This window comes from Oncorhynchus clarkii, chromosome 17 (genome assembly GCF_045791955.1).
Source record: "Oncorhynchus clarkii lewisi isolate Uvic-CL-2024 chromosome 17, UVic_Ocla_1.0, whole genome shotgun sequence".
NCBI lineage: Eukaryota > Metazoa > Chordata > Actinopteri > Salmoniformes > Salmonidae > Oncorhynchus > Oncorhynchus clarkii.
In genome coordinates, this window is record NC_092163.1 from 47,955,320 (window position 1) to 48,087,687 (window position 132,368).

At 42.9% G+C, this 132,368-nt stretch overlaps 4 protein-coding genes across 9 annotated transcripts in view; 1 reads left to right on the forward strand and 3 right to left on the reverse strand.

Annotated features, from left to right (window-relative positions):
• Positions 1-1,888, reverse strand: part of LOC139371004 (phosphatidylinositol 5-phosphate 4-kinase type-2 gamma-like) — a 16,696-nt gene extending 14,808 nt beyond the window's left edge. The window contains exons 1-3 of one of the 2 annotated variants that reach the window (XM_071110966.1): positions 1,669-1,854; positions 1,422-1,577; positions 1,233-1,330 (exon numbers count right to left, since the gene is read on the reverse strand). In XM_071110966.1, the coding sequence (XP_070967067.1) occupies positions 1,233-1,330; positions 1,422-1,571 (248 nt within the window). In that variant the 5' untranslated portion in view covers positions 1,572-1,577; positions 1,669-1,854. Of the gene's footprint in view, positions 1-1,232; positions 1,331-1,421 lie in introns of both variants that reach the window. The other variant, XM_071110965.1, reaches the window with a different exon arrangement.
• A 4,200-nt stretch (positions 1,889-6,088) lies between these two features.
• Positions 6,089-9,189, reverse strand: LOC139369784 (insulin-like growth factor-binding protein 6). The gene is made up of 4 exons (XM_071109052.1): positions 8,645-9,189; positions 7,897-7,931; positions 7,594-7,716; positions 6,089-7,354 (listed from the first exon to the last, which is right to left on the reverse strand). Exons 1-4 carry the CDS (start codon positions 8,985-8,987, stop codon positions 7,241-7,243), a joined length of 615 nt encoding a protein of 204 aa, XP_070965153.1. The 5' UTR covers positions 8,988-9,189; the 3' UTR covers positions 6,089-7,240.
• A 1,426-nt stretch (positions 9,190-10,615) lies between these two features.
• On the forward strand, positions 10,616-66,958 carry LOC139371005 (SPRY domain-containing protein 3-like). Its single transcript, XM_071110967.1, has 11 exons — positions 10,616-10,736; positions 11,256-11,390; positions 14,658-14,733; positions 16,386-16,510; positions 19,907-20,042; positions 20,370-20,555; positions 43,430-43,579; positions 62,954-63,011; positions 65,239-65,358; positions 65,548-65,669; positions 65,928-66,958. Exons 2-11 carry the CDS (start codon positions 11,263-11,265, stop codon positions 66,060-66,062), a joined length of 1,236 nt encoding a protein of 411 aa, XP_070967068.1. The 5' UTR covers positions 10,616-10,736; positions 11,256-11,262; the 3' UTR covers positions 66,063-66,958.
• Positions 66,959-68,836: 1,878 nt separating this feature from the next.
• On the reverse strand, positions 68,837-99,255 carry LOC139371006 (LIM domain and actin-binding protein 1-like). Of its 5 annotated transcripts, none has more exons than XM_071110970.1 (11): positions 99,014-99,247; positions 89,073-89,206; positions 87,975-88,020; positions 79,727-80,170; positions 74,177-74,231; positions 73,561-73,658; positions 72,292-72,357; positions 71,872-71,923; positions 71,465-71,547; positions 71,196-71,329; positions 68,837-70,878 (listed from the first exon to the last, which is right to left on the reverse strand). In XM_071110970.1, exons 2-11 carry the CDS (start codon positions 89,195-89,197, stop codon positions 69,801-69,803), a joined length of 2,181 nt encoding a protein of 726 aa, XP_070967071.1. In that variant the 5' UTR covers positions 89,198-89,206; positions 99,014-99,247; the 3' UTR covers positions 68,837-69,800. The 5 variants fall into 5 exon arrangements, with proteins under 5 accessions (XP_070967071.1, XP_070967070.1, XP_070967074.1 ...); XM_071110969.1 differs by having other exon boundaries at positions 68,843-70,878; positions 99,000-99,255; XM_071110973.1 differs by having other exon boundaries at positions 68,843-70,878; positions 99,018-99,041.
• Between the last annotated feature and the right edge of the window lie 33,113 nt (positions 99,256-132,368).

A 132,368-nucleotide genomic window follows, 5' to 3' on the forward strand; every position in this document is an offset into this window, starting at 1 on the left:
TTATCATATATGCATAGTCACTTTAACTATACATTCATGTATATACTACCTCAATTGGGCCTACCAACCAGTGCTCCCGCACATTGGCTAACCGGGCTATCTGCATTGTGTCCCACCACCGTCAACCCCTCTTTTACGCTACTGCTACTCTCTGTTCATCATATATGCATAGTCACTTTAACCCAATCTACATGTACATACTACCTCAATCAGCCTGACTAACCGGTGTCTGTATGTAGCCTCACTACTTTTATAGCTTCGCTACTGTATATAGTCTGTCTTTTTACTGTTATTTTATTTCTTTACTTACCTATTGTTCACCTAACACCTTTTTTGCACTATTGTTTAGAGCCTGTAAGTAAGCATTTCACTGTAAGGTCTCCTCCACCTGTTGTATTTGGCGCATGTGACAAATACAATTTGATTCTACCTACATGTTCATATTACCTCGACCCCGGTGCCCCTTCATATTGACACTGTACCGGTCGGTACCCCCTGTATATAGCCCCACTATTGTTATTTACTGCTGCTCTTTATTTGTTATTCTCATCTCTTGCTTTTGGGGGGTATTTTCTTAAAACTGCATTGTTGGTTTAGGGCTTGTAAGTAAGCATTTCACTGTAAGGTCTACCTACACCTGTTGTATTTGGCGCATGTCACAAATACAATTTGATTTGATTTGAATTTCTTAAGCAATAATTTTGCTAGGACTGTCTGGGAGTGGTCTGTATGGGGAGGGGAAAACTGAAAATTAGCTATTGTTGTCAGAGAGGTTTGGAACTCTTATTGGTCTATTAACTAATTTACCGCATGGTGCTGTCATAATGGAAGGCCAATAATCCATCCCACCAAAACAGGCTGAAATTTCAGCTGGTCTTTTCAAACAGCTGTTACACTAATAGGCCATTATCATCATGTTCTCAGTTACACAGTGTTATTCCAACCTCAGTGTGTAAAATAACGTTTTTGATTGAGGTAGGCCTTTAAAACAACACCATTCACTCTACGCCCCATGGAAAAATGTGTACAATTCAAGGAAATTAACTTTAAAACTAAAAGGGCCACCAAATCTTGCTTAGGGCCTGCCCTGGCAGAGATTGTGTGACAAATTTGGAACAATTGAGTCAAAAAGGGGATTTATAAATCAGATGACATGATTAACTCTCCACTTGAGCAAGGATCAATATATCTATTTTTTACGAAGTTGTATGGAGTCTAGTAAAGTAGCCTACTTGTTGAAGAGATGGTTGTTGACTTTGATCTTGGTATTGGCTTTGAAGTCATCAGGAAGCAGCATGACGGGGACAGGCACCTGGACCAGGTCATTAATCTGCAGATAGTGGATACCTTACACTGTTAGAACACACACAATAATAATAATAATAATAACATCAACAAAAACATTGATTTAATCGACGTACCGAGTGATTGACTCCCCACATAAGGACGCTTAGAACAGGGTCACTGGCTCGGAACACCTCCACTTTCTGCTGTACAAAATGTTTCTTCTTTGTCTTCGTTTTGGGAGCCAGGATACTCAAAGGGCTCGAACTGGCACCCGGAGAAGCCATTGCGCGCTTAAAGTACAATAAACAATAGTCTGAGTTGGCTGCAATGAAGAGCAGCGGACAAAAAAAAAAGTTGTTGATTTTGTTTACATGAATTCACCTTTGGTTTGGTGTTGTTATTCGGTCCCAAGTTTGTGACGCTGCCACGATAAACTCCTTCAATGACTCCCTGGTTTTATTATTTCCTTTTGCCTTCTTAAGTGACTCTGTTGCCCCAATAGTCGCCGAAAAACAAACTCAGATCACATTAAAGACACTCGCCATCATCTGGCATCACCTACTCAGTGCCCAGTTGACAGGTGCGCAACGATTTCAGCGCTCGCGCACTCCGCCCACAAATGCAGCAACATCAAATCTAATTTTATTATTCGTCACATGCCTCGTAAACAACAGGTGTGGGTGGACTAACAGTGAAAAGTTTGTTTTACGGGAACTTCCCAACCATGCAGAGAGAAGGAAACTAGAGAAAGTAAAACAAGCAATAATACATGTAATAATAGATACACCATGAGTAACAATAACTTGGATACAAGGGGTAGCTGTACCGAGTTGATGTGTCAAAACAAGTTATTGCAAAAAGGTTCACTACAGATAGTCCGAGTAGCTATTTGGCTAACTATTTAGCAGTCTTATTGCTTGGGGGTTGAAGCTGTTCAGGGTCCTGTTGGTTCCATACTTGGTGCAGTCTATGACTTGGGCGCTGGAGTTTTTATTTTATTTTTAATTTAGGGCCTTCCTCTGACACCGCCTGGCAGGGAGCTCCTTCCCAGTGATGCCAAGTAGTTGCCATACCAAGCGGTGATGCAGCCAGTCATGGTACAGCTGTATAACTTTTATTTTGATTTTTTTATCCATTATTTAATTGTTTGACTTTCTTTTTTGAGGATCTGATGGCACATGCCAAATCTTTTGAGCCTCCTGAGGAGGATGAGGAGTTGTTGTGCCCTCTTCGCGACTGTGTTGGTGTGTTTGGACCATTATAGATCCTTAGTGATGTGGACACCGAGGAACTTGAAGCTCTCAACCCGCTCCACTGCAGTGATGTGAATTGGGGCGTGCTCGGCCCTCCATTTCCTGTAGTCCACAATCAGCTCCTTTGTCTTGCTGACGTTGAGGGAGAGGTTGTTGAACATCTTGGCCATGTTCTGTTATAATCTCCACCCGGCACAGCCAGAAGAGGACTGGCCACCCCACATAGCCTGGTTCCTCTCTAGGTTTCTTCCTAGGTTTTGGCCTTTCTAGGGAGTTTTTCCTAGCCACCGTGCTTCTCACCTGCATTGCTTGCTGTTTGGGGTTTTAGGCTGGGTTTCTGTACAGCACTTTGAGATATCAGATGATGTACAAAGGGCTATATAAATACATTTGATTTGAATTGATTTGTCCTGGCACCACACTGCCCTCCTCCCTATATGCTTTCTCATCATCAACTGTGAACAGGGAATACAGGATGAGACCAAGCAGGCACCCCTGAGGGGCCCCCTTGTTGAAGGTCAGTGTGGCAGATGTGTTGTTGGCTACCCTCACCACCTGGTGGCTTCCTGTCCAGGATCCAGTTGTAGAGGGAGGTGTTCAGTCCCAAGTTCCTTAGCTTAGTGATGAGCTTGGAGGGCACCATTGTTGTTTAACGCTGAGCTGTAGCCATTGAACAGCATTCTCACATAGGTGTTCCTTTTGTCCAAGTGGGAAAGGGCCGTGTGGAGTGCAATAGAGATTGCGCCATCTGTGGATCTGTTGGTGCTCTATGCAAATTGAAGTGGCTCCAGGGTGTCTGGGATGATGGTGTTGATGTGAGCCATGACCAGAATTTGAAAGCATTTCAGGGCTACAGATGTGGGTGCTACAGGGCGATAGTCATTCCGACAGGTTACCTTTGCGTTCTTGGGCACAGCGACTGGTGGTCTGCTTGAAACAGACTGGGTAAGGGAGAGGAGGAACATGTCAGTAAAGGCACTTGCCACCTGGTCAGCACGTGCTCTGAGTACGCGCCCTGGTAATCCGTATGGCCCTGTGGCTTTGTGAATGAGCCGGTGTAGTAGGATTCGATCTCAGTCCTCTATTGAAGCTTTTCCTGTTTGAACGTTCGACAGAGGGTGTCCCGCACAGGAGGTTGGTGGCACCTTAATTGGGTAGGATAAGCTCGTGGTAATAGCTGGAGTGGCATTGTACCAAATACAGCAAAAACATGGTTTACGTGTGTTACATGCCATTCCATACACTCCATCCCAGCCATTATTATGAGCCGCCCTCCCCTCAGCAGCCTCCACTGGTGTCCCGCTCAGTGTGGATGTTGGCTGTAATCCATGACTTCTGGTTGGGGTATATACAGTGGGGAGAACATGTATTTGATACACTGCCGATTTTGCAGGTTTTCCTACTTACAAAGCATGTAGAGGTCTGTAATTTGTATCATAGGTACACTTAAACTGTGAGAGACAGAATCTAAAACAAAAATCCAGAAAATCACATTGTATTCCGTCTCTCACAGTTGATGTGTACCTATGATAAAAATTACAGACCTCTACATGCTTTGTAAGTAGGAAAACCTGCAGAATCGGCAGTGTATCAAATACTTGTTCTCCCCACTGTACGTACGATCACTGTGGGGACGTCGTCAACGATGCACTTATTAATGAAGCCGTTGACTGATGTGGTAAATTCCTCGATGCGTCCAAGAATATATTAGTCTGTGCTAGCGAAACAGTCCTGCAGCTTAGCATCTGCTTCATCGGACCACTTCCGTATTGAGCGTGCCGTGCCACTGGTACTTCCTGTTTGAGTTTTTGCTTGTAAGGTGGAATCAGGAGGATAGAGTATGGTCAGATTTGCCAAAAGGATGGCGAGGGAGAGCTTTGTATGCAACTCTGTGTGTGGAGTAATGGTGATCTCGCTTTTTCGCCTCTAGTTGCACAGGTGACATGCTGGTAGAAATCAGTTAAAACGGATTTTAGTTCTCCTGCATTAAAATCCCTGGCCACCAGGAGTGCCGCCTCTGGGTGAGCTATTTCTTATTTAGTTATGGCCCTATACAGCTCGTTGAGTGTGGTCTTAGTGCCAGCATCGGTTTGTGGCAGTAAATAGACAGCTACGAAAATTATAGATATATTATAGATACTCTCTTGATAAATAGTATGGTCTACAGATTATCATGAGGTATTCTAACGCAGGCGGGCAATTAGAGATTGCGAACCAGCTGTTGTTAACAAAAGAGACACACACCTCCCCCCTTGAGCTTACCCGACGCTGCAGTTCTGTCCTGCCGATGTATAGAAAAACCAGCTAGAATATGACCAAGTTTCCGAGAAGCATAGGATATTACAGTTCTTTAGGTCCCATCTTCAGGTCTCCAGTGATTTGTATATTTGCCAATAGAACAGATGGTTGTGGCTGTTTATTTTCTCCTCTGCGTAGTTTCATCAGGGTACCCGCACGTTGGCCTCTATTTCTCTTCCACCTGTCGGGGATTAGGGCCTGGTCTGGCGTGAGCAGTATGTCCTGTGCCGCCGACTTGTTGAAATATAAATCTTCATACAAATTGAGGTTAGTGATCGCTGTTCTGATGTCCAGAAGCTTTTTAAGGTTATAGGAAACAATGGGCAGAAACATTATGTACAAGAAGTGTTAAGATCAGCGCAAACAAAACACACAAAACCACAGAATTGGTCAGGATCCCGAAAAACGGCCTCTATACATTCCAGCGCCATTGAATATCAAAACAATCAACTTCTCATTCAACTACCTTAGATTTGTACATAATGAGTCCGTAACAATTGTTTGATATTGTTGACCTATTTTTAGATTATCATAAAATACTAGAATATGGTTCAAATGTAATTACTCCAATGAGACTTATATACAGTAGATTCCCAAAAATATAAACATTTGTTTTGTGACATTTAATTCTAATTTCCCCTTTATTCCGGAATGGAGTAGAGTTACATGCGTTCAGGTCGTCCTTTTTCAATCTCCTAATAACGTTTAAATGACTAAAACAAAGCAGTCTTTGTGTGTGTGTGTTTGTGTGTGTGTGTTTGCATGTGTGTGTGTGTGTGTTCCATTTGTATGTAAAGTCACAAATGCCAACTAATTCACTTAACATTCTTGTCTCCTGCTGTTTGAAAAATGTGTATTGTGTATCTTTTTATAAGACTCAGATTGTGCTTTTGGAAGGTGAAGAACATAAAAAATAAAAAAACACACTTTAAACTTTTAAGAGCAAACTAACTCCAAAGCTCCTTGGCTTTAGATATTGTCATGGTAACTGAGAGCCAGTCCTGTTCTAAATCTTCCTGGTCATATGAGAACGATTTCTGGATTAAGGGCACACTGGCCAGCCATTACAGCCATAGCAAGGTTATTTTCAATCACAAACAGGTTTTTGTTAAACCGTAGACCACATGCTGTTATTCCAGGCTGTTATGAGGCTCACATGAAACCTGTAAAACATATATTATACAGCAGGTAAGTATCTTCACCAGACATCTGGGAAAGATACCCATCAACATAAATTTGCTTCCAGTGTGTTTCCACTCAGAGGCTTTTATTGATAAAATGTCACATTTACTTAAGTATAAAAGATTGTCAACATAAATAATTACATCAATAAAATAGGTTCAGCAGGTACAGTACAAAATACAATGTTTTGTCATGCCCAATAGAAGACAAAAAAGCACTTAAATAAAATGTACAATTTGTTATAAAAAATACATACTGAGAATTAAATAATACATCAGGTTTTAATTTATATATGTATATAAAAAGACTATATCTTATACTCTAAAAACATGTCTGCTCAGCTATAATATCAGTAAAAAGATTGGAGGTGCTCCAGTGGTTCTTGGTCCTGGAGTTTGAACATCAGAATGTCAGATTTAAGTGCATAGTTTCAGAACTATAAGAGCGACAGTGGTAACATCATCAGAGACAATCGTCATCACTAGGCCTAGACCCCTCAAACTCAACTCTGGACTTCGAAGCAAGTTCCACTGCATTTTTTAATTGTTCCCCTATAATCAAGGATTGATTTAGACCTGGGACACCAGGTGTGTGCAATTAATTATCAGGTAGAACAGAAAACCAGCAGGCTGTCGACCTCGTAGGGTAAGAGTTGAGTACCCTGGCCTAGACTGTCATGGGACGCAGCGGGTAAATAGGATTGGGGGTGTAGTCTACTACAGGTCTACCCACTTTGAGTTAGGTTATACAATTAACTCACAACTCTGCATATTTATAACACAGAGTACAGATATTGAAACTAAAAAGTGCAATAATTCCATACCCATCCAGTCTAAACTCAGGTGAAGCCTACTTAGTAAAAATCTCTCTGGTTTGAACTGTATCACAACTCATCACTAGAGGGCGCTGTGAGACCAAACTAACAGGGATGGATAAAGCGAATGACCTGCCCGAGAAATACAATTGGAAAAATGTGCTTGTAGGTAGTAGTGTAGTAGGGAATGCATCTGAAATGGCACCCTATTCCCTACAAAGGGTGCCATTTGGGATGCAGTTGGGTGAATTTTGCATGTATTGGCCATTTAGTGTCCAGCACTTTGGGCAGCTCTTCTGTTCTTCTTCTATCCCCCTCTTTTCTCCTCATCTTGCTTTTCCTCTCGATCCTCACCCATTGGTCAATATTCCAGACTTCAGGGTGTGTTGGACTGGGCAGTGCCCTCTCATACATTGTCACAGATCAGGGTGCCCTCTGGACTTGTGTGTGATGATGTTGACATGCCACTCTCATTCACACACCAGCAGTGACCGCGGTGCATGCCCCGAGACGACCGACACTGCCACACAGAGATAAAGCCTATTAGAGATGTGCAGTTTTGTATAGGACACAACAACGACACTCAAACACATACACACAAACATTTCTGACCAGGCATTGACTATCGAGTCCAGCCTGCAACTCAAGATTGAGTTGGTCCACTGAACTCCTACTTAGGCAAGGTTACTCATCATGCAAGCATAGTTTGGCGAACCACCTCTGCTATACATGCATAAACCAGTCTGCTTCTAAACATACCTGTTTCTTTCTGAAGAAACCACGCTTGTCACAGTTGGGCATATAGATATCGCCACGGTCTGACTGGAAGACCACAGGCTCAAGACCTTTAAGTACAGTGTTCAACAGCCTACGACACGGAGTCTAGAGAGAGAAGGAGAGAGAAAGACGGAGAGAGAGAGCGGGTTTTCATTATTAAAACCCCCGCCACTATTTCAGGTGCATGTTTTATTGTCTTTCAATTCTATCGCTCAACACAGTCCTCCACACATTTGGAAGTACAACATGTCCTCATTATGAAATGTCTTAAGTAAAGGATTTTACCTTCTCCAGGTCTTCAGTCAGTGTCGGGTGTGTGGCTGGAAAAAATACATGACAACAGCTTTAGCATAGTAATGGATTACATTACCACAGTAACTGATTACTGAAATATCTGATGAATGCAGTGGCAGAGACAAACCAGTAGGTAGAGTCACATATCATGTTCACAGATTGGCATTAACAGGTTGTTGAGTAAAATTTCCAGCTGCTGGTGATTTGAGGTCAACATGACATAATTGGGATTATTTAAGAGAAGAACATTTCCCACACACAAAACAATTTAATTCCTGGTGGAGTCTGAGCATAGATTTATTTGAAAGAAATCCTAAGTCTTGTGGCTGAGTTTGGAGCACTGCATACTGATCTTGGCTCTGTCTCCAATGTAAACTACTGTCAGTGCCAATTGTGTGCTCCATTACGACCTAGCTGTATTTCTTACTTCTGATGAAGCTACACATTTTCCACTTCCACAGGCCAATACAATCTCACAATCGGGACCTTTCTTATCACAACAAAGTCATCAGAGCAACGTTTATTTATTTATCTAAGATATACAGCGCTGGCGTCATATCCATATCCTGACAAGGATCAACTCTGGGCCCTTGTTATACAGCCCATAACTAGGTCAAGTGAGCTATCTGCAAAAGCTCAATTTAGCATTGATTTTAGTTATAGTTTACAGTACCTCCTCCTCCACCCCACCAGATGTAACTGAGTGGCTTCTCCCTCTGTGCTGTAGTAGGTGTCTTACCTTTTGGCTGGGGACTCTCAGAAGGGCTGGGTTCACTGGCGTTGCCGCAGACTCCCCTGCCCTGCAGAAGGGCCTGGAGGGGGCTGGGGTCTCCCAGTGGTGGGGCGCAGCGGAGTCCTCGAGCACAGCTCAGGGTGTAGACCCCACAGGGCTCCCCCAGGAACAGGACAGTGGTGCTGAGCTCCCCAGACTGTTGCCTCTGGTTGGGGGCCCTAGCCCCCTGTAAGCCCTTACTGGAGGGACTCCTTCCTCTGAGAGGGGGCAGCCGGGAGGCTAGCGTCCACGGGCTGGAGAGGGCAAGCTGGAGGAAGAGCAGGGCCAGAAGGTCAGGGTACAGAAGCATGTTTCCCTTAAAATACACGTGGTCCACCAACAAAAGTTAAGTAATAGTCCAGGAGGTTCCTATTTGTTTCAATGCCAGATATTCAATGTCAGGGTAGGCTGTTCTCTGAGGTTTGTTCTTATTCAGCTCAGTTCCAGTTGTTGGTTGGGAGAAGCGAGGCAGAGTGGATAGGAATCCCCTCCAGCTACAACAGAGCGATAATGAAGCAGACAGACACCACGGACAGCGGCTTTTAAAGAGCCAAAAGGTGGAGGGAGAGGGAGGGGGAAGGAAAGAGGGAGAGAGGAATATTAGTCTCCCCTCTCATTTCCAGATTGCTGAGCACACCCCCACTTCCCCTTGTCTCTGACACACACACCTTTCCTTTACCAGTGCCTGCTGGTGAAATAGGGATAGCCGTAACCCCATCATGAATGTGTCATTATTGCTGTTTCAAATTCGGCATTATTGTTTTTCCACCGGGAATATATTTGATTTATGTGTTTTACAAGTAAGCATTACTGACACATTTAAAATGACAGGCTGGTGATGAGAACATTTGTTTATAGAAAACATTTATGTTTGATTAAGTGTCCTCTTCTGTGTATACAAACTGAGAATAACCCTTGTACATACTTCACCTGTGCTTTGATGGTTATTGATGAAGAAGCCTGATAATGAATTTGGACAGGTTCCAACAGCAATCTTGTTAAACCGTTGCATCAGGCACTGGTCTAAATCCTATTCCTTTACGACTGAACACCTGAGCTGTTTAAAACGTGGGCTAACGTCTTTGGAACTTTGGAATGTACAGTCAAACACCAAAGGAATTCTAATCAAGGCATTAGTCACTCACATCCAAAGTTTAATGACCCCATTAAATGGAATGTTTGCATTTGCAGTTGCCATGGCTTAGCTTAAAATAACAAATAATGAACACAAAAGAGTAGCTTGATGACGTAAAAGTGCACGTTCAGACTTTGATCAGACAGACATTGACGGAGAGGGTGCCGGAGTGCCACTTAACATAGGGGACTTTGGCTGACTAAGCCAAACATGATTAATTATTCCATGACAGGAAATGCATTCCTCTGTGTGTGTGTGTGTGTGTGTGTGTCATGATAATGGACTAGTGAAGAATTTTGTAGGAGGACCACCTCTTTAAAAATGACTTATTTTAGAAAAATTAAGGGGAAAAACACTGCTGTTTAATGCTGAAGCCAATCTGGCAACGAATATGTAAAAGCAAGAAACATTTGCTGTCAGTCCTGTATTCCCAGTTCACGATCCGAACGCTGTTCGGTTCAAATGTTTCACAATCGAGATGTATTTTTATGTATTTTTTTTAGCTATGGAAGCCCTCCCTTTCCACACCTAACAATTAGTAACCCACCCCAAAACTCAGGATTCATCCTTCTAAAAAAAAAGACACGGCTCCGCCCCATAATTAGGCTCCTTTATTATTTTACTGTCATCTCAAATTCTATCTTGCTCACTCACACACAAGTTTAATTTATATCCTGTCAAGTGTAGCCAACTCAATTTAGATAATAATGCTCTTTGGAAAATAGCCTATAGCCTAAAATAAACAGCTACAGTAGAGTACTTTATAGATTGCCGGAAACAAATGTTATTTGTATCATGATGTCATTAGAACGCGCCATTTGCACTCAGTGGAATTTGTTTTGATGGAGCTGGAGAGCACGTACGGGAAATTTGTAAACAACAAGGAATTTGGCCACAGATGAAAGACAGTAGCTTAACAATAAGGTGTGCAACTTTTAGTCGGTGTGTGTTTTATAAATAAACAAAAAGTTACCGGACGTGTGAGAGGATGTCCTGCGTACGGACAGAACTCTTCCTCACTGTATGTGTGGTTGAGAAGTGCTTGATGTGGATAGCTAACTAACGTTAACCTACAGCTACAGTAGCTAACAGTTTTTATTTCCCTACAGGTGTTGGCAGCTGGAGCTAGATAGCTGGCTAGTTCGCTCTAGACTATTAACATTTGATATGTTCTTAAATTGCTAACTAACTAGGTATATTGTGTATTAATTAGGTAATACGCCGTACATTACATGCTATTATTTGACACCCTCGTACAAGCTACTTTGGGCATTTTAAATCTTTTTTAGTTTGATTTCGACCCAACTGAACCAAACAAATGCAAAACCGACATCCTAGTCCATACTTATTCAGCCTGCTATTCATATGCAGCTGCCATTTCAAAAACGTATATGAGAGTAGGGTAGAGGATCAACACCTCAAGGTTCCTGTTTCTGTCCTCAGGTAAGCGATGGACGACATCAACCTCCATTACCGTTTTCTGAACTGGAGACGGAGGATCCGGGAGATTCGCGAGGTAGGGGCTGTGCGGTACCGTGAGCGGTTCAAGAGGATGCTGAGAGACGGAGACGTGCTAAGGTGGGGATGAAAACTGTCAAATGCAGGATGATGAATGAGGGATTGAATTTTATTTATTTTCCAGAAGAAATATCAGTTGTGGTAAGTCAGATAAGATCAATATACCTAGTGTATAAACATATAAACAGCAACATTCATACATAATAATATATAATGACACTAGCCAAAACAGTGTTCCTCTATCCTGGTTCTGGGCAGGGGATGTAAAGAGACGGAACAGTCAAAGCCTGGCTTCCCAACAATGGCAGAAGATGTAAAATGCATTTCCAAAAACACCACGCAGAGAGAACGGTCGCTAAGTGCGTTTTTGGAGCATGTGTTGATACTGATAGAATCGAAAGAAAGGGAGCGCTGCTCTCGGATCAGCTTTATCCATTAAAATCTTACCTTAACATTCACAATACTGAAAACGGATCAGCTCCTATTACAAACTTACAGCTGCAAATATTGAGGCAGTTTATTCTAATGCTTAACCAATGCAAATTCACTAAATCACCGATTTGGCACATCATTGCACACATGTTAGGCCAGTGATTCCCAACCAGAGGTACTAGGACCCCTGGGGGTACATGAGAAGACTCATGTGACTATAGGCTTACTGGTAAAATGCACATGAGAGGCTACTTTTACCAGAGCGAAATTCAGTTGGTATTACAGCATATATATTGAGACAAATATATATTGAGACAAATATATATTGAGACAAATATATATATATATATATATATATATATATATATATATATAGAGAGAGAGAGAGAGAGAGAGAGAGAGAGAGAGAGAGAGAGAGAGAGAGAGAGAGAGAGAGAGAGAGAGAGAGAGAGAGAGAGAGAGAGAGAGAGAGAGAGAGAGAGAGAGAGAGAGAGAGAGAGAGGAATTACAGACTGTATCCTACAAGTAGTAAATATAATTCGATTGAACATGAAACGTATTTCAATATGATTGAAATAGGCCTATAGCCTACTGTTTAAATGCAGTCATCTTGGTTTTCATTTGAAGCATCTTTTTATACGTCCCTTGTTTGTATCATTTGCAAAGACATTGGCAGCTGTTTATTTATTGTCAACTTTGTTCTGACGTTAGCAGCGGTCAAAGAGAGATAGAATCACATGGTGTATCTATGTTTAGCGGAGATCGTCTGTGTATAAAGGCAAAAAAGCATGTAACGACGCACTTAGCTGTTCTACGAGGGGCCTGAGGCAGGCTTTAGATTAAGAGTTATTTCAAGTGCAACGTTAATAACGATGTTTTTGGGAATAAGCTCAGAGATTTAACAATGCTCCTACGAAGGTTCTAACGATTAACTTATCCTGAAGATACTTTTTGGAAACCGGGCCCAGATCAGTCAGTCAGACACAATTTACCCACAATGAATCACGGCCCTAATATTCTCAAACACAGCCACCCTGTGGCCCTGTCCACAGAACCAAGGAATCTAAAGAGAAAGAACAGTCAGAGGCGTCATAATATCTCTATCCTTGGTTCTGGGGACCCACAGGCATGGTGGCCTTCTTCGAGAACATCAAATCTTTGATGCAATGTGGGTAAATTGTGACTGACTGATCTGCAAATAATAATAGGTAGTTATTATTCAAGGTGAATTGTAGACCAGGCAGTCGATGACTGCAAGGCAGTCGAAGCCAAACAAGCCCACTGTGAGTGAAGTCTTTTGTTGCAGCCAAGTAGTAACACCGGATTCAAGTCCTTGATGAGCTGACTCAGGTGTGTTCGTTTGTCCTGGGTTCTAGGCTGTATCCTCAAAGCATCTCATAAAATGTCCTAGGAATCCTGTTAAAACCTATTTTAAGACTTAAAAAGCTCCCAGCTTAGGTTGATGTTAAGACACTGCTCAGACATACTCTTAACCAGGAGTAAAATCCACTCATAAAAGTTTATCTCAGCTGGTAATCACAATCACGGCAGTTTGAGGTACCGCAAAGGAAAGATAGTGATGACACTTATTGACATTGTTGCAAATGATGGGGAATAACCATCATAACCATGAGGCATCGCCAGCTGTGAATGGGACTGTACATCAAATGTTGAAATGGTAAAACGTTTGATATCATTTTCCCCTGACACGATCACTTTGCCTAGGCCTACTATTAATTATTGCTTAATATATATATATATATGGCATATATTTTAACAAATTCTGATGGTTGTTAAAAGCAGAATTTTAACAATATTATCGTTATATCAACACACTCGCAATCCCGTTTAACATCTCTAAATAGCTTTTGCAAAGTAGGTATCAAGTCACTCGACGATAATGTTGCATACAACATTGTATACTTTTGAAAAGTCTATCATTTTCATTGAAAACAATCAAAGTTAACATAAGCCAGCTCTTCCAACACCTTACACTTGCTTACAGCTGCACTACACATTTCTCATCCCTACACATTTCTCATCCCTGGATTGAGGTACGTTTTCCAAGCCATATCTTGCGCCGTCCCCGCAGTTTCTTAATACATTTTTTGGGTTAACTGTAGCCAAGCATAAGGTGTCGGATCAGCTGGCTAAAACCCTAGATGCTTTCAATTGCCAAATTTATATGCGTGCAGAATAGATCTGTTCTATGCGAGCTATTTCTATGCTTCCCATTTAAGTTTTGTTTTTGAGTCTTTTACTTTCGGTTTTGTACACCAGCTTCAAACAGCTGAAACAACAATATGTTTGGTTATGGAAAATATATTTCAGAGCTGTTTAGATGGTATAATGGAATACTAGCTTCTTTTGTCACATAAACTGAAATTAGGCGAACTATTAGAGTATTAGCAAACAGGAAATGGCAGAGCGATTTTTGCATAGTGCAACTTTAACAACTGCAATTTCATGTGGTGCAGGAACCACTGACTCACTGCATTTTTCTATTATCAAGACACCTGCTGGTAATTCTTAACTGGTTAGGACAGCTCATGAGGTCTCCTAAATATATGTTGACTAGGAGGGACTAAAGAGGCTTCATGCATAGTTTTCCATTTTTACCCATAAGAGTAAGAGTAAAATGTATATTCTCAGCACTTATGACTCATTTTCTACTTGCTTTGTGGATACGACCCCTAGATTGTTTACTTTTAGACTCATACTGTCTTTCACACTGTCCTCCTAGCCTCTCACTGTCTTGGATGACCAGTACCATCCACAAGTTAAAGAACTACTTTATGCTGTGTAGCATACGCTTGTATGTTCGTTGCATACTTTCAAATACTTTTGCAAATACGATACGATTAATATAAAGTAATTTCTGAAATTCTTTTACAGTTACCAAGGGAACTCGGATGAGGTTGGCTGCTACGTGGCTCCAAGGCCGTTATCCAAAGGAAACTGCTACTTTGAGGTAAGCTCCAATACAGATTTAGTTAGGTATCCCTGACTCAGGCACTGGTGGTCTTGTAGTTAATTTTTGTCCATTTATTTAACATTACCAAGCTATTAATCAAATTTGACAGACATATCACACAAGTTGTCAAGTCAAGATGTCTCTTGCCTCTATTGTGTTCCCACACTGTTGTACCCTGTTGTTCCCACACTGTTGCATACTGTCGTATAGGCGAGTCTTTTGACAGTTCAAGTCAAGAGCATCGTAATTCTGAGCCCATCGCCAGTCACACCCTGTAGATTAACTGCTGTCTGCCCTCAGAGAACTGCACAGCTGCTAAATTTAGCTGACACATTTAAGTAAAAATAGTTTTCAGACCAACCCAAACTGTTATTTTTGGACCCTTCTTTTTTTTTTAAACAAATGATCTGACAAATGGATCAAACATGGTCGTTTTTCCAGTGTAAAAGTATGCAGTGTGTAACATAACTCCCCAGTTATTCACCAGTACCTTTTTTTAATAGGAGTCCCTCCAGACTAAATCATAAAGACAGCAGACTCGTAAAAAAGCATCCTGGGTTTTGGTAAAGCTCAGGAAAGGAGGACTTGGCTGTACATTCTGGGATAGGGAGAGGTCTGGTTCTGGTGTTTAGTGTTGGCTTCCTGAGCCTACTGTATGCTATGCCAGGACAGTGAGTGGGTAAGTAGAGTGATTCCTGAAGGAGTCCTGCTGGTGTCCATATGTGAGTCCCAAATGGCACACTATTCCCTTTATAATGCACTACTTTTGACTAGTGCCCATAGTAGTCCACTATATAGGGGAATAGCGTGCCATTTGGGATGCACACTATGGAGTTGGAGGATTGACTGGGCAGACATAATGAGTGTCTGACTGAACGCCCGCGCCTGCTTTAACTTTCATGGAAGGGAAATCATATCCCGCTTTTCATTAACGGACACACCTTAGAGTGAATTAAACACAACCTTGTTTATGGAAACAGAAGACTGAAGCCATGTAATTATTTTTCTTATTGTCTTATCTACTTTTTGACACATGCACTGAAATATTCCCGTTTTCAGGATGATCATTGCCAAAACACAGATTTTATTAATCAATCATGTAACTGCAAGACCATTTAGCAGTGGGCAGGGGGTGCTTTCCCAACCACCTATCAGTCAGTTGTCACCTCAGTCGATCATCAGCAGACCTGTGTCCATCTCAGTTCAAGTGTCTTTATGTCCCAAATGGCACCCTATTCCTTTTAGAGTGCACTACTTTTGACTAGGGCCCATAGGTGCCATTTGTGATGCAGCCCATACCAGTCTGATTGAGGATTAAGGAGCTCTGAAAGGGATTAAGAATGTGATACAGAGAAACAGACTGCTGCGTATTCCAGGGGCCGTGCTAGTGAGGTCATGGGGAAGGACTTAATGGTTTCCCCTTTTCAGCGCTCTCGATCTTTCAGTGTTCTGATTGCACTCCTTCTACTTAAGCGGCCCTCAGGTATGATGTCATAATTAATTGCTGTCGGTAGGAAGGTGTGTAGTTGCAGGTGCTCGTGAACAGCTGTCTGACTGCCACCCCCACAGGGAAATATGAACTTTTGAGCATGTTAGGACCTCATGCTCATGCTATGGTTTTTAAGTGAAGTGGTCTGTGATGTTTTCAGGTGACCATCGTTGACACAGGGGTGAGGGGGATGATTGCTGTTGGCCTGGTGCCTCAATACTACAAGCTGGACCATCAGCCTGGCTGGCTCCCGCACTCAGTGGCCTACCACGCTGATGATGGCAAGTAAGTTAATTGAATTTAACTTTAATTGATGTTCGACAAATCAGACTCGCGATGCATGTGGCACGAACAAGAGACTATCACAGACTACAAAGGCAAATCCAGCTGTGTGGTGCCCATCGAAGCCTCCCTACCAGACGAGCTTAACATATTCTACCCTCGATACCACCTCCTCCACACTGACTCTTAACAGAGGGGCCCCCCAGGGGTGTGTCCTCAGGCCTCTTCTATTATTATTATTATTATTATTATTATTATTATACCTTTATTTCAACAAGAAACACAGACTGAGACCAATGTCTCTTTTACAGCTGGGCCCTGCGTATACATGTTTACACATACAGTTTAGGTACAATGATTTAAAAAACTAAAACAAGACAAACAAAACGATCACAGATAATAAAAAATACAGCAACAGTTTTCATTTACACACAGGTTATTCTACTAACAGCACAAGAACTTGCATTACCCGAAACAGTTACAAGCAATACAAAAATAAATGCTCCAATAAATATTTAAAATGAGCAAGGGGGACAAGAGTCTCAAGTTTAAGTTTAGTCTGCAGGCTATTCCATAGGCAAGGAGCGTAACAGGAAAAGGCAGCCATACCCAACTCTGTGGAAATCACATGGGCCTCAAATGTAATCCATGCTTGAGACCTGGTTTTAGGAATTCTAATTCTAATATATCTGTTCACCCACGACTGCGTGGCTTTGCACGACACCAACTCCATCATCAAGTTTGCTGACAACACAACTGTTGTAGGCCTGATAACCAACAATGACGAGTCAGCTATAGGGAGGAGGTAAGTGAACTGGCATTGTGGTACCTCTCCCCCAATGGCATCAAAACAAAAGGAGCTGATTGTTGACTTCAGGAAGCAGAGGAGGGAACATGCTCCAATCCACATCAACGGGACTGCAGTAGAGAGAGTTAACAGTTAAGTTCCTCGGCGTCCACATCACCGAGGACTTGTCATGGACCAACAACACCACCAGTCTTGTCAAGAGGGTACAACAGCGTCTCTACTTCCTACAGCGGCTGAAGAAATTTGGAATGTCACCCTGGGTCCTCTCCAAATACTAACTCTGCAGCATCGAGAGCGTCCTGACTGGTTGCATCACGGCCTGATATGGGAATTGCATTGTCCACGACTGCAAGACCCTCTTGCGGGTGGTGAAGACGGCACAGTACATCACTGGGGCCCTGTTCCCACCCACTGTGCTTCCGGGCTCCCAAGTTGCACAGTGGTCTAAGACACTGCATCTCAGTGCAAGAGGCGTCACTGCAGTACCTGGTTCGAATCCAGGCTGCATCACATCCGACCGTGATTGGGAGTCCCATAGGGCTGCGTACAATTGGCCCTGTGTCGTCCGGGTTAGGTCGTCATTCTAAATAAGAATTTGTTCTTAACTGACTTGCCTAGTTAAATAAATAAATAATCCAGGACATCTACCCGAAACGGTGCCTGAGGAAGGCCCGCAGCATCATCAAGGACCCCACACACCTGTTTTCTCCCTTACCGTTGGGCAGATGGTATCAGAGCATGAGGTCTGATCAACAGGCTCAGAGACAGTTTTTATCTACAAGCCATCAGACTGCTGAACACTTGAACTGGACTGACCACCTGCTCTGCTTCTCCGCACCTTAGCAAACATGCACTCACTCACGTACCCCCGCCCCCCCCCACACACACACACACATTCAAGCTACACACGCATCACTACTGCAGCTACCAGACTCTTATTATGATTGGTAAATACTGCACAATTTCAACACCTTTCCCCAAACCCCCTTCCCCAAAACACGTGTAAATATTGGGTTATAAATTGTACCTTCCTGTATTATACTAACATGTTTATTCTATTCTACTGAGCCATTTACTTTGTTTGTATTCCTATCTTGTATTATTGTCCCCCATTATGAAACATGGGAAGGGACTGTGGATCTGTCTTCGTCTGTCTGTTCATTTGTCCGTTAGTCACACTCAATATTTCAGACAGCACTGGGTCGAGTTTGAAGGTCCGAGTTAGATGAAACCTTGGGGGAATGATGCGTCTTGCAAGTTTTTACTGATTGGTCCAAGCCGGGAGCTATAGTAATTAACTGAAATGTGTTAGTTACACACAATATTTCAATTGGTCCAAGTGGGGGTTCTGCATAACTAATTGGGGACAAAATGTTTACTTTTGCCTTGTTTCTTATTGTTATTGCATTGTCGAGAAGGAACCTACAAGTAAGGAATTCATTGGACGGTGTATACCATGTGTATCCCGTACATACTCTAAAATCTCTTATTTGTAAAGTTTTGAATGAAGGCCTACCTTAACATTCTAGCATCAGTTTGCTTTAGAATGCATAGAGATAATTTCAATGGTATGTTCTAGAAGGGAATAGAGAAATAGGCCTAATGTTCCTCAACAGATTTATTTTGAACGGTCCACAGCACCACTTTACAAACATTCAACCTAAGTTGAGAAACACTGCTTGGTAGAGCTGGGCGGCAATACAGACAAAAATCCAAATCGCGATAAATTGCTTGAATTGATGCGATAACGATAAATAGAACAATACGCTTGTAACATTAATGTGCACCACTTTTTATCCTTTAAACTACTAATACTATTAATTATGGTTATAACTATCAATTGTCCCATTAACAATCACACATTTAGCTAACTTATTAATTTCAAACTTCACATTTCTCTAGTGTAGGCTACTTATGGTGATGACAATGCCTGTGATAAGTGATTGGTATGGTCGGTGTCGATCATTTTTGGTTTATCGTCTCAGTTCTACTACTTTGTCTACTGTTGTGAAGGTTGAAGTATGTGAGACCTACAGGTAACTGCCAAAATAAAGGAAGGAAACAAATCATGGATACAAAGTATATTGAAAGCAGGTGCATCCACACAGGTATGGTTCCTGAGTTAATTAAGCAATAAAACATCCCATCGTGCTTAGGGTCATGTATAAAATGCCAGTTGCCAATTATTTTGGCTACCATGGCTAGAAGAAGAGATTTCAGTGACATTGAAAGATGGGTTCAAAGGAGCATAGGTTTAAAGTGTGTGTGTGTGTGTGTGTGTTTCTGTCTCAGTCACCAGATCTCAACCCAATTGAACACTTATGGGAGATTCTGGAATGGCGCCTGAGACAGCATTTTCCACTGCCATCAACAAAACACAAAATTATGGAATTTCTTGTGGAAGAATGGTGTCAAGTCCCTCCAGTAGAGCATCAGATACTTGTAGAATTCATGCCAAGGCACATTGAAGCTGTTCTGGCGGCCCGTGGTGGGCCAACCCCCTAGACACTTTATGTTGGTGTTTCCTTTAGTAGTCTGCCAGCTGTTGCTCAGCCAGCACGCTCACATCTCACCTCTCTGCCATTCAACAGGCTGTACAATGGGAACACTGTTGGACAGCAATTTGGGCCCAAATGTAACCGTGGCGATCGTATCGGCTGTGGGATCTACCTAGAGTCGTTGGAGGATGGACGAACAACAGTCCTCTTCACCAAGAACGGAAAAGAAGTAAGCTAAGCTCTTAGTCTTATTCTCTTCCACACACCTGTAGGCCTACAACATACAATCAAGATATTGCTGTAATTGGAGAAATATTACCCTACTTTCGTCTGGTATTTATATTTTCTATGATATGTAACGCCTCCATATGCCATGAATGCAGATTGGGCCACAGAGATTGAGTCTTAATTTCGTAGTCTTACTCGTGAGACCTCGTGTGCAGTCAGGATCAAGGCTTTGGTCTTAGACTGGGTCTAGTACTCAATGGTCCTGGGCTGGTCCAGACTCCATCTATCTGTCACCCATCGGACATAGTAACATTGTATTTGCGTCCAGGTGGGCACGGTCGTGGTCCCAGGGTCTCCAGAGGCACTCTACCCGGCCGTGGGGATGCACTCCTTGGGGGAGGAGGTGCAGCTGGATCTGCAGGCTGAGTGGGGGATGGAGGAGGACGGACTAATGATGGTTGACAGCCACGAGGACGAGTGGGGGCGTCTCCATGACGTCAGGGTCACCGGGACGGTAAGGACCTGGTCTTGCCTGTTGTCTTCTAGGCTACATACTGAATTAATGTTATTCACATGATCTTCTTGTAGTGATTATGTTACACCTCATCTTCTCAACATACATATTATTTAAATTGTGTATGACTATGAATAAACAACCTTTGTATGAAGAAAGAGAGGGTATGATTACGTTCCAATGTCCATACTAGCATACCACTTAGAATTAGTGTTGTCACGGTACCAGAATATTTACTGGTAACAAGGTTTAGTATCATGATACTCGCTACCATCACGGTACCCGATATCATAACGATATCACTTCAAAATGGCACTTGATCCAGACGGATCTTTTGAGTTCAATATCATGACATTTTAAATGTTTGAAGTCCATTTTTCAGAGACAGCCATGTATGCATTAATGATTAAATTATACAATCATGCAATCAATTTGACTTTGCTTTTAGCAATCTAACTACAGTGCCTTCAGAAAGTATTCACACCTCTTTTTCCACATCTGTGAACGACCATCTCGATTCGGTCCTATGTAGCAACGTTTTCAATGGTGTTTTTGACATTGGATAAAAGTAGAGACACCGAGCTAGAAAATGGTATATCATACACTGCAGTTGAGGAACAACGGGAAAGTAATTCTGCTTTGAAAGTTGCTAAACTTGTAACCCCACTTTTGAGAAAATTGAATTTGCCCTTGAATGTTTTGGTACACCTACTGGAGAGCTCTTCTACACCCATTCAGCATCGTTCACACCCTCTTAAGCCCCACCCATCTTTTTAACGATTCACATGTGAGGCCATGCGCTAAACGGAGTAAGGTAGTGTAGTAAACAACCAAAGATGTCAAGACTAAAAGTGGTGAAAGTAGAAGCAAAAACACACGTTATCTAGTCTTTGGCCTATATCCTAATCTGACTTTGGTGCAGGTCATGTTGTTCATCACATTACCGTCTCTGGTAAACACACACTATATGAAATAAAATCAAAGTTTATTTGTCAGATGCAGGATACAGAAGATGTAAATGGTACAGTGAAATGGTTACTTGCATAGTAGCACTATCACAAATAGAAAGTGTCCAGATAAATATTTTATAAATATTTTATAAATATTAGTTGTCTAAATTGATGGGTCATGTGAAAGAAATGCTATAACCACCTCCCAGCCACATCTAACTAAGTGGGTGGGTCATTATTGTGGATGGGTCACCATGTACACATGTTCATGAAATACAATTGATGACTGTAATCACACCCGGCTAACTTGGTGGGTTTTGTAATCATCTGTCAAATAGTATTTTGTTTAGACCTGTAGCTAGCTAGCTAGCTAGCTAGCTAGCTAAACAATGAACCTAATGGTGCTTTCAAGACAACTGGGAACTTGGAAAAATACAAGGTCAAATCGGGAAATCAGTGGTCTTCGGGTCAGAAAGTCGGGGCTCCCAAATTGGAATTCTGAGTTGTTTGACTGTTCAAAACGATTTTTCAGTTGGAGATAGTTTTTTTTCTCGAGTTTCCAGTTGTCTTAAAAGCACTGGAGTTGGAAGTCAGTTCCCAGTTGTTTTGAATGTGGCAATAATCCCAACCCATACTACTAGCAATACAAACTGACTGTCATAGCTGGCCATCATGCATTAATCTGTAGGTAGCTAAAGCTAACCAACTAGGTTCAATGTTAGCTAGCTAACATTAGGCAATAATTAGCAATGATTTCTGAGATACAAATAATATTACTACACATTTCATACACAGAAATTTAACTAGCGAGCCAGCCAGCGAACGTTAGCTAGCTAGCTAACAGTACGCTTTAACTTACAATGAAAACAACATTCTGACAGAATTCAAAATGTTTAATATCTGAAAATGTAGCTAGCTAGACTCTCTTACCTGTATACATGGATGGACGCTTCTCCCTCTCTTTCACAGATGCCAAGGTTGCCCTTAGTTTGAAGATGTAATCCGTAGATACGTGTTTTATACAACAGCCTTCTATGTGTTCTCTTTGACTCCCTATGCGTATTTGCCATCAAATGCCAGAATTGTATCCCTCCTTCACTTTCATACTCTGCTTTCATCGGGCATTCCACTGATTTCAAAGCATGGTCAACTTCTTCCGTGACAACAACACTGCTGATCGCTATTTCTGAAGACTCTACAATGTCTGGTTCAATTAAGATGTTTTGACCTAAATCAGGAATTTCCCCATTGTCTGATTCATTTTTGGAGTCGGAGAGAGTCAGCATGGCACGTCCTCCAGAAAGTGGAGAGCATTAGCAACACTTTTGGAGTTCTTCATGATATCTTTCAAAAAAGATGCGGTAGAAATTATTACCTACACATACTGAGCAGCTCATGTTGTATACAGAAACATACTGCATGGCAGACCAATCCGAACTCATCTTTCAGCATGTCCAGCCCATCCATTATCTCAGCCAATCACGGCTAGCGGGAAGTCCGTCTTTTTCCATGCCTAACCAAATAATTTAACAATTTTTGTCATATTTACAGATGGCATACAAGTGTGTCATTAAGGTACATGAAAGTTCACATGTTCCAGAAGGCATTTGTGTTTACGTTCAAATGCCTCTCCTGTGAAGTAGTGACGTGCAACATACGCCTTGTCCTGAAACGAGTCACATTTTGGTATGTTACAGCCTGAATTTAAAATGGATTAAGTTTGTTGTATCACTGGCCTATACACAATACCCCATAATGTCAAAGTGGAAATATGTTTTTCAACATATTTGCAAATTGATAAAAGCTGAAAAGTCTTGGGTCAATAAGTATTTAAGCCCTTTGTTATGGCAAGCCTAATAAATTCAGGAGTAAAAATGTGTTTAACAAGTCACATAAGTTATGTGCAATTATAGTGTTTAACATGATTTTTGAATAACTACCTCATCTCTGTACGCCACACAATTATTTGTAAGGTCCCTTAGTCAAGCAGTGAATTTCAAACACATATTCAACCACAAAGACCAGGGATGTTTTCCAATGCCTCGCAAAGAAGGGCACCTAATGGTAAATGGATAAAAAAAAGCAGACATTGAATACCCCTTTGAGCATGGTAAAGTTATTAATTAAGCCTTGGGTGTATAAATACACCCAGTTACAACAAAGATACAGGCGTCCTTCCTAACTTAGTTGCAGAGAGGAAGGAAACCGCTCAGGGATTTCACCATGACGGCCAATGGTGACTTTAAAACAGAGTTTAATGGCTGTGATAGGAGAAAACTGAGGATGGATCAACAACATTGTAGTTACTCCCCAATACTAACTTAATTGACAGAGTGAAAATAAGTAAGCCTCTACAGAATATAAATATTCCAAAACATGCAACCTGTTTGCAAAAAGGCATTAAAGTAATATTGCAAAAAAAATGTGTCAAAGCAGTTAACTTGATGTCCTGAATACAAAGTGTTATGTTTGGGGCAAATCCAATACAACATATTGCTGAGTACCACTCTCCATATTTTCAAGCATAGTGGTGGCTGCATCATGTTATGGGTATTAGGCTTGGGCGGTATCCAGATTTTCATATTGCCATATAGGATTTACAGTTTTACCGACATTATAGAATTTGCACAAACTAATAGTGAATCACATAGACGCTTTTAGCTAAATGCTAATGAGCAAAAATTAACATAAATGAATTGCAAAAACAGGAAAATCCAGCTCATAAAGTTTTAGAAGCATAGCTAGTAGCTACCGAATGTAATTTTCTGTGAGTGTGGATATTTATAAGTGAAAGTGAATGAGAGAAATTGTGCAAATGAACAAAGTTGTCATGCATGCTTTTCTGAAGGAAGAGCATCATGTGTACATGGGAAACGAACAGAGAAAAAAAACGTTAGTAGAAAGCGCAGGGGGAAAATAACTCATCCAGAGCTTTGACTTCTGGCGGAAAGCCATTATAAGATAACTGATGGCAAACATTTAGTAGTGAATTGTATATAAGTGTAACTTCATCGCCTCATGTGCGCTACACAACAGAGACTCACCGATAGATAATAGAACGCCATGGACTCACCAGCTCCGGTTGTGCTATTTACGAACAAACACGTGACTGGCGTAAATGATGTGACAGGTGAAATGAAAAACACAATCTGCTAAGGTATTACACAAGTTGACTGCAGGGAATAACTAAAACATTTGCAATCAATATTCAAATGTATTGGAAAAACTCGGGGGGGAAAAAAATAGTTTTGATGACATTGAAAAAACATTTTGTGGCTGTTTTCAAATACCTCGGTATATGATATATATGTTAATGGAAAGGAAAACGACCAAAAAATCAATCAAACAACTTTTCTGTTAAAAAAATAAAAACTAACAATACAACATCTGATCCCTACACAGGCTCAAGAGGAACCTTGGAGTGTGGGTCTTCCTTTTCGACTTCTTTGAGACTTGTGCCGTACAGTTTATAACTGTGACAATGAACGCAACAAAATCCATATTTTTAACACACAGGGTATCTTTTGTCTGGCAGCAAACATTTACTACAGGCTGTGGCGTATCCACTACCATATTTTCACTAGCATCACTTATTTTCTCAATTATTTTAATCGCCTCCACATTGGAGATTAGATTTTAAAATAGTATTTATGCGTATTGGGTCCGGGTGGGAAAGACCCAGGTCCATTTCGGAACGGGTCCAACTTTTTGAACCTGTGAAGACCTCTAGGCTAGAGCTAGCAATGAGTAAGTGGAACATGCTCAGTGCTCTCATGCTATAAGGGGACATCAGCTGCTCTGGCAGACAGACTCGATCCGCTCAATCAGTAAAGATCTGAGACACATACTGTATGAAAGAAGTACCAAAAGTTTAAAAAAATTATAGCACTGAACCGTTTTTTTCAGTATCTAAAAAGTACAGAAGTTTCGGTTTAACTTACAACACTACTTAGAAAGCATGCCTAGTTCATTGCTTTATTCAAGTAGTATGCCATTGTTGATATCGGAAGATTTTCCTTATGTGTTTGTATCTGTCTCTGTTTCAGTCTGTGTGTCTCTGTGTGTTTGAGTGTTTATGTGTGTGTTGGTAACTGCTGAGTGGAGACCTGCCTGGTGGTGTTGGCAATGGCATGCTTGCTGGAGGCTGCAGCGTCTCATCTGTCTGGCCCCTCTGGTTCTGTGAAAGTAGCCTTCATACTGTAGCTACACCTGGGATTATGTTAACACACCTGTAGATTACCACAGTCTGTTTAAATAGGAAAACTGATGTGGGAGGCCTGGAATGCTTGCTGCTTCAGAAGGAACTTTGACATGAGAGCAAGGAGTTTTCCTCTGTTGACTGAACCCTTTACCATGTCCTTCAGAACCAAGAGAAACGTCATGGGTTGTCAAGGTGTCACCTAATTGTTCACATTGTTTCATCATTGTTTTCTTATCGTTGACACTAATAAGTGATTAATGGTGTTTAGTGTGGTTGTTTAGTGTTCACTTTGGTTGCCTGGTAACAGCAGGGCTGGAAGTTTTGTGGTTAGGTTGACAGACTGTTAAAGATTTCCCTGGAAAACCACAACATTTTCTCATATCATTAGGATGTCTTCCTCATATCATTGGGATGGTTACTTTGCTTTTTGAGAAGAAGTGGAGTGGCTGGTATTTTCCCTTAACTCACGTAAAGGGATAGTTCACTCCAAAATCAGCGTGGACTCCACATTTTGAGGTTTGAAAATGTCAGAAAATGAACTTGAAGCTCTATGACCAGAATATGAATGTAAAACAAGTCAGTGGAAATCTAATTAGCATAATAACAAAATAAATGCGTCACAATCCTCTGTATCTGCCGATGTCACACTTCCGCATTTGCGGTGAAATGCGACAGAGCGGTGTCAAACTATGAGACATGCCAAAAATCGAGATTCTCACGAACACATACATGTCAGTTGTTTTGCTCTAGTGCGCCCACAGGTCTCACAAGACTCGTCTGAAGGTCCCCGGTATCAGTTGAAAGAATGAATGGAAGTACAGTTGAAGTCGGAAGTTTACATACACTTGGGAGTCCTTAAAACTCGTTTTTCAACCGCTCCACAAATTTCTTGTAAACAACTATAGTTTTGGCCAGTCGGTTAGGACATCTACTTTGTGTATGACACAAGGATTTTTTTCAACAATTGTTTCCAGACAGATTATTTCACTTATAATTCACTCTTATCACAATACCAGTTAGTCAGAAGTTTATATACACTAAGTTGATGGGGCCTTTAAACAGTTTGGAAAATTCCACAAAATGATGTCATGGCTTTAGAAGCTTCTGATAGGTTGAATTACATAATTTGAGTCAATTGGAGGTCTACCTGTGGATGTATTTCAAGGCCTACTTTCAAACTCAGTGCCTCGTTGCTTGACATCATGGAAAACCAAAAGAAATCAGCCAAGACCTCATGTGGATATATTGAAGCAACATTTCAAGACATCTGTCAGGAAGTTAAAGCATGGTCACAAATGGGTCTTCCAAATGGACAATGACCCCAAGCATACTTCCAAAGTTGTGGCAAAATGGCTTAAGGATAACAAAGTCAAGGTATTGGAGTGTCCATCACACAGCCCTGACCTCAATTCTATAGAAAATTAGTGGGCAGGAGGAATTGGCCAAAATTCACCCAACGTATTGTGGGAAGGTTGTGGAAGGCTACCCAAAACGTTTGACCCAAGTTAAACAATTTAAAGGCAATGCTACCAAATACTAATTGAGTGTATGTAAACTGAAATAAATCATTCTCGCTACTATTATTTTGACATTTCACATTCTTAAAATAAAGTGGTGATCCTAACTGACCTAAGAAAGGACATTTTTACTAAGATTAAATGTCAGGAATCGTGAAAAGCTGAGATGTATGTAAACTTCCAACTTCAACTGTATATAAGGAGAAAGTCCCCCCCCAAAAAATCTAAAGGAAGTGTCTAAACTATCTGTTGTTCCATGTAGTGAATATGTTATTCAATGCATTTGTATGAGCTAATAGCAGTAAGGCCAAATACACATTTTCATCAAATAATACATTTCAAAAAAGTTGTTTGATACTTCAAGGAGTCTTAAAATTCCAAATTAAATAGCAGTTATCCTTGGTATGACCTTCTTAAAACAATTCCATATAGTTTAGTGGAACCACCACCCCTGGCTTAGCCAGGGCTTAGATTGTAATGGGTTAAACAAGACTGATTTCTTTAGCACACTAGTTCAAGGGGAGTCATTCTAATTTGGTGAAACGTATATCAGTTCTCTGAATTGGCCTTCCCTATCCTTTCCCCTCTCATTCTCTCTCTACCTTACTCTTTTCCTGCCATGTCGGACGGGGTTCCAGGAATCAGTAAATCTGACACCAATGCAACAGAGCATGCAGGGATACAGTAACAGTACAGGGGGGGCATTCACTGCAGATTCAGTGTGTTGGTAGAACGCAGGGCTGGAAAAGATGCCCTCATTCAACACAGTCTATAAATAGACAAACTACTCAGAAAAAAGATCTGAGGATTACCTGTTGACGAACAATAGGGGTTTGCTGTTGTTTTTTTCGCCAAGTTTTACTACAGAGTGAGGAAAATAATGAGGCGGGAAATGCAGGCTATGAGTAAGGCTGTGACGGTCATGTAATTTTGGATGACGGTAATTGGCCAGCCAAATGACCTCGGTCATCGTAATAACCGTTTGAATAGCAAAAATACTGCCTGTTCACCATCCAGAAGGCGAGGTCAGTACAGGTGCATCAAAGCAGGGACCGAGATACTAAAAAACATCTTCTATCTCAAGGCCATCAGACTGTTAAACAGCCACCACTAACATTGAGTGGTTGCTGCCAACATACTGACTCAACTCCAGCCACTTTAATAATGTAAAAATTGATGTAAAAATGTATCACTAGCCACTTTAAACAATGCCACTTAATATAATGTTTACATACCCTACATTACTCATCTCATATGTACAGTGGGGCAAAAAAGTATTTAGTCAGTCACCAATTGTGCAAGTTCTCCCACTTAAAAAGATGAGAGGCCTGTAATTTTCATCATAGGTACACTTCAACTATGACAGACAAAATTAGAAAAAAAATCCAGAAAATCACATTGTAGGATTTTTTATGAATTTATTTGCAAATTATGGTGGAAAATAAATATTTGGTCACCTACAAACGAGCAAGATTTCTGGCTCTCACAGACCTGTAACTTCTTCTTTAAGAGGCTCCTCTGTCCTCCACTCGTTACCTGTATTAATGGCACCTGTTTGAACTTGTTATCAGTATAAAAGACACTTGTCCACAACCTCAAACAGTCACACTCCAAACTCCACTATGGCCAAGACCAAAGAGCTGTCAAAGGACACCAGAAACAAAATTGTAGACCTGCACTAGGCTGGGAAGACTGAATCTGCAATAGGTAAGCAGCTTGGTTTGAAGAAATCAACTGTGGGAGCAATTATTAGGAAATGAAAGACATACAAGACCACTGATAATCTCCCTCGATCTGGGGCTCCACTCAAGATCTCACCCCGTGGGGTCAAAATGATCACAAGAACGGTGAGCAAAAATCCCAGAACCACACGGGGGGACCTAGTGAATGACCTGCAGAGAGCTGGGACCAAAGTAACAAAGCCTACCATCAGTAACACACTACGCCGCCAGGGACTAAAATCCTGCAGTGCCAGACGTGTCCCCCTGTTTAAGCCAGTACATGTCCAGGCCCGTCTGAAGTTTGCTAGAGAGCATTTGGATGATCCAGAAGAAGATTGGGAGAATGTCATATGGTCAGATAAAACCAAAATATAACTTTTTCGTAAAAACTCAACTCGTCGTGTTTGGAGGACAAAGAATGCTGAGTTGCATCCAAAGAACACCATGCCTACTGTGAAGCATGGGGGTGGAAACATCACGACTGATCCGTGTAAAGGAAAGAATGAATGGGGCCATGTATCGTGAGATTTTGAGTGAAAACCTCCTTCCATCAGCAAGGGCATTGAAGATGAAACGTGGCTGGGTCTTTCAGCATGACAATGATCCCAAACACACCGCCTGGGCAACGAAGGAGTGGCTTCGTAAGAAGCATTTCAAGGTCCTGGGGTGGCCTAGCCAGTCTCCAGATCTCAACCCCATAGAACATCTTTGGAGGGAGTTGAAAGTCCGTGTTGCCCAGCAACAGCCCCAAAACATCACTGCTCTAGAGGAGATCTGCATGGAGGAATGGGCCAAAATACCAGCAACAGTGTGTGAAAACCTTGTGAAGACTTACAGAAAACGTTTGACCTCTGTCATTGCCAACAAAGGGTATATAAAAAAGTATTGAGATAAACTTTTGTTATTGACCAAATACTTATTTTCCACCATGTCCACTCCTCGGAACAATTGATGTTGAAATGTGTCTATTACGTTAACTCTGTGAAACATTACTTTGGGCTGTGATTTCTGAGGCTGGTAACTCTATTGAACTTATCCTCAGTAGCAGAGGTAACTCTGGGTCTTCCTTTCCTGTGGCGGTGCTCATGAGAGCCAGTTTCATCATAGCGCTTGAAGAAACGTTTAAAGTTCTTGACATTTTCCAGATTGACTAACCTTAATGTCTTAAAGTAATGATGGACTGTCGCTTCTTTTTGCTTATTTGAACTTTTCTTACCATAATATGGACTTGATCTTTTACCAAATAGGACCATCTTCTGTATACCACCCCTACCTTGTCACAACACTGATTGGCTCAAACGCATTAAGAAGGAAATAAATTCCACAAATTAACATTTTACAGGGCACATGCGTTAATTGAAATGCATTCCAGGTGCATACCTCATGAAGCTGGTTGAGAGAATGCCAAGAGTGTGCAAAGCTGTCATCAAGGCAAAGGGTGGCTACATTGAATGATCTCAAATTTTAAATATATTTTGATTTAACACTTTTTTTGTTACTACATGAAAAACCCTTGAATAAGTAAGTGCGTCCAAACTTTTGACTGGTACTGTATATATACAGTGCATTCAGAAAGTATTCAGACCCCTTGACATCTTCCAAATTTTTGTTACGCCACAGCCTTATTCTAAAATTGATTAAATCGTTTTTTGTGTGAAATTCTGCATATTTACTCAGTACTTTGTTGAAGCACCTTCTGCAGCGATTACAGCCTAGGGTATTCTTGGGTATGACGCTACAAGCTTGGCACACCTGTATTTTGGGAGTTTTTCCCCTTCATCTCTACCTCGGCTAACATTTAACCCCGCACATTGACTCGGTACCGCTACCCCCTGTATATAGCCTCATTATTGTAATTTTATTGTGTTACAATTTTTATTTTATTTTTTTAACTTCATTTAGTAAATATTTTCATAACTCTATTTTCTTAAAACTGCATTGTTGATTAAGGGCTTGTAAGTAAGCATTTCATGGTCAGGTCTACACCGGTTGTATTTCACGCATGTGACAAATACAATTTGATTTGATCCTCTCAAGCTCTGTCAAGTTGGATGGGGAGCGTCGCTGCCCAGCTATTTCAGGTCTCTCCAGAGATGTTCGATCGGGTTCAAGTCCGGGCTATGTCTGAGCCACTCAAGGACATTCCGAGACTTGTCCCGAAGCCACTTCTGCGTTGTCTTGGCTGTGTGCTTAGGGTCATTGTCCTGTTGGAAGGTGAACTTTGCCCAAGTCTGAGGACCTGAGCGCTCTGGAGTAGGTTTTCATCAAGGATCTCTCAGTACTTTGCTCCATTCAACTTTGCCTCAAAGTTGAATGGGACTAGTCTCCCAGTCCCTGCTGCTAAAAAATACCCTCACAGCATGATGATACCACGACCAGGCTTCACCGTTGGGATGGTGCCAGGGTTCCTCTATACGTGAGGCTTGGCATTCAGGCCAAAGTGCTCAATCTTGGTTTCATCGTGGTCTGAGTCCTTTAGGTGCCTTTTGACAAACTCCAAGTGGGCTGTCACATGCTTTTTACTTAGGAGTGGCTTCCGTCTGGCTACTCTACCATAAAGGCCTGATTGGTGGAGTGCTGCAGAGATGGTTGTCCTTCTGGAAGGTTCTCCCATCTCCACAGAGGATCTCTGGAGCTCTGTCAGAGTGACCTTCGGATTCTTGGTCACCTCCCTGACCAAGGCCCTTCTCCCACGATTCTTCAGTTTGCCCGGGCGGCCAGCTCTAGGAAGAATCTTGGTGGTTCCAAACTTCTTCCATTTAAGAATGATGGAAGCCACTGTAATGCTGTAGTAATGTTTTGGTTACCCTTCCCCAGATCTGTGCCTAGACACAATCCTGTGTCAGAGCTCTATGGACAATTCCTTCGACAACCCATGGCTTGGTTTTTGCTCTGACGTGCACTGTCAACTGTGGGATCTTATATAGACAGGTGTGTGCCTTTCCAAATCATGTCCAATCAATTGAATTTACCACATGTGGACTCCAATGAAGTTGTAGAAACATATCAAGGATGATCAATAGAAACAGGATGCATCTGAGCTCAATTTCGAGTCTCATGGCAAAGGGTCTGAATACTTTTGTAAACATTTCTAAAAACCTGTTTTCGCTTTGTCATTATGGGGTATTGTGTGCAGATTGATGAGGATGTTTTATTTGATTTTATCCATTTTAGAATAAGGCTGTAACGTAACTAAAAGTCAAGAGGTCTGAATACTTTCCGAATGCACTATATATGTATATATGGTTATTTTAATTTTTTAATGGTTATTTCATTTTCATGGCTGGCTTCATCCATAACCTTAGGTAACATGGTAATACGTAATTGTGCCAGTCCTAGCTAAGAGACGGACATGGCAGGAGTCACGTAGTAGGGACAGACACCTGTATAAGTTGGAGCATGTAGCCAGCCTTCTGTATATTAACTGTACAGTACTTGAGTGAGTAAGACTGTGTCAGAAATACTGTAATGTTTAATGGTGTGAATTTCTGTTGTTTTTGGATACTGTTGGTATAAGAAAGAAGGGATGCCATGGGGGTGTGATTTTCGCTTCGTGGTAATTTTTCATGTCTCATACACACTCAACAAGCTACTTCTCTCGGCAGCCCTGTTTTCCCCTTTTTCTGTCTGTCTGTCTGTCTGTCTGTCTGTCTGTCTGTCTCTCTCCCGCTCTCCCTTTCCTGTCTTGATCTCTCACCCTCTTTAGGTCTCTGTCTTTTGTTCTGATGGAGATTTATGTTGGGGGTTGTCTGTCTGGCAGTATCCGTTGTGAGGCAGGCTGTAGGGTTGGTGTCTGACTCAGTAGGGAGACACACCATACCTGCTTTAGCATGGGTAGGGGTGGTTGTGCAGGGTTAGGGCGTGCAGCTGAAAGGCCCTGGGACAGGCAAGGCAAACCTACATACCTCTTTCACTTTTAATTATAACCCACATCCCCAAATACGCCCCAATACTGCATCACTCGGGCTGTGACAATACCAGTATTGCAATATTTTTTTCCATGGCAAAAATGAAAACACGAAGCAGATCAAACTCTTTGGTCTTTTAAAATCCTGCTGTTAAATATTGTGTGCTATAGCTTGGAAAGTAAATAAATGTGACTCTGGATGACATGACATCATAATGATGTTTGTTTCCAACATTAGGGCCGTTTTCCTAAAGAATCCGCTTTGTGTTTTGTTTCCTTGCCACAATACTAACGCATATCGCAATACAGGTATTAACCCAACACTACGTGTCACAGCAACACCCCAAAAACCATCCGTGCATCCAGTCGCTGTCCCAAACCCCTTATCCACTCCACATTGACCCTGGCAAGGGGCAATCCCAGCCACACCACTCACACACTTCCAAAATGTGGAGACAGCAGCCAGGGCCTTTTTTGGCAGGCTAAATCCAAAGCCAGGACAGGAAAAGGGTGATTCCATGCCAGTATAGCCCAAAACATTTTGGGTAACTCAGATTGTTCTGGCAATTCTCACATAGAAAATGAATTGGGAGGAAGGAGGTTTTACATACTTTTTACATTTGGATCACAAACAATTTGTGAGATAATCATTATGAAAGTGGCCATTTTAGGCCCTTTTTTAATACAGGCCCTTTGATCCATGAACAGTACATGATACAGACAACATATTATCATTATACCATTATATCATTATATAATTATACTCCTTATTGTGTGCTCAAACATATGAAGTATATCTAGATTCTGAAATAAAAAATTTCACATACATAAAAAATATGAATATCTCAGAAGTACCCTTTTTGATTTGGCCTGTTTTCAGACATATTTCTTGGAACAATATACTCTTTAAACATGTTTTTTAAAAGCCTCTAAACCTTGCATGTGCCAGATTTCCCACAACGGTTGGTATTTAACAAATTTGAAAGTGTGAGTATCTCCACAGTGGTTGTGGAATGGTTGAAGAATGGTATTGCAAGCAAATATGGTTATTTTGTGGAAATGGAGGTGTTTGTTGACGGGATTGATTCATAACAATGGTAATGAAAACTATGCGTTTGCAGTTGTTGAGGAGATCGCATAACTGGGCATGCAGGCCTAATATGTTTTTCATACGTTTCCTGTAGTTCTTGACCAGGTTTGCACACACTGCAGGGATTTTGGCCCACTCCTCCATACAGACCTTCTCCAGATTCTTCAGGTTTCGGGGCTGTCGCTGGGCAATACGGACTTTCAGCTCCCTCCAAAGATGTTCTATTTGGTTCGGGTCTGGAGACTGGCTAGGCCAATCCAGGACCTTGAGATGCATCTTACGGAGCCACTCCTTAGTTGCCTTGGCTGTGTGTTTTGGGTCATTGTCATGCTGGAAGACCCAGCCACGACCCATCTTCAATGCTCTTACTGAGAGAAGAAGGTTGTTGGCCAAGAGCTCGCGATACATTGCCCCATCCATCCTCCCCTCAATACGGTGCAGTCAACCTGTCCCCTTTGCAGAAAAGCATCCCCAAATAATGATGTTTCCACCTCCATGCTTCACGGTTGGGATGGTGTTCTTCGGGTTGTACTCATCCTTCTTCTTCCTCCAAACACGGCGAGTAGAGTTTAGACCAAAAAGCTCTATTTTTGTCTCATCAGACCACATGATCTTCTCCCATTCCTCCTCTGGATCATCCAAATGGTCATTGGCAAACTTCAGACGGGCCTGGACATGCGCTGGCTTGAGCAGGGGGACCTTGCGTGCGCTGCAGGATTTTAATCCATGGTGGCGTAGTGTGTTACTAATGGTTTTCTTTGAAACTGTGGTCCCAGCTTTCTTCAGGTCATTGACCAGGTCCTGCCGTGTAGTTCTGGGCTGATCCCTCACATTCCTCATGATCATTGATGCCCCACGAGGTGAGATCTTGCATGGAGCCCCAGACCGAGGGTGATTGACCGTCATCTTGAACTTCTTCCATTTTCTAATAATTGCGCCAACAGTTGCCTTCTCACCAAGCTGCTTGCCTATTGTCCTGTAGCCCATCCCAGCCTTGTGCAGGTCTACAATTTTATGCCTGATGTCTTTACACAGCTCTCTGGTCTTGGCCATTGTGGAGAGGTTGGAGTCTGTTTTATTGAGTGTGTGGACAGGTGTCTTTTATACAGGTAACAAGTTCAAACAGGTGCAGTTAATACAGGTAATGAGTGGAGAACAGGAGGGATTCTTAAAGAAAAACTAACAGGTCTGTGAGAGCCGGAATTCTTACTGGTTGGTAGGTGATCAAATACTTATGTCATGCAATAAAATGCAAATGAATTACTTAAAAATCATACAATGTGATTTTCTGGATTTGTGTTTTAGATTTTGTCTCTCACAGATGACAGATGAAGTGTACCTATGATAAAAATTACAGACCTCTACATGCTTTGTAAGTAGGAAAACCTGCAAAATCGGCAGTTCTCCCCACTCTATTTGGACGGCACTGTAACTTCAAAATTGTCAGAGAGCCCACTCTGGTAATGTTACGTACAGTCAGGTACAAATTTTGAGCAAAAAAAAGATGAGCAAAAAATACTGTATAAAATAAATAATACAAATACTGAGCAATTAAAGTGCCTTCAGAAAGTATTCACACCCCTTGACTTTTTCCACTTTTAGTTGTGTTATAGCCTGAATTTAAAATGGATTAAATTGAGATGTATTTGTCACTGGCCTACACACAATACTCCATAATGTCAACATTTCAATTACAAATTGAAATGTCTTGAGTCAATAAGTATTCAACCCCTTTCTTATGGCAAACCTAAATAAGTTCAGGAGTAAAAATGGGCGTAACAAGTCACAAAATAAGTTGCATGGACCCAATGTGTGCAATAATAGTGTTAAACATTATTTTTGAAGGACTACCTCATCTCTGTACCCCACACATACAATTATCTGTAAGGTCCTTTAGTCAAGCAATACATTTAAAACAGATTCAACCACAAAGACCAGGGAGGTTTTCACCTATTGGTAGATGGGTAAAAAATTAAAAGTAGTCAATACATTTTTTGTCCTGAATACAAAGTGTTAGGTTATGACAAATCCAATACAACACATTACTCAGTACCATGCTCCATATTTTCAAGCATAGTGGAGGCTGCATCATGTTATGGATATGCTTGTAATCGTTTTGTAAACAGAACTTCCAGGAGGCAGTCAGATGTTGCGTACTTTAGTAGCTCAAGTAGCTATCTTGCTTGCTCATTTGCAAAGCATCATCATAACACTTGCGAATTCAATGTTTTCGGGTGGCAACAATATTTTTGGGGAAGCCTGGCTTCCCTTGGCATTCATAAGTACACGGCACTGTTCGGCATGCAACATTAGATCAATGACTGTCAACACAATTACATGCTTAGTTTGACATTGAAGGAGAGGACGTAGTTGTCACAAAATATGAGGTATTTTCGTAAGGTAGAAAGAAATTTGAGCAACAACAAAACTATTTTTGGCAAGACTTTTTGGCTATTGAATTCAATGCTTCGGGTGGCAACAATGTCATACTCTTTTTGTCCAGACAGCATCAGATAGATGGGCTACACATACTGAGACAGGGGGTTCTGTTGCGCTCACTCGGATGCTTTCTCCGGTGAGATACATTCAGCCACTTGCGAATTGAAGGATAATTATGAAACAGAGAGACGAAAGATACATTATTTTATGCGTTGTTTTATTTACAGTGCCTTGCGAAAGTATTCGGCCCCCTTGAACTTTGCAACCTTTTGCCACATTTCAGGCTTCAAACATAAAGATATAAAACTGTATTTTTTTGTGAAGAATCAACAACAAGTGGGACACAATCATGAAGTGGAACGACATTTATTGGATATTTCAAACTTTTTTAACAAATCAAAAACTGAAAAATTGGGCGTGCAAAATTATTCAGCCCCCTTAAGTTAATACTTTGTAGCGCCACCTTTTGCTGCGATTACAGCTGTAAGTCGCTTGGGGTATGTCTCTATCAGTTTTGCACATCGAGAGACTGAAATTTTTTCCCATTCCTCCTTGCAAAACAGCTCGAGCTCAGTGAGGTTGGATGGAGAGCATTTGTGAACAGCAGTTTTCAGTTCTTTCCACAGATTCTCGATTGGATTCAGGTCTGGACTTTGACTTGGCCATTCTAACACCTGGATATGTTTATTTTTGAACCATTCCATTGTAGATTTTGCTTTATGTTTTGGATCATTGTCTTGTTGGAAGACAAATCTCCATCCCAGTCTCAGGTCTTTTGCAGACTCCATCAGGTTTTCTTCCAGAATGGTCCTGTATTTGGCTCCATCCATCTTCCCATCAATTTTAACCATCTTCCCTGTCCCTGCTGAAGAAAAGCAGGCCCAAACCATGATGCTGCCACCACCATGTTTGACAGTGGTGATGGTGTGTTCAGGGTGATGAGCTGTGTTGCTTTTACGCCAAACATAACGTTTTGCATTGTTGCCAAAAAGTTCAATTTTGGTTTCATCTGACCAGAGCACCTTCTTCCACATGTTTGGTGTGTCTCTCAGGTGACTTGTGGCAAACTTTAAACAACACTTTTTATGGATATCTTTAAGAAATGGCTTTCTTCTTGCCACTCTTCCATAAAGAAATGGCTTTCTTCTTGCCACTCTTCCATAAAGGCCAGATTTGTGCAATATACGACTGATTGTTGTCCTATGGACAGAGTCTCCCACCTCAGCTGTAGATCTCGCAGTTCATCCAGACTGATCATGGGCCTCTTGGCTGCATCTCTGATCAGTCTTCTCCTTGTATGAGCTGAAAGTTTAGAGGGACGGCCAGGTCTTGGTAGATTTGCAGTGGTCTGATACTCCTTCCATTTCAATATTATCGCTTGAACAGTGCTCCTTGGGATGTTTAAAGCTTGGGAAATCTTTTCGTATCCAAACTTCTTCACAACAGTATCTCGGACCTGCCTGGTGTGTTCCTTGTTCTTTATGATGCTCTCTGCGCTTTTAACGGACCTCTGAGACTATCACAGTGCAGGTGCATTTATACGGAGACTTGATTACACACAGGTGGATTGTATTTATCATCATTAGTCATTTAGGTCAACATTGGATCATTCAGAGATCCTCACTGAACTTCTGGAGAGAGTTTGCTGCACTGAAAGTAAAGGGGCTGAATAATTTTGCACGCCGAATTTTTCAGTTTTTGATTTGTTAAAAAAATTTGAAATATCCAATAAATGTCGTTCCACTTCATGATTGTGTCCCACTTGTTGTTGATTCTTCACAAAAAAATACAGTTTTACATCTTTATGTTTGAAGCCTGAAATGTGGCAAAAGGTCGCAAAGTTCAAGGGGGCCGAATACTTTCGCAAGGCACTGTATATGTATTTTGGGGGGGGGGGGGGGGGGGGGGGGGGGGGGGGCTGGCTTCCCTTGGCATCCATAAATACACGCCACTGTTCGGCATTCAAAATTAGATCAATGACTGTCAACACAATTACATGCTTAGTTTGACACTGAAGGTGAGTTGTCACAAAAGATGAGAGGTATTTTCGGAATGTAGGAAGAAAGTAATTTGAGCAACAATAAAACGTTTAACAGGCGATTCGTAACGTTTGAATCAATTTCCTAAACGATGCGTTCTAAAGTTGGATCGGGCCCTGTGGTCTGATGAACTTATATCTCAAGCATTTGAATCGTTACGTCCCTAATAACTCACTATATGGATTAATTTATTTTATACAGTCATTTTTGCTAATCTTTATTAAGGATGTCAATCATTTCTGGCTCCACTGTATAGGTATAAAAATAGCCTAAAAATAAAATTTTCATCATGGTAAAAAAATAAATGGGTGATACAAATGTAAAAAGCATGTCAAACGTCCTTCCTTCCAATTAAGTTTCTATATGATAACTGACAGAACAATCTGTGATACAAAAAATATTTATGGCTATCCTGGTGTGGAATCGCTCTAAAAATGTATCCTGGCATCTGATCTTTAAGCAGGATCTCACACCTTGTGAAGTATAGTGGAGACCATGATTTGATTTTTCTGGAAATATTCTAGCCATATTCATGCTAGGGTTGGAACTCTGTGACTGTTTGCAGTACTTGCCCGTGTGACTGTGGGTCTTTGGCTGGATGGCTGCCTATTCTGCATCAAGCCTATGTGTAATGTGTATTGCATATGTGTGTACGTGTTGGCTCCAGCGTAGCAAAGTACTGGGGTTAAGGCTAAAACCTGCCTAGAGCGTTTTAAAACAATTATTGTATTAAGAGGTGTTGACTTACCCGAGGAATGAAGGTGTCGACACAGGGCTGCATGGTTATGTTTTGCTCAGATGATGAAACCGTCTCCCACGTAACATTTCTGCTGTGGCAGCCTGCAAAGGTAGGCTAGATGGTGGCTTGACATGAACTTTTTTAGCTACTCGTCCTTTGGACAAGTAGGATCAATTTTGTACTTGTCCTATAAAAGAAAAGGTGTGTAACACCATGGGCCAAAAAGGTGACTGTAAATTGTGTTGTATGATTCAAGGAACCACTTCACGGCAGGTAACCTAGCGGTTCAGGGTGTTGGGCCAGTAACTGAAAGGTCGCTGGTTCGAATCCCCAAGACAACTATGTGACAGATCTGTGTCCTTGAGCAAGCCACTTAACCCTAACATCCTGTAAGTCACTCTGCTAAATGACTAAAATGTAAAACAATTAGTATTGAATAGAGGAGAATCTCAGCTTTCCAACTGTGTTAGAATTATTTCTCAACACCCAATTTTGAGTGGTTGAGATACGGTTTTACAACCGGAGTATGTGGCATCGGTTTCATCAACTGCGCACCCCTATCAACTCAGTGTCGGCTATTTGCAGTTTTACACGAGTGCCGGTGGAAAGTTATTTTAGAAAATCAGTTAACGGTAAACAGTTAACTAGCGAGATAACCTGCCAAACTACACTGTTTTGGATTGGCAATCTAGTTAATCTGTTGTAGGCTATATCATTATTTTACCTGCTGCGCAATGTCTCTCTCTCTCCTCTGACAACTGCCCACTCACACTGGCTATAACTGGGCAAATAACTCAATAATTAGACATCAATATCCAGAAATGTGTACATGCAGCTAGGCTCGCGTTGATCTAAATACAAAAACGCATTTCGCGACTGCATGATTGAAAGACGGTTTGTGCCTGTCAATGCAGGCCTACAATAAGATATTGGGAAGACTGTGTGTAACACATTGCACAGTGGAAACAGATCCATTTCTGATCAGGTTCTGAGCCGAATTGTTTGATTGTGTGATTGTCCATTCGGACAACTTAAATCTATTATCTGCTTGTCCGACAATTTTCTTTCTTTTCCCCGGGCAAGCGGACATGCGTTAATGTCGAGTCCTGCCTGCCATCTCCATCTCCATCTCTTCATTGTCTCCAACCCCACACCTACCCTCAGGATGAGCTTATTTGCTCTGGTAATGACTGGGTGTTCACTACGGACTGGAGTGATCAGTCAAGCTGACGTGCTAAGAGACATATTTATGGGAACTCCTTAGAAACCTGGACAGAGCAGGTGTTACAGGCACGACATGTACCTACACTCGGCGAGAGAGAGAGAGAAATAGCATGGAGGACAACAAAAATCAGATTCCACTCTGCAGAGCCATGGGTAAACTTGCAGCATTTCTTGGTCATTCTCTAATGCTAGAGATGCTTCTACCTGTCATGATGCCTATGGCCTTAGGGGGATCTAAAGGATTGTAAACTGCTCTAATCTTTGCTCATTGTTTCAACAGGAATGTTATTTTCCATCAAAAAATGTAATCTGAAAGCTGTGCCCGTACCAGGTTCATAGTGCTTTATTCTTATTTTTTTATACATGTGTGGTTGGTTCAATTTAAATGTGCATTGGAATAACTATTGAAATGACACAAAATGTTGGATAAGCTATTTGCAGTGAGTCATGATTAAAGTTTACCAAGGTCAGCCCTGCCACTGCAGACAAAATGACACAGATAGATAAGTAAACGGCCGTCTCACTGCACCTGTTGCTGGGGCAGCGAGCAGGTCCAAAAAATAATCCCTTTACCTTGCCTTATCGACATCCCTTTATATACACACACGCACACGCACACACACATCATGAGGATCAGAGAGAGAGAGAGAGAGATTTAGGGATGTCATCACACCCACCGGATCCTGCTGACTGCCACAGGGAGGGCCAGCTACGGTAAATCAGTGACCACACACACTCTATTACTCAGCATCAGGAAGGTGTCATTAGACTGTACCTAGGAGCCCTATTTGGTCTTCAAAGACGCAGGCATGATAGATGGAAAAAACCATCACAACCATCAATATTGTATTTTTCTTTTTTATTTAAAGTTCAGGAGGTCAAGGTGAAAGTGGGAGGAATAGGAAGAGAAAAGTGAAAGGCCGAAAGAGAGCTATCTGGTAAGCCGGTAATTGCTCTACAGAGAGGAAAGAGAAAAGGGTGGCGTTGACAGATTGTCGTAAAGTAATAATAATGATAATTATTTTTTCCCTGCGTTTTATTTACAGTGCTTGTCTGCTCTCTTTGCTAGTCAGGGCAGAGGGAAAGGGTCACACAGTGTTTCCTGGCACATCACACACACACACACACACACACACATACCATGTACGTTAATCCTTTTACACCTCACAAGCACACATGTCACGGCTGTTCTTGTCAAATTGTTATTTTTCCTCCCTCTTGATATGAAGTATTTGTTTGAGGTGGGAACCATGGTTCTCTGGCAGACCTAAAGCATGTCTAGAGAGTCGGGCCTACCCATGACTGATTCAGGTCACATTGGAGTAATTATCAGTTATATATGCTGAATGTAGTTAGCGAACGACAAGGAAACTAAGCTATGACAGGATATGAGGTCATGAGGCAGATAGACTACCTGATTGAATTGTGTTGACATGACCGGGACCTCAGTGTGACCTCGGATAAATGTTTGTTTATGCTTGTTTTGTACTCTATCCATGAGATGAGTACTTCGGTCACCTTTGACCTCATAGCTCCTCTGTTTTGTCATCTGGACTGGTAAGTGGTTGTTTTCTTTATGGCCACCACATGTTCGCTAGTCGACCATTTCATTCGTCACATTAGCTTTAACCTGCGAACACTTTCCTGGACAATTACAGTACTCTACTTTCTACGCTGATGTGTTCCTGTCAGCCCTACAGATTCTGATCAAGTCACGCCAGAGGGCTCCAGGCCCACACGTCTGGTTGCAATCAGAGAGTCTTTCTTATGTTTGAGAGGGTTTTACCTGGTGGGCCTTATGCCTGTTCCAATTGGATTGTCTTTATGATAAATGGTTATAAAAAGCACTTTAGGATGAGTCAAGCGGAACTGTTAAATTTAATAGACAGTCGAAAAGATTCTCATGTCTCTCACCCTCATGACCTGGCCCCTAAAAGCCTTCAAGAGCACATGGCCCCATCAACCTCTCCTGCTGAAATATTCCTATGTAATAAAATTAAATCAAATGTTATTTGTCACATGCGCCGAATACAACCGGTGTAGACCTTACAGTGAAATGTTTACTTACAAGTCCTTAACAAACAATTCAGTTTTAAGAAAAATAAGTGTGAAGTAAAAAATAGAGAAATAAAAAATACAAGTTAAAAAAAATTCAAGAGCAGCAATCAGAGTCAATGTGTACCGGTACAGAGTCAATGTGCTAACTAACGACCGGTTAGTCAAGGGCATATGTGAGGGTATATGTGTGAGTGTGTCTGTACATGTCTGTCTGATTCTGTGGTTTTATAAGCACCACAGAGAGAAGATCTATTGTTACCTAAATCCTAAATTCGGCCAAGGTACAAATGTTACATTCACCCTGAAAACTGTTTTGAGGTATTGTCTTCATTATAACTGAGCATAGTTTAAGGTAATTATTACAACTCTATATCCTGGTTGTTTTTCTTTCTTCCTCAGATTAAATGAGAATAAACACATAGATTGCAGACCAATATTTAGAAGTGTGTAGTTTTGATGCTGAGTCAAGAGTGTGTTTTTACCTTTCAGCAGGAAAGGACAGAGGGAAAGGGTCACACACAGTGCATCCTGGCACAAATCACACACACACACACATACCCATACCAGGGCGGCAGGTTGGGCCAGTAACCGAAAGGTTTCTAGATCGAATCCCCGAGCTGTAAGGTAAAAATCTGTCGTTCTGTCCCTGAACAAGGCAGTTAACCCACTGTTCCTAGGCCGTCACTGTCAATAAGATTTTTTTTTCTTAACAGACTTAGTTAAATAAAGGTTCAATTAAAACTTTTTAAAATTAAAATATCATAAATTGTCTATTGTTCTTGTCCTGGGGTTTTGTGTGTTGAGGAGAACGTGCTTATTCTCTTCATTTTCATTCACTCTCTTGCCTTGTATCATTAATTATGTTAAATGGTACTGAATGTACTTTGTTGAAGCTAGTGGGTTTGTGCAATGTTAATTTCAATGAGTTTATTTATTTGTAGATACAGTATTTGCCTTATTGTGATGTGTGATGCAATCCTCCTCCTCAGTTGCTGGAGTACGTGGGTAAAGGGAAGAGCATTGTGGATGTGGGTTTGGCCCAATCCCGTCTACCCCTCAACACACGCTGCCACTACTACGAACTGGAGATCACCGACGCAGGAGAGAAGTGCTACATCGCCCTGGGACTGGCACGCAGGGTATGTATCCTTATCATAGTTTTATTTATGTCTTTTTTTCGTCAGTAAAGAGCAAAAGGGAAGTAAGGAAGAGAAATGGTGTGCTAGAACGGCGGACATCATCTGGATTCGAACCCATTCCAGAGTACTGGCATACATGTGTGCTCTGAAGGCAGCGGCAGTAACCGCAAGATCACCTCAGGCCACTTCCTCATACATTATCATCATCATTGTCATCATTCATTGCTATTATCACTAGTCATTATCTCCAGCATAATGAACATCAAGAACACTATTATTATCATCATTATCCAGCCTATAATGAGTCTATCAGAGTTTGTGAAACATGTTATACTTCCATAGCATTCTACGGTTCTTAATACAGAAATATCTCATTTACATAAGTATTCACACCCTTGAGTCAATACATGTAAAAATCACCTTTGGCAGCGATTACAGCTTTCTGGGTAAGTCTAAGAGCTTTGCACACCAGGATTGTACAATATTTATACAAAAACTCTTCAAGCTCTGTCAAGCTGTTTTTTGATCAGTCATTTTCAAGTCTTGCCATAGATTTTGAAGTCGATTTAAGTCAAAACTGTAACTAGGCCTCTCAAGAACATTCAATGTTTTCTTGGTAAGCAACTCCAGTGTATATTTGGTCTTGTATTTGAGTTTATTGTCCTGCTGAAAGGTAAATTCATCTCTCAGTGTCTGGTGGAATGTAGACTGAACTAGGTTTTCCTCTAGGATTTTGCCTGTGCTTAGTTCCATTCAGTTTCTTTTTTATCCTGAAAAACAAACATAACACTTTGTATTCAGAACAAAAAGTGAATTGTTTTGCAACATTATTTGCAGTATTACTTTAGTGCTTGTTGCAAACAGGATGCCTTGGAATATTTTTTATTCTGTATAGGCTTCCTTTTTTTTTTACTCTGTCTATTAGGTTAGTATTGTGGAGTACCTACAATGGTGTTGAGACATAATCCGTTTTCTCCTATAACAGCCATTAAACTCTTAACTGTTTTAAAGTCACCATTGGCTTCATGGTGAAATCCCTTAGCGGTTTCCTTCCTCGCCGGCAACTGAGTTAGGAAGGACACCTGTATATGTGTAGTGACTGGGTGTACCATCCAAGGCTTAATTAATAACTTTACCATGCTCAAAGGGATATTCAATGTCTGCTTTTTTATCTACCAATCTATCTACCAATAGGTGACCTTCTTTGCGAGGCATTGGAACACCTCCCTGGTCTTTGTGGTTGAAGCTGTGTTTGAAATGTACTGCTCGACTGAGGGACCTTATAGATAATTGTATGTGTGGGGTACAGAGAGATAAGGTAGTCATTCAAAAAGTCATGTTAGACACTATAATTGCACACAGAGTCCATGCAATTTATTATGTGACTTATTAGGCACATTTTTACTTCTTAACTTATTGCCATGAAAAAGGTGTTGAATACTTGACATTTCAGCCTTTCATTTTTAATACATTTGTGAACATTTATAAAACATAATTCCACTTTGACATCATGGGGTATTGTGTGTAGGCCAGTGACACAAAATCTAAATTCAAACAACAAAATGTGGAGAAAGTCCTTAAGGCACTGTGTGAGCCCCCCCATCTGTTGTACAAATTATGGATGTGCATTTGAAGATATTTGCAGGCCTCAATCCCGAAGGAATGGTTACCAACTGAAAATATGGAATTAGGCTAGATGCCAATTAAACCTTAATTTTGGGGTGAAAAGGAGGTTAAAGGAAACTGAGGTAGGCTAGTTGTTTAACCAGTCAGTGTCTTTGGTCAAATGTTGCTGTCATGTTGCTTATCTCGTTAGCCCAGCCATGATGATCCTATCCTCTTTCAACTATTTCTCCTCCGCTTCAGTACCTACAGTGGGGCAAAAAAGTATTTAGTCAGCCATCAATTGTGCAAGTTCTCCCACTTAAAAAGATGAGAGAGGCCTGTAATTTTCATCGTAGGTACACTTCAACTATGACAGACAAAATTACAAGAAAAAAAATCCAGACAATCACATTGTAGGATTTTTAATGAATTTATTTGCAAATTATGGTGGAAAATAAACATTTGGTCACCTACAAACAAGCAAGATTTCTGGCTCTCACAGACCTGAATCTGAATCATCCAAATGCTCTCTAGCAAACTTGAGACGGGCCTGGACATGTACTGGCTTAAGCAGGGGGACACACACGTCTGGCACTGCAGGATTTGAGTCCCTGGCGGCGTAGTGTGTTACTGATGGTAGGCTTTGTTACTTTGGTCCCAGCTCTCTGCAGGTCATTCACTAGGTCCCCCTGTGTGGTTCTGGGATTTTTGCTCACCGTTCTTGTGATCATTTTGACCCCACAGGGTGAGATCTTGCGTGGAGCCCCAGATCGAGGGAGATTATCAGTAGTCTTGTATGTCTTCCATTTCCTAATAATTGCTCCCACAGTTGATTTCTTCAAACCAAGCTGCTGAGGGAGCACGTGATGCCGTGGAGCTGAGCAGACGTTGACAAACCGAGCTCTTCCAAGTTATTCTATTTTTACCTAAATAACAACGTTGAAACAATATTCTAACATCGGCTGATAAATTGTCAAGTACTTACCTTCCCAAAGAGCCATGGACCTCCGACCGAGAAGCAAGAAGGACGACCAAAACGTTGTTGATTCCCAAGATAACGATAGCCCTACAGCTAGCAAGATTAGCATTAGCCCTCATAACTCAGACGACAGTTCCAGACTGTTGCTCTCAGCAGCCTCTTGCGAGCCAGCCGACATGCTGGCTACTCTCTTCCGGGTAATTCAGGATGGTAACAGAGGTCTTTCTCTGAAAATTGATAAGAAATCGGCTGAACTCCATTCTTCCATTGACGACCTGAAATCCTCCATGAATGATCTCCTTTTGAGAACGACTGAGGCAGAGTTGCGCATTAGCACAGTTGAAGATACCATCGCTAGACATGACCAGGTCTTGATACAACTGCAAAAGGACAATGCCTACCTAAAAAACAAGGTAGATCAGATGGAGAACCAGAGTAGACGTAGTAATATCCGTGTGGTGGGATTGAAAGAGGACAGCGAGGGCCGTGACCCGGTCCGTTTCTTCACTCAATGGATCCCGGAGGTCCTAGGCATAATCAACTTCACCAAGCCGCTGGAAATCGAACGCGCCCACAGAACATCAGCGCCGAAACCCCGGCTAGATGAGCCCCCACGAGCCGTCCTGATCAGGTTCCTCCGTTTCCAAGACAGAGAGAAGATACTGCAACTCGCAAGAGCCAAAGGGGACATCACCATCGATGGAAAGAGGGTCAGCCTTTTCCCAGATATGAGCGCGGATCTCGCCAGACGTCGCAAGCAGTTCAGACCTGCCGCCAAAGCACTGAAGGAGAAGAACATCACCGGCTACCTCATCCACCCTGCGCGGATGAAAGTTCAGTACAAAGGCCGAAGCCATCTCTTCAACACACCGGGAGAAGTGCACACTTTTCTCAAAGAACTGAGCAACGTCTGAGCCAGGACGGTCTCTCTGGGGGATAAAATGCCGTTCGTTTGTTTTCTCTTATCTGGATTGAACTGCTGGTATCTCCCGGTCACTATAATTGATTTGTACATTTTCAACTAACCGTATCTTCCCGGGGTGAGTTCTATTACATTTACAGGAGAGTATATTTTGGTTTAGTCCATATCTACTGGGCGAAGCAATAAGTGGGCTTAGGCCCACTGCTTTCCCCCTCATTTATGTTAATCTTTCGAAAAGCATCAAAAGACTCAAGCATCCCTTACCGTGGGCAGTAAATATTCAGCCATAAATATCTATTCACAACGTTTGTTTTCAATTTAGAGAGCTCGCAGGTTTTAGTTTACGCCAAGTTTTAGCTAGTAAGAGCAAGATGGAAAGCGAGCAGCAACGTATCTCTACAAGTGTATTCATGTTTGATTGTTGGGATTGTTGTTTTAGTCTGACAATCGTGGTGGGTGGGATTTTTCTTATTTTTTTCTTCCTTTTTTCTATGTTTATTGTTTCCTTCCTAAAGAGACACACAGGTCACTTTTGTGCTCAAACCAAAGTTGAAACACTTCCTAATTATCTGCATATGATAGATTTCTATTCAGTTACATATTTGAAACCCAACCTATCCTTAATCCACTAAAATATGTCACATTCAACGTAAAAGGTCTTAACAGCCCGATTAAAAGGAAAAGAGTCTATACATACCTTAAGAAATTAAAGGCTGACATTGTGTTTTTACAAGAAACACATCTTACAGCCAGTGAACACAAGAAATTGAAGAGGGAATGGGTAGGACAAGTTTTTGCATCCTCTTTTAACTCCAAAGCAAGAGGAACTGCAATTTTGATAAGTAGACACATCCCCTTCTGCGTCAACAACATCTCTGATCCCTCTGGCAGGTTTGTTTTGGTGCAGGGGCATATGTTTTCAGAGTCTTGGACGCTATTGAATATTTATGCTCCTAACTTCGATGACCATATGTTTATTCAGAATGTCTTCCTTCAGGTTGCTCAAGCACCACCAGGATGGCTACTGGTTGGAGGTGATTTTAATTTGTACAGTTCTTGATAGGTCTTCTGATAAACCCTCACTTCTTACCAAAGCCGGCAAGCTCACCATGTCATTCATGAAATATCTCAATTTACTAGACATCTGGAGACAGTTGCACCCACAGGATAGGGACTACTCTTTTTATTCACACCCACACAAGACACACACACGCATAGATAACTTTTTACTTTCGACACAACTGTATTATAGAGTGTTAGATGTCGAGTATCTCCCCAGATTGCTTAGTGACCATTCTCCTCTGGTATTATCAATCTCCATTCCTACCAAGGTAAATGGAGCATATAGATGGAGACTAAATTCTACACTCCTAAAGCAACCTGAATTTTGTGCATTCATCAAAGAGCAGATCAATATTTTTACTTTGACAAACAAACCGTCTGCTCCTGACAGCTTCATTCTTTGGGACACATTGAAGGCCTATCTGAGGGGACAGATTATTTCCTATACTAAAGGGCTGAAGAGAAAACACGGTGCGGAACTGAGTGCCCTTGACTCTGAAATCTCCGAGCTAGAGAAAACCTACCAAAGAGGTCCGACTAAAGATCTATACCGGCTTTTGGTAAATAAAAAACTTAAATATAATATTCTGAACACATATCAAGCTGAGAGGGCCATCACTAAATCAAAACAGCGTTATTACGAGCTTGGAGAGAAAGCTCACAAAGTATTGGCATGGAAACTGAAAGCAGAGGAAAGTAAGAGGACAATTAATGCCATAGAAACTCTTACGAATGAGATATCTTTCAACCCTACTGAAATTAATAATACTTTTAAGAAATACTATGAAGACCTCTACACTTCCCAATCAAGCGATGATCTATCAGAGATCGACTCCTTTCTCTCCTCTCTCAACCTCCCATGCCTGTCAGAGGAAGACAGCGAGCGCCTGAATTAACACTTCTCAGTTCCTGAATTGTTGGAGGCCATTAAATCCTTACCTTCTAATAAATCTCCTGGGGAGGATGGCTTCCCTCCAGAGTTCTATAAAGAATTTAGGGAGCTGTTGGTCCCCTACCTTATGGAGGTACTTAAAAAAGCCAGAGAAGACAACTGCTTTCCAGAGTCCTTCTCTCAAGCAGTGATTACTGTAATCCACAAGAAAGGGAAAAACCCGCTAAAGTGCGCCTCCAATAGACCAATCTCTCTCCTTAACACAGATTGTAAACTGGTCACCAAGATGCTATCTAAGAGACTGGAGTCATGTCTTCCCCTGTTGGTCAACCCAGATCAGACTGGCTTCATAATTAATAGATTGTCCTCCAATAATCTCAGAAGGTTCTTTGATATAATTCACCTTGCTAACAAAAACAAAATACCTAGTGTCGCAGTCTCCCTCGACGCTGAAAAGGCCTTTGATAGGGTTGAATGGCCATACCTCTTTTGCGTCTTGGAAAAGTTCGGTTTAGGTACCGTGTTTGTAAATTTGATAAAATCACTCTACAAATCTCCTAAAGCTAGGATTGCTACCAATGGGATTACTTCCTCCTCTTTCCCTCTTTATAGGGGGAACAGACAAGGTTGCCCAATTAGCCCCCACCTCTTTGCCCTCGCCATCGAACCGTTGGCTGAGGCTATTAGAACGTGCGCTGATATACATGGCTTTGAGGTGGGCCCCCATACCCATAAATTATCACTCTTTGCGGACGACCTTATCTTATTTCTAACAAACCCAGAACACTCCCTCTCTCACTTGCAGATCCTACTACAGTGTTATAGTTCTTTCTCTGGATATAAGGTCAATTTTGATAAAAGCTAAATCTTACCGTTGTCTGTCTTTGACCATCATACCATCAAGCACAAGTTTCCTTTTAGATGGTCGCCTATGGGCTTCACATATTTGGGCATAATGGTGGATGGTAATCTGAACAACCTCTATAAACTCAATCTGGCCAGTTTGTTGCAAAAGGTGGAGGTTGACCTTTGTAAATGGATGGACTTACCTCTCACTCTACTGGGTAGAATCAATGTAATTAAAATGAATGTCCTGCCCAGATTTCTATATATGTTTCAATCTCTCCCTATCCCTGTTCCCGCAGCATTTTTTTCCTCTCTCGACAAGCTGACCAGACGGTTTATCTGGCACGGCAAAACCCCTAGGGTTGGCCTGGATAAACTGACCCTTGATTACAGTCAAGGGGGCTTAAACCTCCCCAATTTTAGAATGTACTACTGGGCTGCACAGTCTAGGTTTCTGGCTCAGAGGTTTGACAATGGTCCCTCTCCCTCATGGTTGAACATTGAAAAGCTTGAGGTAAATGATGACACTGGGGCAGATTTGTTTTACAAATGGGACAGAAAATCTAAAAAACCATCACAGACAACCCTTTAATCATACATTCTGTCCTGGCATGGTGCAAACTGCATGAGCTGTTCGGACGAGGGGGATTCCTTTCCCCTAAAACCCCTTTATGGAACAATAGATTGATCCCTATGTTTTTCCAGAATAGTAACTTTAGACCATGGTCTGATAAGGGGATCACTCTTCTGGAACATTGTTACGAGGAGGGAGTTCTTATGTCTTTTGATCAGCTGAAACAGAAATACCACTTGCCTAACAGGGACTTCTTTAGCTACCTACAACTACGAAACTTTATTAGGGTGACTCTCAAGGGACAATGGAACCTACCTAAGATGTCACCTATTGAACAACTCTGCCACGCAGACCAACCACTGTTCAAGACCATTTCCCATGTATACGATGCTCTTATGTCAGGACTAACACTGCCTGGGCTAGATAAACCCCGACTTAGATGGGAAAAAGATCTGGGTATTGATCTTGATGTGGATCTATGGAGTGACCTATGCAGGGATGGTGTTACATCCACATTGAACTCCAGATATAGGCTGATCCAGTTTAATTTCCTCCATCAGCTCTTCATCACCCCATCTAGACTGCACAAGTTCAACCCAGATATCTCCTCCCTATGTTTTAGATGTGGCTCAGATGAAGGAACATTCCTCCATTCCACTTGGCAGTGTTCAAAACTACACGGTTTCTGGCAGGGGGTATGCGATACCATATCCTCAATTCACGGGGTTGCATTCCCTTTAGACCCGGAGGTCTGTCTACTGGGTAACTTTACTAACACCAATCTTAGGCAAAGCCCTACTATAAAGCTAACAGAAATATTGCTAGCGATCGCCAAGAAATGTATTGCCTTGAAATGGAAATTGGATTCCTCCCTGCCAGTTGCAATGTGGCTATCGGAAGTTAATAGTTGTATCCCTTTGGAGAAAATCACTTACTGCTTGAGGAATAAGTTAAAGACATTTTACAGAATTTGGCAACCTTTTATTGACTATATGGAGAATCTCCCCCACATCTCATTGATTGAATCTATATATAATCCTCACAAATGTTTCACACGTAATGTATAATATGTAGCCTACGGCAGGTGATCCAATGTCTCGTTATTTTCTTTTTCCTTTTCTTATTGTATGTTTATATAATTATAATTATAATTTATTTTTGTTACGCTCGTCTGTTACTGTCACTTTGTCCTATCGTTGTCTAATATCTTTTCACTTTTGTTTTGAATGTTCTTAACCTCTCTGATCTCCCCATCCCGGATCCGGTATCAGGAATACAGACTCAAGCTCATTACCATAACGCAACGTTAACTATTCATGAAAATCGCAAATGAAATGAAATAAATATGCCATCTCTCAAGCTTAGCCTTTTGTAAACAACACTGTCATCTCAGATTTTCAAAATATGCTTCTCAACCATAGGAAAACAATCATTTGTGTAAAAGTAGCTAGCTAGCGTAGCATTTAGCGTTAGCATTAGAGTTAGCATCCAGCACGCAACATTTCAACAATAACATAAAAGCCTTCAAATAAAATAATTTACCTTTGAAGAACTTCTGATGTTTTCAATGAGGATACTCTCAGTTAGATAGCAGATGCTCAGTTTTTCCAAAAAGATTCTTTGTGTATTAGAAATAGCTCCGTTTTATACATCACATTTGGCTACCAAAAAAAAACGAAAATTCAGTCCTCAAAACGCGAACTTTTTTCCAAATTAACTCCATAATATCGACTGAAAACATGGCAAACGTTGTTTAGAATCAATCCTCAAGGTGTTTTTCACATATCTCTTCAATGATATATCGTTCGTGGAAGCATGGTTTCTCCCCTCAATCAAATGGAAAAATACTTGCACATGGCTTTGCGCACCAGTTTCGATGCAGGACACCAGGCGGACACTTGGAAAATGTAGTCTCTTATGGTCAATCTTCCAATGATATGCCTACAAATACGTCACAATGCTGCCGACATCTTGGGGAAACGGCAGAAGGTCTAAGCTTATTCCTGTCGCATTCACAGCCATATAAGGAGACATTAGAAAACAGAGCTTCAGAAATTCTGCTCATTTCCTGTTTGACGTATCATCTTGGTTTCGCCTGTATAATGAGTTCTGGGGCACTTACAGACAAAATCTTTGCAGATTCTGAAACTTCAGAGTGTTTTCTTTCCAAAACTGTCAAGAATATGCATAGTCGAGCATCTTTTCGTGACAAAATATCGCGCTTAAAACGGGAACGTTTTTTATCCAAAAATGAAATAGTGCCCCTAGAGATGCAACTGGTTGGAAAATAAATAAACAAAAATAAAATATAAAAAAAATATTTAAAAAACAAGCTGCTTACCTATTGCAGATTCAGTCTTCCCAGCCTGGTGCAGGTCTACAATTTTGTTTCTGGTGTCCTTTGACAGCTCTTTGGTCTTGGCCATAGTGGAGTTTGGAGTGTGACTGTTTGAGGATGTGGACAGGTGTCTTTTATACTGATAACAAGTTCAAAAAGGTGCCATTAATACAGGTAACGAGTGGAGGACAGAGGAGCCTCTTAAAGAAGAAGTTACAGGTCTGTGAGAGCCAGAAATCTTGCTTGTTTGTAGGTGACCAAATACTTATTTTCCACCATAATTTGCAAATAAATTCATTAAAAAATCCTACAATGTGATTTTCTGGATTTTTTTTCTAATTTTGTCTGTCATAGTTGAAGTGTACATATGATGAAAATTACAGGCCTCTCTCATCTTTTTAAGTGGGAGAACTTGCACAATTGGTGGCTGACTAAATACTTTTTTTGCCCCACTGTACTTCCACCCCATTCCGAGTGATGGATGATGGAAAGGGGAAACGTGAACAACAAATAAATAATGTGTCATTTGAACCCCTCATTTGGTTTTCCACAAAAAACACAGGCTGTTCCATTTACATGCTAACCCACCGTGCTAACATGACAGCAACACTGATTGAAGTGGAGTGTGGGAAATGTGCTGTATCGGACCAGGTCTCCACCTCACAAGATTAGACACTTATCTACCCTTCTTTTTCTTTTTTCTTTCTCTTTTTCTCTGTTCTCTCTAATTATCCATGTATCTTAGCTTTTTTCTTCTTCTGTTACTCAAGGCATGCATTGTTTATTTCACTATTTCCAACTGAATGACAACTTTCACGGTGTGACAGTTTTCTAACCATGGCTAGTTAGCCGCTAGGTAGCTGGGCATTTTTGTCTGTTGAGATGGTTACCACTGAGTTTCACCATAAAAAGCAAAGTATGCAGCAAGTGTTTGCGTCCTCTGGGTTAGAAAGGTCAAGTTGATAATATCATAGAAAATAGTTAATATCCTAGCTAAAGTTAATATCCTAAATTAATTAATGTCTCTCTTTGTAATTTTATTACAGCGTTTATCTCCATATTGTGGAAATATCATCTGCCAGGCCGTTAAGAGTGGTCTTGTGTAATGGCTGTCTGCTCAACACAGAGATACCTGAACTTGTTATGACATCAGAGATTTAATCAACATGGAATCTTCACATCCTGTTTAATGTAAATGAATGTCCTCCTACTTCAGATATGTCAGTTATTTGATCAGATAAGAGAACCTGGAAATAAGAGCCCTTAGATACTGCTGGATTCTTGTGGAACTTTTTTGACTGCATCTGGAGCTCCCATTCTTGCAACATCATGAAGAGTTTCAAATAGGTCACAGTTCAAATATCCCTCCCCATTTCAGAAAACGAAGGAGAGTAGGGCTGCTCAACAACAAATGTCAGGAATTCCATAATAGGGCTTACCCAGGAAAAGACACAAATGACTTACTCAGAGTAGAAACGTCAGGATATCTGTGCTTCATCAGAATATGGAACAAAGCCTGAGGGTAAGAAGTAAATCTCAGCCTGTTTTTTTGAGTGCTCCAAATCCTGTTTGTCATGAATTACTCATTTTGAAAGTTTGTTCCATGTGTGTTGTAAGGATGTGTTGTACCCAGACAATGACAATGACTGTAAATCATCCATTGGGTGTTGCGGCAAAACCATCCTGATGTTACGTTTGGCCATCTCATCTACCTTTGATCAAGTCCACACCCTGAGAAATGCCAGAGCAATGTTCATGTGGACGAGGGCAAAAGAATAGAACTCTGTGATTTCACTGATTAGTTTTCCTAGGAAATGTTTTCTGGCGCAGTTTGCTGTTCTGGTGGGGGATCTTAAATCTATCAGTCTGACAGAGGTGGACGTCATCCCCGTTCAGAAACCATTTACATTTTAGTAATTTAGCAGACTTTCATTTCCAGGACAACTTGCAGTAGTGCATTCGGAAAGTATTCAGACCCCTTGACTTTTTCCACATTTGGATACATTATAGCTTTATTCTACAATTGATTAAATAAATCAAAAATCCTCATCAATATACACACAAAACCCCATAATGACATAGTGAAAACAGGTTTTTACACATTTTTGCAAATTTACTAAAAACAGAAATACCTTATTTAAATACAGTAAGTATTCAGACCCTTTGCTATGAGACTCGAAATTGAGCTCGGAAGCATCCTGTTTCCATTGATCATCCTTGAGATGATTCTAGAACTTGATTGGAGAGTCCAGCATTGGTAAATTCAATTGATTGGACATGATTTGGAAAGGCACACACATGTCTATATAAGGTCCCACAGTTGACAGTGCATGTCAGAGCAAAACCAAGCCGAAGGAATTGTCCGTAGAGCTCCGAGACAGGATTGTGTCGAGACACAGATCTGGGGAAGGGTACTAAAACATTTCTGCAGCATTGAATGTTTGGAACCACCACGACTCTTCCTAGAGTTGGCCGCTTGGCCAAACTGAGCAATCGGGGGAGAAGGGCCTTGGTCAGGGAGGTGACCAAGGCTCTGACAGAGATCTAGAGTTCCTCTGTGGAGATGGGAGAAACTTCCAGAAGGACAACCATCTCTGTATCACTCCACCAATCAGGCCACTCCTCAGTAAAAGGCACATGAAATCCCACTTGGAGTTTGCCAAAAGTCACCTAAAGGAGGTGTGATGGTGTGGGGGTGCTTTGCTGGTGACATTGTCATTGATTTATTTAGAATTCAATGCACACTTAACCAGCATGGCTACCAAAGCATTCTGCAGCGATACGCCATCCCATCTGCTTTGCACTTAGTCCCACTATCATTTGATTTTCAACAGGACAATGACCCAACACACCTCCAGACTGTGTAAGGGCTATTTGATCGAGAAGGAGACTGATGGAGTGCTGAATCACATTACCTGGCCTCTACAATCATCCGACCTCAACCCAGTTGAGATGGTTTGGGATGAGTTGGACTGCAGAGTGAAGGAAAAGCATCCAACAAGTGCTCAGCATATGTGGGAACTCCTTCAAGACTGTTGGAAAAGTATTCCAGGTGAAGCTGGTTGAGAGAATACCAAGAGTGTACAAAGCTGTCATCAAGGCAAATGGTGGCTACTTTGAAGAATCTAAAATCTAAAATATATTTTGATTTGTTTAACAATTGTTTTGTTAACCACATGATTCCATATGTGTTATTTCATAGTTTAAGTCTTCACTATTATTCTACAATTTAGAAAATAGTAAAAACAAATAAAAACCCTTGAATGTGTCACGCCCTGACCATAGAGAGCCCTTGGTGTTGTAGGTCAAGGCGTGACTAGGGGGGAGTTCTAGTTTTCCTATTTCTATGTTGGTGTACTTGTATGGTTCCCAATTAGAGGCAGCTGATTATCTTTGTCTCTAATTGGGGATCATACTTAAGTTCTCCATTGTTCCCACCTGGGTTGTGGGATATTGTTTGTGCTTGTGGCACTACATAAGTCACGTTTTGTTGCTTGTTTATGGTTTTTGTTTGAAAGTTTCACTTAAATTAAAGCTATGGAACTCAACACACAGCCTTGGTCCGACCTTTTCGACAACCGTGACAGAATGAGTAGGCGTGTCCAAACTTTGACTGGTACTGTATTTGTAATAAATTAGCCAACATTTCTAAAAACCAGTTTTTGCTTTGTCATTATGGAGTACTGTGTGTAGATTGATGAGGGGAAAAAAACAATTTAATACGTTTTAGAATAAGGCTGTAACGTAAGAAAATGTGGAAGAATTGTACATTTTTTTTATATTGGTCCCCTGTAGTAATCGAACCCACAACCCTGGCGTTGCAAGCACCATTCTTTGTCAACTGAGTCATATGGGACCACTTGTGGTAAAGGCAGATCATTTACAACTTTGCCTCCTCTTTTTATTAGAGAATGACGGGATGGTGTGATACGCATTCCTGTGTCACTCTCTCTGTCCCTCTGATTCTCTGTGAAAATTCTGTTGATTTGCACTTGAGCAAGGATAAGAGTGTCTGCTAGCTACATGATAAAAAAATATTTTTTTTAATCCCTTGATCATAATCTCACTCAATCTTCTCTTCCTCCCATCTCTCCATTTCTCTCTTTTTCCCTCAACCTTCCATTGCCTCACCTGTCCATCTCCATACGTCTCCACTATTTTACCCTCTCTTTATCAACTGTCCTCTCCCCCCTGTGTCTCTATCTTTCCATCTCTACCAGTAAAGCCCTTGGCACAAAAGCAGCTCTCTTCTCATTCTTCGCAATAAGAGTTAGCATTAGTCATTACCTAGTGGCTCCACAGTACGTCTTTGTTAGTGTGTGTTACAGTGAACAATACCAGCATAGAGGATAAGGCTGTTAGCTCTGGTGTCGCCATCCCCAGGTGAGGTTACCCACTGTGTTAAAGATTAGCATCTGAGTGTTTTGAGAAAGCTGTTTTATCAATGGATAGTGGTTTCTATTAACGCTTATATAAAAAAAAAAGTGTCTTCAGAGTCGCAGTGACTCATCAAAGTGTTTTATGGCTGCAAATCCAGACCCTTTTAATGGCTATCTGTATCAAAATATATTACAGAGATAGAGGTGGAGTAGAGTGGGATGGGGGAAGAACTAGAAAGAATGAAGTGTTTCAACGTAATCTAAATGTTCTTATCGGTCCTGTATGAGGACATCCTTTGTATGGGCTGATGGACAGGGTGCACCCTGGGACTGGGAAAGACTGTGCCCCATTAAGTGTGACTCATCCTCAGATCTTATCAGAAACAACACTTAGCCTCTGTAGGGATTTCTGTTAAATCACCTGGGGGCTCAATGGAGCATTTGCAGGAAACTGAATCAATGAATCACACACACACACACTATTAATCAGTATCAGGAAGGTGTCATTAGACATACAGTACGCATACATCGTATGAGGGTCGTTCCACCTCAAAGCACAGATTTCAACACCCACCATCTCAGATTGTTCTGAAATTGTTTCTGTAGTTAGTAACATATGATTAGCATTCTTGAAACATTTTGTTTACATTTTATTTTCTGAGAAATTAAGCTAATCAATGGCATCCATTTTAATATATTGGATACAGATAATTGTTACTCCCTGACCTTAGAGGGCTTTTTATGTTTATTTTGATTTGGTCAGGGTGTGATTTGGGTGGGCATTCTATGTTCATTTTTCTATGTTTTTGCCGGGTATGGTTCTCCATCAGGGACAGCTGTCTATCGTTGTCTCTGATTGGGAACCATACTTAGGCAGCCTTTTCCCACCTGTGTTTTGTGGGTAGTTTTGTGATCCTACCAATGAATAGGACATAAGGAATCCCCCCAACAATTCAAAATCCACCTACGGAATCCCCACAGCTCATGCCAATCCCACCCCAACAAACAGTATATAATATCAGTTCTCTGTTTTGACAAGTAGTATGAAGCTGTGGCTTGGAGTATTGCTTCGCTATACTATGTCATGTATCTCCTATGAATCTGGAGACATTTGTTTCACCAGCTCAGAGAAATTAGTAATTGAAGTCACTTGCATTATTTACCATAAAGTAGTGTGAATGTACCAGGTTTTGACCACTAAATGCCACTGATCTTACTATACCGCCACACTCTTTTATCCATTTTGCTGGTCTCTTATGTTTATGAAATAGATCACAACATTTCCTTTGCAACTTGGGCAGAAAACCAATAGATTTGTCTAATTATTGAAAGAACTTGTGGTCATCCTCACAATTCAAGCCAGTCCTCCATTCAAGCAAATCAGTTTGTCTTTCTTTTACGCTTTATCTGTGTCAAGGAAATGGCCCCTTGGGTGTGTTTAGTTTATAACAGAATACACCCCTGATCACATGCAAACACAGTTCACTTTCATAGCAGCCACATACAAACAGCACAATCCCTTTGCTTGTTGTAATTCCTTCTTGCATCTACGTGCTCTCCTTCTCTCTTTGCTTGTGGGCTTCAGTGCAGAACACATCAACAAATAAACCTTTCCAAGCCAAACCTTCATATCATAACCGCTACACACAGCCTACATCGTTTTCATCATATCTTACATCATAGTCAACATAGCTAATAGAACTAACGGATTAGTAAACCAGCTACAATCATGTAGTACAGTCGAGCACTTTAGAAGTTACACCGACGGTTCCTGGTGGCAATAAATTCATTAAACCAAAAGCTGGATTTAAGCTGGCGCCGAAGAGGATGGCTGATGTTTTACATGCTCCTAACCAACTGTGCTATTTTGTTAGTGTTTTTGCATCATTATGATGCATCGTTAGGATGCTACGCTACAGGAGTGTTTTGCTAGCACAGACTGGAATATGTTCCAGGATTCATCCAATGGCATTGAGGTGTATACCACCTCAGTCATCGGCTTCATCAATAAGTGCATCAACGACGTCCCCAACCAGAAGCCATGGATTACAGGCAACATCTGCATCGAGCTAAAGGCTAGAGCTGCCGCTTTCAAGGAGCGGGACACTAATCCGGATGCTTACAAGAAATCCCGCTATGCCCTCAGACAAACCATCAAACAAGCAAGGCGTCAATACAGGATTACGATTGAATCCTACTACACCGGCACTGACGCTCGTTTGATGTGGCAGGGCTTGAAAACTATTACGGACTACAAAGGGAAACCCAGATGTGAGCTGCCCAGTGACGCGAGCCTACCAGATGAGCTAAATGCCTTATATGCTCGCTTCGAGGAAAGCAACACTGGTTCATGCACGAGAGCACCAGCTGTTTTGGATGACTGTGTGATAACGCTCTCGGTAACAGATGTGAGCAAGACCTCTAAACAGGTTAACATTCACAAACGGATTACCAGGACGTGTACTCAAAGCATGGTGCGGACCAACTGGCAAGGGTCTTCACAGACATTTTCAACCTCTCCCTGACTGAGTCTGTAATGTGTACATGTTTCAAGCAGACCACCAAGCGAAGGTAAACTGCCTAAATGATTCCCGCTGCATAGCACTCACATCGGTAGCCATGAAGTGCTTTGAAGGGCTGGTCATGGCTCACATCAATAGCTTCCTCCCGGGTACCCTAGAACCACTCAATTCATATACCGCCCCAACAGAGCCACAGATGACGCAATCTCAATCGCACTCCACACTGCCCTTTCCCAACCGGACAAAAGGAACACCTATGTGAGAAGGGCCCTGGGACTAAACACCTCCCTCTGCAACTGGATTCTGGACTTCCTGACGGGCCGCCCCCAGGTGGTAATGGTAGGCAACAACACATCTGCCACGTTGATCCTCAACACTGGGGCCCCTCAAGGGTGTGTACTTAGTCCCCTCCTGTATTCACTGTTCACCCACGACTGCGTGGCCAAACACGACTCCAACACCATCGTTAAGTTTGCTGACAACACAACAGTGGTAGGCCTGATCACCGACAATGATGAGACAGCCTATAGGGAGGAGGTCAGAACTGGCAATGTGGTGTCAGGACAACAACCTCTCCCTCAATGAGAGGTGCAGGAGAGCAGAGATGAGTGAAACAACACACTTTACTCGACAGCAGAAGGTAAACAATTTACAAAGTGCAAAAAAGAACTGTGCCACAAAGCATGGGTGATAAACAGCACCCGGTACAAACCAGCCGGAACAACCCGACCTGAACAAATAACAAACACACACAAAGACATGGGGGAAACAGAGGGTTAAATACATGACCAGTAATTGGGAAATGAAAACCAGGTGTGTGGGAAAACGAGACAAAACAAATGGAAAATGACTAATGGATCAGCAATGGCTAGAAGACCGGTGACATCGACCGCCGAACACCACCCGAACAAGGTGAGGCATCGACTTCGGCCGAAGTCAGTTTGATAGCCGTAGTCAGCTAGCTAATATAGCAGCCATCTCTGTTTGAGTAGGCTAAACTAGCTAGCTAGCTAATTAAGTAAAAGTGAAAAAATACTATGAAATATAGCTAGCTCTCTTTTCTCTCTCCCTCTCTCTTGATTCTCCTTCATTTTTTAAGAAATGTAATCTCACTGTCTACTGCATTTATTTTCAGCAAACTTAACATGTGTAAATATTTCTATGACCATAACAAGATACAACAGCTGAGACATAAACTGAACAAGTTCCACAGAAATGTGACTTACAGAAATGGAATAATGGTCCTTGAACAAAGGGGGGGTCAAAATCAAAAGTAACAGTCAGTATCTGGTGTGGCCGCCAGCTACATTAAGTACTGCAGTGCATCTCCTCCTCATGGACTGCACTAGATTTGCCAGTTCTTGCTGTGAGATGTTACCCCACTCTTCCACCAAGGCACCTGCAAGTTCCTGGACATTTCTGGGGGAATGGCCCTAGCCCTCACCATCCGATCCAACAGGTCCCAGACGTGCTCAATGGGATTGAGATCCGGGTTCTTCGCTGGCCATGGCAGAACACTGACATTCCTGTCTTGCAGGAAATCACGCATAGAACGAGCAGTATGCCTGGTGGCATTGTCATGCTGGAGAGTCGTCAGGATGAGCCTGCAGGAAGGGTACCACGTGAGGGAGGAGGATGTCTTCCCTGTACCGCACAGCTCAGTCCGATGATGCTGTGACACACCGCCCCAGACCATGACAGACCCTCCACCTCCAAATCGATCCCGCTCCAGAGTACATGCCTCGGTGTAACGCTCATTCCTTCGACAATAAATGCCAATCCGACCATCACCCCTGGTGAGACAAAACCGCGACTCATCAGTGAAGAGCACTTTTTGCCAGTCCTGTCGCCGGTGATGTCCGGTGAGGACCTGCCTTACAACAGGCCTACAACCCCTCAGTCCAGCCTCTCACAGCCTATTGCGGACAGTCTGAGCACTGATGGAGGGATTGTGCGTTCCTTGTGTAATTCGGGCAGTTGTTGTTGCCATCCAGTACCTGTCCCATGGTGTGATGCTCGGATGTACCGATCCTGTGCAGGTGTTGTTACACATGGTCTGCCACTGCGAGGATGATCAGCTGTCCGTCCTGCCTCCCTGTAGCGTTGTCTTAGTTGTCTCACAGTACGGACATTGCAATTTATTGCCCTGGCCACATCTGCAGTCCTCATGCCTCCTTGCAGTATGCCTAAGGCACGTTCAGGAGCAGGGACCCTGGGCATCTTTCTTTTGGTGTTTTTCAGAGTCAGTAGAAAGTCCTCTTTAGTGTCCAAAGTTTTCAGAACTGTGACCTTAATTGCCTGTAAGCTGTTAGTGTCTTAACGACCGTTCCACAGGTGCATGTTCATTAATTGTTTATGGTTCATTGAACAAGCATGGGAAACAGTGTTTAAACTCTTTACAATGAACATCTGTGAAGTTTTTGGGATTTTTACGAATTACCTTTGAAAGACAGGGTCCTGGGTTCTTTTTTTGCTGAGTTTAGTTGTTCAAAACTGTTCAACTATTGTCTTTATCTCTTTGAGTCAACTACCCACAACATTTTATGCACTGTAGTGCTAGCTAGCTGTAGCTTATGCTTTCAGTACTATATTAATTCTCTGATCCTTTGATTGACAAAATGTCAGTTCGAGAGCTCTGATTTGTATTGAAGTCAATGCATCCAGAGGAGGACGGAAACAAGCTGTCCTCCGGCTACACCATGGTGCTACCCTACAGAGTGCTGTTGAGGCTACTGTAGACCTTCATTGCAAAACAGTGTGTTTTAATCAATTATTTGGTGACGTGAATATATTTAGTATAGTTTTATCAAAACATAGCTTTTTTCACTATTTTTATTTTTTATGAAATTCCCTGAGGATGATGGTCCTCCCCTTCATTCTCTGAGGAGCCTCCACTGGTTGTTGGGCTGGGTTTGGCATGGGTGTATGGAGGGTCCATGGCTGACTTTTTACAATTTTTCCAGGGTTCCTCTTGTTTTACTCATTGGTAGGAAAAAGTTTGGTCCACATCAGCTCTTGGGTACGATATTTATTTAATATTATCTGAATCCTATCAATTAAAATGCCCATTTTGGGTGCAATCAATTAGCTTAATTTCCCAGAGATAAAATGAATGCCAGTCTTACCATCTCAGATTGTTCTGAAATTGTTTCTGTAGTTAGAAATAGTTGAGTGTCATGGCTTGCTGAAATGACGATTCATGAGTAAAATGAGACCTCCTTGACTTTGTATTGACGTGTTATATTAATTTCACAGAATTATCCCAAAAACAGACACCCTGGCTGGAGCAGGGGTTCCATAGCCTATCATGCAGGTGAGTGTCCTGAGTCATGTAGCGTGTGTTTGTCTGTCCTTCTGCAAGTGTTCCTGCATGATAGCTTGGTTGGTTGTTTGTTTGAATGCGTCTGTCTCTGTACCTGCTTGCCATACACTAAACGTGTGACTACTGTAGTTTAGCATGATTCTAATTATTGGTCAGACAGACTCCTGCCTTGAGACATGTGCACATAAGTCAAACTGTCATACAAATATCCCATAAATATCCCATTATCTCAAGTTAGAATTTGGCCCACAGTGTCATAGTAGTATGAAATCTTTCAGTTTATAGGGAGGAAGCAGTCAACCTCATACTGTATAGAACAGAATGTATCCTTCCCAAACTGTATGAAAGGCCTGTGTGGTGTATCCCTTGGCTAACCTATAGAGGGAGGCGGAAAGACAAAGAGAAGTGGTCAAACTCAAAATATATCCTACAGTACATAGTGCACTACTTTTGACCAGAGCCCTATGAAGGGAATAAGGTGCCATGTGTGGCTCAGCCAGAGACTGAGAGAGAAGCTGAGAGAGGAGTTGTTCAGCATGTATGGTAGGATACCCCGATCAGTGTGTTTCTCTTATGATAAGCCTGTGTGTTTATCACTGCTTCTCTGCCAAAGTGGTGATTAGGTGAAACCCCACCTAGTGATCTCTTCATGTTTCATGTGTTCCATGTCATTGTTTCCATGGGGATACGCCCTTTCTCTTCCTATAATCCACCCTAAGGATGAGACACATTCCCCCTGACCTCTGGTTGATAGTCATCCATTCCACTGGCCAGGGAGGTTGAGATGAGGACAAGTGGAGTTTAAGTACATGTTTTGAGGCCAGGCACACCACCCTAATAAGTCATTTTTTTCTCTTAATCATATCACAATCAACTTTTACCAGTTGAATGTACACACAAATATAATACTTTTTTGTATTCAAATTGTTCTGAAATATTGTATAAAATATGCAAATACGGTCATATCTCATTAATAATGCACATACTGTATTTGCATATACCACAAATACGTTTCAAATAATGTTTCTCGACACTGGATGAAGTCAGCCTTAAATATTTGGGTATAAATTTGGTTAAGAAACTCCATGACCGGACTTACTCAGAAAAGATTATGGATAAATACTTTTAAAATCTTTATCTGTAAAATACTTTTTTGGCACATTCTACAAGAACAATTGCTCTATAATCTTTGGAGAACAACATATCAACAATTCCCTTTGAATAATTATGGAGAACATATCTAAGGATAACACACAAACTTTTGTCAATGTGTAAATGCTTCTGAAGTTTTTGTTGGCATGTGGGAAGAGTGATTTTCGGGAAACGGCAGTTAAAGACAAGTACACTGAATTTAGCCTACCAATCATCAAACATCTGTTTTGACCCAAAACCATCTTTTCAAAGTAAGTTACTAAATATAGTCCAGTTTGTAACATTCTCTATTAAATGGGCTTTACAATTATGTGTGAAATTATGGATGTGTTATACTGATTATACAAAATATTAAAAACACCAACTCTTTCAATGACACAGACTGACCAGGTGAATCCAGCTGAAAGCTATGATCCCTTATTGATTTCACTTGTGAAATCCATTTCAATCAGAAATGGAGATAATTAAAGAAGGATTTTTAAGCCTTGAGACATGGATTGTGTATATGTGCCATTCAGGGTCAATAGGCAAGACAAAATATTTAACGGGGTATGGTAGTAGGTGCCAGGCATCCTGGTTTGTGTCAAGAACTGCAACGCTGCTGGGTTTTTCACACTTAACAGTTTCTCATGTGTATCAAGAATGGTCCAAGATCCAAAGGACATCCAGCCAACTTGACACAACTGTGGGAAGCATTGGAGTCAACATGGGCCGACATCCCTGTGGAACGCTTTCGACACCTTGTAGAGTCCATGCCCCAACCAACGAATTGAGGCTGTTCTGAGAGCAAAAGGTGTTCCTAACGTTTGGTATACTCAGTGTATGTCCATTTAAAAGTGGTTAAAATTCATGAACACAGGAGTCTCATTCATTGTCAAGTTCTGGGTTGGACTCACTTCCTTGTCAATGCAGGTGATTCAAAGAAATAGGACTTTTCTTTTTGCCCTGAACTGACTGAATTTGCATGGAAATGCAGAATGACGGCTCACTCACACACATGCTCTCTCATTCACATACACACGCTCACCCTTTGCTCATAGATCTCTCATTCCTTCCTCTCTCTCAGATGATGGGAAGCTTTTCCAGGGTAGTGGGGTGGGAGACGCCTTTGGCCCTCGCTGTTTTGAGGGGGACGTCATGGGCTGTGGCATCATGTTCCCGCGGGACTACATCCTAGACAGTGGAGGTGAGTTGAACAATAGGCTGCTGCCATCTTATACCGTAAAAACTCCACACTCACATTTGCTGCTTTCTTTTATTCTCCAAAGACATTGTTTTTTTTTCATGGTTGTCTGTCTCCTAAGTTATGTCTCCTCATCTCCATGTCTATCAATCTGTCTGTGTCTGTCTGACCATATCGGTGTGGTTCCCTCAGATGACAGTGACGACGGGGACTTGGAGGTCTGGCCCAAGCAGCGGCGTGTCCAGAACGAACTCTACATGAACGATGAAGACGAGGAGGAGGATGGGGAAGAGCAGGAGGGGAGTAAAGTCATGGTGAGAGACGTATATTTTGTCTACATTAGCAAACCTTCAAACAGGGCCAGGTCATTAGCTCAGTGGGAAGCAGGGGAGAGGAGTTATGACAAATTAGTTATGGGGTTTTAATGTGATGCTTGGTTTGATATGGGAGTTGTCAAACAGTAGGCACTGAAGTGGAAATTGGCGATTTGTGTTGCACTCCTCAATTGATTGAAATGTAGCCCAACCCTGGTGTGAATATTAACTCACTGTCGCCCCCTTGTGTTGTGCCAGGTGTTCTTCACTAGGAATGGGAAGGTGGTGGGCCGTAGGGAGGTGGCAGTGCCAGCAGGAGGGTTCTACCCTACCATCGGCATGATGAGCACCGGGGAGAAAATCAGGGTTGACCTGCACCCCCTCAGCGGCTGAGAGAGGGTAGCGACATGATGATGATAGACCAATCCCAAGTCTGCTGTAGGGGAGTGTTTGGAGTTATCACTCCAGTATCCCTTCGCTTCACATCACTCCTGGATCCAGCATGTTGCCTGGGATGTCTTACCTCGGTTTAGTTTACTCTGGTTGACTCCTAACATAAAATGAAACTCATGCTACTATATGGTAGGAAGATGGATATTATAATATAATACTGCATGGGTGCCTCAAGAAAGTGCTTACTGTTATCATGGCAATAGAAAATATTATAAATGGTTCAAAGGGAGATAATTGGACCAATCCCAGGTCTTTAAGCAGCAATCAGTCAAATCTTATTATCTTAACTCTATTTTGAGATTATTAGAGGAATTCATTCAAAATGCTGTAGCATAAAATCCGCAGCCAAGAAATGTAACTCTCAGGTATGCCAAAATCCAAATGACTGTAACGACTATGACGCTGTGGTATGTTTATTTTTTCTAAGACTCATGATGCCATGTCCTTTTATCAAAAGCACTTTATTCTAGATATAGTGGATTATGATGCACTACTTTTTGTTTAGCATTTCTCTGTTCTTTCGCTTTTGGGTTATTTTATTGACTAATGACAGGTTAAATGAAATACTTGATCAACAACATTTTGTATTTGTTTTGATTCATCATCTGTAATAACAGAACTGTACTCAAGAAAGCAATATGCTAAATGATTGCAAAAGGGAAGACCATGCACTGTTCTCACAACTGTTCCTTAGAGTACCATTTCATTTCGTATTAATCACCAATTAGGTTAATTTAATTCTACAGATCATAGATATGAATGCGTCACCTATAAATTGTGCAATTGAATGCAATGTTTAAATACCTAACTAAACATGAGAATCTATTTCTATACAACGGCCCGCTTTGTGTGATTTTTATAACATGTAATTTGGCTAATTGAGCCCGGGATTGAATTGGGACTGTTAGATCCTTACTGTGATTATGTTTGACTATTTAAATTGAAAACAAACAAATATGTCGCTTCTAAGCAAAGAGCAATTTCTCAAGCAAGAATTTTGCTAGGACTGTCGGAGTGGTCAGGGTAAAACTGAAAACTAGCGGTTATTGGTAGAAAGGTTTGGAACTCTATCTTATTGGTCTATTAACTAATTTACCGCCCGATGATGTCCCCAGGTAGGCCAAAACTCCATCCCACCAAAACGTCAAGCAGTCTTTTCAAACAGCTCTTACACTGAAAGAGCATTATCATTTTCACAATATTATTCCAAACTGTGTGGAAATATACAGTACCAGTCAAAAGTTTGGACTGGTACTGTTTAGGTTTTTCTTTAATTTAAACTATTTTCTACATTGTAGAATAATAGTTAAGACATCAAAACTATGAGAACACACATGGAATCATGTGTTAAATCAAAATATATTTTATATTTGAGATACTTCAAAGTAGCCACCCTTTGCCTTGATGACAGCTTTGCACACTCTTGGCATTCTCTCAACCAGCTTCATGAGGTAGTCACCTTGAATGCATTTCAATTAACAGGTGTGCCTTGATAAAGTTATTTCTTAATGTGTTTCAGCCAATCAGTTGTGTTGTGACAAGGTAGGGGTGGTATACAGAAGATAGCCCTATTTGGTAAAAGACCAAGTCCATATTATGGCAAGAACAGCTCAAATAAGCAAAGAGAAATGACAGTCCATTACTTTAAGACACAAAGGTCAGTCAATCTGGAAAATGTCAAGAACCTTGAATGTTTATTCAAGTGCTATGATGAAACTGGCTCTCATGAGGACCGCCACAGGAAAGAAAGACCCAGAGTTACCGCTGCTGCAGAGGATAAGTTCATTAGTTACCAGCCTCAGAAATTGCAGCTCAAATAAATGCTTTTCAGAGTTCAAGTAAACAGACAGATTTCAACTGTTCAGAGGAGACTGCATGAAATCAGGCCTTCATGGTCGAATTACTGCAAAGAAACCACAAAAAGGACACCAATAAGAAGAGACCTGCTTGGGCCAAGAAACACGAGGACATTAGACCGGTGGAAATCTGTCCTTTGGTCTGACGAGTCCAAATTTGAGATTTTTGGTTCCAACCGCCGTGTCGGTGACACAAAGTAGGTGAACGGATGATCTCCGCATGTGTGGTTCCCAGTTTGAAGCATGGAGGTGGTGGTGTGATGGTGCTTTGCTGGTGACACCGTCTAGCGCAGTGATACGCCATCCCATCTGGTTTGCGCTTACTGGGACTATCATGTTTTTCAACAGGACAATGACCCAACACACCTCCTGGCTGTGTAAGGGCTATTTGACCAAGGACAGTGATGCATCAGATGACCTGGCCTCCACAATGACCCGACCTCAACCCAATTGAGATGGTTTGGGATGAGTTGGACAGCAGAGTGAAGGAAAAGCAGCCAACAAGTGCTCAGCATACGTGGGAACTCCTTCAAGACTGTTGGTGGAGCTAGTTGAGAGAATGCAAAGAGTGTGCAAAGCTCTCGTCAAGGCAAAGAGTGGCTACTTTGAAGAATATAAAATATATTTAGATTTGTTTTTTGATGTCTTCACTGTTATTGTACAATATAGATAGTCAAAATTACAAATTTTAAAAAACTCTTGAATGAGGGGTGTCCAAACTTTTGATTGGTAATGTATATAAAAAAAAACAGGAAAATCAAGTTGACTGCACTGGGCCTTTAAAAAGCTGCACCGTCTACAAGGTCTATCGGATTGAATCCCAGCCTTAGGTCATGTACTGAAACAAGACAACAGATGTATCAATGATAGACCATTTATTATTTATTTCAAACATACTTTGATTTAAAATTCCAAGATACGAAAAAGGTTTGGTCCTCCTTAAAGTAAGGTATAAAACATAAGGGTAAGTTTAACAATTGTGCATTTATCCAATTTTCAAAATTCATTATAAAACATGCACTGTGTCAAAAGGACAACTAAAAACATAAATCCAGAAAGGTAAAGGACCCAAAGACTCAAAGTACACTGTTGGTTTACTCGGCCAAGATCAATTTACCACATTCTATCACAAGCCTTTTTTGATTCTCAAGTATTATCAAAGAGATGAAGCGACTGCTTGTGATCATTTTAGAACGTCTCTTCTCCTATTATCCATCTGGCAGTGGTATGGACTAGTCCACTTAAGTACCTGTGAAGCAAAGGCTATATAAGCATCTGATTTGCAAATGCAAACATGTATATTTATTTGACAGGCTTTCCTGTCAAAAGTCCTTAGTCTTTCTTCATCAACAAAAAAATAAAATGTTGACAAAAGATAATTTCCAGTTTAGAGAATGATATGGCCGATGTAACCTTTCCTAGATTATATAAAAGATGTCATATATATCGTAACTGTACTTACTTCCAGTTTTAAAAAAGACAGACCAGCCTGAACCAGTGTAAAAAAAAATGGCTACAATCTACCGCTCCCTTCTATCAGGCTCCCTCAGAAAACAAAAGAATCAGGCTATTTGGTTTTATGTAGTGTAGTAAGACTGATTTATTGCTAACTTTCCTATTGTGAATGAAACAAACAAACAAATCAAAATGATCACAGATTGCACCCAAGCAGAGAAAAATTCAACAAGTGGGTCCCCATGGTTTTATCCCTGCACTTTTAAAAACTCCCTGGGTTATATATGGTGGACGGGGAGTACTGGGGACAGAATGCGTTGGTGTGTATCCAGTCTAAATCCAGCCAGATTCAGAGTGGAGTGTCTGTTCAGACATCATCTTCCTCCTCCTCTTCCTCATAGTAGCGGTTCCTCTTGATCATCTCCTCTACGGTGAGCTGCTCCCCCTCGCCCCCCTCCTCCTCACCCTCCCAGAAACCCACGTCCTGGGAGCTGCGGTTGTGTTTGGGCTGCGGGGACGGAGAGGGAGATGCTGGGATATCCGGAGAGGCACTTTGGCATTTCAGAGAAGCCCCTTCTATTTCCTTTGCTCTCTCCATCGGCTCTTCTCTCTCCTCCTGTGCCGCCGGCAGACTCTCTACCTCCTCCTCGGAGCTGGTCTCTCCATTCACCACACTGCCGCTGGGCGGGGCAGGCTTGCACTCTTTTTTGTCCTCCTGCCTTACTTCTCGCTCCCTCTGGGGTTTGGGTTCTGGTTCCTTAGGCATGGAGTGGCTGTCCTCCAGTGACCCCCTCCTATCCAGCAGGGATTTGAGGGGCCGGCGGGGCTCCCGTGGCCCGAGGGCATTGGTGGTGAGGCTGGGGGCCACCGAGAAAGGCCGACTTCGCTCCTTCAGAGACGAGCTCCTCCTCAGGCTCTTCAGCTCGGACCGGTCGTGGCTCAGGGTGGACGATGACACCTCGCCCTCTGGGGGCCACTTGGCTCTCCAGGGCCGGCTCACACCACTACCAGCCTCCAGAATTTGAGAGGTACCAGCATCGCTGTCAGCAGGAGGGGGCCAGGCAACCCTCAGCTTGCGGGCCTCTGGGACTTTCTCGGCGCTGGAGAGTTTCTCAGTGGAGGTGGTGTGGCTGCGTGTCTCCAGAGAGGCAGTCAGGTCCGTCACCTTGGCCAGGGGAGACTCCTCCACTGTGGGGCAGGGCTGCTTGTCTGACGAGGCTGGACGGGACACCACCGCCACTCTTTCTGCCTGCTCCTTTGGTTTCTTCTCCACCTCCCGGTCTACTCCCTCTTCCTCCTCCTCCTCTCCCTCGGCACGGGGTGTCCACAGTTCCTTGTGGGGCCGGTGGCCGAAGCCTTCGTCGTAGTTGCCTTTGGCCTTGAACAGCTGGCTGAAGTGGGGCTTGCAGTAGACATTGCCGTGCAGAGAGGCATAGTTTCCCAGACTGAACAGCAGAGGGCAGCAAAGAACCAGACAAATATACGTTAGATACATGCAGACACAAGACACCGGTTACTGAAAGCAGTACTGGATTTACTTGACATTTCATACAAATGTACATTCAAAAGTAATGTTCCTCCAATTGATACGGCTTGTGATAATTTTTATTAAAAAGCATTTTGTAAATATACTGTATTATGATGCATGATACACAATACTGTTTTTGCATGTTCTTTCTCCTATGGTTTCTAAATGTTTTGGAATGGGAAATTTGTATAATGTTATTTGAAGTGTCCCGTGGGGTGAGAGTGTCACAAGTACCTGAGCTTGGTGTTGCAGTGCAGACAGCGGAAGCAGGAGGTGTGGAAGATCTGGGTGTTAGCCACCAGCCTCTCCAACGGGTACACCGTCTTCAGGCATGCAATGCACGTCTCCCTCACGGGCAGGCAGAACTTCTACACACAGACACTTTAAGAATGTACCTTTCATACACTGCATTGTGTTTGTCAGATTTTATAGGTCCTATCGATTTCCTTGATGGAAGACATGTTGTACATGTCATTGTGATGGGGGTGATGGAGGGGACTCACCCTGGCTGCCTTGGGCGGGTCACTGTGGGCTGAGGATGGAGAAGAGGTACTATCCTTAGAGGTAGGTGTGTCCATGCCATCACCTGAAAAAGACCAAACACACAACATACCAGTGAGACTACAGGGACTCCATCTTGGCTGCAGAGGAAGTCAGTATCACAGTTGGGCAGAGCAATATAACAAAAAAAGGGAGCCTGGCTTTTCACAAAAAAATTATTGAGACGAGCGAGATGCCTAGACAGAGAGCAGTAACTCAGGGTAACAAGCCAGTCGGGGTTCCACCCTGCTCTGCTCTTTAACACAGAGGACCAATCAGAGCAGCTGGGTGCGGTTCTGTCCTCAGCATCCCCAGCCGAGAGCTGTGGGGGATGACATCATGGGAGATAGGGAAATTAAAGCTGACTCACCATTGGTCTCTTCTACAGCAACTTTTCTGCTGTAGGACTCTAAAGCCTGGCTCTGAGAGAAAAATAGAGAAAACCCATCAGCAAATCAAATATACAGTACATAGCTTGTTCACCCAAGTACAATTGTACATAAAAAGCTATATGAAAGAGTTTACTGCCACTGTGTATTCATGTTTTAAAGCAGGATCTTTAGGGCACTTGTAGGAGTTTATTTACTTACTGCACACCAGGTTTCATTGGTTTACAGTTTTTACGCTGCTCCCCTATCCAATTAACTAATCTTCACACACAGTGTATCGTTTATTTCACAGACTCACACTGCATGTCCCCTCTGTCGCTCTCTCGCTACACACCTCAACACCAAATTTCTCAGACGCGCCACACGCACGCACACACACAGACACGCGCGTAGGTACTGACCACAGCCACACCACTAGGGGGCACATTCTCCTTGAGGCTGCCGTCCTCTCCCTCTGACTGACTGGCCTGCAGACGAACAGAGAGGTCGATCAGTAAAAGAACAGTGACAAAATGAGGGGCCTCCCGGGTGGCGCAGTGGTTAAGGGCGCTGTACTGCAGCGCCAGCTGTGCCATCAGAGTCCTGGGTTCGCGCCCAGGCTCTGTCGTAACCGGCCGCGACCGGGAGGTCCGCGGGGCGACGCACAATTGGCCTAGCGTCGCCCGGGTTAGGGAGGGCTTGGTCGGTAGGGGTGTCCTTGTCTCATCGCGCACCAGCGACTCCTGTGGCGGCTAGCGTACACTGCGCCCAGCCCAAGGTGGCCAGGTGCACAGTGTTTCCTCCGGCGCATTGGTGCGGCTGGCTTCCGGGTTGGGTGTGCGCTGTGTTAAAGAAGCAGCGGCTTGGTTGGTTGTGTATCGGAGGACGCATGACTTTCAACCTTCGTCTCTCCCGAGCCCGTACGGGAGTTGTAGCGATGAGACAAGATACTAAAACAATTGGATACCACGAAATTGGGGAGAAAAAGGGGTCAAATTCAAAAAAAAAAAAAAAAAAAAGAGGTGACAAAATGATGTTTTAGGATATAGAAAACATGTGAACTAAGATCTGTCTTTCTTTGACATTACACTATCCTTAGCCTTTGATGTGGTGAGACCAAAACTTCTGGACTATTAAACAAGAGGATCACTTTCTAAAAAAATCATTTTTAGGTCTGGTGACTGAGTCCACAGTGTCTCTAGCTTCTCCTAAACAAAGGAGACTAGACAATGTAAGGAGAGAGGAGTGTTTAAAAGACACCCGACCAAAATCACACTATTTTACCATGCCTGCTTTTTTATACCAGCTTTCTGGTATACATCTGAAAGGGGTAAGGGTCAAAAACAGTCAATTAACACCCACCTAAAGACCTAGTCATGATTCCTGCATTTGCACAGACCCTGTAACCAAAGTACAGGTATTGGGTCTGTGTGAATGGTTCTCTGCTTTTTTGCACTTCAATTGTTTAACACCTCCCTAATTTGACATCTAAACAGCCTCCATGGTTTAACACTCCCCACACCTTCCAATGTGCCAGTTACCCACTGGTATGTTTAAAAGGGAAAAGTGGTAAATAAGGCTGTTTGAAAGGGGGCCATATAAAACATTGCCGTATATATATTTTTTACAGGTAATATACCACATCTTCTGTACGAAATGGGTATAATAAATACAAACACACACAAACTCACAGTGCGTGCTAGTGGGCCCTTTTTGGTAACGGCTGACTGGTACTTGGCCATTCTTTCCTTCAGGGAGGTGGTCTCCAGAACTCGGTCAGGGGATAACACTGCGGGGGAAAACAAAACAAAAATCACACACACACAGGTTAGCATCTAGAAGGTTTCTTGATCCGGATCCTCCACCTAGCTCTGCTGCAATGTCAGAAGTCACTAGCCTACATTAAATCAAAATCAAATCAAATCATTAGCTGCTATGAAGAAAAACAGGGGTACGATATATAAACGCTGCCAAAAGTTGACTTGAGTAAATAAAGCTGGTCTTTTTAGATGAAGCAGTGTAGGCACTATGAATTGACACACTGTTCTGCCTCAATTCAAGCACGGCCGTTATCATGCACCCGTGAATGTACACATTGTGTTCTCATCTGTAACCTTCGTGGCTATTACAACTGCAGTGGGCACCTCTCTGCATGGGATCCTTTTGTCAGTTTAGTGCCTAGTAGTGATATCAGACACTGTGCCCTCAGAATGTGATTGCACTATATGGGTCTAGTGCAAATGTGTGTGTGTGTGTGTGTGTGTGTGTGTGTGTGTGTGTGTGTGTGTGCCCGTGCTCATGTATTACCTCCTATTCTCTGGTCCATGTCCTCGGAGGAGCTGCTGTGTAGTCCCGTGCTCACCTGGATGATAACACAGGGGTCAAGGGTCAGGGTTCAGTTTATTACACAACCTCAGACAAGGACTGTCCAATGTCCTCACCGCCACCCCAACAACCACAGTCTCCTCCTGCTTTCTCTACAACTGCCTCTCTATGCCTTTGTAGTTAGTCAGCCTTTTATTTTTTTTTAGCCCATCTCTACACTCAGACAACCCCATCATTGGTCACATTTGACCACCCCCACGACTCATCACAACTTCCCCCTATTTCACAATGGTTTGGCCCATCGACATCAAAACCAGTTCCTGCATATCCTTTACATTACAATGAGCCATTGATGGTTGCTTACACAAACACCCTATTCACACGGGCACAAACACACCCATTGGGGCATCTGCCATTTCCCCCGACACCTTACTCTAGACCTAATCAAATAACAAGCATTCCCATCAGTGATGAGAGACTCTGAAAGCAGTAAGGAACACTTTACTGTTAAACACCAAAACAAATTCACCAAATATCTCTGGTGTCCAGGTTTCAGAAGAGGCTCAATTGTCTCAAGTTGCTGAAACGTTTCTAACTTGAACAAGATGGTGAATTTACTGCAGTCGGATAATCTTGGACAGCAGATGCAATGAAATTCTACAGCTAAAATCAACCCGTCTGTTTTAAAGAAAGCATTAAGCATAATATGTAGTTCATCATGGAAAAGAAACAAATATGACAAGAAAAAACAACTTCAGATGTATTCCAGCTGAAATACTTCCAGCACCACCCAACGGGTCTGTTAACCATGTACACCAACCACATCATGACTCACCATATGGTAAAGGGAGACACACACCCCTACACACTACTGCAGGGATCATCAACTAGATTCAGCCGCGGGCCAATTTATTTCTTGAGCGGATGGTCAGGGTGCCGGAACATAATTACACTTCATTTGTAGACTGCAAATTGACTGCAGGAAGCCCAAAACGGATCTATTTGACTAAAACGTCATCATTTCAAACCTTGCTTATATTTGTATAGGATCACACATATAGTATCTCTCTAATATGTGTGAGAATACTTTGGAACAGATTGAAGCTAATTTGCTGGTGTTTTTACAGTCTTGCGTCCATCAACAAATATATTTTTTAAATAAACAGTTGCACAGAAAACTTGGGGGGCCAAATAAAATCCCATATGGGCCAAATTCAGACCGCAGCCTGCCAGTTGGGGAACCCTGCACTACTGTATGTACACATTAGCGTGCGGACACATGTACACAGCATTAATCCCCTAATAAGCTCAAGAGGCAGAGCCATTGTCAGACAGGACCGTCTGTCCCCCCACCAACTCCACCATGACACAGCCATTTTACTCATCAATACACATACACACAACTGAAAACACATAACAAGTAGGCTATACACATACTTAACACACTCCACTCTCACCTTAACCTACAAAACACTGAAGATGCCCTATTATAATGTACAGGCTAGTCACCACAGGGGAGAAGGGACACTGTTCAAACACAGACAAACGGCCCAGTGAGGGGATCAAGGTTAAAGGGATACTTCAGGATTTTGGCAATGATGTCCTTTCTCAACTTCCCCAGAATCAGATGAACTTGTGGATACATATAGACTTCCAGTCATTGCATTAACGCTAGTTAGCATCGGCTTGTGAAACTACCTCTAACTTCCTTCATACTGGACACAGAGACATTCAAATGGTATCCACGAGTTCATCTGACTCTGGGGAAGTAGATAAGGGGCCTCATTGCTAAAATCCCGAAGTATCCCTTAGAGTCGAAGTTACACAACAAAACCCCATCAAAATCCGTCAGTCTAAGGTAGAGATGTTTTTTGTTGCATTGGATGCATCTCAATCCACCACATCCACCTGTGTTGCACTTCTGCATCCGAGGTGAAAGGTGGCAGAACTAGAGCGGTGTTTGTCAGACCATGAGACATCCCGAAAATCCGTCTAACACAAACGTCTGTAGCGTCCGAACGGTTTAACGTACAAACTACTACTCTATGGACTAACTACTACTCTACTCTATGGAAAGGGGAGGCTCTCACAATGACGTTCTCCGTTTTGCACTACGACCCCCACAAGTGTCACGGGACTCGTCTGAAGATAACCGGTATTGGATTACATTTTTAAAGTAGAAGGTTGTTTTGTGCCTACCCCCCAAAAAAGTGGTTAAATGTGTAAAAATAAAAAAAAATACAAAATGTGTTTTTTAATTATCGCCTAGATTTCGGACAGGCACTTCAAAATCTTGTTTCTTATGATTTGTTTTTTGCCATTTATGGATGTTATTCAATGCGTTTCCATGGGCGTTAGGTCAAAATCATTTGTATTGTTTTTTGATACCTAAAAAGGGTACTAAAATTCTAAATAAAACATCTAAAAGATCCATCTTAAACCAACTCCATCTGTCAGTTTAGCCCCCCCCCCTTACACTCTACAGAATTAACAAACACGAGCGTGTGTGTGTGTTTATTACAGCCCACTGATGTGTAAACCAGATGGTCAGGCTTAAGCAGTAATCCTGGATACAGATGAGTGGAGGAGGGATCTGGCCAATTAAAACAGACGGGGCCTTCTGGAGTCAGCCATAGCCCAAGTCAATAACTTTTTACATTGTACTTGCGGATTGAAGCTACAAGGTGTCCATAATGTTATGTATTGAAAGGCCATTTCCTAGTTCACTCAAAATATTGCTCATACAAAATGTTTTACAAGAGAGTTTGATGTTATGTTAGAGCAGAGGACAGCGATACGGCCTGTAGTTCACCGAGGACAGGTTGAGACAGGACCAACTGATTCCACTGCAAATCTAACTGTGTGCCAGCAGCTAAATGTTGGGCTAAATCGACCAAAACAACAGCCAAGCAGAGAGGCATGACTCATTTTAAAGAGAGGACAAGCATGTAATATACACAATTGATCAAACAGGCTAAAGCTCCTACCTTTTTCAAGCAAGCGTGAATTTAATGTGTAGTCTACACAATGTGCTGTAGTCTCAAACTGTTCTTTGCATGTGCAAATGGTCTGCGTCTAACCAAGTAACTATGGTAACTAGAATCATTGAAAAAAAACACCAAGCCATGTTTTGAATATTGTGGTAGTAGAGAAGGCTAATGCCAGTGACAAGCAGTACAGGGTGTAGTTGATTTGGGTGACAGCCAGGTAGAGAAACAGAGCCTTATCTGCCCCATCTAAACCTTTTGTGCCCAGGACCCATTACAGCTCATACAGTTACAAACGAGGGCTATCGAAAAACAGGAGAGACAGAGAAAAGGTGGAATACAGAGAGTAAAAGAGACATAGAAACAAGGAGTGTGTGAGAGGTTATAAAGAGACAGAAACAAGGAGTGTGTGAGAGGTTATAAAGAGACAGAAACAAGGAGTGTGTGAGAGGTTATAAAGAGAAAGAACGACAGAAAAAGAGGCGTAGAACTAAGGAGAGAGGGAAGGAGAGAGAGAGAGAGAGAGAGAGAACGTACTACGAGTCTTTTGATTGGAGAGAGAAAGGAGTTTGTGTTCTGTAGGAGCAGGGTTTGTTGGCCTCTAGTGATTTGGTTGGGGGGGGTGCATACCACTTCCATGACATCACTGCTGTAAGATGGTATCAGCCCAGAGCATGCACTGAGCTAAAGCTGGGGCAGGGCAGGGGGGACACACTAATGTGTGTGTGTGTGTGTGTGTGTGTGTGTGTGTGTGTACACCTGGAGACGCAGCTCCTCCACCCACGCACAACCCCACCTCCGCTCTAGTCAGCTGAAATGCACTGGCGTAGCGATAAGGGCTTTTGTGAGCATGTATAGAGGAAACACACCGAGTAGTGAGCACAGCTCTCAGACCAAGACGAATCGAGGTCGACCTCCTACTGTCTGTCACTCCCCTCTTAAAACCCTGTCAGTAAATTCAGCAGAAGTCCAGAAGCATGGCCATTGTGGCAGGCCTCGTCTGACTGAATGGCTAAGAGGACAAAGACTACAACACTACCACTGTTCTCAGACCAGTCTCCCTGAGGACACACTGGGGGAATTTCCAACATGTAGAACTAAGTATTGCTAGTGGTCATCATGAACACACTTAACAAAGAGATGAACACCAAGGCGTGGTGGCAAACTCACTCCAGTCTGAGTCGGACTCCAGTCTTGCTTTTCCACCTGGACCATGCATCAACACCGGGCTGGCTAAGGTAGCCTACACCAGAGACCACCAGGAATATATAAAGTATTATGGTCTCAGAGTCACACATTTTTACTCAACTTTTACCAGATGAGAAAACTGAGGAAACTGAAAAATAGGAGAAGCAGAAGTGCACAGAGGAGAGCAATCTTGTGTGATGCTGAGAGAAGAGGTGGGGTGGGGGCCACGAGGGGTGAATACCTAACTGAAGAGGAGGGGTGGGGGCCATGAGGGGTGAATACCTAACTGAAGGAGAATGACAGAACAGAGTGGGAGGGAGAATTCCTAAGGTGGGTCTTTGAAGAGAAAGACGAGGAATGCGGGTACATTCGTGACCCTGGGGTATTATGGTATGTGTGTACACTAAAGAGGAGAAGGTTGTTTAAGAGCAGATAAGGGCAGTGTGGAGAACTGAAACATAGAAACTTTTTGAGGGGACAGAAAAAGTGTGACTGAAGGGTTGAGTTAATTAGACAGTAATGGGACAGAGAGCCGGGTCGTTAATATGGCCACTTAATGGCTGACTTCTCTCTGCTAATATCGGAGGAGCCACAGGAGACCCTCCCTCAGTGTCTGGTGCAAAGTATTTCACTTCTCAACTGGGGCGGCGTCTTCGTCAGGTCAGTGCATGTATGCATGTTTTGAGTTTCTTGGCCTCTAATATGAGTAGGTAAGCTAGTTTTAGCAAGTATCCTCTACACATGTGTGTGTCTGAGTGAATGGGTGTTCTGTCTGTACTTAGTGATGCGCACTGAGACACACAGTAGTCCTCGGGGTGCCTTTATGAAGTCAGACGGGGCTTGTTGAAAGGCACGAATGCATCAGGTACCAAGGCATGTGACTGCTAGCATGACTACACTCCAAAGGAAGGCACCATGAAACTGTCTGGCTGTGCAACAGACCAGGAGTTCAGCTGCATCCCAGCTGGATATGGGGGGGACGGGGGGGCTAACCAATCACACACAGTCAGATGACTGACCTGACCCCACAAGCATAATGAGCAGCTACATGTTGAGGAAGATGCCAAGAGATGGGGTGAGAGAGAATCCATAGAGCATATAGGGGGAGATACTGTGTAGAGCAGTGGTTCCCAAACATTCACACCCAGGGCTCCCCCTTCCATCATTGAGGAAAACTGCCGATGTACTAGCCAATTTCGAGGTTGCACCTTGTGCATTCTACTATTACCCCCCAACCCAGGGGAAACACCCCACAGTTTGGGAACCACTTTTGTAGAGGGATACATACCCACAGTGTGTGTCTGCCTGAATGAGAAAGTTTTTGAGTGAAATGTGTGTGTGAGTCTATCAGTCTTACCCTTCTCTTGGCGCCCTCTCCCTTCTCAAACATCATCTTCAGGCTGTTGAGAGGCACGCTGGGTTTCTCAACGGGGCTGCAGGGGCTGGTTGGCGCCACCTTATCTTCCACCTGCATCAGCCCTTCCTCCTCCTCCTCTTCCTCACTTGGCCGCTGATCTTTTCTCTCCATCCTTCTCTCCGCTCCTTCCTTGGCTATAGCTGCTGAAGGATACTGGATACTGTCTTGACTACCCTGAGTGCCCGGGGATCCTGGGGATTTGGCTGGGGGGCGGTGCTCAGTCGGTGGCACTGGTTTGGGTACAGCTGGGGGGATAAGGCGGGCGCGGGGTGGGCCGGCTGGTAGCAGGCAGGGTTTGTCTTGGCGAGGTGCCGGCTGCTCCCAGCGCTTCTTCAGAACACTCAGGTTCCCTGAACGCAGAGTGGGAGGCAGGCTCTCCACCGACTGCCAGGAAGACAAGAGAAGATTAGAGAACGGTCAACTGGAAGAATGTCTTGAAGTTACTGACTGATGCAACGTCCTGAAATAGGTTACATCGACCGAAAAGTTAACCACCATGTAAACTGTACCAAGGTAAGTGTGTGTAAGAGTAGCCTTGTATGAGAAACTGTAAGAATACCAAAATACAGTACCATTTCTAACAGTTCGCAATAATACAAATAGTCAGTCTAATCTTTCAACCATGTGGAATGAAACTATTATCAACAAAATAGTCATCACCAGTTGCTTCCAACATTCTACTTCGACCAGTCAATCATGTCCAGTATTATGTCACCCAACTTCAAGCACCCAGACTGCAACCAAATTAAACAGGGAAAAAAATATAGGAAAAAATCTCAAGTTCATAACTCTGTCAGAGTTTTCTTCCCGAGGCCACAGTGGGAAAAGACTGCGGACAGTGGTAGTTACTGACGTGGAAGGAAAGCGAGATTAGATGAGCAGCTGTTCAACCAGCCACGAGAGTAGCTGGCTGGTGGCTGAAGTCAGAGCAGGCAACTATCAGCTGCTGCAAAGTCCACTCCACAGTGGCATACAAAGTCTTGGCTCAAGATGGAGACAGAGCAGGACTGAACACGAGATCTCGTTCTCAACCATATTCCATTCTGTGGAAACCTACCTCAACTTTTCCTGAAAGTACAGGAAGTGCTCTCTGCTCTGCTAGGCTTAACCGTCCATTAAGCTCCCAACTCGTAACTTACGGCGAGCAGCTAGCTGAACTACTGTGGGACAACAATACTCCACTATGTGATGTCATTCGCTGCTCTTCATTAGAAGATATGGAAATGAATGTAAAATGGACTGTTTAATATGGGGAACTTCTGAAAGGTATATGAAACAATACGGCCCTTTGAAAGCAGAACAGAGACAACTAATGAACTTAGTTTACATGGGGTACTCAATGTTCCTTTCAAGGAACCGCACTGGGCTATGGTACACAGAGCTCAACTCAGTACAAAGTATCTAGTCACACCCATGAAGAAGACTAACAATATGTCATCGACATGGTCAAAACGACATCCATGAGACGAGCTCCAAATCAGTAGGTAACCATCAACATTCACAACGCCCCTAACGAAGAACAAACCTGATTTTTCCCTTCAACGTGATAATGAGGTGGTCAACCATATAGCAGTGGACATCCATGCAAACTTAACACAGCAATACATTTTAAAAAACTGACTCCACTTCCTACTGTCATCACATTGACCACACTTCAACCAAGCAGCAACTCAGAAAAACCTAGCCTGCACATCAAGCCGTGCTTCACCAACAAAATATGTGACAGAAACAAGATGGAAACACACATGGAAAAGGAGGAGATCAGAATATGGGAGGAACAAACAAAGAGAAAGGAGGAAGAGAAACCCAAAGCTGAAAGAACTCAGACAGTAGAAAAAAAGAAGAAAAAAAACCGTTCTCTGTATGAAAGCAGCTGGAGTACAAGAAGTATGTTCAAGAAGTACAAGGAAAAACGAGCAACAGGCAATGAAAAGTTGGTTCCCTGTTTTTCTAAAAGAAGTGGTGAAACCTGTGAGAGCGAGGCGAGGCGTAGTGGGGAGTCTAGGTTGTAGACAGGGAGAGTCCTGTAGCTGGAATCAGTCTGCCGTCCTTCCCTCTGGTCTCTGTGCTGAGTAAGGGTGATCAAGCTCTCCCAGATGTTAGCAGTTAGAAAAACTCTGGAAGTAAGAACCAGCCCACCCCCCATCAAGACCAGGAGAAAGAGAGAGAGATGGAGGCAGAGGGGGGAAAAAAACATCCCAGGAAACAAGAAAGCAGGAAATGATACATTTGGGAAATGTTTAACTCTTCGCTGACTGAGTCTGGGGTTCTTTACTTGTCACTTCTCAAAGTTTATCCCCAAATAAATATTGTAAATATGTGGTTATTTGTGTGTGTGAATCTAGCAAACACATGGCTGAAGTTTCAAGTATTCCGTTGTTGTGTGAGCCAATGTCAGAGCCATACCAATGCACTGAAGTCATGGCATCACCTAACATGTACCATGTGTCATGTTACGGAGCCTCATGCTGTCAGTGTTGAGATCTGTGATCGCCAATCACATCATGACATTCAAATTGCAGACAGTGTTGTACAAAACCAAACTCCCTTTAAGTTATTTATTTCCCTTGAAAACTGGATTATTAAAAGTAAGGAGTCAAATTGACAATGTCACTGCTCCTCCCATTTTACCCTATTTCCTCAAGACACAGCGTAACCTACAACACATGAAGTCCCGTTTAACCTATTGAGACATCTCAGCCATTCACCACTATTGAACGAGAACACACACACACGCACACACACTTCTAGCTTCTACCACCAAGCCATAAGACTACTGAGAAATTCAGAAAATCGCCACCGGACAATTTACATTGACCCCACCCCCTTTTTTTGTACACTCGCTGCTAATTTTTTACCTTTGCACAGTCACTTCCCCCCCACCTACATGTACACACTACCTCAACTAGCCTGTACCCCCACACACTGACTTGGTACCGGTGACCCCTGTATATAGCCTCGTCATTGTTAGTGTTTCTTTTATTATTACTTTTTAGGTTTTAGTCTACTTCGTAAATATTTTCTTCTTGAACTGCACTGTTGGTTATGGGCTTGTAAAGTCTACACCTGTTGTATTCGGCGCATGTGACAAATCAAATTTGATTAGATTCCTGATTAGAACACTGAAGGTGACTCAATCTGCCTGACTCAGCAGCAGTAAGAGGGAGGACCTCATGTTGAAAGTTAAGGAGTGGCCATTTATTCCCCTATAAAACTGTCATTAACTTTTGCATGTCTTTTGCGGTTAGAGAGCATAAGAGATGTGATTAAGTAGGAATAATCATACCTGTAATTATATACAGAACCATTACTGATAATGGTCACAGTTGAAGGGGGAATTATACTGAACAAAAATATAAATGCAACATGCACCAATTTCAAAGAGTTACAATTCATAAGGAAATCAGTCAATTTAAATAAATGCATTAGGCCCTAATCTGTGGATTTCACATGACTGGGAATACAGATATGCATCTGTTGGTCACAGATACCTTCAAAAAATATATATATTAAAAAAACAAATGCATCAGAAAACCAGTCAGTATCTGGTGTGACCACAATATCCCTCATGCAGCACGACATCTCCTTCGCATAGAGTTGGTCAGGCTGTTGATTATGGCCTGTGGAATGTTGTCCCACTCCTCTTCAATGGTTGTGCAAAGTAGCTGGATATTGGCAGAAACCGGAACACGCTGCCTTACACGTCGATCCAGAGCATCCCAAACATGCTCAATGGGTGACATGTCTGGTGAGTATGCAGGCCATGGAAGAGCTGGGAAATGTTCAGCTTCCAGGAATTGTGTACAGATCCTTGCGACATGGGGCTGTGCATTATCATCCTGAAACATGATGATGAAAATGATGATGAAACATGAGGTGATGGTGGTGAATGAATGGCACGACAATGGGCCTCAGGATCTCATCACGTTATCTCTGTGCATTCAAATTGCCAATCAATAAAATGCAATTTTGTTTGTTGTCCGTAGCTTATTTCTGCCCATATCATAACCCCACCATGTGGCCCTCTCTTCACAACGTTGACATCAGCAAACTGCTTGCCTACACAATGCCATACACGTGGTCTGCGTTTGTGAGGCCGGTTGGAAGTATTGCCATATTCTCTATAACGACATTGGAGGCGGATTATGATATATAAATGAACATTACATTCTTTGGCAACAGCTCTGATGGTCATTCCTTCATTCAGCATGCCAATTGCATACTCCCTCAAAACTTGAGACATGTGGCAGTGTTGTGTGACAAAACTTCACATTTTAAAGTGGCCTTTTATTGTCCCCAGCACAAGGTGTACCTGTGTAATGGCCATGCTGTTTAATCAGTTTCCTGATATTCCACACGTGACAGGTGGATGGATTACCTTGACAAAGAAGAAATGCTCACTAACAGGGATGTAAAATAAGCTTTTTGTGCATATAGAACATTTCTGGGATCTTTTATTTCAGCTCAGGAAACATGGGACCAACACTTTACATGTTTCGTTTATATTTTTGTTCAGTGTAGATTCCACACAATCAACACAATGTTAAGTAAGACTGCAGGAGCCTCCTTAGCGCTCATTTGTGGACCATCATGTAATCATTCATTATGACAATGCTGCTGGTTAACCTGACCAGGAAAAACTCAGGGACCAAAATAAACCTGAAAAAAAACCTACTTAAAACTCCTGGCCCTGATTCTCATACCGCAACACAGAGGATTGCATCTCAGAAAGCTGAGACCTCTTTTCCTCCTATGACCCAAATGTACAGCCCACCCTTTAGGACTAGTGCTGCCTGTGGATCCACGCATACACACAGCATTGTGCTGACTAGACATTGTGCCGACTGTTTAACTCAGCACAAACAGGAAGACTGGAGGAACAGCATGCACCACACACAAATACAACCAGCGTGTGTGTGTGTGTGTGTGTGTGTGTGTGTGTGTGTGTGCGCACGTCTTCTCCTCGCTCTGAATGACCTTAAGGACCTTGTGTGTAAACAATGTTTGTCTACAACTACTTGAGCCTCTCCAGAATTCCACAATGTCAAGTCACGCAGAGCAAGTATTGTGCTACAATCTCGGTCCAGATTCACTGGTAGCAAGGTACCCAATGATCAAAATACATTCCCCATCGATGAGCCATTGGAAATGTTAGGTAGTTACCTTGTACTCCTGCATGACATCGGCCGATCACTTATTCCCTATTCCCTTGTCCACTTCTCCAGCACTTCCCAACAAACAAAGACCATAACCAACAGAGAAGACAACTATCCCAACAGACAAAGACAACTATCCCAACAGAGGGAATTACTTTGGGATTAGTCGACTGAGTCAGGATTATGGGGCTGACCGCCTGCCCATCACAATAAGTGGCAGGCAGAACAAGGCATGGAATTGTTCGGTGTGCTCCTCAGACGAGATGAGGATTATAATGGGTGTGTGGGAGGTGGAAGTTTTCGAAAGGCTGTCATTTTACCATGTGAATGTCAAAATGCTTTATCTCGTCTAGTCACTGTCAAAAATTAGTAGCCTGAGCAGAGAAGAGAGCACAAAACCACTTAGGCATACAGACGGAGCGGCCTACTGGTCAGACTTCGAAGGCGAGCACACCATCCACAGCTTCCGAGCATATTACTCGCCAATGTCCAATCTCTAGATAACAAGGTGGACGAAATTAGGGCACGATTTGCCTTCCAGAGAGACATCAGAGATTGTAACATTCTCTGTTTTACGGAAACATGGCTCACTCGGGATATGTTGTCAGAGTCGGTACAGCCACCCGGTTTCTTCACGCATCGTGCCGACAGAAACAAACGACTCTCTGGTAAGGAGGGTGTGGTTGTATGCCTTATGATTAACGACTCCTGGTGTGATCATAACAACATACAGGAACTTAAGTCCGTTTTGTTCACCTGACCTAGAATCAAATGCCGACCGCATTATCTACCAAGATAATTCTCTTTGATTATAGTCTTAGCCATGTATATTATTAGCAAGTGCATCAGTGATGTTGTACCCACTGTGACTATTAAAAACTTCCCTAATCAGAAACCGTGGATTGATGGCAGCATTCGCGCAAAACTGAAAGCGCTTTTAGTCGTGGCAAGGCAACTGGAAACATGACTGAATACAAACAGTGTAGCTATTCCCTCCGCAAGGCAATCAAACAAGCTAAGCGTCAGTATAGAGACAAAGTGGAGTCGCAATTCATCGGCTCAAACACGAGACGTATGTGGCAGGATCTACAGTCAATCACTGACTACAAAAAGAAAACCAGCCACGTAGCGGACATTGACATCTTGCTCCCAGACAAATTAAAATAACTTTTTTGCTCGCTTTGAGGACAATACAGTGCCACTTACACGGCCCGCTACAAAAGCCTGTGGGCTCTCTTTCACCGTGGCCAACGTGAGTAAAACATTTCAACATGTTAACCCTCGCAAGGCTGTCGGCCCAGACGGCATCCCTAGACGCGTCCTCAGAGCATGCGCAGACCAGCTGGCTATCCCAGTCTGCTGTTCCCACATGCTTCAAAATGGCCACCATTGTTCCTGCTCCCATGAAAGCTAAGGTAACTGAGCTAAATGACTATCACCCAGTAGCACTCACTTCTGTCATCATGAAGAGCTTTGAGAGACTAGTCAAGGATCATATCACCTCCACCCTACCCGATACCCTAGACTCACTCCAATTTGCTTACCGCCCCAATAGGTCCACAGACGACGCAATCATCATCACACTGCTCTATCCTATCTGGACAAGAGGAATACCTATGTAAGAATGCTGTTCATTTACTACTGCTCAGCATTTAACACCATAGTACCCTCCAAAGTGGTCATTAAGCTCGAGACCCTGGGTCTCGACCCTGCCCTGTGCGACTGGGTCCTGGACTTTCTGACAGGCCGCCCCCAGTTGGTGAGGGTAGGAAACAACATCTCTACCCCGCTGATCCTCAACACTGGGGCGTTCTCAGCCCCCTCCTGTACTCCCTGTTCACCCATGACTGTGTGGCCATGCACGTCTCCAACTCAATCATCAAGTTTGCAGACAACACTACAGTGGTAGGCTTGATTACCAACAACAACGAGACGGCCTACAGGGAGGAGGTGAGGGCCCTTGGAGTGTGGTGTCAGGAAAATAATCTCTCACCAAACATCAACAAAGCAAAAGGAGATGATCATGGCTTCAGGAAATAGCAGAGGGAGCACCCCCCCATTCACATCAATGGGACAGTAGTGGAGAAGGTGGACAGTTTTAAGTTCCGCGGCGTACATATCACTGGCAAACTGAAATGGTTCACCCACACAGAGAGTGGCGAAGAAGGCACAACAGCGCCTCTTCAACCTCAGGCGGCTGAAGAAATTTGGCTTGTCACCTAAAACACTCAAACTTTTACAGATGCACAATCGAGAGCATCCTGTTGGACTGCATCACTGGCTGGTATGGCAACTGCTCCGCCCACGACCGCATGGCTCTCTAGATGGTAGTGCGGTCTGCACAACGCATCACCGGGGGCAAACTACCTGCCCTCCAGGATACCTACAGCACCCGATATCACTGCCTGTTCACCCCATTATCATCCAGAAGGCGCGGTCAGTACAGCTGCATCAAAGCTGGGACCGAGAGACTGAAAAACATCTCAAGGCCATCAGACTGTTAAACAGCCATCACTAACAGAGTGGCTGCTGCCAACATACAGACTAAAATATCTGGCCACTTTAATAAAGCTATCACTAGTCACTTTAAATAATGCCACTTTAATAATGTCTACATATCCTACATTACTCAACTCATATGTATACACTGTATTTCAAACCATCTACTGCATCTCGCCTATGGCACACAGCCATCGCTCATCCATATATTTATATGTACATATTCTTATTCATCCCTTTATATTTGTGTATAAGGTAGTTGTGAATTTGTTAGATTACTTGTTAGATATTACTGCATTGTCGGAACTAGAAGCACAAGCATTTCGCTACACTCGCATTAACATCTGCTAACCATGTGTATGTGACTAATACAATTTGATTTGATATAGTTCAATGGTGACAGAGTCAAAGACTTGACCAAGAGGGCAGCTTCACAAACGTATCATTGAACTGGTGACTGTGTCTGAGGTGATGTCACATCCTATAGTTCCATGAGTGGGTCTCCTGTTGGGGAGCTGAATGGAGATACTCACTGCTTTCTTCTTCTCAGCATTGGCCTCCTCAGCAGCTCTCTGGTACCTATGGAACAGAGGAGCAACACTGACCTCTGCTGATCAAGAACAGAGGTGCACACAGTAAAGTAGACCAAAGCATTACACTGGGAATGGAAGTTTGCACTGCTATTAAATCAATAATATCTGAACATGTTTTGAAGGTCTGAAGAGATCAGGGAAGTGTAAGCAATATAAAAAAAGGGTTTTGGGCTATTTCTGACACCGATCTGGTTTCCTCTGGATCTGCAGACACTACGCTGCTTTTCGACTAACACCACTGTTACACTGGTTTTATACACCCTTGTGTTATACTAGGGAAATTGTGATTCCATAGGTAGGGCTGACAGAGAGGACTTGTGAAGAGCAGAATCAACAACCTCTGCATAGTCAAAACAGTTGCTTTGTGAGGTGTTAAAGTTCACAGATAGCCATAGCTATGTAAATGCCAGCTGAAATGTACTAGTGGCACGGTAGGTCAGGATTGTTGTAAGGTAACAGCTACTTTACATAGCAACAGAAGAAAATGACCTGTACATGCAAGGTGTATGAGGAAATAGGTCACGGTTGATACTGCCTAAGATTACAGTTACGACAATGTGATGAAGAGGTGACTTTTCAACCATAATTTTCAGACCCACAGAGCTTCTTAAAGAGTGGTAACTATTAACAGTCAGAATTATCTCTTTCCAGTTCTGCTGCAACCTCTGTTGGCAGACACGAGGGTAACCCAATGACCTGCAGAACAGGATTGATATACAGCTAGCATCTCTGTTACCTCCCTCCCTCAATTATGTACATTTGGGATGGGAGCACTTGTATAAAGCCTTTAAGCCTGAAGTGTTTGGGTTGACTTTCATTTTGGCTCTCCACTGACACAGACTTGACTGACTGTATGTACATACTGGAGCACCAAAAGGATAAGTGTGATTGGTGCAGTATGTACGTAGAGCTGGGCGATATGGAGGATTCCCTACAGATAGATGCGTGTTTGGTATGATGAATTTGGAAGAGAAGTGTCCACGGTAGTACACTCATACAGACAGAAGTGTCTAGTAGAGAGCTGTGCGTGTCACTCACTTGGAGAAGCGCTCTGCAATGGCGTTGGTCTTGCCTCGCGTGCTGACCAATGAGAGCTCCCTGGCGGTGACCCGTAAAGACTGCGACGCCCACGACTTTCTGCTGAACGAACTTCCGCCTTCCATCTCCGCCTCCTAACACACACACACACACACACTAATTAATGACAGAATCAAAATGTTTACTTAAATTTTTTTTTAAACTACATTACCTGTTTTACATGAAATACAAGTCCCAAAATTCTCCAACACCCATCTTATAGAAATGACCTAATACAGTATATAATACACACAGCCTGTAGAGCTTGGATTCAACAACCAACACTGGCACTGTTGGGTGACATCATCCAGCTGTTTGTCCATGGTGTGCACAGTGCACTACCTCACTGCTCATTCATCATGAATCAATCAAACCACGACATAGACAATACAGGGTGACACCTTAATTGAAGGGTAATGAATAACATGTTAATAACAATGACAACTTGTGTAAATTGAAACAAACACATTTGTATTTTTGTTTGGGGTGTAATGGCCCAGGAGTTATCCCATGAAAACACTGCCCTACCAGGTAGCCTACAGCCCATTGATTATTACCAATATAGGCATTTTGTATGCTTTTATTGCTTTATATATACACTAAAGTTATGCCAGTAAAGTGTTCTCTTTAATAGGTTCATAGTCTATTTCACCCAGATCCCCCAGAATAATAGCAGAGTGTTGACAGACAGGGGGGATCAATGCAGCACTGTCTCTGTACAAAGAGGTACTGTCTATCCCTCAGCTTCCCCAATGGTGAGGTCATTGATCTGTATGTCAATCACCTGCTCTGCTCTCTGTCTAGGAGTCTGTCCGCCCCCGAGATATCATCTACAGCACATACCCTCCCCTGCTGCTATGAGCTCACACACTCAAACATTGCATGGTTACAGGAGCAAGCAGACAAAATTCTGCCATCATGATTGAGTGGGAAAGTTCAGACACTTGACTGTGGGGCAGGTACACAACTGAGATCAGCAGCAATGTTGTCATTGTGCGAATCCGAACATATCATAATCTGTTCCGAGACAGTCAGGAGGCCTGTTCCGAGACAGTCAGGAGGCCTGTTCCGAGACAGTCAGGAGGCCTGTTCCGAGACAGTCAGGAGGCCTGTTCTGTTCGGAGGAGAAAACCAGCACTCCGACTGCCACTTATCTCAGCCTGATCTTCATAATCAACAATTATAGAGGGCCAGAGTATAACATACACCCACATGCCTAAATGCACACAGGAAGTTAGTTACTATAGTTACTGTGTTTTCCGATAGACACGTACACTAACAAAAAAAACGGTCTCATAACACAGCTGATAAGCCAGTAAAATAGTCATTTGTCTGGAAGGGAGGGAATGATGAGAATCGACAAAAGCATTTATCAGTTTATACATGGACCCACCTTTGGTATACTGCATGGTGTGTATTTGTAGTCATTTTCAGATAAATTTATATCAATAGGCTGTCTTGGGCCAGCCGGAAGGGTGTATGGACCATGCCCTTTCATCTGGTCATTTTCATTAAGGTGTGCTTTGCAGGTATTACATCATTACCCGACAAAGAGACTGAATTGAATTAAGCATTGTCAGAGCAGCTGGTTTTGTGTTGACTCAGACATGACCAAGCACACGCATAAACATAGTAGAGGCAATTCCATGATAATGGAATTACAGACTCAGATTTTTCACTTTATAATGTAGACCAAACAAAAAACATCAATTTCAAAGCTTAACAAACCATAGAACTCTATGCACAGGTACTAGTTTTAACCATTTCCACTGACAAATTTACAAAAACACATTTACAGGAAGAACTGTGCAGATGAAGTTCAGTAACAATAAAATTGAGGGAGATTTTACCATAATTCTGACCAAACTTAGCATCTGCACAGTTTTTCAAGTACATTTTTATATATTTTTTTGTTGGTGTAAATTATTCAAAGTAGCCACTGTGCATAGAGTTCAACTTTGAAATCAATGATTTTGTTTGGCATACATTTTAAAGTGAATTCCACTACCATGGAATTGCTCATAAGCTACACAAGCAAACCAGCACTACGAGTGTGACCACGACGACAACCATAACAAATGACCAATTCCAAAAGAATCTCCAACACTTCCTGTCTACAAACCATGGGATCCAGGAAAATAATAATCTAATCCACAGAGAGAGACATCACATGGACTTCTCATAAAGACCGTGTTTAGCATGTCCACAGGGGTGGTTTAAAACTCGGGTCTTGCATCTCTGTCATATTTCATGAGAAAAACTTTGGAAAATAGGGCAAAGCTTAAACCTTAGCTTAAGAAGTGCACATTGGTTGAAAGCCTGTGCAACCCTGGAGGTATGTGTTCAGTGGAAAAGGGATAAAGTGTAATGCGTGTGTGTCAGAGGCAACGCATCATATTCATGTGCATCAGCACAGCAGGCCAGATCAGGAAGCCAAAAGGCAGAAATCCAGTGGAATTCCTCAAAAAAATCATCCTCAGCCTTTCCTCCAAGCTGCTTCTCCAAGCTAAGCACAGGGGAAACTACCTCATAGTAGAAACCAAGATGCAGGGATTGAAGAACAAACTGGATGAGCAGGAAATAAAAATCAGTCCCTCTTGGAGGAGAATGGAAGTTGAATATAAAACACTTTATTTGGGGTGCTTGTCTATTCAACTTCCATTGTACTCTTATCACCTGCAAGCTCAGCCATCTCCTGCAGTTGTGCCTTTGAGCAAGTTGCTTAACCCCTATAATTTCTCCAGGGACGCTGCACTCTACCCCATCCAGGGCATGTTTTATCTGTCCTTCTGAGGGGTTGGGATAGAACAGACAACAAATTGCAGATGGACATTTGTGCATATTGGACAATAAAAAGGAATCATCTTCCTCTAAGCTTGCAGAAGTAGTGGAGGTAGCAGCCTAGCTGTAGTAAGTGGTCATGATATGTAGAGGAACAAGTAGCCTAACCAAACAAAGACGAGACATGATATGTAGAGGAACAAGTAGCCGAACCAAACAGAGACGAGACATGATATGTAGAGGAACAAGTAGCCGAACCAAACAGAGACGAGACATGATAGGTAGAGGAACAAGTAGCCGAACCAAACAGAGACGAGACATGATATGTAGAGGAACAAGTAGCCGAACCAAACAGAGACGAGACATGATATGTAGAGGAACAAGTAGCCGAACCAAACAGAGACGAGACATGATATGTAGAGGAACAAGTAGCCGAACCAAACAGAGACGAGACATGATATGTAGAGGAACAAGTAGCCGAACCAAACAGAGACGAGACATGATAGGTAGAGGAACAAGTAGCCGAACCAAACAGAGACGAGACATGATATGTAGAGGAACAAGTAGCCGAACCAAACAGAGACGAGACATGATATGTAGAGGAACAAGTAGCCGAACCAAACAGAGACGAGACATAATATGTAGAGGAACAAGTAGCCGAACCAAACAGACATGATAGGTAGAGGAACAAGTAGCCGAACCAAACAGAGACGAGACATGATATGTAGAGGAACAAGTAGCCGAACCAAACAGAGACGAGACATGATAGGTAGAGGAACAAGTATTCGAACCAAACAGAGACGAGACATGATATGTAGAGGAACAAGTAGCCGAACCAAACAGAGACGAGACATGATATGTAGAGGAACAAGTAGCCGAACCAAACAGAGACGAGACATGATAGGTAGAGGAACAAGTAGCCGAACCAAACAGACATGATAGGTAGAGGAACAAGTAGCCGAACCAAACAGACATGATATGTAGAGGAACAAGTAGCCGAACCAAACAGAGACGAGACATGATATGTAGAGGAACAAGTAGCCGAACCAAACAGAGACGAGACATGATATGTAGAGGAACAAGTAGCCGAACCAAACAGAGACGAGACATGATATGTAGAGGAACAAGTAGCCGAACCAAACAGAGACGAGACATGATATGTAGAGGAACAAGTAGCCGAACCAAACAGACATGATATGTAGAGGAACAAGTAGCCGAACCAAACAGACATGATAGGTAGAGGAACAAGTAGCCGAACCAAACAGAGACGAGACATGATATGTAGAGGAACAAGTAGCCGAACCAAACAGAGACGAGACATGATATGTAGAGGAACAAGTAGCCGAACCAAACAGAGACGAGACATGATATGTAGAGGAACAAGTAGCCGAACCAAACAGAGACGAGACATGATAGGTAGAGGAACAAGTAGCCGAACCAAACAGACATGATATGTAGAGGAACAAGTAGCCGAACCAAACAGAGACGAGACATGATATGTAGAGGAACAAGTAGCCGAACCAAACAGAGACGAGACATGATATGTAGAGGAACAAGTAGCCGAACCAAACAGAGACGAGACATGATATGTAGAGGAACAAGTAGCCGAACCAAACAGAGACGAGACATGATATGTAGAGGAACAAGTAGCCGAACCAAACAGAGACGAGACATGATATGTAGAGGAACAAGTAGCCGAACCAAACAGAGACGAGACATGATAGGTAGAGGAACAAGTAGCCGAACCAAACAGAGACGAGACATGATATGTAGAGGAACAAGTAGCCAAACCAAACAGAGACGAGACATGATATGTAGAGGAACAAGTAGCCGAACCAAACAGAGACGAGACATGATATGTAGAGGAACAAGTAGCCGAACCAAACAGAGACGAGACATGATATGTAGAGGAACAAGTAGCCGAACCAAACAGAGACGAGACATGATATGTAGAGGAACAAGTAGCCGAACCAAACAGAGACAAGACATGATATGTAGAGGAACAAGTAGCCGAACCAAACAGAGACGAGACATGATATGTAGAGGAACAAGTAGCCGAACCAAACAGAGACGAGACATGATAGGTAGAGGAACAAGTAGCCGAACCAAACAGAGACGAGACATGATAGGTAGAGGAACAAGTAGCCGAACCAAACAGAGACGAGACATGATATGTAGAGGAACAAGTAGCCAAACCAAACATAGACGAGGCTTCCTTTTCATTTGGCATTCCACTTCATGGAAGCAAACTGCAACAGAACAAGTTTAGTTGATCTGGCCCAGTCTAGTCTACTCTCTCACCATATCTGAATAGCACTTGTATGTAGTGATGGGGGATATTATTTCAGATGATATATCATATTGACAATATCGTAATATTATTTTTGGCGCTAGTTTGCTATGCCTGCACCAAAACTCCTGTATTTTTACTACTTTTACTGCACTTTTTTTTAATTTACTTATTTATTTTTAAATAGGGAGCTAATTTGTTTTCAGCACTTTTATTTATATGACTGATCAAAACTTGTTTTCTCATGTCTCTCTCTTGTCCCTCTGCAGCAGACATTTGGTGAGCAATATGTTTGGAACATCGAATCGCAATAAAATCACAGTATCCAATCGCAATACATAAGTATCGTGATAATATCTTAGCGCGAGTTCCCTAGTAATTCCCAGCCCTACCTGTATGGTGGGCAAGTATATTGATAAGAAATCAAATCTTCACTTCAACATACTTGATTGTGACTGTAAACTTGACATGATATGGGGACCGGATGTTGGGAATAACTTTTGAAGATAAGTGACATTGCCAGATCCTGCGGACGCGCCTTTCCTGAGGCAATCATTATCGGGTTTCAGTCAACGAGGCCGCTGTGTCAATTTCACTAAAGCACAAAGCGGAACAGCCTTTGAATCTTCACTTTCATCTCATTGCAATGCTGTATCCACAACAAACCCAGATATGGAACACAACACAGGATCAGTCTGTATTGCGAAATATAGCCATTTTATCATCATCAGTGCCTTGAGTGACATGGAGGTACATCAGTCCTGAACAGCTCAAATGTAGGAAGGGGTTTATAATTTGCTGCTCCCCCCCCCCCCCCCCCACACACACACACACACACACACACACACACACAGACATGCAGATAAAACATTGCTAAGTATATGCCAGGGACTTCAATAAGACATTGAAATAACACAACATCAGGTTCACATTGACTGCACCAACAGACAGATATGGGGCAGGAGGGTATACAGAGACTACAGAAAGTCTGCACCCTTTCAACTTTCACATTTTGCCACCTTAAAATATACATCATCTAAAAAGGATTCAAGTAGATATTTGTCCTACGGATCTACACAACCTACTCCACATTTTCAAAGTGATAGAAAGTCATAGAACATTTTCCAAATTAAGACATTTAAAATATTTATATAATCATAATTGGATACGTTTTCACCCTCTGAGTTACAGGTTGAAGCGGTTTTGGCAGCCATTACAGCTGTGAATCTTTTTCCATTCTATCAGCTTTACGCAACATATATCCATTGTTTTTGTTAAAATTGCACAGGCTCAGTAAATTTGGTTGGATATCATTGATGGACAGCGATATTTCAACCTTTTATCAGATTTCCTTAAACAGATTTAAATCAGGACTGAGACTAGACCACTCAACAGCGCTTGGAAAAAAATACAACTATCACAGGGTTAGGTTTTCAGAAGAATGGGGTGGATTTCTCTCTAACCTTTTACCTGGGCTTTGCTCCTTTCATATTTATTTGGATCTTAAACTCCTCAGTCCCTGGTGGTGACAAGCATACCCATAGCATGATGCTGCCACCATAATACAAAAGGGATCAACAACATAGTTTTTACTCCCAAATTACTGGCCTGTATGACAAAGTGAAAAGAAAGAAGCCCATGTTAAAAATTCCACTCCAAATCATATATTCTGTTTTCAACAAGGCTGTTAAATAATACTGCAAAGACAACACAACAAATAAACAGAGTTTTTGGAGTAAATTAAACTACAGGGCTGGGTCAAATCCCAAAGTAAAACCCTCTGTATTTTCAAGTATTGTGGTGGCAGCATCATGTTATGGGTATACTTGTCAAAAATCTAATTGAATCCCCTTTTAGATCATTTAAGGGGGTGCACAAATTCTATTGGCACAGTAGCCTAATTTAAACTGTGCTCTTTACGTCATACTATTACCAACCATATGAGACTGGTAACACTTGTGACAAACTCGATTTGCTTGTTACTCTACAATTTGATTTGCAGGAAATGACACTATGTAATTAAACTGAACCATAGCAAAACAAGTACCATGTGGGTTAAAAGCTACTTGAAGTCCATCTCTAAAACAGACTTTGAAAAAATAAAAATCAATAGTCAATTCTGCCTGGCTCTGAACAAAGAATCATTAAACACAAAATCATTCAAGCTAAACTAGCAGATTGAGTCAGAAACTGAAACACAGGACTCTCCCTCATAGACTCTCCCTGACTTGGCACCCCTCAGCTCATGGGACTGATCAGATGTCACAAAGCCGCCATCCTTGGTTTAACCCGTGTTCAGACAATTGGTAGGAAAAAGTCACATCCATGACATGGATACTGTTGGACTAGCCTTACTACAGTAACACTGGGAGTTATGGTCAATACTCTCTGTGAGAACAGAGATAATGATTTTTGAAACGCTATATACACACACACAGTTACAAAAACAATGGCACAAGGGAAGCGGTAACTTAACTTCTCCCCAAAGAGTTCAAGTTAACCGTGACACACCTTAAACGTACCTTTTTTGAAAGGATTATTTTTCTGTTTTCTTCTCGATATAAAGTTACTGTCTTATCTATATTATTTTATAGCACTCCAGTTTCGGTCCAGCCTTTACTTTAAGCACTTCCGGTTGTCACACTCCCCTGGTGAAACCTTGCGACACCCGACACAATGCGTATGTGCATGTCTCTAGTGTGTAAGAGTGTAAGGGGCGGAGTGAGCAGAAAGGTGTCATGAGAGTGGAGGAAGCAGGTCACATGATTTCCTGTACCAATGACCTTAGAGATTGGATTCCACCTGCCAGGTACATAGGGTGTGTGTGTGTTTGTGTGTCTTCAGCAGAATTTCTAGGAAATAGTCTATACAACTGCTCTACAGTTAAGTGTTTTAACAACCTGGTGAAGAACTCAAAACTGATCTAAATTGTGTGATTCTATGGCACAACTTGATCCCCTTCATGAGGGTGGTAAAGAAGGGGAGGTGGTGGTTGCAGCAAAGGACAGCTAGAGGAGAGAGGTGAAGAGAAATGAGGAGGGGGGAGAGGAGACGAACAGAGCAAGAAGCTCAGGTTTCTCTAACCTGTTTGAAAGGTTGAAGCGTGTGGTTGGGCCTGCGTGGTGCTGCGGCAGGGAGAGAAAACCCTGGCTCTCAATACACTCAACCCATTGCAACTTCACAGGCCGATCCTTGCCTCACACCTGGAGGTGTGCACTCACACGCAGTCGCGCGCACACACGCAGTCGCGGGCGCACACGCACACACACACGCAGTCGCGCCTTACACAGCTTTGTCTGCACCAAGACTTCAATACCCATACAATTGTACACATTTTTCACAAGAGCAGTTTACCTATATCAATTTCTGAGGCAATTCATTGGCTTGGCAGAGAAATTGACAACTGAATCAAAATGTTGCCCATTTCTGTCTGTGTCTCATTAATAAATCAACTTTAGGAGCATGTCAGAGTTGAGAAAATGTATAGTTTCTGTCATGTTTTTTTTTCTGCCCAGCATCTGAACCAGTGGGATGTGTGTAGCATATTTTCTATTTTATTTACACAGGAAAGTCCCCTAATTGGCATTGTGAAAATGGCTGACGAACCAAATGATCTGACATGGGTAGCATCATCAACACATTCCACTGAGTCATCTTCACTGGGACATCACCACCTGCCTCCTCTGTGGGCTATCCTTTTCTTTTCGCAGAGAGAGGATGAAAAGGCGACATGGTTTGGCAGCGTTTTCTAAGTCTCAGCTGTGCAACTTCCAAGACAGAGAACTGCATAAATAGCACCGTTAAATAAGCATGGAGCTGCATTCAAATGGCCTGTTCAAATGGCCACACGGTGCGGTTAAGGTACAAAGCTGGACAGTCGGCATTGTGTGACAACTGCTGGCACTGAGGTGAATACCAAAGTAGACTACTCATTTCTCCAGGGACAGCCACTGAATACCCAGCTCGTAATACTCAGCAGGAGTTTGAATAGAATATATCCTGGCTATCAGGCCAACAACAAGTAACCTACTTTGAGTAGCCCAAGTCACCAAAATGGCTGACTATCAGCTGAGTTTTAAAGTAATAGTTCACACCAAAATCCCCATTTGTTCAGATGTTTTCAAAAGTGGTCTAATGTCAAGATGAGTCCATGTCTCGCACGCCATCTGTTGTGCAGATCTAACTATATTCCTCAACCCCATAGGAAAGAAAGCCTAAGCACCATTTAAAATTATTAAATTAGATGGTGTCTATCTTTCCCCTTAATTTGGGTTTGTGATAGCTGGATCTACACAACAGATGGGATTGTGGGGAGTACACTTATTTTGAAAATGCTCCACTTTTGAGTTTTGAAAATATTTACAAACTTTGGAATAATTTTGTAACATATGGTCATGCAGGCCTACTCATAAAAAGTGTCATAAGCAGGAAGACATCTTCCTTGGTAGATGGATTATTATAACAATAAACAAGTAGCCTATAAGCCTTCTGTACTATCAAAATGAATGCACTGCATCTCACTCCAGTCCTTCATACCCTGAAATAGGTTGGCCAACTGCCATAACTTCCCATGCAACCTCCACTACCAGTAATAATGGTGCAAAATTGGAAGTACCTGTCAAATTGGCAACATTAACCAGCAAACATTTGATTTAGCCTTGGCTAGAGCAAATTCACCATGTGCACACTCACACCAGAGCCTAAACTAGCATCCTAAAACGCACACATTAAGGCTAGAAATTAACATAGCATTATAATAACTGTATATATCAACACAAGTGTATGACAAAACTCCTGTAACCTTGCTTTGGCCTTACGTTTATGATGTTGCCTACCGCAGTTCCCCCGACAGTCCCACAGGTGCACAATAGAAAGAGAGACGTTGGTTTGAGTCGATTAATCTGCTAGTATCTGAGATTTTAATTACATTGTTAAACGAACATACTTGACTTGTTTTAATCTCTTGCTGCTAAACCAGATACGTTTTGTATAGCTAATGTAAATGGCTTTGGTTAATTACACTCACAGCAATGAGTTTTTCGTCTTCGTGCGCTCCTCAAAGTATGTGCATCTCACGGGGCGGGACAAATCTGTCACCAAATCAAGAGTTCTTTTCCATCTCTTAAAGTTGCAGTTCGCAGGGAATAAACATAAAATACTTTTATTCTTCTTCCAAAAAAATGTCTCCGCTCAACATCACAGACATACACTGAGTGTATAAAACATTAAGGACACCTTCGTGACCCCCCCTCCCCCCTTTGCCCCTTAGAACAGCCTCAATTCGTCGGGGCATGTACTCCGCTGACACATGAAGTTAGCTGGATGTTCTTTGGGTAGTGGACCATTCTTGATACACAATGGAAACTGTTGAGCATGAAGAACACAGCAGCATTGCAATTCTTGATACAAACCGGTGTGCCTGGCACCTACTAGCATATCCTGATCGAAGGCATTTAAATATTTTGTCTTGATCTTTCATCCTCTGAATGGCACACATACACAATGTCTCAATTGTCTCATGGCTTTAAAATCCTTCTTTAATCTGTCTCCTCCCCTTCATCTACACTGATTGAAGTGCATTTAACAAGTGACATCAATAAGGGATCATAGCTTTCACCAGGATTCATCTGGTCAGTAACAGGGGCACCATCGAGAGCATCCTGACAGGTTGCCTCACTGCCTGGTATGGCAACTGCTCGGCCTCCGACCGCAAGGCACTACAGAGGGTAGTACGTACAGCCCAGTACATCACTGGGGCCAAGCTTCCTGCCATCCAGGACCTCTATAACAGGCGGTGTTATACAGACTCCAGCCACCCTAGTTATGGACTGTTCTCTCTGCTACCGCACGGCAAGTGGTACCGGAGCACCAAGTCTAGGTCCAAAAGGCTTCTTAACAGCTTCTACCCCCAAGCCATGGTCTAAAAAAAATATTAAAAAGTCTAAAAAAAATATCCCAATGCCCCAGGGCAGTGATTGGGGACACTGCCCTATGTAGGGTGCCGTCTTTCGGATGGGACGTGAAACGGGTGTCCTGACTCTCTGATGTCATTAAAGATCCCATGGCACTTATCGTAAGAGTAGGGGTGTTAACCCCGGTGTCCTGGCTAAATTCCCAATCTGGCCCTCTAACCATCACGGTCACCTAATAATCCCCAGTTTACAATTGGCTCATTCATCCCCCTCCTCTCCCCTGTAACTATTCCCCAGGTCTTTGCTGCAAATGAGAACGTGTTCTCAGTCAACTTACCTAGTAAAATAACGGATAAATAAATAAGACTGCTAAACAGCTAATCAAATGGCTATTCAGACTACTTGCATTGTCCCCCCCCCCCCCCCTTACTGACATTCTTACTTTTACACTGCTGCTACTTTCTGTTTATTATCTATGCATAGTCACTTTAACTCTACCTGCATGTACATATTAGCTCAATTACCTCGACTAACCTGTGCCCCCGCATATTGACTCTGTACCGGTACCCCCTGTATACAGCCTCGGTACTGTGATTTTACTGCTGCTCTTTAATCATTCTTTATTTTTATGTTTTACTTAACACTTATTTTTCTGAATTTATGGTTAAGGGCTTGTAAGTAAGTCTTTCACTGTAAGCTCTACACCTGTTGTATTCAGCGCATGTGACAAATACAATTGTATTTTATTTTATTTTATTTGAAAGAGCAGGTGTCCTGAATGTTTTGTATACTCAGTGTATATCTAGTAGTGAGTCTACACTACAGATGTAGAAAATATTTCCATCTGCATCCCCGAGCCTTGCAATGAGAGTGTTATTTTATGCTGGCCCTTGTTGCACCGGGTAATGGCCCGTCACATCATCGAGCTAAAGCCGGGAGGGAGGAGCACCTTCTCAAATCCAACAGTAATCGCAAATCAAATCAAATTTCATTTGTCACATGCGTCCTAAACAACAGGTATAAAGGCCTCCCGAGTGGCACGGTGGTCTAAGGCACTGCATCGAGGTGTGAGCTGTGCCACTAGAGATTCTGGGTTCAAGTCCAGGCTCTGACACAGCCGGCCACGACCGGGAGACCCATGGGGAGGTGCACAATTGGCCCAGCGTCGTCCGGGTTAGGGGAGGATTTGGCCGGCAGGGATGTCCATGACCCATCGCGCACTAGCGACTCCTGGCGCAATGCATGCTGACACGGTCGCCAGGTGTACGGTGTTTCCTCCGACATATTGGTGCGGCTGGCTTCTGGGTTAAGTGGGCATTGTGTTGAGAAGCAGTGCGGCTTGGTTGGGGTGTGTTTCGGAGGACGCACGGCTCTCGACCTTCGCCTCTCCCGAGTCCTACGGGAGTTGCAGCAATGAGACAAGACTGTAACTACCAATTGGATACTACGAAATTGAAGAGAATAGGGGGGTAAAAAAAAGCAGGTGTTGACAAACAGTGACATGCTTCCTTACGGGCCCTTCCCTACAATGCAGAGAGATAGAAAAGTAAGAAAAGTAATAATAAAAAAAGTTAGTGCGAAAAGAGGCAATGTAGATAGCTATTTGGTTAACTATTTAACTAGCTGTTTAGCAGTATTTTGGCATAGAAGCTGTTGAGGGTCCTGTTGTTTGCAGACTTGCTGTGCGGTAGCACAGTCCACTACAGCCACATCTATGTGAATGGGAGGGTGCTCGGACCTCCGTTTCCGGTAGTCCACAATCAGCTCCTTTGTTGCTGATGTTGAGGGAGAAGTTGTTGTCCTGGCACCACACTGTCTCTGACCCCCTCCCTGTAGGCTGTCTCATTGTCGTTGTGTCGTCAGCAAATTTGATGGTGTTGGAGTTGTGTTTGGCCAGGCAGTCGTGGGTGAACAGGGAGTACAGGAGGGGACTAAGCCTGCACCCCTGAGGGATCCCCGTGTTGAGGGTCAGCGTGGCGGATATGTTGTTGCCTACCCTCACCACCTAGGGGTGACCCGTCAGGAAGTCCAGGATCCAGTTGCAGAGGGAGGTGTTCAGTCCCAGGGTCTTTAGCTTAGTGATGAGCTTTGATGGCATTGTGGTGTTAAACACTGAGCTGTATTCAATGAACAGCATTCTCACATAGGTGTTCCTCTAGTCCAGGTGGGAGAGGGCAGTGTGGAGTTCAATAGAGATTGTGTCATCTGTGGATCTATTAGGGCGGTTTTTGAAGTGGGTCCAGGTTGTCTGGGATGATGGTATTGATGTGAGTCATGACCAGTCTTTGAAAGCATTTCATGAAAACAGATGTGAATGCTATGGGGCGATAGTCATTTAGGCAGGTTACCTTGGCATTCATGGGCACAGGGACTATGGTGGTTTGCTTGAAACATGTGAGCATTACAGATTGGGTCAGGGCAAGGTTGAAAATGTCAGTGAAGACACTTGCCTGCTCTGAGTACGCATCCTGGTAATCCGTCTGACCCTGTGAATTTGTGAATATTAACCTGTTTCAAAGTCTTAATCACATCGGCTACAGATAGTGTGATCACACAGTTGTCCAGAACTGCTGGTGTTCTCATGCATGGTTCAGTGTTGCTTGCCTCAAAACGAGCATAGAAGACGTTTAGCTCGTCTGGTAGGCTCACGTCACTGGGCAATTCACGGCTGGGTTTCCTTTTGTAATCCGTGATAGTTTGCAAGCCCTGCCACATGCGATGAGCATCAGAGACAGCGTTGTAGGTGTCACGTTCTGACCTCTATTTCCGTTGTTTTGTATTTATTTAGTATGGTCAGGGCGTGAGTTGGGTGGGCAGTCTATGTTTGTTTTTCTATGTTTTGGGGCATTTCTATGTTTTCGGCCTAGTATGGTTCTCAATCAGAGGCAGGTGTCATTAGTTGTCTCTGATTGAGAATCATACTTAGGTAGCCTGGGTTTCACTGTGTGTTTGTGGGTGATTGTTCCTGTCACTGTGTTTGTTGTCACAGGATAGGCTGTATAGGTTTTCACGTTCCGTTTGTTGTTTTGTAGATTTGAGTTATTTCATGTATCGTTCAGTTGTCCATTAAAGAACATGAATAACCACCACGCTGCTTTTTGGTCCGCTTCTCCTCCTACAGACGAACGTCGTTACAGAATCACCCACCACAACAGGACCAAGCAGCGTGGTAACGGGCAACAGCAACAGCAGCAGCAGGAACAACAACAGCGAGATCAGGATTTTGGGACATGGGAGCAGAATCTGGACTACACAACTTTGGAGGAGATAGACAGGTGGGCGGTCGACCCAGGGAGAGTGCCGGAGCCCGCCTGGGATTCGATGGAACAGTGCGCGGAAGGTTACAGGAGAATGAGGTTGGCGAAGCAAGCACGGCGGCGCGGACGGAAGCCCGAGAGTCAGCCCCAAAAATTTCTTGGGGGGGGCACAGGGGGAGTGTGGCAGAGTCAGGAGTCAGACCTGAGCCAACTCCCCCCGTTTATCGTGAGGAGCCAAGGAGGAGCTCAGAACCAGAGCTGGTGTTGGAGGTGAGCGAAGCAGAGACTGTGAAGGAGTTAATGGGGAAATTGGAGGAGAGAGATATGAGGGAGTTGCTGGTTTGGTGCATGAGGCATGACATTCGCCCGACGGAGCGTGTCAGGGATTTAATGGCACCGGGGTCAGCTCTCCATACTCATCCTGAGGTGCGTGGGAGGGGTCTGGTGAAGACTGTGCCAGCCTCACGCACCAGGCCTCCTGTGCATCTCCCTAGCCTTGCACGTCCTGTGCCATCTCAGCACTACAGTGCTCCTAGCAGTGCTAACTGTGGCGGGCGTGGTGCTGGTCAGGCACCGTGTTATGCAGTTGTTCGCACGGTGTCCCCAGTACGCGTGCTTAGCCCGGTGCGCTATATCCCAGCTCCCCACATCTGCCGGGCTAGGGTGAAAATCCAGCCAGGGCGGTTGGTGCCAGCCCTGCTCTCAAGATCTCCAGTACGCCTTCACGGCCCGGTCTATCCGTCACCACCTCCACGCACCAGCCCTCCGGTGGCAGCCCCCCGTACCAGGCTGTCTCTCCGGCCCATCCTTACAGGGGCTCCCTCCTCTCCAGCGCTGCCGGAGCCTCCCGCCTGTCCGGCGCCTCTGCCGGAGCCTCCCGCCTGTCCGGCGCCTCCGGCCTCTGCCGGAGCCTCCCGCCTGTCCGGCGCCGCTGCCGGAGCCTCCCGCCTGTCCGGCGCCGCTGCCGGAGCCTCCCGCCTGTCCGGCGCCGCTGCCGGAGCCTCCCGCCTGTCCGGCGCCGCTGTCGGAGTCTCCCGCCTCTCCGGCGCTACCAGGGCCTTCCTCTTCTCCGGCGCTGCCGGAGTCTCCCGCCTGTTCGGCGCTACGAGAGCTACTCAGTCCAGCGCTGCCGGAGCTTCCCGTCTGCCCAGCACCAGCTGAGCTTCCCGTCTGCCCAGCGCCAGCTGAGCTTCCCGTCTGCCCAGCGCCAGCTGAGCCTCCCGTCTGCCCAGCGCCGCCAGCGCCGCCCGTCTGCCCAGCGGCACCAGCGCCGCCCGTCTGCCCAGCGCCGCCAGCGCCGTCCGTCTGCCCAGCGCCGCCAGTGCCGCCCGTCTGCTCAGCGCCGCCAGTGCCGCCCGTCTGCCAGGAGCCGCCAGTGCCGCCCGTCTGCCAGGGGCCGCCAGTGCCGCCCGTCAGCCAGGGGCCGCCAGTGCCGCCAGTCAGCCAGGGGCCGCCAGTGCCGCCAGTCAGCCAGGGGCCGCCAGTGCCGCCAGTCAGCCAGGGGCCGCCAGTGCCGCCCGTCAGCCAGGGGCCGCCAGTGCCGCCAGTCAGCCAGGGGCCGCCAGTGCCGCCAGTCAGCCAGGGGCCGCCAGTGCCGCCAGTCAGCCAGGTGCCGCCAGTCAGCCAGGGGCCGCCAGTGCCGCCAGACAGCCAGGGGCCGCCAGGGCCGCCAGTGCCGCCAGTTAGCCAGGGGCCGCCAGTAAGCCAGGGGCCGCCAGTGCCGCCAGTCAGCCAGGGGCCGCTCGAGCAGCTGCCCCTCTGTCCCGAGCAGCTGCCGCCCCTCTGTCCCGAGCAGCTGCCGCCCCTCAGTCCCGAGCTGCTAACGTCCCTCTGTCCCGAGCAGCTGCCGCCCCTCTGTCCCGAGCAGCTGCCCCTCTGCCCCGAGCTGCTAACGTCCCTCTGTCCCGAGCAGTTGTCCCTCTGTCCCAAGCAGCCCCTCTGTCCAGTGGGGTCATTGAGAGGGGTGGTCATGGTGAGTAAGCCACGGAGGCGGACAATAAGGCGGACTAAGACAATGGTGAAGTGGGGTCCGCGTCCCGCGCCAGAGCCGCCACCGCGGACAGACGCCCACCCAGACCCTCCCCTATAGGTCAAGGTTTTGCGGCCGGAGTCCGCACCTTTGGGGGGGGGGGGGTACTGTCACGTTCTGACCTCTATTTCCGTTGTTTTGTATTTATTTAGTATGGTCAGGGCGTGAGTTGGGTGGGCAGTCTATGTTTGTTTTTCTATGTTTTGGGGCATTTCTATGTTTTCGGCCTAGTATGGTTCTCAATCAGAGGCAGGTGTCATTAGTTGTCTCTGATTGAGAATCATACTTAGGTAGCCTGGGTTTCACTGTGTGTTTGTGGGTGATTGTTCCTGTCACTGTGTTTGTTGTCACAGGATAGGCTGTATAGGTTTTCACGTTCCGTTTGTTGTTTTGTAGATTTGAGTTATTTCATGTATCGTTCAGTTGTCCATTAAAGAACATGAATAACCACCACGCTGCTTTTTGGTCCGCTTCTCCTCCTACAGACGAACGTCGTTACAGTAGGATTCAATCTTTTGTCTGTTTGATGGCCGTCAGAGTTCGCAGTGGGACTTCTTATAAGCGCCCGGATTAGTGTCCCACTCCTTGAAAGCGGCAGCTCTAGCCTTTAGCATGCTGCAGATGTTGCCTGTAATCTATGGCTTCTGGTTGGGATATGTACAATTGAAGTCGGAAGTTTACATAACCATAGCCAAATACATTTAAACTCAGTTTTTCACAATTCCTGACATTTAATCCAAGTAAACATTCCCTTCTCTAAGGTCAGTTAGGATCACCACTTTGTTTTAAGAATGTTAAATGTCAGAATAATAGTAGAGAAAAGTATTTATTTCAGCATTAATTTTTTTCATCACATTCCCAGTGGGTCAGAAGTTTGCATGCACTCAATTAGTATTTGGTAGCATTGCCTTTAAATTGTTTAACTTTTGTCAAACTTTTTGGATAGCCTTCCACAAGCTTCCCACAATAAGTTGGGTGAATTTTGGCCCATACCTACCTGAAAGAGCTGCTGTAACTGAGTCAGGTTTGTAGGCCTCCTTGCTCGCACACGCTTTTTCAGTTCTGCCCACACATTTTCTATATGATTGAGGTCAGGGCTTTGTGATGGCCACTCCAATAAATTGACTTTGTTGTCCTTAAGCCATTTTGCCACAACTTTGGAAGTATGCTTGGGGTCATTGTCCATTTGGAAGTCCCATTTGCGACCAAGCTTTAACTTCCTGACTGATGTTTTGAGATGTTGCTTCAATATATCCACATAATTTTCCCTCCCTCATGATGCCATCTATTTTGTGAAGTACACCAGTCCCTCCTTCAGCAAAGCACCCACAACATGATACTGCCACCCCGTGCTTCACGATTGGGATGGTGTTCTTCGGCTTGCAAGCCTCCCCCTTTTTCCTCCAAACATAACGATGGTCATTATGGACAAACAGTTCTATATTTGTTTCATCAGACCAAAAAGTACGATCTTTGTCCCTATGTGCAGTTGCAAACCGTAGTCTGGCTTTTTTATGGGGGTTTAGGAGCATTGTCTTGTGCCTTGCTGAGCGGCATTTCAGGTTATGTCGATATAGGCCTTGTTTTACTGTGGATATAGATACTTTTGTACCTGTTTCCTCCAGCATCTTCACAAGGTCCTTTGCTGTTGTTCTGGGATTGATTTGCACTTTTCGCACCAAAGTACCTTCTTCTCTAGGAGACAGAACGCGTCTCCTTCTTGAGCAAAATGACGGCTGCGTGGTCCCATGGTGTTTAGACTTGCGTACTATTGTTTGTACAGATGAACGTGGAACCTCCAGGTGTTTGGAAATTGCTCCCAAGGATGAACCAGACTTGTGGAAGTCTACAAAAAAAAAATCTGAAGTCTTGGCTGATTTATTTTGATTTTCCTATGTCAAGCAAAGAGGCACTGAGTTTGAAGGTAGGCCTTGAAATACACCCACAGGTACACCTCAAATTGACTCAAATTATGTCAATCAGCCCATCAGAAGCTTCTAAAGCCATGACATAATTTTCTGGAATTTTCCAAGCTGTTTAAAGGCACAGTCAACTTAGTGTATATAAACTTCTGACCCACTGGAATTGTGATACAGTGAATAATAAGTGAAATAATCTGTTTGTAAACAATTGTTGGAAAAATTACTTGTGTCATGCACAAAGTAGATGTCCTAACCGACTTGCCAAAACTATAGTTTGTTAGCAAGAAATTTGAGGAGTGGTTGAAAAACTAGTTTTAATGACTCCAACCTAAGTGTATGTCAACTTACGACTTCAACTGTATGTTCAGTCACTGTGGGGACAACGCTGTCAATGCACTTATTAATGAAGCCAGTGACTGATGTAGTAAAGACCTCAGTGTCATCGGATGAATCCCGGAACATATTCCAGTCTCTTCTAGCAAAACAGTCCTGTAGCTTAGCATCCGCTTCATCGAACCACTTCCATATTGGTACTTCCTGTTTGAGCTTTTACTTGGAGGGCAAGGGAGAGCTTTGTATGCGTTTCTGTGTGTGGACACAGGTGACATGTTGGTAGAAATGAGGTTAAGGATTTCAGTTTTTCTGCATTAATATCAGCAGCCCTATGCAACTCTTTGAGTACGGTTTTAGTGCCAGCATCAGTTTGTGGTGGTAAATAGACAGCTATGAAAAATATAGATAAACTCTCTGTAGTTAAAAATCCGAGCTGCTCTGTCATGTTGTCAACAAGGCAGAATGGTGCATTGTCCAGAAACATACAACATCTCTTTTCCATAAAATAATTGTTCGAATTTTCAAACTAGTTTTCATTAGAAAGGCAGAAAAAGCATTTTTAGCAAAAGCAATCACTTTTCCATGGGAAAACACAGAATCCTACTGATTACTACATGCTTAATTATGTCACTTTTGTTTTGATTTTGCCGTTGGACAGCCATGCTTTCTTGCCTGTCCAACATAGCCTCATCTCCCACCAGTTCTAATGCGACTTGCCCCAATGCGCCTCCTTCTTTTCCCCCTGCCACACTACAAAGTTTCAAGGTGTCCAAGTCCAAGGTGCTAAAAGAGCTCCTTAAACTTGATCCCCAAAAACCATCTGGGTCAGATGGTTTAGACCCTTCCTTTTTTAAGTTTACTGCCCCTATAATCGACAAGCCCATCTCTGACCTTTTCAATCTGTCTCTCCTCTCTGGGGAGGTTCCCATTGCTTGGAAGGCAGCCACGTTGAGTCCTTTATTTAAAGGGGAAGATCAAGCTGATCCTAACTGTTATGGGCATATTTCTATTTTGCCCCGTTTATCAAAAGTGTTGGAAAAACTTGACAATAATCAACTGACTGGCTTTCTTGATGTCTATAGTATTTTATCTGATATGCAATCTGGTTTCCGCTCAGGTTATGGATGTGTCACTGCAACCTTAAAGGTCCTCAATGATGTCACCATTGCCCTTGATTCTGTGCTGCTATTTTTATTTATTTATTTTAGCCCTTTTTCTCCCCAATTTCGTGGTATCCAATTGTTTTAGTAGCTACTATCTTGTCTCATCGCTACAACTCCCAAACGGGCTCGGGAGAGACAAAGGTTGAAAGTCATGCGTCCGATACACAACCCAACCAAGCTGCACTGCTTCTTAACACAGCGCGCATCCAACCCGGAAGCCAGCCGCACCAATGTGTTGGAGGAAACACTGTGCAACCTTGGTTAGCGCGCACTGCGCCCGGCCCGCCACAGGAGTCGCTGGTGCGAGATGAGACAAGGACATCCCTAACCCGGACGACGCTAGACCAATTGTGCATCGCCCCACGGACCTCCCGGTCGCGGACGGTTACGACAGAGCCTGGGCGTGAACCCAGAGTCTCTGATGGCACAGCTGGCGCTGCAGTACAGCACCCTTAACCACTGCGCCACCCAGGAGGCCCCTGTGCTGCTATTTTTATTGACTTGGCCAAAGCTTTTGATATGGTAGACCATTCCATTCTTGTGTGCCAGCTAAGGAGTATTGGTGTCTCCGAGGTGTTTTTGGCCTGGTTTGCTAACTACCTCTCTCAGAGTGCAGTGTATGAAGTCAGAACATCTGCTGTCTCAGCCACTGCCTGTCACCAATGGTGTACCCTACGGCTCGATCCTAGGCCCCACACTCTTCTCAATTTCCTTTAAAAAATGTTTTAACCCTATTTCTCCTCAATTTGTAGTTACAATTTTGTCCCATCGCTGCAACTCCCGTACGGACCCGGGAGAGGCGAAGGTCAAAAGCTGTGCATCCTCTGAAACAGGACCCAGCCAAGCCGCACTGCTTCTTGACACAATGCCCGCTTAACCCGGAAGGCAGCTGCACAAATGTGTCAGAGGAAACACCGTACAGCTGGTGACCGTGTCAGCGTGCATGCGCCCGGCCCGCCACAGGAGTCACTAGAGCGCGATGGGACAAGGACATCCCGGCCGGCCAAACCCTCCCCTAACCCTCCCTGGTCGCGGCTGGCTGCGGCAGAGCCTGGACTCAAACCAGGATCTCTAGTGGCACAGCTAGCACTGCAATGCAGTGCCTTAGACCACTGTGCCACTCAAGAGGCCCTCTTCTCAATTTACATCAACAACATAGCTCAGGCAGTAGGAAGCTCTATCGTGCATTTATATACAGATGATACAGTCTTATACTCAACTGGCCCCACCACGGGTTTTGAGTTAAACGCTCTACAACAAAGCTTTCATAGTGTCCAACAAGCTTTCTCTGCCCTCAACCTTGTTCTGAACACCTCCAAAACAAAGGTCATGTGGTTTGGTAAGAAGAATGCCCCCCTCTGAGGGTTTAAAGCTTGAGGCAGTCACCTCATACAAGTACTTGGGAGAAAGGCTAGATGGTACACTGTCCTTATCTCAGCACATCAAAGCTACAGGCTAAAGTTAAAACTAGACTTGGTTTCCTCTATCGTAATCGCTCCTCTTTCACCCCAGCTGCCAAACTAACCATGATTCAGATGACCATCCGACCCACGCTAGATTACAGAGACATAATTTATAGATCGGCAGGTAAGGGTGCTCTCGAGCGGCTAGATGTTCTTTGCCATTCGGTCATCAGATTTGCCACCAATGCTCCTTATAAGACAAATCACTGCACTCTATACTCTTCTGTAAACTGATTATCTCTGTTTACCCGTCACAAAACCCACTGGTTGTTGCTTATTTATAAAACCCTCTTAGGCCTCACTCCCTCACACCTGAGTGGCAGCCTGGTTCCAAATCAAATGCAATCAACTTTTAGCCAGTGCAAAACACACCTACACGGGCACCCGTGCGAGATTAATCAAACCACCTCAATCCCAAACTCTCAGGTGAAAAAGATCTTGGAAAGGTTCTTAGTACCATCTAGTGGTGAAAACTTAAATGGATAGTTCATCCAAATGACACATTCCTTACCCTGTAATGTCATGCTTTGGACAAGGTATGGCAGCAATTCCTGCTTTGGTTTAGTTTCCCTGGCACTGCTAACGTTTTAGCAAATGCTGCACAAATCCCATTCCAGTCATGGGACTGATATTAGCATTTTTCTCACATCATGTCCAAATCATCCAAGAGTATCTAAAATGTATTGCGAAGCTCAAAAAAGTAACTTATAGATTATTTGAAAAATGCTAATATCATTCCCATGACTTGTACCACATTTGTGCCACATTTGCTAAAAGTTTAGCATTTGGAAACAGTACCAGGGAAAGACCAAAACATGAATTGCTGTCATACCCATTGCCCATAGACTGCTTACATGAAAGGAAACCAATGTCCTTTTGTAATTTGGGTGAACTATAGTTTGGGTGAACTATCCATTTAATAAAGACAATAAAGCTTGGCAGTTATAAAGATTGACAGAGATATTTATTTCAACAGTTTTCAGACAAACAGAGAAATAAACAAATACACTTCGAAAGAGTAAAATTAATAATAAATTATAAAATTAGAATTAAAAATAAATAACTTGAAAGACAAACCAAATTGTATCCCATCTTTGATGATGTAGTAGGCTATGGCAGCAGGCTATAGTAAAACAATTACTACAATTCATATAGGACTATAACTTGAACTCTAACCCTTGCAAAAACAAAGTGTCGTACAGACAAATACACAATCTTAGTAAAAGCGGATGCTTAAGCTACTTTGGGAGTACGCTATCCCTATTAGGCCAATGTAGTTTAACAATGACTACTTTTAAAATAGACCTATACCTTGAACAACATAACAGTTGCAATACAATATGTCATAGACATAGATATATACTCCAATTCATCAAAACATCTGATGCTTAAACTACAGGAATATGTTGCAAGATATATTTTTTACAAATATATGTAATCTACCTCTCGCCTAACTAGGTTTACTTTAAAACATTTAATACTGTTGAAGTATTTTCATTCTAATACTTTAAAACTTAATTCACATTTGAGTGCTTCAGCTCACTACTGTAAAGTTGAGACACAGATTCTACGAGGCTACTTGTGAATTGCACTCAACACTATTTTCCAAACCATTCCTTCATTGTACTGGACAGAACAACTGAAGAATGGAAGGAGAATGCATCATTACCCTCTTTTCCATACCAGAGACCTTAAAAGTGGTCAAGCAACTGTTTGGAAGGCATATGCCATTGCAAGGCATAACAAAAAAAACTATTTCATAAAAAAAGGTCATCCTCCCCCTTGTCTTAGGAAGCAGAACTAAAATACTTTCCCACACCCATACACGCTTGATAAACACAGATTGGATACAAACATGTACGTAAAACTCATATTAAATAGTATACAATTCCCACATGCAATTGGCCCTTGATGTTCTAAGATATTAGAATAGGAAGTAATACAATTCATTTGAAAAAAGTGGACAACTCTACACTGCCAGATATAAAAACGTATTTTTTTAAGTGATATGCTGTTGGTGTGTTTACCCTGCTTCTTGTATGAGGGTGTTTTATGTTGTTGACAGAGGAGTTCTATCATTTTGCTTTTGTAAAATAAAATAAATACCTAAAAGGTGTGAAGCACCAAAGTACAGGCTGGAAGAGAGAGACCTCAGGTAACAAAAGTATCCTCTGTGTTCTAATTCGGATAATCTTTGCTATCCCAAGGGTGTTTTGTTTTTTCCAAAGTTGCTCGGAATCCTGGCTCCAACTTCCAGCCTCGTTCATGTGACATCACACACTCTGTGGCAGCTTTTGGTGTGCTCCTGAGAGAGGAAACATACAGTATTGCTTTTAAGTAAATTATTTTGTGAGAGTGAGATAATGTGCCAAATAAAACAACACAATTGTGGCATCCCGTGCAATGTATAGATTGTTGTCTTTTGACGTCCGGACAGGGGAGTGCCTCACCTGAGCACCTATGAGTGCTGCAGTAATTGCCTGATAAGATAAATAGTCCAACTATATACATTATACTATAAATGTGGTTGAATGAGCTCTTTACCTTTTTGGTACACCTTTTTGCGTAAGCAAATCAAGGCCATGGACAGGATCGAGATAATGAAAACAAGGGCCACGATGACACTACAGAAAGACAGGCACACAAAAAGACAGAAAGTTAGCTAAGCATTTTTGGAATCACTTTATTTTAAGGTACAGACACACGCGCAGACACACGCGCAGACACACACACACACACACACACACACACACACACACACACACACACACACACACACACACACACACACACACACACACACACACACACATATACAAATGAGTTGTTTATAAGCGTGTATATAACGTGCCTTCGGAAAGTATTCAGACCCGTTGACTTTTTCCACAAGGTTAGGTTACAGCCTTATTCTAAAATGTATTATTAAATTGTTTTCTTCCCTAATCAATCTACACACAATACCCCATAACGACAAAGCAAAAAATGTTTTTTTTTTTGTTTTACATTTTTTCTAATTTATTACAAATAAAAAAACTAAAATATCACATTTACATACAGTAAGTATTCAGACCCTTTACTCAGTACTTTGTTGAAGCACCTTTGGCAGTGATTACAGCCTCGAGTCTTCTTGGGTATGACACTACAAGCTTAGCACACCTGTATTTGGGGAGTTTCTCCCATTCTTCTCTGCAGATCCTCTCAAGCTCTGCTAGGTTGGATTAGGGGAGTTGCTGTACAGCTATTTTCAGGTCTCTCCAGATATGTTTGATCTTGGCTCTGGCAGGGCCACTCAAGGACATTCAGAGATTTGTCCCGAAGCCACCCTTTGTTGTCTTGCCTGTTTGCTTAGGGTCGTTGTCCTGTTGAAAATTGAACCTTCGACCCAGTCTGAGGTTCTGAGTGCTCTGGAGCAGGTTTTCATCAAGGATCTCTCTGTACTTCGCTCCGTTCATCTTTGCCTCGATCCTGAATAGTATCCCAGTCCCTGCCGCTGAAAAACATCACCACAGCATGATGCTGCCACCACCATAATTCACCATAGGGATGGTGCCAGGTTTCCTCCAGACGTGATGCTTGGCATTCAGGTCAAAGAGTTCAATCTTAGTTTCATCAGACCAGATAATCTTGTTTCTCATGGTCTGAGAGTCTTGAGCTGCCTTTTGGCAAACTCCAAGTGGGCTGTCATATGCCTTTTACTGAGGAGTGGCTTCCGTCTGGCCACTTTACCATGAAGGCCTGATCGGTGGAGTGCTGCAGAGATGGTTGGGTTGTCCTTCTGAAAGGTTCTCCCATCTCCACAGAGGAACTCTAGAGCTCTGTCAGAGTGACCATTGGGTTCTTGGTCATCTCCCTGACCAAGGCCCTTCTTCCCCGATTGCTCAGTTTGGCCAGGCGGACAGTTCTAGGAAGAGTTTTGGTGGTTCCAAACTTCTTCCATTTAAGAATGATTTCCAGTGTGTTATTGGTGACCATCAATGCTGCAGAAATGTTTTGGTTCCCTTCCCCAGATCTTTGCCTCGACACAATCCTGTTTCGGGGAGCTCTACGGAATATTCCTTTGACCTCATGGCTTGGTTTTTGCTCTGACATGCACCGTTTGCCTTCCCAAATCATATCCAATCAATTGAATTTACCCCAGGTGGACTCCAATCAAGTTGTAGAAACATCTCAAGGATGATCAATGGAAACAGGATACACATGAGCTCAATTTCGAGTATCATAGCAAAGGGTCTGAATACTTATGTAAATAAGGTATTTCTGTTTTTTAAATTTTTAAATAAATTTGCAAGAATTTCTAAAAAAAACTGTTTTCCCTTTGTCATTATTGAGTATTGTGTCTAGATAGCTGAATATTTTTTTTTATTTAATCAATTTTAGAATAAGGCTGCAACATAAATTTTGGGGAAAAAGTCAATGGGTCTGAATATTAGGCCTTACTCCAGTGATTTGTTATTCAAACAATTAAACGTAGTTATGTATTACTGGACCATCCTTAATAACCTTATTGTTAGCCATAATAAAGATAAAGAAGCAAGTTACATAACAAACAGATTCTCAGTAAGCAGTCTCAGTGTGGGTGTACCTTAAAATGTGTTGTCTATTCTAAAGTGTGACCACATTTTTACTTGCAGTTAGTTAACTTTCTCCGGAAATGACCTCATTGGACCGAAAGGGGCAAACCTCCCCACATATATGCAATACAGACACATTTCAAGTCGCAATTTCATGTAAACAATTAGCAACTAATTGATCAGAGGCATGCAGTCTTACATTGCTATAGATCTCATGCACCCAACAGAATCCAATGGAAGCTGAGTTGAACCTGAAAAAAAAAGACAGTGTGGATCAAAACATGACCAATAAACATAGAGTGGGGCAGCTGTCAGACATGACGTGAAATCTCTCAGTAGTACGTGGGCAATGAATGTCATTTGTGGGCATACAAACCAAGTGTTGCATAATACAGAAGGAGTCGGGACTCGGGATAAGAATGGAATTTGTACTGTACGGGCTGTATTTCTAGTCATAGCACATACAATCTCAGACGACACATGTTGACAACCGATCTTGTTTACTCAGTAACCATAGCAATTTTAGGCAACTGAAAGTAAACAACAGAACTGCAAAGTCTGGTACAATATTAAACTGGAAATTGCATTTCCGTGTCCTTGTGGCTGTAGATAGGAAAGACATTTAAAAATGTATTATTTTCAAATACAACTGCATAATCACCCAATGCATAATTACCCAATGATTCATGTTTCTGGCAATCACCCATTGAGGCCATGTGGTATCCATCCTTGCAGCCACACACCGTGTCTGAGAAGGTCGAGCAGAAACTAAAAGTAATCTTTCCTTCACCTGCCATGGGTCAAACAGACATATAAATACACTTAACAACAGATTGACCAGTCTGCAAGCACATAAGGAAGTGAGCAAACAAAGAATGAATGGAATAAAAAAAATAAAAAATAAAAAATCTGTATTATCCAGTACTGTGTCAGATATATACGTACATTTTAGATTTTTTTCAAGTCACATCTGTTGGGCATGCCAGTAAGAATACCAGTTAATTTTCTCCATTAAGTTATACATTCGGCAAAATAATAATGTTATTTCAATATTTCACAGATGTTGTGTGTTTTTACCTTTACAGTCACTGCATAGAACACAGCTAGGTCCTGTCCACCCCCCATGCAGCTGGCTGCAGTTCTTGACGGTAAATCGTCCTAAATGAGAGGACATATCATGAATAAACATAAGCATGAGAGGGACTGTGAAGAACAAAACAGATTGAAATGATGATTGAAACATAAAACCATAATTTGTAGGACAATAAAGCTTAGATGAAATGTACCTAGAGGACAGGATGGGCAGTGCTGTCCAGTGCAGAGATGTACATATGCTATGGCCAGCAGAGAATGCAAGAGAATCTAGAAAGGGGAAGACAGGGTTAAACCAGTGGCTTTAGTAACAGGCAGTAGAAGAGGTGTGTGCCTGGCTACAGGTAGCCATTTTACTGTCCACTATCAGCAACATGCAGCATTGTAAAATATAGAGGGGCATCTTTAGGCAATTAACATATTTGGGACTAGGACCTAGGCGTAGGGCCCTCACAATCGGCTGATAACCTACTGCAACCACTGAATGTGCACTATTAGCCTTATAGTATAGAACTGGTAATACTAATTCAGCCTACTGTTTTACTAATTCCTACACTATATTTTATAGACCTGTAATTACATGGTTTTTGATTGAATGTAACAAAACATGGGAGGAACAAATGAAATACAACAATTATTAAAATAATTAAAACAGAAGGAGAGGGAAATGTAACTGAACTTAATTTCATAGACAGAGCTATAGATGTAAGGTTGCCATATTTTTTAAACTATAGCCTACATTGTTACATAGTATTGACAACAAAAACATTAACAATATTACCAAATGCAGCCCTAGATCTTGGGTTATGATAGGATAAGACACTTAATTGTATACATAAGTTAAACATGATCAAATATCTATGTATGACCATTAAACAGCAGGACTGTGGATTTATTTTGGTTTGTTATGAGCAGCAGAATGCAGGCTATAATATGTTTTGTTCTGAGCAGCAGATAGGCTATAATAAATTCGATAATCAATTATGTAGGTTTTGTATGTACTTACATTTCTGAAGATCGACATTATTCCGTTGACATTAAAGGCGATTCAAATGATTTGCACCTGAAATGGTCAGGGGTGCACTGTTGCTGACAACCTGTAATGTCCAAATAACTGTATCTCTCTGTAGCCAAAGCGAAGAAGTCCGATATGCTCAGTCTTGACGCACAGAAGTTATATGAGCTCAGACTTGCTCAGATATGAGGAAGTAGTTCAAACCAAACCCAGAGATTTTACCTCATTGGCCAATTTGAGGGAGAAACGACACACGTGGTTTTGTTCATGGCAATGACATGTGCGTGTATTTATAGTTGCATTGCGCTATGTTTATGGTTACACTATTGCTTATTAAGTGTGATTCAATTATGCTTGTAAAAAGTTGCCACATTGTTATTAGTCGACACTCCTATAAATTCGAACCCACTTTTATTTCTTATGAATACTTTTTCACAATTTATACTTGTGACACATTAGGCTATACCTGTTTTTGGACCGTTTGGAATACATTTTTGGAACTTCAACTACTGCAATACTACTCATTTTGCCCAAGAAAAAATATCTCACAGTGAAGTGCAACAAATCATATAATCCTTTAGTATGGATAGGTTTGTACAATGACACCAAGACATTTGAAACCCTAAAATAGTTTTGTTTCACTGTGTTTAGGGAGCCATGTAAACAAACTGCTTGAAATGCAGGTCTACATAACATCCGTAAAAATAGTTGTGGCCATGGCAACCACAGTCGTCATAATCAGGGTGCCCTATCACCACCTGGTCACACCCAGAACCATATGCCTACACCTAGTTGGAATGTATTGTGCAAGACATTGTGGGTATAAACATTTTCTGACTTTCAACTACATTTTGACTGCATGACCTTTACAACAACCATGTGTTTAAAGATCATTAACTTTCAACTGCAGTCGACTGGAAATTTCAGCAGTTGCTCCTCACTAAATGCAACTTGAAGTCGGAACCAAAGTATTATGGGAGAAAAACTTTTTTTCTGTTTATTATGATTATTTTTTTATGGTTGATTTTGCCACCTATCTTTGGTTATTATCAATGCATGTTTACTCTTTTAGGTGGATGACTATTTAGAGCATATTAAATACATCTTCATCCTTACATCCTTACGATTTAATTACATAGGCCTGCCTGCATGTGAACCAAATGTTTAACATAAATAAAATATCCTACTTGAGACAATATAGCTAATGTATTTATCTATGTTACTGTAATGTTGTGTCCCATGTTATAGCCTACAATTTGTCTTGTCTGTGATATTGTTGTCACCAAACACCTTGTTGTTGATTGTCTATTAAGTGTGAATAAATTATTTTAGGGGATTTCTAGTAGGTTACGGAGAAGTGCATGAGGAGGCAAGCAACACACTACTGAAGCTTGGGGGAATGGCCCTAGCCACTCTTCCAATTTCTGGGTAGAATGGCCCTAGCCCTCACCATCCGATCCAACAGGTCCCAGACGTGCTCAATGGCATTGAGATCCTGGCTCTTCAATGGCCATGGCAGAACACTGACATTCCTGTCTTGCAGGAAATCACGCACAGAACAAGCAGTATGGCTGGTGGCATTGTCATGCTGGAGGGTCATGTTAGAATGAGCCTGCAGGAAGGGTACCACGTGAGAGAGGAGGATGTCTTCCCTGTAACGCACAGCGTTGAGATTGCCTGCAATGACAACAAGCTCAGTCTGATGATGCTGTGACACACCGCCCCAGACCATGACGGACCCTCCACCTCCAAATCGATCCCGCTCCAGAGTACAGGCCTCGGTGTAACGCTCATTCCTTTGACGATAAACGCAAATCCGACCATCACCCCTGGTGAAGAGGACTTTCTGCCAGTCCTGTCTGGTCCAGCGACAGTGGGTTGGTGCCCAGAGGCGATGTTGTTGCCGATGATGTCTGGTGAGGACTTGCCTTACAACAGGCCTACAAGCCCTCAGTCCAGCCTCTCTCAGCCTGTTACGGACAGGCTGAGAGACCATTGATGGAGGGAGTGTGCGTTCCTGGTGTAACTCGGGCAGTTGTTGTTGCCATCCTGTACCTTTCCCGCAGGTGTGATGTTCGGATGTACCGATCCTGTGCAGGTGTTGTTACACGTGGTCTGCCACTGCGCGGATGATCAGTTGTCCGTCCTATCTCCCTGTAGTGCTGTGTTAGATGTCTCGCAATTTATTGCCCTGGCCACATCTGCAGTCCTCATGCCTCCTTGCAGCAAGGCACATTACGCAGATGAGCAGGGAGCCTGGGCATCTTTCTTTTGGTGTTTTTCAGAGTCAGTAGAAAGGCCTCTTTACCTGTTTGAGAAAGGCGTTCCGCTAGCGGGACACCTCGACAACATCCGGTGAAATTGCAGAGCGCCAAATTCAAGTGAAATTCAAATCATAAAATCACAAGTGTAATACATCAAAATAAAGCTTAATTTCTTGTTAATCCAGCCGCCATGTCAGATTTCAAAAACGCTTTACGGTGAAAGCAAACCATGCGATTATCTGAGGACAGCGCCCGCTTACAAACACATGAAAACATATTTCAACCAGGCATGTGCGACACGAAAGTCAGAAATAGCAATTCAAAAAATGCCTTACCTTTGATTATCTTCTTCTGTTGGCACTCCAAAAGGTCCCAGTTACATCACAAATGGTCCTTTTGTCGATAATGTCCTTCTTTATATCCATAAATCCATCCAGTTTCCCTCCATTAAAATGCATACAAAATGAATACCAAACGTTACTAATAAACCTTTCCAAACAAGTCAAACACTGTTTATAATCAAACCTTAGGAATCCTAATACGCAAATAAATGATCAAATTTAAGACAGAGAATAGTATAAGAAAGAACACGCTTTCATCCACATGCTTGGAAACACTACAGCCAAAATGGGAGCCACCTAGAAAAACTACAATTTCCGGGTCATTTTTCAAAAAACCAGCCTGAAACTCTGTTGACATCTAGTGGAAGCCCTAGGAACTGCAATCTGGGAGGACTTGGCATTATGATTAAAGTACTTGCCATTGAAAATAGTGGTATTTTGGAATTGTTTGTCCTCGGGGCTTCGCCTGCCATATCAGTTCTGTTATAATCACAGACATTATCTTAACAGTTTTAGAAACTTTAGAGTGTTTTCTATCCAAATCTACCAATTATATGCATATCATAGCTTCTGGGCCTGAGTAACAGGCAGTTTACTTTGGGCATGCTTTTCATCCGGATGTCAAAATACTGCCCCCTATCCCAAAGAAGTTTTAGTGTCCTAAGTTTTCATAACTGTTTTTCACTAATTGTTTTTTTGACCAATCAGATTAGCTCTTTTGGCAATAATTTTGCAAAATATCAGAATTGGGCTGCCTGTGTAATCACAACCATAAAGGTCTCTTGCCTTTGATGTCTGATAAATAGATAGGCATGGCCTGAAATACTATAGATTATACTGTCACAGCTTCCTCCTACTACTACTAGACCTGATTAAAAGGGAGTATGGCTGTATTACTCACTAGTTTTGGTACACAAGTTCATGCATGCCTATTACGCAATAAAATAGAAAAAGAGAGCTGAAGAAAGAAGGCGGCAGGTAGCTTGGTGGTTAAAGCGGTGAGTCAGCAACTGGAGAGTTTCCAGTTCAAATCCAAGGTCTGAAAAGAAAGATGAGCTGGGTCTGTGTGACAAATCCTAAATGCTGTTGCCTGCCCTTGAGCTAGGCACTTACACCCACATTTCTGTTTGACAAATAAAGTGATCTTTATCTTAAAACAAGTTATGTTCACGGGGAGGCAGGCAGCCTGGTGGTTAGAGCGTTGGACTAGCAACCGATTGAATCCCCAAGCTGGCAAGGAAAACAAATCTGTCATTCTGCCCCTATACAAGGCAGTTAACCCACTGTTCCACGGTAGGCCATCATTGTAAATAAGAATTTGTTCTTAACTGACTTGCCTAGTTAATTAAAGGTTACAAAAATGGTTCACATAGAGAGAAATAGTAATGGTGTATTTTGTATGAATGGTTCATTGGACAAAGGCTATGTTGAAATTATTGGCGTTTTTGGAGGGTTTTTGGATGCATGCCAGAAATAAGGTATCTGGTAAACACAGGTTCGGGAGTTCTATGAGATAATCTTCATCAGCTAAGCTTTAGTGTCCTAAGTTTTCATAACTGTGACCTTCATTGCCTACCGTCTGTAAGTTTAGTGTCTTAACAACCGTTCCACAGGTGCATGTTCATTAATTATTCATGGTTCATTGAACAAGCATGGGAAACAGTGTTTAAACCCTTTACAATGATGATCTGTGAAGTTATTTGGATTTTTACGAATTATCTTTGAAAGACAGGGTCCTGAAAAAGAGACGTTTCTTCTTTTGCTGAGTTTACAACTTGGGTATCATCTACAAGCCTGGGCTGGAAATGTACATCAGTGACGCACTGAGCAGAGCAACAACACAACAAGGCAGGAGGACAGATGCATCACACACATGGCACACTGTGTGCAACGTAGAGATTGAGCATGCTGCATTCACACACATTTACCAGACTCAGCATCTCAATGTTACAAACCAGAGGTTCTGTCAGATTTTACAGTACACTGAGGTTGATGAAGACTTGCAGGACTTAAAGTCAGTTGTTCTCTAAGGATGGCCAGTTGTGAAAAAGGACACCTCTCTGAAACTAAGAGATTATTGGTTATTTTGTGAAGAACTCTCCGTGAAGAACAAGGTGCTGTACAGAAGACAATGTGTTAATATTCCAAAGGCACTAAGGGCAGAAATGCTGAGCCTCATACCTGCTAGACACATTGGCACGGAAGCATGCTATAGACAGGCAAGGGACACATTTTCTGGCCGAACATGAGAGGGGAAATCAAGGACTATGTAACCAACTACTCAGCCTGTAATGAATATGCACAAGCACAGCAATAGGATTCCATGATGTCACATGACATCCCAGAGCGCCCATGCCAAAAAGTGAGCATGGACCTTTTTGCCTACGCAGGGAAGGACTTCCTGATCATGGTTAATCATTACTCAGATTACTGAGAGGTGGAGTCACTGCCAGACGTGTCTGACACGGTCGTCACACGCTGCAATGTCCAGTTTGTCCGCCATGGGCAACCAGACTGTGTAATCACAGACAATGGGGGGTGCTATGTCCAAACACACCAAGACAGTTGTGAAGAGGGCACGACAACACCTTTTCCCCCCCAGGAGACTGAAAAGATTTGGCATGGGTCCCCAGATTCTCAAAAAGTTACACAGCTGCACCATCGAGAGAATCCTGACCGGTTGCATCACCGCCTGGTATGGCAACTGCTCGACATCTGACTGTAAGGCGCTACCAATCAGATCAGCTCAGAAAAAGAGCTGATGTGAAATGATCTGATTGGTCAAAATACTAATTAGTGAAAGATCAGAATTGAGCTCCCTGTCTAAACACAACAGGCAGCCTAATTATTATATTTTTTCACTAATTGTTTTTTTGACCAATCAGATTAGCTCTTTTGGCAATCATTTTGCAAAATATCAGAATTGGGCTGCCTGTGTAAACACAACCATAAAGGTCTCTTGCCTTTGATGTCTGATAAATAGATAGGCATGGCCTGAAATACTATAGATTATACTGTCACAGCTTCCTCCTACTACTACTAGACCTGATTAAAAGAGAGTATGGCTGTATTACTCACTAGTTTTGGTACACAAGTTAATACATGCCTATTAAGTAATAAAATAGAAAAGGAGAGCTGAAGAAAGAAGGCGGCAGGTAGCTTGGTGGTTAAAGAGGTGAGTCAGCAACTGGAGAGTTTCCAGTTCAAATCCAAGGTCTGAAAAGAAAGATGAGCTGGGTCTGTGTGTCAAATCCTAAATGCTGTTGCCTGCCCTTGAGCTAGGCACTTACACCCACATTTCAATCTTCCTCAGCTAACATTGCTTTTTGTGAATTTTGAAGCATAAATGCAATTTTAAAAAGCATGTGAAAGCACATAAAGACTTCATAACGGTCTTGTTAACTGACTGATATTATATCATAGAACAAAACGTATAAGATCTCCTATGCTTGTGTTAACCTCAGACCTTATATTGATTCTCAAGTCCCTATTCTTTCCCCATTCATTTTCGCCATAGGCTGAACGAACAAGAGGTAACTAATTTCTGGGTTTAAGGACTACAAGTTGGTGAGCTCTATAACCATGTATAATATAGTTAGGGCTGGAAAAACCTTGGATCATTGCTATTCTAACTTCCGCGACGCATATAAGGCCCTGCCCCGCTCTCCTTTCGGAAAAGCTGACCACGACTCCATTTTGTTGATCCCTGCCTACAGACAGAAACTAAAACAAGAAGCTCCCGCGCTGAGGTCTGTTCAACGCTGGTCCGACCAATCTGATTCCTCTCTAGACTTCTGTTCCTTTGTAATGGTTATGCCTAAATATGTAAGTTCTTCTTTTACTGGAATACCATAATATGAAGGTGTCACACAATCTTTGACAGCCATGAGTTCACATTTCTTAATGTTAAGATATAGACCAGACGCTTTGGAAAAGGATTGTATCACATTGATCGATATGGGAATTTGGTTAGCGTCTTTCAGAAAAAGTGTAGTATCGTCAGCCAGCTGGCTTATAATAATTTCTTTACCAGCTATGGAGATACCTTGTACAGGACTATTATTTAAAGAATTTGCAAGAAGTTGGGTGATTAATAAAAACAGGTACGGAGAGATAGGACAACCTTGCCTAATTCCTCTCTTTAACTCAAATCTAGGTGAGGTGCCATATTTCAATTTGATAGAGCTGTTACAATTTGCATAGAGAGTCTTAATAGCCTTACAGAAAAAATCCCCAAAGCCAAGTCTCTCAAGGGAGTGGAAGCTGATGCTCTACTGTGTCAAATGCTTTATAAAAATCTAACAATAATATGAAGCTATCCTCAGATATTAGGTCTGAGTAGTCAAGTACGTCTAATACTAGTCTGACATTGTTAGAAATATGTCTGTTCCTCATGAAGCCAGACTGTGTTTCATCAATGATTGCATCCAGGACTTCTTTAATTCTTTTTTGGGTTTAGGTATCAGTGTTATTAACCCCTGACTCATTGTAGGAGGGAGAACATTGTTTTTAATACTCTCTAAAAAGACTTCAAATAGGAAGGGAGCTACTTGTTCAGAAAATAATTTGTGAAATTCTGATGTCGTTCCCATAGCAACGGTTAAAACATTCCCAAACCAGAAACCGTGGATTGATGGCAGCATTCGCGTGAAACTGAAAGCCCGAACCACTGCTTTTAATCAGGGCAAGGTGACCGGAAACATGACCGAATACAAACAGTGTAACTATTCCCTCCGCAAGGCAATCAAACAAGCTAAGCGTCAGTATAGAGACAAAGTAGAATCTCAATTCAACGGCTCAGACACAAGAGGTACAGTGCCTTGCGAAAGTATTCGGCCCCCTTGAACTTTGCAATCTTTTGCCACATTTCAGGCTTCAAACATAAAGATATAAAACTGTATTTTTTTGTGAAGAATCAACAACAAGTGGGACACAATCATGAAGTGGAACGACATTTATTGGATATTTCAAACTTTTTTAACAAATCAAAAACTGAAAAATTGGGCGTGCAAAATTATTCAGCCCCCTTAAGTTAATACTTTGTAGCGCCACCTTTTGCTGCGATTACAGCTGTAAGTCGCTTGGGGTATGTCTCTATCAGTTTTGCACATCTAGAGACTGACATTTTTTCCCATTCCTCCTTGCAAAACAGCTCGAGCTCAGTGAGGTTGGATGGAGAGCATTTGTGAACAGCAGTTTTCAGTTCTTTCCACAGATTCTCGATTGGATTCAGGTCTGGACTTTGACTTGGCCATTCTAACACCTGGATATGTTTATTTTTGAACCATTCCATTGTAGATTTTGCTCTATGTTTTGGATCATTGTCTTGTTGGAAGACAAATCTTCGTCCCAGTCTCAGGTCTTTTGCAGACTCCATCAGGTTTTCTTCCAGAATGGTCCTGTATTTGGCTCCATCCATCTTCCCATCAATTTGAACCATCTTCCCTGTCCCTGCTGAAGAAAAGCAGGCCCAAACCATGATGCTGCCACCACCATGTTTGACAGTGGGGATGGTGTGTTCACGGTGATGAGCTGTGTTGCTTTTACGCCAAACATAACGTTTTGCATTGTTGCCAAAAAGTTCAATTTTGGTTTCATCTGACCAGAGCACCTTCTTCCACATGTTTGGTGTGTCTCCCAGGTGGCTTGTGGCAAACTTTAAACGACACTTTTTATGGATATCTTTAAGAAATGGCTTTCTTCTTGCCACTCTTCCATAAAGGCCAGATTTGTGCAATATACGACTGATTGTTGTCCTATGGACAGAGTCTCCCACCTCAGCTGTAGATCTCTGCAGTTCATCCAGAGTGATCATGGGCCTCTTGGCTGCATCTCTGATCAGTCTTCTCCTTGTATGAGCTGAAAGTTTAGAGGGACGGCCAGGTCTTGGTAGATTTGCAGTGGTCTGATACTCCTTCCATTTCCATATTATCGCTTGCACAGTGCTCCTTGGGATGTTTAAAGCTTGGGAAATCTTTTTGAAACCAAATCCGGCTTTAAACTTCTTCACAACAGTATTGCGGACCTGCCTGGTGTGTTCCTTGTTCTTCATGATGCTCTCTGCGCTTTTAACGGACCTCTGAGACTATCACAGTGCAGGTGCATTTATACGGAGACTTGATTACACACAGGTGGATTGTATTTATCATCATTAGTCATTTAGGTCAACATTGGATCATTCAGAGATCCTCACTGAACTTCTGGAGAGAGTTTGCTGCACTGAAAGTAAAGGGGCTGAATAATTTTGCAAGCCCAATTTTTCAGTTTTTGATTTGTGTTTGTGTTTGAAGCCTGAAATGTGGCAAAAGGTCGCAAAGTTCAAGGGGGCCGAATACTTTCGCAAGGCACTGTATGTGGCAGGGTCTACAGTCAATCACGGATTACAAAAAGAAAACCAGCCCCGTCACGGACCAGGATGTCTTGCTCCCAGGCAGACTAAATAACGTTTTTGCCCGCTTTGAGGACAATACAGTGCCACTGACACGGCCCGCAACTAAAACATGCAGACTCTCCTTCACTGCAGCCGACGTGAGGAAAACATTTAAACGTGTCAACCCGCGCAAGGCTGCAGGCCCAGACGGCATCCCCAGCCGCGCCCTCAGAGCATGCGCAGACCAGCAGGCTGGTGTGTTTACGGACATATTCAATCAATCCCTATCCCAGTCTGTTGTTCCCACATGCTTCAAGAGGGCCACCATTGTTCCTGTTCCCAAGAAAGCTAAGGTAACTGAGCTAAACGACTACTACTACGTAGCACTCACTTCCGTCATCATGAAGTGCTTTGAGAGACTAGTCAAGGACCATATCACCTCCACCCTACCTGACACCCTAGACCCACTCCAATTTGCTTACCGCCCAAATAGGTCCACAGACGATGCAATCTCAACCACACTGCACACTGCCCTAACCCATCTGGACAAGAGGAATACCTATGTGAGAATGCTGTTCATCGACTACAGCTCGGCATTTAACACCATAGTGCCCTCCAAGCTCGTCATCAAGCTCGAGACCCTGGGTCTCGACCCCGCCCTGTGCAACTGGGTACTGGACTTCCTGATGGGCCGCCCCCAGGTGGTGAGGGTAGGCAACAACATTTCCACCCCGCTGATCCTCAACACTGGGGCCCCACAATGGTGTGTTCTGAGCCCTCTCCTGTACTCCCTGTTCACCCACGACTGCGTGGCCACACACGCCTCCAACTCAATCATCAAGTTTGCGGACAACACAACAGTGGTAGGCTTGATTACCAACAACGACGAGACGGCCTACAGGGAGGAGGTGAGGGCCCTCGGAGTGTGGTGTCAGGAAAATAACCTCACACTCAACGTCAACAAAACTAAGGAGATGATTGTGGACTTCAGGAAACAGCAGAGGGAACACCCCCCTATCCACATCGATGGAACAGTAGTGGAGAGGGTACTAAGTTTTAAGTTCCTCGGCGTACACATTACAGACAAACTGAATTGGTCCACCCACACAGACAGCATCGTGAAGAAGGCGCAGCAGCGCCTCTTCAACCTCAGGAGGCTGAAGAAATTTGGCTTGTCACCAAAAGCACTCACAAACTTCTACAGATGCACAATCGAGAGCATCCTGTCGGGCTGTATCACCGCCTGGTACGGCAACTGCTCCGCCCACAACCGTAAGGCTCTCCAGAGGGTAGTGAGGTCTGCACAACGCATCACCGGGGGCAAACTACCTGCCCTCCAGGACACCTACACCACCCGATGTCACAGGAAGGCCATAAAGATCATCAAGGACAACAACCACCCAAGCCACTGCCTGTTCACCCCGCTATCATCCAGAAGGCGAGGTCAGTACAGGTGCATCAAAGCTGGGACCGAGAGACTGAAAAACAGCTTCTATCTCAAGGCCATCAGACTGTTAAACAGCCACCACTAACATTGAGTGGCTGCTGCCAACACACTGACTCAACTCCAGCCACTTTAATAATGGGAATTGATGGGAAATTATGTAAAATATATCACTAGCCACTTTAAACAATGCTACCTAATATAATGTTTACCTACCCTACATTATTCATCTCATATGTATATGTATATACTGTACTCTATATCATCTACTGCATCTTTATGTAATACATGTATCACTAGCCACTTTAACTCTGCCACTTTGTTTACATACTCATCTCATATGTATATACTGCACTCAATACCATCTACTGTATCTTGCCTATGCCGCTCTGTACCATCACTCATTCATATATCTTTATGTACATATTCTTTATCCCCTTACACTTGTGTCTATAAGGTAGTAGTTTTGGAATTCTTAGCTTGATTACTTGTTGGTTATTACTGCATTGTCGGAACTAGAAGCACAAGCATTTCGCTACACTCGCATTAACATCTGCTAACCATGTGTATGTGACAAATAAATGTAGATTTGATTTGATTTAGTTTAGTTTAAATGTGGTATTTAGTGCCATCTGGTGGTAAAACACAGTTATGGTCATACATATTTATTGGATGTGAGAGTATTGATTTGATGTAACATGCTGAAAATACAGGAGGTGTAGGAGCTTTAATGAGAGACTATCCATGTGGGCTGGTCTGTGAATTCTATCATTACTCAATGTAATGATACCCAGGCTGTCATTGAAAATATGCATTTGTTTTTCACTGACTCACCTTGTTAAATAAAGGTATAATAAATGAATAAACACAATGAAGTAAAGAAAGAACAAATCACAAACATGACATTTGCAAAATTGATCTGTTTACAATAGTGTAATGAGGATATAGTATAAAGATCAAAGACTCCAGCCACTCTAGTCATAGACTGTTCTCTCTGCTACCACACGGCAAGTGGCACCGGAGCGCCAAGTCTAGGTCCAAAAGACTCCTTGACAGCTTCTACCCCAAAGCCATAAGACTCCTGAACAGCTAATCAAATGGCTACTCTCTGTTTATACTGCTGCTATTCTCTGTTTATTATCAATCAATCAATCACATTTATTTATAAAGCCCTGTTTACATCAGCCCATGTCACAAAGTGCTGTACAGAAACCCAGCCTAAAACCCCAAACAGCAAGCAACGCAGATGTAGAAGCACAGTGGCTAGGAAAAACTCCCTAGAAAGGCAGGAACCTAGGAAGAAACCTAGAGAGTAACCAGTCTCTGGGGGGTGGCCAGTCCTCTTCTGGCTGTGCTGGGTGGAGATTATAACAGAACATGGCCAAGATGTTCAAATGTTCATAGATGACCAGTAGGGTCAGATAATAATTATCACAATGGTTGTAGATGGTGCAACAGGTCAGCACCTCAAGAGTAAATGTCAGTTGGCTTTTCATAGCCGATCATTCAGAGTTAGAGACAAAAGGTGCGGTAAAGCGAGCGGCAGGTAGCCTAGTAGTTAGAGCATTGGACCTGCAACCAAAAGGTTGCAAGATCGAATCCCCGAGCTGACATGGCAAAAACCTGTCCCTCCGCCCCTGAACAAGGCAGCCAACCCTCTGTTCCTAGGCTGCCACTGAAAACAAGAATCTGTTCTCACCTGACCCGCCAAGGTAAAACAAAAAATTTAATAAAAAGAGTGAGAGAGAGTCCAAAACAGCAGGTCTGGGACAAGGTAGCACGTCCAGTGAACAGGTCAGAGTTCCAGGCAGAACAGTTGAAACTGCAGCAGCAGCATGACCAGGTGGACTGGGGACAGCAAGGAGTCGTCAGGCCAGGTAGTCCTGAGGCATGGTCCTAGGGCTCAGGTCTTCCGAGAGCGAGAAAGAGAGAGAGAGAATTAGAGGGAGCATACTTAAATTCACACAGGACACTGGATAAGACATGAGAAATACTCCAGATATAATAGACTGATCCTAGCCCCCCGACATGTAAACTATTGCAGCATAAATACTGGAGGCTGAGACAGGAGGGGTCGGAGACACTGTGGCCCCATCTGACAATACCACCGGACAGGGCCAAACAGGCAGGATATAACCCGACCCACTTTGCCAAGGCACAGCCCCCACACCACTACAGGGATATATCTTCAACCACCAACCTACTATCCTGAGACAAAGCCGAATATAGCCCACGAAAACCTCCCCCACGGCACGAACCCGAGGGAGGTGCCAACCAGGACAGGAAAATCACTTCAGTGACTCAACCCACTCAAGTGACGGCATGAAAGAGCACCAGTAAGCCAGTGACTCAGCCCCCGTAATAGGGTTAGAGGCAGAGAATCCCAGTGGAGAGAGGGGAACAGGCCAGGCAGAGACAGCAAGTGCGGTTCGTCGCTCCAGTGCCTTTCAGTTCACCTTCACACCCCTGGGCCAGACTACACTGAACCTACTGAAGAGATGAGTCTTCAATAAAGACTTAAAGGTCGAGACCGAGCCTGCGTCACTCACATGGATAGGCAGACCATTCCATTATGTATGCATAGTCACTTTAACTTTACCTACATGTACATATCACCTCAATTACCTTGACTAACTGGTGCCCCCGCACATTTACTCTGTACCGGTACCCCCTGTATATAGCCTTGCTATTGTTATTTTACTGCTGCTCTTTAATTACTTGTTACCTTTATTTTTTACTTAACACTTATTTATCTTAAAACTGCATTGTTGGTTAAGGGCTTGTTGGCTGCATTGTTGGTTAAGCATTTCACTGTAAGGTCTACTCAACCTATTTGTCTACTCAACCTGTTGTATTCGGCGCATGTGACAAACAACATTTTATTCCAATAGGAATTCCACATCACTTTGCAAGCTATCATAATGTGACTTACAAGCCTGAAAAACATGAATTTCAGGCCACTGTAATAGGGTAAAACGAAGCCCTCAAATGAATGCCTTATTAAATAGTTATATTGTGTTGAATCATGTCATTTTAATGATAACATAGTCACTAAGGATTTCACTTGTTTAAAGCCCACAAATCAAAACCTTAATGACTGCAGCAGGCATGTCTCTTTCACTAACAAATACAACCATGGGTTGTAAACTCTACAATTCACCAGGATGGCAAGGCAGTCTGGGAAATATGCAGATAAGGCTTTACTAGCAGTGTGTTAATTTAACACTGAAAAGTGGGGACCAGTATAGACACTGGACCGGTGTTAAATTTAACACTGGAGAATACGCTGTTTACAAATATCCTGCTGATAAAAACACAAAGGTTATTGGATAAACTATTTGTAAAAGTGTTTGCATAGGCCTATGCCTATTGATAGAGAATTATTCAAAACCTGGCAATCCTTGATTCGGAGACACGGTATAGCCTACCCTTATCATATTCTAGTCATTTGGCAGACACTCTTATCCAGAGCGACTTACAGGGGTGATTAGGGTGCCTTGCTCAAGCACATATCAACATTCGAACCAGCGACTTTTTGGTTACTGGTCCAACGCTCTTAACCGCTAGGGTATCTGCCGCCCCACACACTACCGGTCAAATGTTTTAGAACACCTACTCATTCAAGGGTTTTTCTTTATTTTTTACTATTTTCTAAATTTTTGAATAATAGTGAAGACATCAAAACTATGAAATGGCACAAATGGAATCATTTGGTAACCAAAAAAGTGTTAAACAAATCAAAATATATTTTATATTTGAGATTGATCAAATAGCCACCCTTTGCCTTTGACATCTTTGCACACTCTTGGCATTCTCTCAACCAACTCACCTGGAATGCTTTTCCAACAGTCTTGAAGGAGTTCCCACATATGCTGAGCACTTGTTGGCTGTGTTTCCTTCACTCTGCGGTCCAACTAATCCAAAACCATCTCAACTGGGTTGAGGTTGGGTGACTGTGGAGGCCAGGTCATCTGATGCAGCACTCCATCACTCTCCTTCTTGGTAAAAATAGACCTTAAACAGCCTGGAGATGTGTTGGGTCATTGTCCTGTTGAAAACAAATGATAGTCCCACTAAGCCCAAACCAGATGGGATGGCGTATTGCTGCAGAATGCTGTGGTAGTTAAGTGTGCCATGAATTCTAAATAAATCACAGACAGTGTCACCAGCAAAGCACCGCCACACCATCACACCTCCTCCTCCATGCTTTACGGTGGGAAATAGCGGAGATCATCCATTCACCCACACCGCATCTCACAAAGACTCAGCGGTTGTTACCAATTTGGACTCCAGACCAGAGGACACATTTCCACCAGTCTAATGTCCATTGCTCGTGTTTCTTGGCTCAAGCAAGTCTCTTATTATTATTGGTGTCCTTTAGTAGTGGTTTCTTTACAGCAATTCGACCATGAAGGCCTGATTCACACAGTCTCCTCTGAACAGTTGATGTTGAGATGTGTCTGTTACTTGAACTCTGTGAAGCATTTACTTGGGCTCCAATTTCTGAGGCTGGTAACTCTAATGAACTTATCCTCTGCAGCAGAGGTAACTCTTGGTCTTCCATTCCTGTGGCAGTCCTCAGGAGAGCCAGTTTCATCATACTGCTTGATGTTTTTTTCTTCTTCACAGGACTGGGCAGGGATGCAGCCATGGGTGGACTTGGGAGGGCATTGGCCCACCCACTGGGGAGCCAGGCCCAGCCAATCAGAATGAGTTCCCCCCCAGACGATCCCACAGGTGAAGAAGCCGTATGTGGAACTCCTGGTCTGGCTACGCGTGATCTGCGGTTGTGAGGCTCGTTGGATGTACTGCCAAATTCTCTAAAGCGACATTAGAGGTCTCTGGTGGTGGAGAAACTAATATTAAATTCTCTGGCAACCGCTCTGGTGGACATTCCTGCGGTCAGCATGCCAATTGTACAGTCCCTCAATGCTTGAGACATCTGTGGCATTGTGTTGTGCAGCAAAATTGCACATTTTAAAGTGGCTTTTTATTGTCCTTGGCACAAGG

Excerpts from the sequence above, each read along its gene's own strand:
- LOC139371006 (XM_071110968.1), bottom strand. The coding sequence starts at position 81,983 with ATGTTTTTTTCCCCCCTCTGCCTCCATCTCTCTCTCTTTCTCCTGGTC. Across the intron at positions 71,548-71,871 it reads TGCTGTAGAAGAGACCAATG|GTGATGGCATGGACACACCT; the intron begins GTGAGTCAGCTT and ends GGTCTTTTTCAG. Across the intron at positions 70,879-71,195 it reads CACTGCAACACCAAGCTCAG|TCTGGGAAACTATGCCTCTC; the intron begins GTACTTGTGACA and ends TCTGCTGTTCAG.
- LOC139369784 (XM_071109052.1), bottom strand. The coding sequence starts at position 8,987 with ATGCTTCTGTACCCTGACCTTCTGGCCCTGCTCTTCCTCCAGCTTGCC. Across the intron at positions 7,932-8,644 it reads TGAGAGTCCCCAGCCAAAAG|CCACACACCCGACACTGACT; the intron begins GTAAGACACCTA and ends TATTTTTTCCAG. Across the intron at positions 7,717-7,896 it reads TGACTGAAGACCTGGAGAAG|ACTCCGTGTCGTAGGCTGTT; the intron begins GTAAAATCCTTT and ends TTCTCTCTCTAG.
- LOC139371005 (XM_071110967.1), top strand. The coding sequence starts at position 11,263 with ATGGACGACATCAACCTCCATTACCGTTTTCTGAACTGGAGACGGAGG. Across the intron at positions 20,043-20,369 it reads TCACCAAGAACGGAAAAGAA|GTGGGCACGGTCGTGGTCCC; the intron begins GTAAGCTAAGCT and ends ATTTGCGTCCAG. Across the intron at positions 65,359-65,547 it reads CTACATCCTAGACAGTGGAG|ATGACAGTGACGACGGGGAC; the intron begins GTGAGTTGAACA and ends TGGTTCCCTCAG.